This window comes from Ranitomeya variabilis, chromosome 8 (assembly GCF_051348905.1).
Source record: "Ranitomeya variabilis isolate aRanVar5 chromosome 8, aRanVar5.hap1, whole genome shotgun sequence".
Taxonomy (NCBI): domain Eukaryota; kingdom Metazoa; phylum Chordata; class Amphibia; order Anura; family Dendrobatidae; genus Ranitomeya; species Ranitomeya variabilis.
The window spans coordinates 64464910-64609088 of NC_135239.1; the positions used below are offsets into that span (position 1 = coordinate 64464910).

General features: G+C 43.7%; 1 long non-coding RNA gene across 1 annotated transcript; it reads left to right on the forward strand.

Moving 5' to 3' along the window:
- Positions 1-33029: 33029 nt before the first annotated feature.
- Positions 33030-105851, forward strand: LOC143788603 (uncharacterized). Its single transcript, XR_013218680.1, has 3 exons — positions 33030-33173; positions 103179-103224; positions 105684-105851. It is a non-coding gene; the product is annotated as an uncharacterized LOC143788603 (long non-coding RNA).
- Positions 105852-144179: the final 38328 nt, after the last annotated feature.

The window sequence follows — 144179 nt, forward strand, 5'->3', positions numbered from 1 at the left end:
GAGAGGGTGTTGTGGAGGAAGAGACAGTAGGGTCTCTGCCAGGGGTGGGATCCTGGCAGAGGCTTGGCATTGGAAAGAACGTAACGGGACCGTGCCTGCTCAGCATAGCGGCGGTGCCCAAGAAAGGACTAGAAGCGAGATAGATTGTGCTGAGTGAGAAACGAGATCAAGCAGACGGAGAATACCAGCAGGGGTTTTGTTGAAAGAGGCAGCACCTTGCTGAGGCGCATTACCGGTGGCCGGAACGCCGAGGGAGTGGAATAATATACAGCTTTAAGCCATACTCCAAACAGCGGCAGGACAGTCAGTCTCAGGCGGGCTGTCTACCACATATCACCTATGAAGTCTTGGGGGGCAATTGTGGGAGAGGGGCGTCTCTAGGGTCCCGGAAGAACTCCAGGCCTACCTGACAAACGGGTGCCGTTCTTACTGTAACATCAGGAAGGGACGGAAGATTAGCAGAAGATCAGTTAATCGAGTTGTGAGGGAACTTAAGAAACAGACACAACAGTTGTGGGGTACTTTCCGTAAGCACAGCAGGGAAGGACTACAACACAAAGCGCTAAGAAGGAAGGCACTGATTTCCACCTGTGAGGAGAACTCTGGAGGTGCCATTGGACCGGCCGGACTTGCGCAGCCTGGTGGGCCGGATTCCGGACTGAGGACCGAGAGATCTCCAGTAAAGAGGTAAAGAGACTGCAACCTGGTGTCCTCGTTATTTACCGCGACCTGCACCCCACAACTGCACCGCTACACCACCGTTAACACCACCTACTTCACCGGACGTCCCCCCACTGACGGACAGGGCCACGGACCGGGTCTAGCCACCGTGACAACCCCAGGACTGAGACCTAGAGGCCCGGCTCCGGGTACCCCTCGGCCCTGCGGCGGTGTGGGGGCGCTCCACTAACCTGATAAGGTTAACTAATCAAAACAATGTCCTATATAGGGGAGGCACTTCATGCAATTCAACGATAATGATAAAAACACAGGATGTAAAAAAGCAGAAACACCGTAGGGGACGCTGAGCAAAAAAGGGGAGAGAGTAAATGGGGGATTCTATGGAGGGATAACAATTGGAGGTCAAGGAGGATAATTAATAGTACAGTGTCTTCCCTTCCATAGAAGTTAAACCCATAAGATATTACATAAGAGATTACACTAGTGATGAGCGAGTATGCTTGGGTCTCAGGTTTCCCCGTGCATGCTCAGGTGTTCTCCAAGTATTTGGGTGTACACGGAGATTTAGTTTGTGTCGCCGCAGCTGCATGATTTGCTGCTGTCTGTCTAAATAAATGTGGGGATTTACTAACAAACAGGCATTCCCCACATGTATTCAGGCTGTCCAGCAGCCGCAAATCATGTAAGCAGCATGCAGCTGCGATGACACAAGCTAAGTCTCCAAGCACGGCCAAATACTAGGAGAACACCCGAGTATGTTCAGGAAAACCCGAGTACCGAGCACACTCGCTCATCACTAGATTACACCCATATGGCCACTCTTTCGTGGCTGGAGTGCAGCCATGATAGTCACACTATAGCCTAAATAATGACCTAAGTGTATGCTGGCACAATCCTAGGTAAATGCAGCAATGGCCACTAACACAATCCTGTTAGCCAGACATAAAAGATGAAAGTGTGGACAATAATTGTTACCTGAGAGTAAAACTGCCTCTGGAGATATGCCCAGGTGTCCCCTCACCCCGAAGTGCATTTTGCCGCCAGCTTCTTCCAGGGGCATGTCAGGGTGGGGGGTGGCCGCATATAAATATAAGCGTCCTCCAATCAGTGCTCGCTAGGGGAAAGGAGAAAGCCTGCTTGTCTTTTCAGCGAATACCACATCTAACCTCCTCCTAATGACGTACTTCCTGGTGATGCTCAGTGACACGTATGTTGTGAATTTGGATTCTGGGCTCCCCCGGTGGCTACTGGTGGAATTGAACTGGTGTCTTCATCTTCTCTGTTCACCTGTTCCCATCAAGATGTGGGAGTCGCTATATAACCTTGCTGCTCTGTTAGTTGCTTGCCGGTCAACAATGTTATCAGAAGCCTCTCTGTGCTTGTTCCTGCTCCTAGACAACTACTAGATAAGTTGGACTCTTGTCCATGTTTGTTTTTGCATTTTTGTTCCAGTTCACAGCTGTAGTTTCGTTACTGTGTCTGGAAAGCTCTTGTGAACAGGAATTGCCACTCTGGTGTTATGAGTTAATGCCAGAGTTTTAAAGTAATTTCTGGATGGTGTTTTTGATAGGGTTTTCAGCTGACCATGAAAGTGTCCTTTCTGTCTTCTGCTGTGTAGTAAGTGGACCTCAAATTTGCTAAACCTATTTTCATACTACGTTTGTTATTTCATCTCAACTCACCGCCAATACATGTGGGGGGCCTCTGTCTCCTTTCGGGGTATTTCTCTAGAGGTGAGCTAGGACTAATATTTTCCTCTGCTAGTTTTATTTAGTCCTCCGGCTGGTGCTGGGCATCTAGAATCAACGTAGGCATGCTACCCGGCCACTGCTAGCTGTGCGTTAGGTTTAGTTCATGGTCAGCTCAGTTCCCATCTTCCAAGAGCTAGTTCCTATATATGCTGATGCTATGTTCTCTTGCCATTGAGATCATGACAGTTTGACCGGCCCACAAAGTGTTAATTGTTTGGGCTGAAGCAGGAGAAAAAGAAGTGTTGAAGGGAAATTTTTTTTTTTTTTCCCCTCAGAGTTTTGCTGCCTAGCCCTTAATTGCTGTCTAGCTGCTTCTTACCTCCTCTTAACCCTTGAATGGCTCTGTGTCCACCTGTTTGTAATGGATCTTCAGAGTGTAACTGCAGGTTTGAATAATCTCGCCACGAAGGTACAAAATTTGCAAGATTTTGTTTGTCATGCACCTGTATCTGAGCCGAGAATTCCTTTGCCGGAATTTTTCTCGGGGAATAGATCCGGGTTTCAGAATTTTCGAAATAATTGCAAATTATTTTTGTCCCTGAAATCTCGCTCTGCCGGAGACCCTGCACAGCAGGTCAGGATTGTGATTTCCTTGCTCCGGGGCGACCCTCAAGACTGGGCTTTTTCATTGACACCAGGGGATCCTGCATTGCTCAATGTGGATGCGTTTTTTCTGGCCTTGGGGTTGCTTTATGACGAACCTCATTTGGAGCTTCAGGCAGAAAAAACTTTGATGTCCCTATCTCAGGGGCAAGATGAAGCGGAAATTTACTGCCAAAGATTCCGTAAATGGTCTGTGCTTACTCAGTGGAATGAGTGCGCCCTGGCGGCGACTTTCAGAGAGGGTCTCTCTGATGCCATTAAGGATGTTATGGTGGGGTTCCCTGTGCCTGCGGGTCTGAATGAGTCCATGACAATGGCTATTCAGATCGATAGGCATTTGCGGGAGCGCAAACCAGTGCACCATCTGGCGGTGTCCACTGAGAAGTCGCCAGAGAATATGCAGTGTGATAGAATTCTGTCCCGAAGCGAGCGGCAGAATTTTAGACGGAAAAATGGGTTGTGTTTCTATTGTGGTGATTCTACTCATGTTATATCAGCATGCTCTAAGCGCACTAAAAAGCTTGGTAAATCTGTTTCCATTTGCACCTTACCGTCTAAATTTATTCTATCTGTGACCCTGATTTGCTCTTTGTCATCTATTACCACGGACGCCTATGTCGACTCTGGCGCCGCTTTGAGTCTTATGGATTGGTCCTTTGCCAAACGCTGTGGGTATGATTTAGAGCCTTTGGAGACTCCTATTCCTCTGAAGGGGATTGACTCCACCCCATTGGCTAATAATAAACCACAATACTGGACACAAGTAACTATGCGTATTAATCCGGATCACCAGGAGATTATTCGCTTTCTGGTGCTGTATAATCTACATGATGATTTGGTGCTAGGATTGCCTTGGCTGCAATCTCACAACCCAGTCCTCGACTGGAGAGCTATGTCTGTGTTGAGCTGGGGATGTAAGGGGGCTCATGGGGATGTACCTGTGGTTTCCATTTCATCATCCATTCCCTCTGAAATTCCTGAGTTCCTGTCTGACTATCGTGACGTCTTTGAAGAATCCAAGCTTGGTTCGTTACCTCCGCACCGAGAGTGCGATTGTGCCATAGATTTAATCCCGGGTAGTAAATACCCAAAGGGTCGTTTATTTAATCTGTCTGTGCCTGAACATGCTGCTATGCGAGAATATATAAAGGAGTCCTTGGAAAAGGGACATATTCGTCCATCGTCATCTCCCTTAGGAGCCGTTTTTTTCTTTGTGTCAAAAAAAGACGGCTCTTTGAGACCATGTATTGATTATCGGCTTTTGAATAAAATCACTGTTAAATATCAATACCCATTGCCGTTGCTGACTGATTTGTTTGCTCGCATAAAGGGGGCCAAGTGGTTCTCTAAGATTGACCTTCGTGGGGCGTATAATTTGGTGCGAATCAGGCAGGGGGATGAGTGGAAAACCGCATTTAATACGCCCGAGGGCCACTTTGAGTATTTAGTGATGCCTTTTGGTCTTTCTAATGCTCCGTCAGTTTTCCAGTCCTTTATGCATGATATTTTTCGCGATTATTTGGATAAATTTATGATTGTGTATCTGGATGATATTCTGATTTTTTCGGATGACTGGGACTCTCATGTCCAGCAAGTCAGGAGTGTTTTTCAGGTTTTGCGGTCTAATTCTTTGTGTGTGAAGGGTTCTAAGTGTGTTTTTGGGGTACAGAGGATTTCCTTTTTGGGATATATTTTTTCCCCCTCTTCCATTGAAATGGATCCTGTCAAGGTTCAAGCTATTTGTGATTGGACGCAGCCCTCTTCTCTTAAGAGTCTTCAGAAATTTTTGGGCTTTGCTAACTTTTATCGTCGATTTATTGCTGGTTTTTCGGATATTGCTAAACCATTGACCGATTTGACTAAGAAGGGTGCTGATGTTGCTGATTGGTCCCCTGATGCTGTGGAGGCCTTTCGGGAGCTTAAGCGCCGTTTTTCCTCTGCCCCTGTGTTGCGTCAGCCTGATGTTGCTCTACCTTTTCAGGTTGAGGTCGACGCTTCTGAGATCGGAGCTGGGGCAGTGTTGTCGCAGAAAAGTTCTGACTGCTCCGTGATGAGGCCTTGTGCCTTCTTTTCCCGTAAATTTTCGCCCGCTGAGCGGAATTATGATGTTGGGAATCGGGAGCTTTTGGCCATGAAGTGGGCTTTTGAGGAGTGGCGCCATTGGCTTGAGGGGGCCAGACATCAGGTGGTGGTATTGACTGACCACAAAAATTTGATTTATCTTGAGACCGCCAGGCGCCTGAATCCTAGACAGGCGCGCTGGTCATTATTTTTCTCTCGGTTTAATTTTGTGGTGTCATACCTACCGGGTTCTAAGAATGTTAAGGCGGATGCCCTTTCTAGGAGTTTTGAGCCTGACTCGCCTGGTAACTCTGAGCCCACAGGTATCCTTAAGGATGGAGTGGTATTGTCAGCCGTTTCTCCAGACCTGCGGCGGGCCTTGCAGGAGTTTCAGGCGGATAGACCTGATCGTTGCCCACCTGATAAACTGTTTGTTCCTGATGATTGGACCAGTAGAGTCATCTCTGAGGTTCATTCTTCTGCGTTGGCAGGTCATCCTGGCATTTTTGGTACCAGGGATTTGGTGGCAAGGTCCTTCTGGTGGCCTTCCCTGTCACGAGATGTGCGAGGCTTTGTGCAGTCTTGTGACGTTTGTGCTCGGGCCAAGCCTTGTTGTTCTCGGGCTAGTGGATTATTGTTGCCCTTGCCTATTCCTAAGAGGCCTTGGACGCACATCTCGATGGATTTTATTTCAGATCTGCCTGTTTCTCAGAAGATGTCTGTCATCTGGGTGGTGTGTGACCGTTTTTCTAAGATGGTCCATTTGGTTCCTCTGCCCAAGTTACCTTCTTCTTCCGAGTTGGTTCCTCTGTTTTTTCAAAATGTTGTTCGTTTGCATGGTATTCCTGAGAATATCGTTTCTGACAGAGGGACCCAATTCGTGTCTAGATTTTGGCGGGCATTCTGTGCTAGGATGGGCATAGATTTATCTTTCTCGTCCGCTTTCCATCCTCAGACGAATGGCCAGACCGAGCGGATTAATCAGACCCTGGAGACATATCTGAGGTGTTTTGTGTCTGCTGACCAGGATGATTGGGTTGCTTTTTTGCCATTGGCGGAGTTCGCTCTCAATAATCGGGCCAGCTCTGCCACTTTGGTGTCCCCGTTTTTCTGTAATTCGGGGTTTCATCCTCGATTTTCCTCTGGTCAGGTGGAATCTTCGGATTGTCCTGGAGTGGATGCTGTGGTGGAGAGATTGCATCAGATCTGGGGGCAGGTGGTGGACAATTTGAGGTTGTCCCAGGAGAAGACTCAGCTTTTTGCCAACCGCCACCGTCGTGTTGGTCCTCGGCTTTCTGTTGGGGATTTGGTGTGGTTGTCTTCTCGTTTTGTCCCTATGAGGGTCTCTTCTCCTAAGTTTAAGCCTCGGTTTATCGGCCCGTATAAGATATTGGAGATTCTTAACCCTGTTTCCTTCCGTTTGGACCTCCCTGCATCCTTTTCTATTCATAACGTTTTTCATCGGTCATTATTGCGCAGGTATGAGGTACCGGTTGTGCCTTCCGTTGAGCCTCCTGCTCCGGTGTTGGTTGAGGGTGAGTTGGAGTACGTTGTGGAGAAAATCTTAGACTCTCGTGTTTCCAGACGGAGACTCCAGTATCTGGTCAAGTGGAAGGGATACGGCCAGGAGGATAATTCTTGGGTGAATGCATCTGATGTTCATGCCTCCGATCTGGTTCGTGCCTTTCATAGGGCCCATCCTGATCGCCCTGGTGGTTCTGGTGAGGGTTCGGTGCCCCCTCCTTGAGGGGGGGGTACTGTTGTGAATTTGGATTCTGGGCTCCCCCGGTGGCTACTGGTGGAATTGAACTGGTGTCTTCATCTTCTCTGTTCACCTGTTCCCATCAAGATGTGGGAGTCGCTATATAACCTTGCTGCTCTGTTAGTTGCTTGCCGGTCAACAATGTTATCAGAAGCCTCTCTGTGCTTGTTCCTGCTCCTAGACAACTACTAGATAAGTTGGACTCTTGTCCATGTTTGTTTTTGCATTTTTGTTCCAGTTCACAGCTGTAGTTTCGTTACTGTGTCTGGAAAGCTCTTGTGAACAGGAATTGCCACTCTGGTGTTATGAGTTAATGCCAGAGTTTTAAAGTAATTTCTGGATGGTGTTTTTGATAGGGTTTTCAGCTGACCATGAAAGTGTCCTTTCTCTCTTCTGCTATGTAGTAAGTGGACCTCAAATTTGCTAAACCTATTTTCATACTACGTTTGTTATTTCATCTCAACTCACCGCCAATACATGTGGGGGGCCTCTGTCTCCTTTCGGGGTATTTCTCTAGAGGTGAGCTAGGACTAATATTTTCCTCTGCTAGTTTTATTTAGTCCTCCGGCTGGTGCTGGGCATCTAGAATCAACGTAGGCATGCTACCCGGCCACTGCTAGTTGTGCGTTAGGTTTAGTTCATGGTCAGCTCAGTTCCCATCTTCCAAGAGCTAGTTCCTATATATGCTGATGCTATGTTCTCTTGCCATTGAGATCATGACACACGTAACCATGAATACGCATTGAAAGAGCTGCTGCAGATAAACGGGTCTTATGACCAGAAAAGATTTAAAAACAAGAGCCAAATGTGGTCTAACTGCGCTGCTGGTAGGCAATGAAGATGCAAATGGATGTATAATAAATTATTTTTTATGTCAGTTTTTTTTAGTCAACATGTTTTAAAGTCATTCAATCAAGACTCCTTCCTCAGGTCACAAACCGTATATCTTGAAGTCTTAAATAGAAATCCAAAGACAGAGGTGTGTGTCCTAGTGAGCCTTAAAATGTCTAGGGAGATGATAGGCAAACCCCTGGATGTTTGAGTCGAATGGTTTCGACTTAACATATAAAATAAGTTTGGTTCGGGTACTAGAATAGTACTCAAATCCAAACCCGGACCCCATTCAGATGATTGGGAGCATGAACATTCATTGTTTGCCATGCTGTCATCTGCATGACAGAGCTGCAAACACGGGCTATGATCGGCAGTAAGATTACCACCGATCACAGAGGCGATGGCTGATGAGAGTACTACTCCGATCAGCCTACACCTGCTGTCGCTGATAACATCAAAAGCAGGCACCACTGATGGGAGTATTCATCAGCCAGCATCTGTGCTATATATACATTTAAAACAATGATGTGGAGTCTGTTCTATTTTTGATAACCAGCTCAGGCAAAATTGACAGCTGTGGGCTGCAACCTCATCTGTCAGTTTTATCATGTATAGTTATCAAGATTAGAGGAGTCCCTGTCATGTCGGACGCTGTTCAGATCAGGTCATTCGACAGACAGCGGTAATTCTGCTTTTGTCCACTATGTGCTCATTGGCGTCGGCTAGATTTTATCTAGCTGCTCTGGGGTTAATTTACCTGGTGCTCGGATTGGAAGCTGGGCCATGCCCACTGCTTTTAAATAGTTCTCCTGAACATTGGGCGTTGCCGATTATAGCTTCTGTCTTGTGCGTGGTTATCTAGGTCTGGAGTGGTGAGCTAGTAGTTGGAGTATTGTTGCTGGTGGTGTATTTCCCTTTGTCTTATTTTCTCCTTCCCATATTTGTATTTGTTTTGCCCTTTGCACTTATAGTGTATTCCTGAGTGACTGCGGCGTGGTGCTTATTTTTCCGTTATCCTTGTCTGTTCTAACTGTGGGTATTGGAGTGTGGTCTCTTCACTGGGTGGTGGGTGGTAGTTTCAGCCTAGGGTTGAAACAGGAGATAGGGCGAGGGTGGAGGCCCAGACATGCACACCATCAGTGTAAACTCTGGGAGAGGGTCAGTCAGGGTTTCCCTAATCTGAGGGAAATCGCAGGGGCCCGGGTTATTAGCTCTTTCCTACCTAGGTCTCCCGTGACATTATAATCGGCCAACATTATTTCCATCCCAGGCAGGCTCGCTGGGCATTGTTTTTCACGCGGTTCAACTTTGTTGTCACTTACAGACCTGGGTCTAAAATCACTAAGGCGGATGCTTTGTCCAGGTGTTTTCCTGGGGGAGAGCCTCGGGAAGATCCAGTACCCATCCTCCAAAAGGGTGTTGTGGTTTCGGCTCTCACTACCGAGGTTGAGGCTGAGATTGCCGAGGCCCAGGAGGAGGTACCATCTGAGCTTCCCATCAACAAAACGTTTGTACCGCTTCATCTCCGCTTAAAGGTTTTGGCGGAGCATCATGATGCTGTCCTGGCTGGCCATCCAGGGGTTAGGGGTACCTTGGAGTTGGTGTCACGTCGGTTTTGGTGGCCCAAGATCCGACAGGACGTGGTCTCATACGTGTCAGCTTGCACCATGTGCGCTAGGACTAAGACGCCCCGCTCCCGTCCTGTTGGCACACTACTTCCTCTCGAGGTACCTAGTAAGCCATGGACGGAAATCTCCATGGATTTTATCACTGACTTGCCCTCCTCAGCTGGGAACATGGTCATCTTGGTGATTGTTGATCGGTTCTCAAAAATGTCGCACTTTGTGTCTTTGCCTTCGTTGCCTAACGCTAAGACTCTGGCTCAGGTATTTGTGCAGGAGGTGGTCAGACTTCATGGAGTTCCGTCTGACATCATTTCTGATAGGGGTTCTCAGTTTGTGGCAAAATTTTGGAAAGCATTTTGTTCACGGCTGGGGATCAAGTTGTCTCATTCTTCGGCGTTTCATCCTCAGTCAAATGGTCAGACCGAGCGTATGAACCAAAATTTGGAACAGTACTTACGCTGCTTTGTTTTGGATAACCAGGAGGAGTGGTCGAAGTTTCTTCCTTTGGCTGAGTTTGCCATCAATAATCACCGCCAGGAGTCGTCTGGGGAATCTCCGTTTTTTTGTGTTTACGGGCTTCATCCTCAATTTTGTACTTAGAGTCAGGGGGGCTCTTCCGGCATCCCGGAGGAAGACCAGTTAGGAGCACAATTATCATCAGTCTGGAGGAGAGTTAAACAGCGCCTGTTTAGTGTGGGTGCTAGGTACAATCGTGTGGCTGACAGTAGGCGTGTGCCAGGTCCGGACCTGAGTGTGGATGACTGGGTGTGGTTATCCACAAAAAACATAAGACTCAAAATACCATCCCTTAAATTGGGTCCACGGTTTATTGGTCCATTTAGGGTCGCCGCTGTCATTAACCCAGTAGCGTACCGGTTGGAGCTTCCTACGGTGTATAAAATACACAACGTGTTCCACAGATCGTTGTTAAAGAAGGTGGTGGGTCTTGTGGACACGACACCAATGCCTTCTCCAGTCTTGGTGGATGGTAATTTGGAATTTGAAGTCTCCAAGGTGGTTGACTCTCGTGTAGTGCGCCGCACTTTACAGTACTTGGTACACTGGCATGGTTATGGGCCTGAGGAGAGGTCCTGGGTACCAGCCTCTGACGTTCATGCGGATCGGCTGGTCAGGTTTTTTCACCGCCGCCATCTGGACAAGTCGGGTCCTATAAGCCGTGAGGGCCCTGGGGTCCCTCGTAGAAGGTGGGGTACTGTCATGTCGGACGCTGTTCAGACCAGGTCGTTTGACAGACAGTGGTAATTCCGCTTTTGTCCACTATGCGCTCATTGGCGTCGGCTAGATTTTATCTAGCTGCTCCGGGGTTAATTTACCTGGTGCTCGGATTGGAAGCTGGGCCATGCCCACTGCCTTTAAATAGTTCTCCTGAACATTGGGCGTCGCCGATTATAGCTTCTGTCTTGTGCGTGGTTATCTAGGTCTGGAGTGGTGAGCTAGTAGTTGGAGTATCGTTGCTGGTGGTGTATTTCCCTTTGTCTTATTTTCTCCTTCCCATATTTGTATTTGTTTTGCCCTTTACACTTATAGTGTATTCCTGAGTGACTGCGGGGTGGTGCTTATTTTTCCGTTATCCTTGTCTGTGCTAACTGTGGGTATTGGAGTGTGGTCTCTTCACTGGGTGGTGGTTTCAGCCTAGGGTTGAAACAGGAGATAGGGTGAGGGTGGAGGCCCAGACATGCACACCATCAGTGTAAACTCTGGGAGAGGGTCAGTCAGGGTTTCCCTAGTCTGAGGGAAATCGCAGGGGCCTGGGTTATTAGCTCTTTCCTACCTAGGTCTCCCGTGACAGTCTCCACTTGTTTTTTTCATACTTGAGTTCACCAGGGTTCAGCTATGAAGTCCAGTGAACATTCCCATGGGAGCTCTGTGCTGTACACTGCAGGAACGATTACACTCCAGTCAGTGTAAGCTGGATGATGGGGAAAGCGGTCACTGATGTGATCGCTCTACACATCATCAGGATCATCGTGGGACATTTTGGACTATCTTCACGTTGGACAGGTGAGGAATATTGTTCTTATTATTTTTCTTTCTTTCACAGGGGACAAGAGCTTCAATGCAATGGGCGTAAGGTGAGTATCATGTTGTTTATTATTTTCTGTTTTTTACAGGAACCAAGGGTTTAAATGGAATAGGTGTAAGGAGAGTATAACTATGTTTTAAAATTTTTCTTTCAAATAAAGGAGTCTGTCTTTCTTTCAAATAAATGATTTTATTCTGGCTGTATCTTTTTTACAATCAAACTATGAAATTAGTAATGGAGAGGCATCTCCTAGACACCTCTCCATTACTAACCTGTGGGCTTGATGTCAGTGGCCAATGCACCATAAATATTACCCCACTTGCCACCGCACCTGGGCAAGTGGGAAGAGGAGTGCGACAATTTGCGCATCTAGTAGATCCTCCTTTTCTGGGGTGGCTGCTAGCTGCTATTTTTAGTCTGGGGGGCAATGTCTTTAGCCCCTTATCAACCTGAAAATACCAGCTCCCACCTGTCTGCTTTAGCTTGGCAAAAATGGGGTGACCCCATACCATTTTTAAAAATTATTTTGCCTATCAGTTTTGCTTGCTCTGGTCATTAAAAATAGAACAGACCCCAAGTCATTTTTTACATTTATTTGTAGCACAGGCGCTGGCTGATAAATACTCCCATTAGCGGCACCTGCTCTTGCTGTTATCAGCGACAGCAGGCATAGGCTGATGGAAGTAGTACTTTCTTATCAGCCGACACCTGTGACCGGAGGTAAACTTTTTACTGCCAGTCACAGCTGCTGGCTCACTCTGTCATCTGACAGTGTGAAAACTGAAGCTCTCTGACCAGTGGTAATGATCTTACCGCCATTCAGAGCTTCCAGTGTTTCTAGTGCTGTCATGCAGCTGAAACACCGTGTTCGGGCTGCTTAGCTCATACAGTAACATCGACTTCCTGGAGAAGTCAATGTTCGGGGGTCCATGCCTGAACACTGGGTGTTCAGTACGGACCCAACTTTACTATTCGGGTTCGCCTACCTCTAGAGATTATGTCACATGCCGGGCAGCCCGTAGTGGAGCACAACAAAAGATGGCAGACCGAGGTGAGGGGAGTAGAGCACAGACCCTGGACAGGTGTGTAACAGTTGTATTAGGGAAACTGACTCCTGTTTTGACTTTACCAAGCAATCCCAGCTATGCATTTGTCACTTTTTTTGCTAGAAACCCACAAAGCAGTCGTAATGGCTACTACCACTTGACCAAGATGCAATTACAATATGGCAGCTGTATAAAAGTTGCAGATGCTTTTAGCTGTATTAGAGAATCATTGTAAATTGTTTGCTTGTTGTTAATCTGTGTATGGTTGTAGATATAAATAAGCAACTTGCAAAGAATTTCTAATGAATAAATATTAACTTTTACGAAGCAGCCACATTGCAGTGTCACCTCAGTTGCCAAGTAACCTCATGCCAATTGTTTTGCTGGACCCCAGTTTTTACATTTTAAAATGTTTTATTGACAGAATTAATTTCTCTTGAAATAAAAAATCATGAGTTTACACTGCTTCAGGAAATAAACATACCCTTTTTCCTGGACTTAACTTCTGGTCTAAGTAAGGTCATCCCCGCACTTGCCTGATTGGTGAAATTTATTTCAAGGTTTTAGTCAAACATCAGTGATTTTTCTCATAAAAAAGACTGATTTTCATCTGTGGTTTGGAAGAGATTTTTATGAGTGTTGGATCTTTGTGTGAGTTTTCACCATCTGAGTTTCATCAGTTGCTTGCTTAGTGGTTTTGAATTGGTTAGCAATAGTGTTGAGCATTCCGATACCGCAAGTATCGGGTATCGGCCGATACTTGCGGGTATCGGAATTCCGATACCGAGATCCGATACTTTTGTGGTATCGGGTATCGGTATCGAAACAACATTAATGTAAAAATGTGTAAAAGAGAGAATTAAAATAAAAAATATTGCTATACTCACCTCTCCGACGCAGCCTGCACCTTACCGAGGGAAGCGGCAGCGTTCTTTGTTTAAAATTCGCGCTTTTCTTTCCCTTACGTGAAGTCCCGGCTTGTGATTGGTTGCGTCGCAGTCACATGGGCGACGCAACCAATCACAGCAAGCCGTGACGTAATTTCAGGTCCTTAAGGATTTTAAAATTACGTCCCGGCTTTGTGATTGGTTGCGTCGCAGTCACATGGGCGACGCAACCAATCACAAGCCGTGACGTCACGGGAGGCTGGACACGCGCGCATTTTAAAATGCGCGCTTGTCCAGCCTCCCGTGACGTCCCGGCTTGTGATTGGTTGCGTCGCGGTCAACCAATCACAAGCCGGGAGGCTGGACACGCGCGCATTTTAAAATGCGCGCTTGTCCAGCCTCCCGTGACGTCCCGGCTTGTGATTGGTTGCGTCGCGGTCAACCAATCACAAGCCGGGAGGCTGGACACGCGCGCATTTTAAAATGCGCGCGTGTCCAGCCTCCCGTGACGTCACGGCTTGTGATTGGTTGCGTCGCCCATGTGACTGCGACGCAACCAATCACAAAGCCGGGACGTAATTTTAAAATCCTTAAGGGCCTGAAATTACGTCACGGCTTGCTGTGATTGGTTGCGTCGCCCATGTGACTGCGACGCAACCAATCACAAAGCCGGGACGTAATTTTAAAATCCTTAAGGACCTGAAATTACGTCACGGCTTGCTGTGATTGGTTGCGTCGCCCATGTGACTGCGACGCAACCAATCACAAAGCCGGGACTTCACGTAAGGAAAGAAAAGCGCGAATTTTAAGCAAACAACGCTGCCGGTTCCCTCGGAGAGGTGAGTATAGCAATATTTTTTATTTTAATTCTTTCTTTTACACATTAATATGGTTCCCAGGGCCTGAAGGAGAGTTTCCTCTCCTTCAGACCCTGGGAACCATCAGGAATACCGTCCGATACTTGAGTCCCATTGACTTGTATTGGTATCGGGTATCGGTATCGGATTGGATCCGATACTTTGCCGGTATTGGCCGATACTTTCCGATACCGATACTTTCAAGTATCGGACGGTATCGCTCAACACTAGTTAGCAAACTATTAGGACATTTTTTTTTAATAAACTTCCCTTGTAATGGTAACTCGATCCATTAGCTGAACTCTATAAGAAAATCAGCTGAATAAAGGATGTGACAACTTCAGCTTCAGTTGCCTTATAGTTAACCTGTCCCTTGCGACAAATATGAAATCTCTCTTACGTTGTCTAAATATTACTATTTTCCTCATTCTGGCATTGTTTATTATTTTGTTCTTGTTCCTCTCAGTCACTGAGATATTGCCTCCTCATTCCTGTAGGTAAATCTGGACTCTTTATCCAAGGGGGCGTAGTCTCCAGTTTTGTGTCGGTGACTTCCCGAGGAACACGTCATGTTCAAAATAAGACTAGAATTATACAAGGGATGAAGGGGCAATATATCAGGAATGAAGAGATGAAGGAACAAGTGACAAATATGAGGCAAAGACTTTACCGCCTTGCACTGTTAAAACCTAATCATTAAAAACCTGCCACAATCCTGTTGTGATTGCTGGTGTATTCATGGTTTGTTTTCTCATGTACTTCTTCTGTTCCTTTTTTGTTTCAAGATAGAGATGATCCCATCAATCCTCTGCACCTCAACTTCCAAGTCGATTTTCATGAAATACACATATCCTGGGGAATTTGAACAACTTGCAATTCACTTTATGCAAATCGCAAAAAAAAAAAGTGATTTCCATTTTACATATTGCAGGAGATTGTAAACCATATAAAGGAAGAGATGCACATAAAAGAACAAAAGGGTCACTAAAAAAGAATACTTTATTGGAAAAACCATATAAAAAGATATTCAAGATACATGTAATACAAAGGAATAGTGAGACTCCCCCGGAAGAAGGCACTCAAGCCGAAACACACATAGGGGCCGTGGTACCTCAGGTCCGAGGTAAGTATTTACCATCAATGTGTTCTTTTTGCCCATAGATCTACCACCTTTTGGTGATGTTCACTTGCGGCTTTATTCCTCTTTCATACTTGGTACATACCTGACACACATATTTATAAATGTGATTGTGTTTTGGGCGTCTTGAATTTATCTATATTCCTCTGACCTGCGGTTCCATTAGTCTGGTATTTTTCACTGTCTCACCATCCCTTTGTATTACATGTACAGTACAAACCAAAAGTATGGACACACCTTCTCATTTAAAGATTTTTCTGTATTTTCATGACTATGAAAATTGTACATTCACACTGAAGGCATCAAAACTATGAATTAACACATGTGGAATTATATACTTAACAAAAAGTGTGAAACAACTGAAATTATGTCTTATATTCTAGGTTCTCCAAAGTAGCCACCTTTTGCTTTGATGACTGCTTTGCACACTCTTGGCATTCTCTTGATGAGCTTCAAGAGGTAGTCACTGGGAGTAGTCTTCGACATTCTTGAAGGAGTTCCCAGAGATGCTTAGCACTTGTTGGCCCTTTTGCCTTCACTCTGCGGTCCAGCTCACCCCAAACCATCTCGATTGGATTCAGGTCTGGTGACTGTGGTCAAATAGCCCTTACACAGCCTGAAGGTGTGTTTGGGGTCATTGTCCTGTTGAAAAATAAATGATGGTCCAACTAAACACAAAACGGATGGAATAGCATGCCGCTGCAAGATGCTGTGGTAGCCATGCTGGTTCAGTATGCCTTCAATTTTGAATAAATCCCCAACAGTGTCACCAACAAAGCACCCCCACACCATCACACCTCCTCCTCCATGCTTCACGGTGGGAACCAGGCATGTAGAGTCCATCCGTTCACCTTTTGTGCGTCACACAAAGACACGGTGGTTGGAACCAAAGATCTCAAATTTGGACTCATCAGACCAAAGCACAGATTTCCACTGGTCTAATGTCCATTCCTTGTGTTCTTTAGCCCAAACAAGTCTCTTCTGCTTGTTGCCTGTCCTTAGCAGTGGTTTCCTAGCAGCTATTTTACCATGAAGGCCTGCTACACAAAGTCTCCTCTTAACAGTTGTTGTAGAGATGTGTCTGCTTCTAAATCTCTGTGTGGCATTGACTTGGACTCTAATCTGAGCTGCTGTTAACCTGCGATTTCTGATGCTGGTGACTCGGATAAACTTATCCTCAGAAGCAGAGGTGACTCTTGGTCTTCCTTTCCTGGGGCAGTCCTCATGTGAGCCAGTTTCTTTGTAGCGCTTGATGGTTTTTGCCAATGCACTTGGGGACACTTTCAAAGTTTGCCCAATTTTTTCGACTGACTGACATTCATTTCTTAAAGTAATGATGGCCACTCATTTTTCTTTACTTAGCTGCTTTTGTCTTGGCATAATACAAATTCTAACAGTCTATTCAGTAGGACTATTGTTATGACCCCAATGGCAGAGGGTCTCAGAGGTTATTACCAAGTCTGCACACACAAAAAACCAGCTCATAGGGCAGTGGTAACTAGGCTGACCGTATAACTGATCCTAGCACAACAAATAGCAGTAGCCGGGGAACGTACCTACATTGGTTCTAGACGTCTCGCGCCAGCCGGAGAACTAACTAACCCTAAAGGGAAACAATAGACCTTTCTTGCCTCCAGAGAAAAGACCCCAAAAGTTGGATACAAGCCCCCAACAAATAATAACGGTGAGGTAAGAAGAAAAGACAAACGTAAACATGAACTAGGTTTTAGCAAAGAGAGGCCCACTGACTAATAGCAGAATATAGGAAGATGACTTATACGGTCAGCAAAAACCCTATCAAAATTTCCACGCTGAATATTCAAGAACCCCCGAACCGTCTAACGGCACGGGGGGAGAATATCAGCCCCCTAGAGCTTCCAGCAATATCAGGAATCACATTTAGTACAAGCTGGACAAAAATAAGAGCAATGCAAATAACCAAAAAATAAGGAAGCAGGACTTAGCTTATTTTGCAAAGAACCAGGACCAGCAGACAGGAGCAAACAGAAAGGAACTGATTACAACGATGCCAGGCACCAGACTGAGAATCCAGGGAGTTTAAATAGCAACACCCCTGGACTAACGAACCAGGTGGGTACCAAGCTGGGGAAAGAAAATCAAAGTGTCATGTCGCTAGTGACCACAAGAGGGAGCCAAAAAGTTCAATTCACAACAGTACCCCCCCCTTAAGGAGGGGTCACCGAACCCTCACCAAGACCACCAGGGTGATCAGGATGAGCAGCGTGAAAGGCACGAACCAAATCGGCCGCATGAACATCAGAGGCGACCACCCAGGAATTATCCTCCTGACCATAGCCCTTCCACTTGACCAGATACTGAAGCCTCCGTCTGGAGAGACGAGAATCCAAGATCTTCTCCACCACGTACTCCAACTCGCCCTCAACCAACACCGGAGCAGGAGGCTCAACAGAAGGAACCACCGGCACAACGTACCGCCGCAACAAAGACCTATGTAACACGTTGTGAATGGCAAACGACACCGGAAGATCCAAGCGAAAGGACACTGGATTAAGGATTTCCAAAATCTTATAAGGACCGATGAAGCGAGGCTTAAATTTAGGAGAGGAGACCTTCATAGGAACAAACCGAGAAGACAGCCACACCAAATCCCCAACGCGAAATCGGGGACCCACACCGCGGCGGCGGTTGGCAAAACGCTGAGCCTTCTCCTGTGACAACTTTAAGTTGTCCACCACATGATTCCAAATCCGCTGCAACCTATCCACCACAGAATCTACCCCAGGACAGTCAGAGGGCTCAACATGTCCCGAGGAAAAACGAAGATGAAAACCAGAGTTGCAGAAAAATGGCAAAACCAAAGTAGCGGAACTAGCCCGATTATTAAGGGCAAACTCAGCCAATGGCAAGAAGGTCACCCAATCATCCTGATCTGCAGAAACAAAACACCTCAAATAAGCCTCTAGAGTCTGATTTGTTCGCTCAGTTTGGCCATTAGTCTGAGGATGAAAGGCAGATGAAAACGACAAATCAATGCCCATCTTAGCACAAAAGGATCGCCAGAACCTGGAAACAAACTGGGATCCTCTGTCAGACACGATATTCTCAGGAATGCCGTGCAAACGAACCACATTCTGAAAGAATAGAGGAACCAGATCGGAAGAGGAAGGCAGCTTAGGCAAGGACACCAAATGGACCATCTTGGAAAAATTATCACATACCACCCAGATGACAGATATGCCCTGAGACACCGGAAGATCTGAAATGAAATCCATGGAAATGTGTGTCCAAGGCCTCTTCGGGACAGGCAAGGGCAAGAGCAACCCGCTGGCACGAGAACAGCAAGGCTTAGCTCGAGCACAAGTCCCACAGGACTGCACAAACGACCGCACATCCCGTGACAAGGAAGGCCACCAAAAGGACCTAGCCACCAAATCTCTGGTGCCAAAAATCCCCGGATGCCCTGCCAACACAGAGGAATGAACCTCGGAAATGACTCTGCTGGTCCATTTATCAGGAACAAACAGTCTGTCAGGTGGACAAGAGTCAGGTCTACCAGCCTGAAATCTCTGCAACACACGTCGCAAATCCGGAGAAATGGCCGACAAGATAACTCCCTCTTTAAGAATACCAGCTGGCTCTGAGACTCCAGGAGAGTCAGGCACAAAGCTCCTAGAAAGAGCATCAGCCTTCACATTCTTTGAACCCGGTAGGTACGAGACCACAAAGTCAAAACGGGAGAAAAACAATGACCAACGGGCCTGTCTAGGATTCAGGCGTTTAGCAGACTCGAGATACATCAGATTTTTGTGATCAGTCAAGACCACCACACGATGCTTAGCACCCTCGAGCCAATGACGCCACTCCTCAAATGCCCACTTCATGGCCAACAACTCCCGATTGCCAACATCATAGTTCCGCTCAGCAGGCGAAAACTTCCTAGAAAAAAAAGCACATGGTCTCATTATAGAGCAACCAGGGTCTCTCTGCGACAAAACGGCCCCTGCACCGATCTCAGAAGCATCCACTTCAACCTGAAAGGGAAGTGAGACATCAGGCTGACACAAAACAGGCGCCGAAGTAAACCGGCGCTTCAGCTCTTGGAAAGCTTCCACGGCTGCAGGAGCCCAGTTAGCAACATCAGAACCTTTCTTGGTCATATCCGTCAAAGGTTTAACAACGCTAGAAAAGTTAGCGATAAAACGACGGTAGAAGTTAGCAAAACCCAAGAACTTCTGAAGACTCTTAACTGACGTGGGTTGAGTCCAATCATGAATAGCTCGGACCTTGACTGGGTCCATCTCCACCGCAGAAGGGGAGAAAATAAAACCCAAAAAGGGAACCTTCTGCACTCCAAAGAGACACTTTGAGCCCTTGACAAACAAAGCATTCTCACGCAAAACCTGAAACACCATCCTGACCTGCTTTACATGGGAGTCCCAATCATCAGAAAAAAACAGAATATCATCCAGATAAACGATCATAAATTTATCCAGGTACTTCCGGAAAATATCAATGCATAAAGGACTGAAACACTGAAGGGGCATTAGAGAGCCCAAAAGGCATCACCAAGTACTCAAAATGACCTTCGGGCGTATTAAATGCAGTTTTCCATTCATCTCCCTGCTTAATGCGCACAAGGTTGTACGCACCACGAAGATCTATCTTGGTGAACCACTTGGCACCTTTAATCCGGGCAAACAAGTCCGACAACAGAGGCAAAGGATACTGAAATTTAACAGTGATTTTATTCAGAAGCCGATAGTCTATACAAGGTCTCAAAGATCCGTCCTTCTTGGCCACAAAAAAGAATCCCGCACCAAGAGGGGAAGAGGATGGACGAATATGCCCCTTCTCCAGAGACTCCTTGATATACGAACGCATTGCGGTATGCTCAGGTACAGACAGATTAAATAATCTTCCCTTAGGAAATTTACTACCCGGAATCAAATCTATAGCACAGTCACAGTCCCTATGAGGAGGAAGAGCACTGGACCTGGACTCGCTGAATACATCCTGATAATCAGACAAATTCTCAGGAACTTCCGAAGTAATAGAGGACGCAATAGACACCGGCGGGGAATCGCCATGAATTCCCTGACAGCAGCAACTTGACACGGACATTGTCTTCCAATCCAAAACTGGATTATGGGTCTGTAACCTTGGTAGACCCAAAACGACCAAATCATGCATTTTATGCAGAACCAGAAAATGAATCACCTCCCGATGTTCAGGAGTCATACACATGGTTACCTGTGTCCAAAACTGCGGCTTATTTTCCGCCAATGGCGTAGCATCAATACCTCTAAGAGGGATAGGATTTACCAACGGCTCAAGAACAAAACCACAGCGTTTGGCAAATGAAAAATCCATAAGACTCAGGGCAGCACCTGAATCCACAAACGCCATAACAGGGTAGGAAGACAATAAGCAAATTAAAGTCACAGACAAAATAAATTTAGGTTGCAAATTACCAATGGCGACAGGACTAACCACCTTTGTTAAGCGTTTAGAGCATGCTTATATAACATGTGTAGGATCACCACAGTAAAAACACAACCCATTCTGACGTCTATGATTTTTCCGTTCATTTCTAGTCTGAATTCTACCACATTGCATTAAATCAGGTGTTTGTTCAGACAACACCACCAGAGGATTAGCGGCTTTGCGCTCCCGCAAACGCCGGTCAATTTGAATAGCCAGCGCCATGGAATCATTCAGACTTGTAGGAATGGAGAAACCCACCATCACATTCTTAATGGCTTCAGAAAGGCCATTTCTGAAATTTGCGGCCAGAGCACACTCATTCCACTGAGTAAGCACGGACCATTTCCGAAATTTTTGGCAATACACTTCAGCTTCATCCTGACCCTGAGAGATAGCCAGCAAAGCTTTTTCTGCCTGAATTTCAAGATTGGGCTCCTCGTAAAGCAACCTGAGCGCCAGAAAAAACGCATCAATATTTGCCAATGCCGGATCTCCTGGCGCTAACGAGAAGGCCCAATCCTGAGGGTCGCCCCGCAAGAAGGAGATAACAATTTTTACTTGCTGAGCTGAGTCTCCAGACGAACGAGGTCTCAGAGATAGAAACAATTTACAATTATTCCTGAAATTCCTAAACTTAAATTGGTCTCCAGAGAACAGTTCAGGAATAGGTATTTTAGGTTCTGACATAGGACTACAAGTAACAAAATCTTGAATGCCCTGCACACGAGCAGCAAGCTGATCCACACTAGTAATCAAAGTCTGGACATTCATGTCTGCAGCAAGCTCAAGCCACTCAGAGATAAAGGGGAGGAAGAAAGAAAAAAAAAAAAAAACTCAGAATTTCCTTTCTTATAATCCCACTTCTGCAATGCATTAAGTATTACTTTTGGCCTGGCATACTGTTATGACCCCAATGGCAGAGGGTCTCAGAGGTTATTACCAAGTCTGCACACACAAAAAACCAGCTCATAGGGCAGTGGTAACTAGGCTGACCGTATAACTGATCCTAGCACAACAAATAGCAGTAGCCGGGGAACGTACCTACATTGGTTCTAGACGTCTCGCGCCAGCCAGAGAACTAACTAACCATAAAAGGGAAACAATAGACCTTTCTTGCCTCCAGAGAAAAGACCCCAAAAGTTGGATACAAGCCCCCAACAAATAATAACGGTGAGGTAAGAAGAAAAGACAAACGTAAACATGAACTAGGTTTTAGCAAAGAGAGGCCCACTGACTAATAGCAGAATATAGGAAGATGACTTATACGGTCAGCAAAAACCCTATCAAAATTTCCACGCTGAATATTCAAGAACCCCCGAACCGTCTAACGGCACGGGGGGAGAATATCAGCCCCCTAGAGCTTCCAGCAATATCAGGAATCACATTTAGTACAAGCTGGACAAAAATAAGAGCAATGCAAATAACCAAAAAATAAGGAAGCAGGACTTAGCTTATTTTGCAAAGAACCAGGACCAGCAGACAGGAGCAAACAGAAAGGAACTGATTACAACGATGCCAGGCACCAGACTGAGAATCCAGGGAGTTTAAATAGCAACACCCCTGGACTAACGAACCAGGTGGGTACCAAGCTGGGGAAAGAAAATCAAAGTGTCATGTCGCTAGTGACCACAAGAGGGAGCCAAAAAGTTCAATTCACAACAGACTATCAGCTGTGTATCCACCAGACTTCTGCACAACACAACTGATGGTCCCAACCCCATTTATAAGGCAAGAAATCCCACTTATTAAACCTGACAGGGCACACTTGTGAAGTGAAAACCATTCCCGGAGACTACCTCTTGAAGCTCATCAAGAGAATGTCAAGAGTGTGCAAAGCAGTCATCAAAGCAAAAGGTGGCTACTTTGATGAACCTAGAATATAAGACATAATTTCAGTTGTTTCACACTTTTTTGCTAAGTATATCATTCAGTGTGAATGTACAATTTTCATAGTCATGAAAATACAGAAAAATCTTTAAATGAGAAGGTGTGTCCAAACTTTTGGTCTGTACTGTATATTGAATATTTTTTTATATGGTTTTTCCAATAAAGTATTATTTTTTTATTGACCCTTTTGTTCTCTTATGTGCATCTTTTCCTTTATAAGGTTTATATATCTTTATGCATTGAACTCTTTAATTTGGTCCCCTTCATGGGCATATGTGTCTGTCATTCACTGACACTGTGCATTGCCATCTAAATCTGATCTAATATTGCAGAAGATTGCATTAGTCGCAGAAAGCTGAGATGATCACAGATGGGACTGCGCAGCCCACCCTCCCTCTAATGCCTTGCGGCTATCTCATCACATTGTACAGTGCAGCCACTCAGCAAGAACTAACATAGTCATTTTAAGGTGAATTTAGGCTAGTGAAAAGAAATTAAAGCTCCCAGCTCATCAATATAGATAGGCAGAGCATCCCTAAAGCATTGAAAAAATACTCCAATCAGTAATATGTAGAAAAACTGCAAGAAGATGAGAGTGGCTGACACCAAGCCAAGGGTTTAATAATGGAGAAGTGTCAGTTAGACAACCCCATTTCTAACCCAATAGTAGAAATTAATAAACACACACACACAGAAAAGTATTTTATTTGTTAAAAACATGCCCCAATAATTACCCTCTTTCACCAATTTATTAAAGAATAAACTCCCATGTTGGTCCGCCATAGTCGGAGGGATCTGCTATAGTCCACATCGAGGTCTCACGACAAGCCCCAATTAAAATTCCAGCATATGGAGCCCCATATTCAGAGAACGGTTAATAGATAGTAACTGCAGTAGACTTTGTTGTTTCTCGCAGCGGTCTATGATACCAGGCAGCGTCTGGGACTGGCGGTGACGTCAGTAATGTTACCACTTACTGCTGGTGAGTGCCGCTGTGTGACAGTGTGGGAAACAGTGGTTTTGACCAGTGATAACTTTACTGACGTCACCGCTGGTCACAACCAAGAAAAAAAAAGTTACAAGCCTCTACGAATATAAGAAACACACCATAGCGTTGAGCATAAACGCGGAGCTGCTAATTGTCCTGGTCCAGGACAAGACTGAACTGCAGGACGCACCCTGACCCTGGGAACTGGACAAGAAGAGATGCATTCTGGACTGAGATATGCTGCAGCATGTACTCACAATATGTTGCGAGCCCACGAGAGGTTAAATATTCTCTTAGTAGTTTTTATTACGGTACTGTGTAATGTTTTTCATTTGGCAATTGAGATTAATCGGCCACATAGAAAGCATAGCAACAATATAGTTATGTATGTATTTGTTAAAAACTTTGAATAGAGTGGATTTGTTCACTGGCTTCACAATTTGGGCTACTGGACAAAATACTGTCATGATCCAGACCGGGTTTTGGGACTAGTCTCTCCTTTCCCAGTCTGGTCATGTCAGGGGTTAATTTTCTCTTCCTCATTCTGGTTAGGGTCTGCTATTTAGCTGCGCTGCATCCTGCAGGCAGTGTCAGTTATATTTCCTGCTAACGGAATGCGTAGCTGGCTCTGGTGAAACCTTGATTTGTCATGCTGCATTTAGCTTACTTTGCTCGTGTCTGTTCGCACCTCTCTTCCCGCCGCTGACTCTGTTTGTCCCTGTGTGTTTGGATTCCCTGGTACTCGACTCTGCTTTGGCTTTGACCTGTTTCTGTCTTTCCCATCTGATACTTCTGCTACAGACTGGTACTGACCTTTTGGCGCTCCTTTGACTTTGCATTTGGAATTTCCCTTGGTACTATGCTTCTCTCTGGTATCTACCCGGTTTTTCTGACCATTCTGCTGCCACCTGGTGGTACCCTCGCTGCAGTTCTGCTGGTCTGCTCTGAGTAGGATTTCAGCCCTCTCTCCACTCTGCTGCCATCTAGTGGAGTCTGCAGTTACCTGCGAAGCTGCAGCATGACAAATACATTTTGTGTTAAACAGATAGCCTGTTGAACAATTTCTTTCTTTTAATATGTTGTGCTTTTAACATTTTACACACCGTTTCGTTGCAGTGAGCGATGTAAAAAAATTCTAGCTTAGCTGCTGAGGCAGAAACCTGTGTGAACAGCAGCAACATGCAAACCTGGGATCTGCAGCCCACAAAAAAAGGCTTTATTTTCTGGCCCCAGTTATAGACCTGCGGCCTTAAGTCTATTTATATGCCGTATATTTAACATATTGTTTAATTGTGTAGAGTGTATGCATTGTGATTATTCTTGTCCCTTTTAGATCAAAAACCAACAGAAGGGACACAGCTTCAGATTCTGAGGTCTTGGATCCTGTTGGGAAAGACCCAGAGGAGGCAGTAGCAGCACCATCTAAGACATCGGATCAACCTCATCATGAGGAGCAAGTTTGAAGCAGCAGTACTACCCAGCCTTTGGACACCTCCCCCCAAGCAGCCCAAATTACACCAAGAAGCAAATGAAGGAGGATTGTCAGCAAGCCCCTTAGCAGGCATTAGGGTAGTAATGGGGACACCAACAACCAGTGGCGTAACTACAAAGTTATGGGCCCCGGTGCGAACTTCCAAATGGGGCCCCCCCTACCCCCGCCCCACCCTTCCCCCCCTCCCCACCCTACTCCCCCCCCACCTTCCCCTAGATACACCTCGGACTGTTGCAGGAATCTCCTGCACTGCAACATGGTGTTGGGTGCTAGCACAGCCCGCACAGTGGTATATCCAGCACAGCCCGCACAGTGGTATATCCAGCACAGCCCGCACAGTGGTATATCCAGCACAGCCCGCACAGTGGTATATCCAGCACAGCCCTCACAGTGGTATATCCAGCACAGCCCTCACAGTGGTATATCCAGCACAGGGGTATATACAGCACAGCCCGCACAGGGGTATATACAGCACAGCCCGCACAGGGGTATATCCAGCAGAGCCCGCACAGGGGTATATACAGCACAGCCCGCACAGGGGTATATCCAGCAGAGCCCGCACAGGGGTATATACAGCACAGCCCGCACAGGGGTATATCCAGCAGAGCCCGCACAGGGGTATATCCAGCAGAGCCCGCACAGGGGTATATACAGCACAGCCCGCACAGGGGTATATCCAGCAGAGCCCGCACAGGGGTATATACAGCACAGCCCGCACAGTGGTATATACAGCACAGCCCGCACAGGGATATATACAGCACAGCCCGCACAGGGGTATATCCAGCAGAGCCCGCACAGTGATATATACAGCACAGCCCGCACAGGGGTATATACAGCACAGCCCGCACAGGGGTATATACAGCACAGCCAGCACAGGGGTATATACAGTACAGCCCGCACAGGGGTATATCCAGCAGAGCCCGCACAGGGGTATATACAGCACAGCCCGCACAGTGGTATATACAGCACAGCCCGCACAGGGGTATATCCAGCAGAGCCCGCACAGGGGTATATCCAGCAGAGCCCGCACAGGGGTATATACAGCACAGCCAGCACAGGGGTATATACAGTACAGCCCGCACAGGGGTATATACAGCACAGCCAGCACAGGGGTATATACAGCACAGCCAGCACAGGGGTATATCCAGCAGAGCCCGCACAGGGGTATATACAGCACAGCCCGCACAGTGGTATATACAGCACAGCCCGCACAGGGGTATATAGAGCACAGCCCGCACAGGGGTATATCCAGCAGAGCCCGCACAGGGGTATATACAGCACAGCCAGCACAGGGGTATACACAGCACAGCCAGCACAGGGGTATATACAGCACAGCCCGCACAGGGGTATATACAGCACAGCCAGCACAGGGGTATATACAGTACAGCCCGCACAGGGGTATATCCAGCAGAGCCCGCACAGGGGTATATACAGCACAGCCCGCACAGTGGTATATACAGCACAGCCCGCACAGGGGTATATACAGCACAGCCAGCACAGGGGTATATACAGTACAGCCCGCACAGGGGTATATACAGCACAGCCAGCACAGGGGTATATACAGCACAGCCAGCACAGGGGTATACACAGCACAGCCCGCACAGGGGTATACACAGCACAGCCAGCACAGGGGTATATACAGTACAGCCCGCACAGGGGTATATCCAGCAGAGCCCGCACAGGGGTATATACAGCACAGCCCGCACAGTGGTATATACAGCACAGCCCGCACATGGGTATATACAGCACAGCCAGCACAGGGGTATATACAGCACAGCCCGCACAGGGGTATATACAGCACAGCCAGCACAGGGGTATATACAGCACAGCCAGCACAGGGGTATATACAGTACAGCCCGCACAGGGGTATATACAGCACAGCCAGCACAGGGGTATATACAGCACAGCCAGCACAGGGGTATATACAGTACAGCCCGCACAGGGGTATATACAGCACAGCCAGCACAGGGGTATATACAGCACAGCCAGCACAGGGGTATATACAGTACAGCCAGCACAGGGGTATATAGAGAACAGCCCACATCTCATCTCTCCCCCCCGATAATGGCCCCACAGTCCGGTTAAAAAGAAAAAAAAAAACTCTCCTCACCTTTCCTTTTGCCCGCGCTGCTCCCGGCGGCTGAAGTCTGCCCAGGACACTGCAGGTGCGCGATGATGTGACGTCATCGCGCACCCGCAGTGTACTGTCAGAGGCAGAGCGGGGAATGATGGGAGACTGAGCGTCAGGTGACGCTCTCTCTTTCATCATTGCATTGAACTATACCGGTGTCATAGACGCCGGTATAGTTAAATGCGGCGGCGGCGGCGGCACTGGGGGGGGTTCCGGGGGAGGAACAGTGCAGCGGCCCACTACTGGCATCGGCTCTTCTGGCATTTGCCAGAAGTGCCCGATGGCCAGCCCGGCCCTGCTCAGACCTGCCGGCCCGGGGCCCCTGACCTGCGGGGCCCGGTCGCAATGGCGACCGCTGCGACCGCGGTAGTTACGCCCCTGCCAACAACCCATTGCTCAGGAGGATGATGGTAGGGACAAAGCATTTAGCTGGAGCCTGACAAGATGTTTGCGCGACATTCCCAGCCCTATGAAGCTCCGTGCAAGGGCCGCAATCCAAATTATCATAGATGCATCCACCGCACTCAATGTTCCACAGATGGTATATGAGTTCCTGGAAAGGTTGCAGCAGTCTGCCATAAACCAACTCAGCAAGACGCTGCCACTGGCCCAACAGTCCCAACCAACACCACCACCACAACAACAACCAGGACCACAGTCAACACCAGCCGGCCAGAGAGATCACTAGAGTGCCACCTCAATTTGTGATCAGCTGTGGAGCAGCCTCCTTGAGCCATGGCTTCTCTGTGGGGAAATAGCAGCACCTTTGGGCAGGTATCCTCAACAGGAGCCACTTTATTATTATGCTGGAAACTATGGGCCTCCTCTGTCTGCACCAATCTTACCCTACTGTACCCCTCTTCCCTCCTACTCATCCTTTGTCTCATCACCACATGCACACTTGGGATAGGTGACATTAACATATATTTATAAGGGGAAGAAATAAACATCACTTAAGACTAAGCAACATGAGGGTCATAACAGGGAGATTGTCACTCTGTTGATAAAATATAAAGGCCAACAAGTTCCAAAATGTGATGTCATAAGGATTACGAATGTCTATAGCCAACATGTGTGGCTGGGCATATTATAATACTCCATGTAACTTAAAGCTAGTTGAAAAATAGAACAAAATCTAGATATAGATAGATAGATAGATAGATAGATAGATGAAAGAAACATATTAGATAGATGGATAGATATCCTGCAGATATATAATTTCCCAGCCCACCTACATATTTAAAAATTGCACTCTTTAGTGCCTTTCATGTGGAGTTTATTCTTCAGCTTTTCAGCTTTTTATGTTTGTTTAATCTAATAAATAAGTAAATGAAAAAAACTATGTAGGGTCCCCCCTATTTTATGAAACCAGCAAAGATAAAGCTGACAGCTGAGAGCTGATATCAGGTTGGGAAGGTCCATGGTTATTGAGCCCTTTCAAGCCTAAAAATACCAGCCCGCAACCACCCCAGAAGTGGAGCATCACATGAGATGCTCCAAGTCTGGCACTTCGCATTCATTCTTCCCGATTGCCCTAATGCAGTGGCAATTGGAGTAATGGTAGTTGAGGTTGATATTTGCTGTAATTTGTCCAAAAGCTAGTCCAGTGCATATCCCAACATTCCTCAGTTCCGGCGATCAAAGCCTATGGAGCCTTGTTCTGCTCTTCATAGTTGACGGGTCTCATAGAGCGCAGTGTGAGCTGGGAGTGGCCGCTGCTGAAAGCCTTTGGAGCATCAGAACGAGGACCATAGACTTTGATCAACGAAATCAGGGAACATCGGGGTAAGAGCTCGACTACACTGGACCTTGTTTTGTTAAGGTTCAAGGAATTGTGATGAATAAATAAATGTTCACACGAAAATTTAATAAGCAAAAACGAATTTACTTAATAAAAGATAATAAATATAAACAGTCACTCAAAATAGCACATAATCAATAAAGTCATACATTACATTAGCATGGTAGGAGTTCATCACTGATCGTCCAGGAAGCAAGAGAGACCCCAAGCACATGTCTCCACTGTTTTATCTCTCCAGCTACAAGAGGTGTGTCCAGCCCCACGTGTGGGGAATGATGTCACAAGTCTATTGTCCACTGGCAAAGGTACATCACCTCAATCCTCAATGAAACCTGATTTACCACCATTCCGCAGCTGGAGGAGGGGGCTCCGTGTGGGACACATGGCAGAAATTCAGCAGTTGGAGGATGGGCCTCTGAGCACATGTGGTGGAATTACGGTATATATAAACCATATCAATATCTCTATAATTCGTATTAAATAATTGGAGTGTTGAAATCATTTAAAAATATATAACATACTGCACAGACCTGTGGGGGAACTTTGCTTTCTAATAAATGGGTGAAGAGGGACTGTGTCTTGCTTTTGTTTCCTTTTTCTGATGTGCATTTTGTTTATATAACTTTCCATCAGCAGGTGTCTGAAAAGTCGAGTCTAGGTCCTGCTCATCATCCATCTACCTTGAGGTTGGTTGACACACACGTGGTCAAAATTGTTGGTACCCTTCACTTAATGAAAGACAAAACCCACAATGGTCACAGAAATAAATTGAATCTGACAAAGGTAATAATAAATAAAAAATCTCAGAAAATGAACAAATGAAAGTCAGACATTGCTTTTCAACCATGCTTCCAAAGGATTAAAAAAAAAAAAAACTCATGGAAGAGGCAATCACTGCAATCAAACGATTCCTGTAACTGTCAATGAGACTTCTGCACCTCTCGACAGGTATTTTGGCCGACTCCTCAAGAGCAAACTGCTCCAGTTGTTTTGTGTTTGAATGTTGCCTTTTAAAGACGGCATGTTTCAGCTCTTTCCAAAGATGCTCAATAGGATTTAGGTCAGGGCTCATTGAAGGCCACTTCAGAATAGTCCAATTTTTCCTCTTAGCCATTCTTGGGTGTTTCTAGTTGTGTGTTTTGGGTCATTATCCTGTTGCAAGACCCATGACCTGCGACTGAGACCAAGCTTTCTGACAATTGGCAGCACATTTCTCTCTAGAATCCCTTGATAGTCTTGAGATTTCATTGCACCCTGCCCAGATTCTAGATGCCCTGTGCCAGATGCAGCAAAGCAGCCCCAGAACATAACGTAGCCTCCTCCTTGTTTCACAGTAGGGACAGTGTTCTTTCCTTGATATGCTTCATTTTCCGTCTGTGAACATAGAGCTGATCTGCCTGGCCAAAAGTTCAATTTTTGTCTCATCTGTCCATAGGACATTCTCCCAGAAGCTTTGTGGCATGTCATCATGTAGTTTGGCAAATTCCTGTTTTCCTTTTTTTATGATTTTTTTCAACAATGTTGTCCTCCTTGGTCGTCTCCCATGAAGTCCACTTTAGCTCATACAACGACGGATGGTGCAGTCTGACACTGATGTTCCTTGAGCTTGGAGTTCACTTTTAATCTGTTTAGAAGTTTTTTCTGGGCTCTTTTGTTACCATTCGTATTATCTATTTCTTTTGATTTGTCATCAATTTTCCTCCTGCGGCCATGTCCAGGGATGTTGGCTACAGTCCCATGGATCTTAAATTTCTTAATAATATGTGCAACTGTAGTCACAGGAACATCAAGTTGCTTGGAAATGATCTTATAACTTTACCTTTAACATGTTTGTCTATAACTTTCTTTCGAATCTCCTGAGACAACTCTTTCCTTCACTTCCTCTGGTCAATGTTGAGTTTCATACACACCATGTCACCAAGCAGCACAGTGAGTATCTGTAGCCCTATCCACAGGCTCACTCAATGATTCCAAGATTGTAGATACCTGTGATGCTAGCTAGTGGACACACTTTGATTTAACATGTCCCTTTTGTCACATTATTTTCAGGGGTACCATCATTTCTGTCCAGGCCTATTTCATGAGTGTTATTTTTCTTTTAATTCTGTGGAAGCATGGTTGAAAAGCAATGTCTGACTTTCACATGTTCATTTTCATAGATCTTTTATTTATTATTGCTTTTGTCAGATTTAAGTTACTTCTGTGACCATTGTGGGTTTTTCTGTCATTAAACGAGGGGTACCAACAATTTTGACCACGTGTGTAGGTAAACTACAAGAGTTAGAGTCCGTCCCAATTGGGTACACCTTGTCGTGGTTTGATGGTTTTTACACTAATTTGATCAAAACAATGTCAACTAAGTACCCATTTTATATATACTATTTATTTACCTTCTACAGGGTATAGGCTGTATAGGCTCATTTTGTTTTTAGCTTAGGTTTTGTCTGGCCACAGTGTGGATCTGCTTATACCAATATTTGTTCTGGCTAATTTCTTTGGTTTTTCTTTAGTGTAAATGCCCCCTTAGAATCATAGAATCACAGAATGTTAGAGATGGAAGGGACCTCCTGGGTCATCTGGTCCAACCCCCTGTTTAAAGCAGGATTCACTAAATCATCCTAGACAGGTGTCTGTCCAGCCTCTGTTTGATGACTTCCATTGAAGGACAACTCACCACCTCTTGTGGCAGCCTGTTCCATTCATTGACCACCCTAACTGTCAAAAAGGTGTTTCTAATATCTAATCTGTGTCTCCTCCAATTCAGATTCCGTTTCATCCCATTGCTTCTAGTCTTTCCTTGTGCAAATGAGAATAAAGATGATCCTTCTACAATGTGACAGCCCTTGAGATATTTGTGGACAGCTATTAAGTCTCCTCTCAGTCTTCTTTTTTGCAAGCTAAACATTCCCAAATCCTGTAAACATTCCTCATAGGACATGGTTTGCAGACCAGTCACCATTCTGGTTGCTCTTCTCTGAACTTACTCCAGTTTGTCGATGTCTTTTTTAAAATGTGGTGCCCAAAACTGGACACAGTATTCCAGATGAGGTCTGACCAAAGAGGAGTAGAGGGCAATAATGACTTCACATGATCTAGACTGAATGCTTCTGTTTATACATCCCAGAATTGTATTTGCCCTTTTTGCTGCTGCATCACACCGTTGACTCATGTTCAGTCTGTGATCTATTAGTATACCCAAGTCTTTATCACATGTGCTGTTGCTTAGCCCTATTCCTCCCATTCTGTATATGCTTTTTTCATTTTTATTGCCCAGATGTAATACTTTGCATTTTTCCCTGTTAAAAATCATTCTGTTATTTGCTGCCCACTGCTCCAGTTTAATCTGGCGTAAAGGTGAAAATTATAATGGAGAGATGCAAATAACTACTCTCAGATCCCATTGACTTATGATGCGGTTTATTGAGGTTTTGGTCGGTTAAGACTGCACTGCACGCGCTGATATTTTTGCTGCCAAAGGTGCTAGAACCCTTAATAGAAGCTGCTCACCCTTACGTTAACTAGAAGTGTCCTGGAAATGAAGCTTCCCCTACATATGGTTGGTGAAATATTAGCAGCATTAGAAGCATCACTATCATTCTGATCACTAGAAATATTCACTGTAAATGTCTAGACATAAAGGGAACCCCAATTTTTTTTTAAAAGTAGAAATCTGTTCCAAAAGAGTGCCTTTAAATCAAGCAGAGGACAGGTACCATAATAACGTGTCCCAACTAGCGCTCTCACAACACACATGACATTTGAAAACCACAGGAGAGCGGAGAGCAAGATGAAAGGGAAATTTAGATTACTCAGAGAACTTCCCCGCCTTATGTATGAAAAGAACCTCCAGTGTACACTAAAGATGCATTGCCATCATACCACAGCTTGTTAATAGGCGAGACGGGAGTCACACCACTGTAATCCTGATCTGATTTTTTTGGAAGAACAGAGAAGAGCATGGAGGAGAATAGAACAGCTCCCGTGGGTGAGGCCACAGAAAAACTCCACAGGTCTGATCGGAGGAGCCTGATGCTCATAATCTCTGCTGCACTACAGTGGGTGCTGATCCTAGTCTGCATTGTGTATATAGCAATGCTTAGTCAGGAGGGCAATAACAAGGTAAGAGCTCGCTTTACATTACTGTCATTTACTTCTGTGTCTGTTCCTGCGTAGAAATCTATTTCTCATGAGGAACGCAGATGTTACTTGGCTGATGATTCCGGAATGTGGACTTTTGGATATATTCCCAATCCTGGATAACAGATTACAGTCAGCATACTTTGACTAGGATGGGTTGTGCAGCAGGAAGGGGGTGTTAATACTTAATGCATAGCTGTCATTTCAGCTAACTTTTCAGAATAAGCTGTCATGTACATGCAAAACTGACCTTAGGCTGATTTGTGCACTATGCAAAATTGCTGTTTGGTGCTCACACCCCTTTTTCTTGCTTTTTCTTTTATTCAGGACACGTGTGTGCACATTTTTGCTATTTTTAACCCATGCATGGTGCCTGTTCAGCTTTTCGAATGACCAGACTGCCTCTTTTATAGGGTATTCTTTTATGGCTTACCCTTAATGGGGGTCCAACACACTGCAACACTCACTATCAGCTGTTTTTAGTCCTTGCTGCCTGTTAACAGTATGTGGACCAGAAGAGTGCAGCTCCATACACTGCATAGAGGTTGTTATCAGCTATCATTGGAATGAATGTGATCTGCAGGACCTGAGAGCGACCACCACACAGTGAACAGCGCTTTGGTGTCCCATCGCCACATGCTTTTCATTTCCAACTTTCACAAGTCTTGCGTACAGATGAACCTGGGGGTGAATTGCGAGTGATCTGATATTGATGACCGATAGGGATATTACTGGAAAACCCCATTAGAGTGATGTCTCAACATCATAAATAGTTAATATTTCAAAGTGCTTGTAAAAACAAGCAACCTTTAAAAATACTCTCCGCTCTCGAGAACAAAGGGAATTTTAACCCCTTCGCTCCAAAACGTGTTTTAACCTTCCTCACGAGGCAAATTTTACAATTCTGACAAGTGTCACTTTATGAGGTAATAACTCTAGAAAGATTCAATGAATCTCAATGATTCTGAGAATGTTTCTTTGTGACACAATGTACTTTATATTGGTGATAAAGTCTGGTGAAAATTGTTACGTTTATTTGGAAAAATATCTGAATTTCGGAAAAAATCAATTTTCAATTTTTATATCCTTAAACTAGTAATTAGTCATGCTGTACAAAATAATTTATAATTAGCATTTGGCAAATGTCTACTTTACATCTGTATCATTTGTTAAACAATTTTTCTGTTACAACTCAAGGGTTAAAAGTTTATCTGCAATTTTGCATTTTTCCAACATAATTTACAAATCCATCATTTTAGGGATCACATCAAGTTTGAAATGACTTTGAGGGGCCTATGTGGCAGAAAATACCCCAAAATGAAAATTTTTTAAAGACTGTACCCCTCAAAGTGCTCAATATCATATTCAAAAGTTTATTAACCCTCTAGGTGCTTTACAGGAATTAATGAAATGTGTAAAGAAAAAATGAACATTTTAATTTTTACCACAAAAATGTTCTTTCAGCTCAAAATGTAGCATTTTTTACTAGGGTAACAGGACAAAATGAACTGTACAAATTGTGGTGCACTTTATCCTGAATACACTGATACCCCATACGAGCTTCCCAGGAATGAACCACTTTCTGAACTCGGACGGGATAGTACGTCCGAGGTCAGATACCGCGCTTTGATGCAGGGCTCCGGCGGTGAGCCCGCATCAAAGCCGGGACATGTCAGGTGTTTTTTACAGCTGACATGTGCCCGCAATAGCGGCTGGTGAAATTGCGATTCACCCGCCGCTATTAACTAGTTAAATGCCGCTGTCAAACGCTGACAGTGGCATTTAACTGGCTCTTCCGGCCGGAAATGAGCGCATCGCCGACCCCTGTCACATGATCGGAGGTCAGCGATGCTTCTGCATTCTAACCAGAGGTCCTTGAGACCTCTATGGTTACTGATGCTGGCCTGCTGTGAGCGCCACCCTGTGGTCGGCCCTCACAGCACACCTGCAATTCTGCTGCATAGCAGCGATCTGATGATTGCTGCTATGTAGCAGAGCCGATCGCATTGTGCCAGCTTCTAGCCTCCCATGGAGGCTATTGAAGCATGGCAAAAGTTAAAAAAAAGTTAAAAAAAATGTGAAAAAAATAAAAAAATATAAAAGTTGAAATCACCCCCTTTCGCCCCATTCAAAATAATAAAAAAAAAAAATCAAACCAACACATATTTGGTATCGCCGCATTCAGAATCGCCCGATCTATCAATAATAAAAAGGATTAACCTGATCGCTAAACGGCGTAGCGAGAAAAAATTTTGAAATGCCAGAATTACGTTTTTGTTGGTCGCCGCGACATTGAATTAAAATGCAATAATGGGCGATCAAAAGCACGTATCTGCACCAAAATGCTATCATAAAAAACGCCAGCTCAGCACACAAAAAAATGAGCCCTCACCCGACCCCAGATCATGAAAAATGGAGACGCTACGGGTATCGGAAAATGGAGCAATTTTTTTTTTTTTTTTTTAGCAAAGTTTGGATTTTTTTTCACCACAAAGATAAAAGAGAACCTAGACATGTTTGGTGTTTATGAACTCGTACTGACCTGGAGAATCATAATGGCTGGTCAGTTTTAGCATTTAGTGAACCTAGTAAAAAAGCCAATCAAAAAACAAGTGTGTGATTGCACTTTTTTTGCAATTTCACCGCACTTGGATTTTTTTCCCGTTTTCTAGTACACGACATGCTAAAACCAATTATGTCGTTCAAAAGTACAACTTGTTTCACAAAAAATAAGCCATCACATGGCCATGTTGACGGAAAAATAAAAAAGTTATGGCTCTGGGAAGAAGGGGAGCAAAAAACGTACACGGAAAAACGGAAAATCCCAAGGTCATGAAGGGGTTAAAGCAATGTTGAGGCAAAAAAAAATAAAAAATTACTTTTCCTCTCAAAAATACTGCTTTAGCCACAAATTTAGCATTTTCACAAGGGTAACAGGGGAAAATGGATGAAAAAATGTGTTGTGCAATTTCTATTGAGTATGCCGATATGGTGAAAAACTACTGTTTGAGGTCACTGGAGGACTTGGAAGGCAAGGAGCACCATTTGACTTTTGGAATTCAAAATTGCAGAGCTCCTAGTATGCCTAAACAGTAGAAACCTTCCAAATGTGACCCCATTTTGGAAACTACAGCACTCAAAGAATTTATCTACAGGTGTGGTGGTGTTAACGCCTTGAAACCACAGGTGCATGACAGAATTTTATAACTTTGTGCTGTGAAAATGAAAAAATACATTTTCCCCCACAAAGATATTTATTGCTCTAGCCCCAAATACTTCATTTTCATAAGGGTAACAGGAGAAAATGGACCATACAATTTGTTGTGAAGCTTCTCATGAGTACGCTGATACCCCTATGTGGTTGAAAACTACTGTTTGGGGGCACAGCAGGGCTCGGAAGGGATGGAACGCTATGTGACTTTTGGACTGCAAAAGTGGCTTGAGTACATTGTAGCTGTACACCATTGCTTAGCCACATGGCAAGACTTGGGAGGGAAGGGGCCCTATTCGACTCTTGGAGAACAAATTACCACAAAATAGTTTGCAGACTCCATATGCAATGCCTAAAAGTGCCAGAAGAGCAGAATTCCCCCTCAAGTTACCCAATATTTCGAATTCACACCCCTCTGGAAATTTATCTCCATGTGTATAGACTATTTTGACTCCATGAGTTTTTGCCAGAAATAAACAGCAGTGGATGTTGATGAGTGAAAATTGCAATTCTGCCACTGTAGTGCATGTGGATCACCCCCATGGGGCCGTGGGGTACTCGGTACCGGGTCCTTCGGTTCACAGGGGGATGTCACGGTGGCTGACCTGGTCCATGGCCCTGGGATGTCCGTATAAAAGGGAAAGGTCTTTAAAGGGATAAAGTTTATGTTCATGATGCCACCTGTGGTATTCGGTCAGGGTGACCGACGCTGCTTTAAGGGGTCCGCTGGGGTGATGTTATGGCAGCTAGATGGTATACCTTCCCACAGGTGAAGTGTATCCCCAGGGCTTCCCAGTGTGTAGATGGTGGTATGGTGAGAGGTGCAGAGAAGAACAAGAACACAAGGTTGCAGTCTCTTTACCTTTACTGAAGACTTCAGCATCCACAGTCCAGGGCACCAGATCACAGGGCAGGCAGAGTCCAGCTGGTTTGGAGGCAAGTCCAGAGTCCCCTTGTCCAGGTGAAAATAAAAGCCTTCCTCTAGCGCCGTGGTGTTATAATCCCTTACTGCTAAGCTTCTCATAAGGTCCTCACAACTGTTGTAGATGTTCTGTCTTTCTCTGTCCCCCAGATAGGATAGGACAAACCTGTATGACTGGTGGCTTGAGGTGGTTTATAGGGCCTCTAGCATGCCCCAGCCTCTAAGGGGTGCCACCGTGTCTGCTGGGTGTAGGGATGGACAGGTAAATTGAAATTAGCTGTCCTGCTGGTCTCTGGAGCAAAGCATAAAGGTCCTTACTCCCTCGGTGTTTCTGCTACTTGGGCTGGGACTGGGCTTCTGCATCTCAGAAGGAGGCAGCCTGTGTAGGGCTGGTCCCCTTCTGGTATCCTCTCCTTTGCTTCCTCTCCTTTACACGCTGGCTGCAATACAATTCTGCCTTCTGTGTGTCTCTTCCTAAGAGCTGCAGCGCTGAGGGCATGCACAGCTCCGTGTCCTTTCTCCTTTGTTCACTGACAGGATCCCACCCCTGTCAGGGACCAACTAACTGAGCTGAGCTCAGCCAGCAACTAACTAACTTTCCCAACAGGTGACCAGTTTTACCTATGTGGGGAGTGACCTAATAAATAGGAGCAAATGCTCCCCCTGGTGGCCTGGAGTGTGAAATGTGTTGCATGTTTGTGATACCTGGATGCAGTTATCCTTCTTTGCCTCCAAACGTAGCATCACTCTCCCCGAGAGGAAAGCAATACCACTGCGACGACCAGGACCCTGGGGCGCCGCACATGTACATTGTAGTGTCTGTACATTGTACACAGTTAGTGTCTAACTGGACATGGACCCAGTAAATGAAGCGGGTTCTTATCACTACAGAGATGCCAAACATGTGGTTTGCTAAATGTTGTTTAGGCACAATGGGGCTCAGAATGGAGGGAGCATTTGTATTATGGAGCACAAAATCCACTGGATTTCTTCTTTGGGATGAGGAGCCATAATGCTTTTCTAGAGCCTTTGTGCTACCAGTAACACACTAACCCCATATATTTCCATTGACAGATGATGGACCTGAAGTGGACATGCTTCTTTTTTTGTGGATTGAGTTGAAGCTTTAATGAGGAATATTTTAGATAACACTTTGGATCACATTTTTTTTAACCTTGTTTTTAATGAGTAAAAGAAAAAAATATTTTACATACATTAATGCAAATGAAGCATACATACTAAAGACAAAGGTTAACCAAAGCCCACTATCATATTTGTGCCATACTGTTATGAGATGGTAGGTAGAAAAATACCTATTTCAGGCGTAATTACAATGATTCAAAAGGAATTAAACCAAAAACTGGGAAGATGAAGGGAAGGAGGAGAGAGAACAATATGTCTGAAATTGGTAAATCACTTACATATTGATCACCCAACATTGGTGCGTAACCTTAAACTCTCTTTGAGAGTTGTGCAGGACCGATGTAGACCCCTAGCTGTTATGATCCTAGTGGCTGAGGATCGCAAAAACGGACTAGCTAAGTTAATGATCATAGACACGAGCTCTAGGGAGGTGGTAACTGGACTGACCGCAAACCTGATCCTAACCAAACACACTAAAGATAGCCGGTGAACGTGCCTAAAATCCTGGACGTCTCGACGCAGCCTGAGAAACTATCTACTCCTAGAGGGAAAGTAAGACCTCACTTGCCTCAGAGAAATCACCCCAAAGATATAGGAAACCCCCAACAAATAATAACGGTGAGGTAAGGGGAAAATACAAACGTAGAAATGAAAACAGATTCAGCAAATGAGGCCCACTAATACTAGATAGCAGAAGACAGATAGGGAACTGTGCGGTCAGTAAAAAACCCTATGCAAAATATCCACGCTGAGAATACAAGAACCCCCACACCAACTAACGGTGTGAGGGTAGAAACTCAGCCCCCTAGAGCTACAAGCAAGCAAGGAAATCACATATTAGCAAGCTGGACAAGAAACAAAAATAAACCAAGAAACATATGACCCTGATGATCAAAAAATGAACAAAGAAAAACTTAGCTTCTCTTGAAGAGACTGATAACGAAGGCATGCAGGAGAGCTCCAAAATAGCACTGAAGACATTGACAGCAGGCAACCACTGAAAGTCCAGGTGAGCTAAATAGGAAACAACTACCAGATAACGAGACAGCTGATCCAGCCACAAACCTGCAGAAAAACACAAAGAGCCACCAGAGGGAGCCCAAAGACAGCACTCACACAGTACCACTTGTGACCACCAGAGGGGGCCCAAAAATAGAGTTCACAACACCTAGCACCCTGAAGCATCTCTACACAGCTGATCTTCTAAAATATTTCTATATAGGAGCTTCTCCTAGCAGTAGTTATTCTTGATACCACAATGTTGGTTGAACTTTCCCAAGTTTCAAAAAGGACTGCACCCTTCCTTCAGCCCAATCCATTTGAAGCAGGAACAACAGTTTGTATAGAAAAATCTTGAAAGGAGGATCTTGGCAATGGATCCATACCTGCAGAATGGCTTTAATACTGTCTTCCGCCACCAAATGTAGTAGTTTATGGGCCCCTGGAGAGCATGTATATTTATCTGGCTTTAAATAACCAAAGATGACCCATAAAGGCTCATGAGGAGCAAACTTTGTCAGATGCTTGGTCATGAACTGTTGCACTCTGACCAGAGGGGTCAAGTAGCCGGGCATGTCCACAGGCAATGAAACAAACTGAGGAGTGGCACTTAAAACACATGGAGGTTGTGTACAGCCCCATTCTATGAACTTTTTGGGGAGTTAAATAAGATCAAGACAGATTTTTTGTCTCATTTCTAGAAAATGGGCTGAAGGGAGGAATTTGTGGGCTTGATCTAGAGCTTTCAGAATGGTGCTGCAGGACAAGGTGGAGTCATCAATCTGACATTTTGTTTGGGATTGCTCATTATCTAGAGCAACATGGATGAATTTGTAATTGGTAGCTATTCGGCCAGACAAGGAATTAGATTTAGGGAACCATCTAAAAATATTTACAATTGAGAGTACTCAGTGGTTGATATCTTTTAATGGCTAACTCAAAAGATGGTAACAAACTGCAAGCTTTCAAGACGACTTAGGTCTCTTCAACAGTCATAGACTAATATAAAATCTGAAGAATTAGTCATTAGTCTATGATGAAGAGACCTGAGTAGTCTTGAAAGCTCCTCCTACTGATTAACACAGTACTGTTGGCAGATATGCAACAGATACAGACTTATTTGTGGGCAGGGGGAGATTACACTTTTCTGACAGTAGATGGCAATGTTGTTAATGTTATAGCTTAGTTGAATGTAATGCAAATACATGTTGTACTCTGGTTTCACTTTCTCTCTGGTAAAAGGTCATTTGGACTTCCTGTTATGCTGTATTAAGAAGCTGATGCATGTACTTCATGTTCTGTGTAGATTAAAGTTGAATTACCCCATATAATCTACTCTCACAAGTTTCTTCTGCGACCAAACTATGCAACAGGTAAAAAGATATATATACCTTTCGTGAACCATCTAAGCAGGCATGGTCTCCCCTCCTATTCAGGAAGATGTGCTAGTATTTTTGTTATGTAACTCTTAGCTTTTAGGTATTGGAAAGAAGGGAATATGATGGCAAGGTATTTAGCTGCATTTCCTCAATTGAGTACATACGACATTCCTCTAAACTGTATAAGGGAATGCAAGATCTGTTTGGGTTAGTTACTACCACCAAAATATCATCCGCAAATGCAGCAACCCTCAACCCTCTAGAACCCACCAAAAAGTAGGGGTCTGCAATTGATGGCGAAGTAAGGGGTCTATAGAGAGGTTAAATAAAAGGGGTGACAAAGGGCAACCCTATTTGGCTCCCCAAAAGAGAGCTATTGCTGGTGCACTACATCCATTAAGCACCACACAAGTATTAGCAGTTATATTAAGGTATTGAATATATAGCAGGAATCTCAGTCCAAAATTTCCCCTGCGCAGAACTTCATATAAAAAAGGCCATACCACCTTGTCAAAGGCCTTTTCGACATGTAAAGGCATTAACATTCTGGATGGCCAAGATGCGTATTGGACCAAGACCGCCAGGCATATATTTGCCATACCTCACCATCTCTGGGTAAAAACCATCTGAACCTCATACAGAAGGCCAGGCAGTAACATTTGTAGAGGGTTTGCTAAAATCTTCGAAATAAGTTTATAATCATGGTTGAGGAATGAGATTGGGCGGTATGATTGGGGCAATAATGGGACTCTATTAGATTTAGGGAGCGTGAGTCAGTGTATCTAGCAATAGAAGCCCTTTGAAGGAAAGCTGCATTGAAAAGATTTGTCAAAACCAGTACTAGATAAGGGGATAGAATCTTATAATTTTCTGCATAGAGAATATCAGAGCCCGGATGCATCTGTTATAGGTTGTCTTATTTCGTCGTCCGTTATCATTGAGTCTAACATCACTTGTTGTTCAGTGGTCAAGGATGGGAGATTAATCAAGTTTAAAAAGGAGTTAATCACCAGGCAGTTGGCAGTGAAGGTTCTGTATAGATTCTCATAGTAATTACTGAAAATGTGCATGATCTCATCATGGTTACTCATCTGCGAAACCATTAAAGGGTTCTGCAGGTTAATAACTGACTTGTATGGTTGCTTGTATTTAGTTAGGGTAGCTAATAATTTGCCCATCTTATTTCGGATTAATTGGACCTGCCAGTGTGATTGGGAAAGCATAAAAGAGTCCAGGAGATGTTTGGCCATAGACTAAGGGTACCGTCACACATTGAAATTTTCATCGCTGCGACGGCACGATCCGTGACGTCGCAGCGATCGTATGAATATCGCTCCAGCGTCGTAGACTGCGGTCACACGTTGCAATCACGGCGCTGGAGCGATGCCGAAGTCCCCGGGTAACCAGGGTAAACATCGGGTAACTAAGCGCAGGGCCGCGCTTAGTAACCCGATGTTTACCCTGGTTACCAGCGTAAACGTAAAAAAACAAACCGTACGTACTCACCCGTCGGTGTCCTTCAGGTCCCTTGCCGTCTGCTTCCTGCTCTGAGTGCAGCCGTACAGTGAGAGCAGATCGCAGCACCGCTGTGATCTGCTCTCACTTTCCGGCCGGCACTCAGAGCAGGAAGCAGACGGCAAGGGACCTGAAGGACACCGACGGGTGAGCATGTACGGTTTGTTTTTTTACGTTTACGCTTGTAACCAGGGTAAACATCGGGTTACTAAGCGCGGCCCTGCGCTTAGTTACCCGATGTTTACCCTGGTTACAAGCGAAGACATCGCTGGATCGCTGTCACACACAACGATCCAGTGATGTCAGCGGGTGATCAAGCGACGAAAGAAAGTTCCATACGATCTGCTACGACGTACGATTCTCAGCAGGATCCCTGATCGCTGCTGCGTGTCAGACACTGCGATATCGTAACGATATCGCTAGAACGTCACGAATCGTAACGTCGTAGCGATGGAAATTTCAATGTGTGACGGTACCCTAAGCTTGATGTGCTTCAGGGTATGAGGTCAGGGCAGGCATCGTCTGAGTCTGAAGGAGGGACATATGTAAAGTGTCAAATTTCTTTCTGTGTGCTTTCCTTCTACATGACAGATAACCGATGATATGGCCTCTCATAGAGGCCTTATAAGTGGCCCAAAACAAAGGGATATTATCAGTGTGGATTATATTGTCCTCTAGGAAGTCATTCCAGTGTAATTTAGAAAAGGCTTTGAAATCATCTGATTCTCCAAGGTAGGACGGAAACTTCCAATGTCACATCCGGGGGCTTAGAACAGTTAAGGTACCGTCACACTAAGCAACGTCGCAGCGATATAGCCAGCGATCTGTGACGTTGCAGCGTCCTAGGTAGCGATATCGCTGTATTTGACACGCAGCAGCGATCTGGATCCCGCTGTGAAATTGCTGGTCGCTGCTAGAAGGTCTGAACTTTATTTGGTCGCTAGGTCGCCGTGTATCGCCGTGTTTGACAGCAAAAGCAATGATACCAGCGATATTTTACACTGGTAACCAGGGTAAACATCGGGTTACTAAGCGCAGGGCCGCGCTTAGTAACCCGATGTTTACCCTGGTTACCAGCGTAAAATGTAAAAAAAACAAACAGTACATACTTACATGCGTCCCCCGGCGTCCGCTTCCCACACTGACTGAGCGCAGTAAAGTGAAAGTGAAAGCACACGTCACCGCTGTGCCCTGCTACTGCCGGCGCTCAGTCATTGCAGGAAGCGGACGCCGGGGGACGCATGTAAGTATGTACTGTTTGTTTTTTTTACATTTTACGCTGGTAACCAGGGTAAACATCGGGTTACTAAGCGCGGCCCTGCGCTTAGCAACCCGATGTTTACCCTGGTTACCCGGGGACCTCGGCATCGTTGGTCGCTGGAGAGCGGTCTGTGTGACAGCTCTCCAGCGACCAAACAGCGACGCTGCAGCGATCGGCATCTCTGTCGCTATCGCTGCAGCGTCGCTTAGTGTGACGGTACCTTTAAAGTCAAGAATAGTGAAATAGGAGCATGATCTGAGATCCGCATTGGGTGGATGCGGGAATTATGATATTGGGTAAATAGTTGTGTGGAAATGAATAATTTGTCATGACCCACAAGGGAAATGTCACAACCCCCAAGGGTTGGTCCAGTGGACGGCACAACGAACACCACTACAGGGATCGAGAAAGGGGGAGGAAGGCCCTCACAATAGGGAAGGCGGGATGGGGCACCTACTAAATCAGCCAGTGCCTATCCCTAAACTCCCCTAATGCTCTATGTGGGTCATTCCCCCACCCCATCACATGCCTCATCCCTAGCTGTCACCTCACTATACCCTGGCTAGTGCACTGGCCATCAAGGACACTAGCTTCACCACTGCAGATGGTGTAAACAGAGGGCGTAGTGACTAGCACTATACAGACAAAGACAGGGAATAAGGAAACTTATCTTTCAAGCTTCTGCTGCAAGCTCTACACAGCAGAGGATTGGGAACCAGGACCTCAGGCAGCTGACACACGCTGACACCTGAGAGCTCCCACCTCATCGGCTGGTCTCCAGAGAAAAACTCTGTCAAAAAAAGTCAGCTGATGCATCATGTGTCTATTTAACCCCTTAATGACTGACTTTTCACTGACCTGAGATATAAGAGAATAGCATCCCCATAGAGTTGTCGGCTGTACACTATAGCTGACAACTTGCTGCATCAGCCACGATCAGTGTTGGCACCGTCCATATCTGTTTACCTCCTTAGATGCTGCTGTCATTAATGACTATATTATATAAATGGTTAAAAGAGTGTTAGGGCTCACTCTTTATCCCCATTAGCACTCTGAGATCTTGATTGTGTGGTTTTGATGTTTGCCTTGGCAATTCACGGCCAAATAGTGGCCTTAGAGTTCGCCGGCTACAGTGGCCTGTTCAAAAGCTAGCGAGATTTAGGTGGTATAAATACACATTTTCTTGTGCCACTTTGTATTAATTCCTGAAAATCACAAGAAGGATAAACAAACTACCTGACAGCAGTTTTCAGTATGTCAGGGGGTGCTGTTTTTAAATGGTATCATTTTGGGGGGTTTTCCAATATATAGGAAACCTAAAGTCACTTCAAACCTGGATAGGTCCTTAAAAACAAATTTTTTAAATTTCCATGAAAAAATGAAAAACTGCTGCTACATTTTAAACCTCCTAAAATGCTAACAAAATAAAATAATATTTTACAAATGGTGCTCATGCTAAGCAGGCATAGGGGATATGCTATTTATTAATGTTTACTGCTACTCCGTGTGATGATGAAGTGTGCAAGGCAGCATAACACTCGCCTATCCAGGGTAGGGTGTGTCTCTTGAAGAAAAACAGCATCTGGCAAGAATCGTCTCAGGTGGATTAAAACGTTTTTACGTTTAAGAGGGGTGTTAAGGTCGCTACGTTCCATGACAAAAGCCGCAAGTATGGGGAGGTGTAGGTGGTGTTGGAGTCTGGTGGTATATACATCCTGGGTGTCAGGGCAATGGCTGAGTAGTATACAGCAGCAAGGTGTGTTCATCCTTTTCGGTCCCAGCGTGCTTCAGGCAGGGACAAATATTAAAGGTGTCATCAAGGGTGGATCCTGCACAAAATAGTACCTGAGCTGAGAAAGGAGATAACATCAAATGAAGCAATATACTCAACTTTACGAATCAATGATAGCAGCTCACCGAGAATATTTTGGATCACATTTATCCTGCATTTTATGCTGACCACTTGCATCAGGGTTTCCATCTAAATCTTTGAATGACATGATTTAGATGAAACCCTCGGTGTATACTTTCACTATAATGAGGCAGCAAAGTTACTCTGGACCCTGTCTGGCCTCTGTTCAGTGGAGTTCTTATTTTTAGAAGTACACAAAACTGTGGCTGACCGCACTTTTGTGCACACCTAAAAAGATGGACAATGCTGGATCATAGGCCAGAGGCATCCACAGTGTATCTGCCTCATTATAGGGCATCTTCCGCTGGGGGTTCCATCTGAGTCATGTATTTCAGAGATTTACATGGAAACCCCGGAGTATGTGTTCTGCGTAGAGAGCAGGATAAATAAGAACCAAGTCTTACTGCAAACTTTGAGATGCAGAATGAACAAATCAACAGCAGGTGAAGAATTGGTTTTATTTTTTATGCCGTTCCTTATGTGGTATAACTGATTAGATTACTATATTCTATGGATCAGTGCAATTACAGCGATACCAGGTTTATATCAGTTTTATATGTTTGGCTGCTATCAAACACTAGAAAACTATTTTTTTGCAATACAAATTTTTTGCATCGGCATATTTAGAGAGCTATAATTTTTCTATATTTTTGTCGACAGAGACATGTGGGAATTTGTTTTTTGCGGGATGAGTTGACAGTTTTATTAGTACCATTTTCAGGCACATAACATTTTTGATCGCTTTCTATTCTGATTTTTGGGAGGCAAAATTAGCAAAAACCAGCAGTTCAGCAATTGTTCTTTTTTTATGCCATTCACCGTATGGTAATAGTGATAAGACAACTTTATTCTTCGAGTCATTTCGATTACAACAATACCATATTTGTCTAATTTGTTTCATATTTTGCTGCTTTTACACAATAAAATGAATTTTATAAAAAAATTATTGTTTTTGCATCCCCATATTCTCAGAGCTATAGCTTTTTTATTTTTACATTTTTTTATTTTTCCGCAAACCGTTGATATTGCAGAATATAGCGTAAGCTCAGATGACCGCAGATTCCATCCCCCTAAGGGGACTAACAAAAGAAAGTAAAAAAGACCCCACATATTAAAAAGTATATAAAAAACATATTCGGGATCACCACGTACGTAATAGTCTGGTCTATCAAAATATAAAATGAATTAACTCAATCAGTAAATGCGATAGTAAGGCAAAAAATCAAAACACCTGAAATTCAGTTTTCAATTATTGAAACTGCAGAAATATATACAATAAGAATCAATCAAAACATCATATGTAACCCAAGATAGCATCACTAATAATGTCAGCATTACACGCAAAAAAAACCAAGCCATCTCATGGCTCAATTAAAATATAAAAAAGTTACAGATCTCAGAAAAATGGTGACAAACACCAAAATGTTTTACACCACTAAGAAAATTAAAAAATTCTAGAAGCGTGATATAACCATAATCGAAGTGATGTGCTGAATCACAATACTAGCTCATATTTACCAGCCAAGGAACGCTGTCAAAATATCAAAAGTTATTGCCAAATTTTGTGTTTTGCCAATTTCCCCGCACTTGGAATTTTTTCACCGTTTTTCTACTTTGTTTAAAGGTAAAATGGTAAAGGTAAATGGGGTGATGTCATCCAATGCTTCAACTTGTTTTGCAAAAAACAAGCGCTCATATGGCGCTATGTGGATGAAAAAAGTGGTGTCTATTGGAAGAAGGAAAGGAAAAATGAAACTGCAAAAGTTAAAACTGGCTATCCAATTCCATATTTACAGTATTGTAAGTGATTTATTCACCATATACAAATCATTTACCAGATGACAACTATAATATGACATGTAAATATGTATTATCTATACATTTCTTAATATATACGGACGTAAGCCCACACTCAATATAATACCAAAGTCCTGCATAACGATGCACATCTACATGAAAACTTCCACCACTGCAATGGTATGAAAACAAGGACTATTTCATATGGAAACCAAAATTGCTGGAGTATATACATAGTATGTATTTACGGGAAAATTGTAAGGAGTTTAAAGGGTTTTGTACTATTTAAGGTATCAATACAAAACATAATAACATATTGATCTTTGGTATGTATGTCGGCATTGCAATTTAGAATATTGAGAGCCAAGGAGCGCACACTTTAACTCTGCTCCATTCAGACATTGCTCTTCAGAGCCTCATTTTCGGGAACACTGAGGGCTGGCAAACCCAGAAATGAGTTATATGTAGATAATAAGCAAATAACCAATCTTCATTTTTACCACCATCGTGGTTCCTTTTGGTCTCTATTTGCACTATTGCGCCCATATTCATGTTCATAATTTATTTTTTCATTACACTTTTCTACTGTTCCAAGTAAAAGTATTTTGGGTGAAGCAACATGAAGCTATTTTAATTCTACGCAGATGATATCCTGTGATAATCATGGCGAGACATATTTCAAAGTACGGTAAATCCAATTTTCCTTTTAAATGGGGAAGTGAAAATATTGCTTATGAAATAGAGTTCTAATGTACCATAACTTTCTACAGCCTATAACTAACTGCTGTGAGACGTAGATGGATGACGATGTCAGAATAAGTTGAAAAATATTGTAATGTTTGATATAGGTAGTAGAATGGTATAAATCAGAATAATATGGCAAGCTAAATCAACGCAAAGGGAAAATTTAGGAAATTAAAGTGCTTGTCTATGTTAAAGGGGGAAGGGGGGGAGCTCTGAAGCCAATATTGAAGCTGGCTCCGATATCATTATTAATGTCAGCCTTGACTATAAATAATTGCTATACAACTTATTAAGTGACACCTCAACGCTTTCTGTTCCTTATGCTATATATAAAGTTAATTTATTTCAGTTCTTCAATACAAAAAGTGAAACACAAGTTATATTGAGTCATTACAAACAGAGTGATCTATTCCAAGTGTTTATTTCTATTAATGCTGATCATTATGTCTTACAGCCAGCGAAAACCCCAAAGTCATTGTCTCAATAATTTAGAATACTTTATAACACCAGCTTGAAAATTGATTTTAAAATTTGTAATGTTGGCCTACTGAAATCTATATTCAGTAAATGCACTCAACACTTGGTCGGGGCTCCTTTTCATCAACTACTGCATCAATGCGGCGTGGCATGGAGGTGTTCAGCCTGTGGCACTGCTGAGGTGTTATGGAAGCCCAGGTTGCTTTGATAGCAGCCTTCAGCTCGTCGGCATTGTTGGATCTGGTGTCTCTCATCTTCTTATTGACAATACGCCATAGATTCTCTATGGGGTTAAGGTCAGGCGAGTTTGCTGGCCTATCAAGCACAGTGATAGTGTTGTTTTTAAACCAGGTATTTGTACTTTTGGCAGTGTGGACAGGTGCCAAGTCCTGCTGGAGAATGAAATTTCCATCTCCAAAAAGCTTGTTGGCAGAGGGAAGCATGAAGTGCTCTAAAATTTCCTGGTAGATGGCTGCGCTGATTTGGACAGTGGACCTACACCAGCAGATGACATGGCTCCCCAAACCTTCAATAAGTGCGGAAACTTCATACTAGGCCTCAAGCAGCTTGGATTGTGGCCTCTCCACTCTTCCTCAGACTCTGGGACCTTGATTTCCAAATGAAATGCAAAATTTACTTTCATATGAAAACAACACCTTGGACCACTGAGCAACAGTCCAGTTCTTTTTCTCCTTGGCCCAGGTAAGACCCTTCTGGCATTGTCTTTGGTCATGAGTGGCTTGACACAAGCAATGCGATACTTGTAGTCCATGTCCTGGATAAATCGATGTGTGGTGGCTCTTGAAGCAGTGACTCCAGCAGCAGTCCACTCCTTGTGAATCTCCCCAAAATGTTTAAATGGTCTTTTCTTAACAATCCTTTCAAGGCTGCGGTTATCCCAATAGCTTGTGCACCTTTTTCTACCACACTTTTTCCTTCCACTCAACTTTCCATTAATATGCTTGGAGGCAGCACTGTGCTAACAGTCAGCTTCTTTAGCAATGCTGTTTTGTGGCTTACCCTCCTTGTGGAGTGTGTCAATGACTGCTTTCTGGACTTCTGTACAGTCAGCAGTTTTCCCCATGATGGTGGAGACTACTGAAACAGACTAAGACCTTTTTAAATTCTTAGGCAGCCTTTGCAGGTGTTTTTTGTTAATTATTCTAATTTCCTGAGATAATGACTTTTGGGTTTTCATTGGCTGTAAGCCATAATCTATAACTTTGGACGTAACCCCTTTCTCATGTACAGCACCATGGAATTAATGGTGCTATATAAATACATAATAATAATGATAATAATCAACATTAACAGAAATAAACACTTGAAATAGATCACTCTTTTTGAAATGACTCTATCACTTTTTGTATTGAAGAACTGAAATAAATTAACTTTTTGATGATATTCTAATTTTGTGAGAGGCACATATATATATATATATATATATATATATATATATATATATATATATATATATATACTGTATATATTTGCATGAATGGGCAAATGTGAAAATATATATACAGTATCCGCATACCTGTACATTTTGGGGCACTTCCTTCTACTGTCAGTGTCCACTAGTCGGACAACCTCTTCTCAATCAATATGTTTCCCGTTAGTAAAATAATACCAGCTATACTCACCACTAGTGTTGGTACCCTACCAGCAATTTTGAGTAGTGGTCAATGCCTTAAACACAAAAAGACTGAAAATGGAAACCCAGTAATGCTCAAAAAGAAATGCATGTTTGACTAGAATGGCATAAGTGTGGATACAGTTGATGACATTATCCATCAGAAATTCTATGTCTGGGTGTAGTTGAGACCCCGGAGAACATGATTAGGGTTTGTTTTTACCATCCCCAGTGTTGCAATCGCCATATTCACTGAATAATGGCGACCGCAAAAAAAAGTCCTATTTCGATTTTTTTCTCTCTCCTCTGATATGATCTAGCACATCTGAGAGAGAAATGTGGTGCACCAGGCCCAAGTAAAGATAGCAAACAACACAGGTGCAAATAATACCGATGCAGCCAACCTACAATCAGGAATTGGCTGCTTGGAGCACCCATGCAAAAAAATAGTCTGTATGTGGCATGTTCACACAGGACTGCAAAGTATATGGTGAAAAGCCTATTAATGACGCCATAAATATAGCGGGCTAACCATGATGCATCCTGTGTGAACAGAGGCCACAGTGTACAGAGCCATCTAGGGCCCAGGCGCACCCTGGAAAAATGTACAGTGCACCAAAAACATAACAATGTATGCAAGGTATTGGTTGATATTATGGCCACAATATTGAAGCTGCCAACCCACGTCAAGGGTCCTTGTAACTTGGCAGTCCTAATCTAAAAAAACACCATTGGAGGAAAACCTCCACTAAACTCAAAAAAAACACCAGAACACAGGCATGCTTACCTGTTCAAGGCCTCCAACAATTGCACTACCCAGGGTGCACCAGGCCCAAGTAAAGATAGCAAACAACACAGGTGCAAATAATACCGATGCAGCCAACCTACAATCAGGAATTGGCTGCTTGGAGCACCCATGCAAAAAAATAGTCTGTATGTGGCATGTTCACACAGGACTGCAAAGTATATGGTGAAAAGCCTATTAATGACGCCATAAATATAGCGGGCTAACCATGATGCATCCTGTGTGAACAGAGGCCACAGTGTACAGAGCCATCTAGGGCCCAGGCGCACCCTGGAAAAATGTACAGTGCACCAAAAACATAATTCCTGATTGTAGGTTGGCTGCATCGGTATTATTTGCACCTGTGTTGTTTGCTATCTTTACTGTTTTTTTTGAGTTTAGTGGAGGTTTTCCTCCAATGGTGTTTTTTTAGAGAAATGTGGTCCCTCGAACTCCCCGGTTCCTCTGGTGTCCCCTGATCCCTCCAGCTCTGTCCCCCAGCCCACTGCATCTTTTTCCTGGAAGAAAATGGCGGGCTCATGCGCAGTACACCCGTCAAGAGCTGCCGGCCGGCACCTGGCAACAATGGGATATTTTTCCTATTGGTTCATTTTGATCACTGTGATAGACCCTATAACAGTGATCAAAATAAAAGAAATAGTAAATCAACCCCCTTTATCACCCCCTTCGTTAGGTAAAAATAATAAAATAATGTAAAAAAATGTATTTTTTTTTTCATTTTTCCATTAGGGTTAGAGTTGTGGCTAGGGTTAGGGTTGAGGTTAGAGCTAGGGTTAGGGTTGGGGTTAGGATTGAGGTTAGAGCTAGCATTAGGGTTTGTTGGGGCTGGGGTTAGGGTTGTTTTGGGGTTAGAGTTGTGGTGTCGGGGTTAGGGTTATGGTTAGAGTTGGGATTAGGGTTAGTGGTGGGTTTGGGTTGGAGTTAGAATTGGGGCGTTTTCACTGTTTAGGTACATCAGGGGGTCTCCAAATGCGATATGGCGCCCACCATTGATTCCAGCCAATTTTGCATTCAAAAAGTCAAACGGTGCTCCCTCCCTTCTGAGCTCTGCCATGCGCCCAAACAGTGGCTTTCCCCCATATACGGGGTATCTGCATACTCAGGAGAAATCGTACAACAAGTTTTGTGGTCCATTTTCTCTTGATACCCTTGTGAAAATAAAAAAGTTTGCCTCCAAATTAATTTTTTTTGTGAAAAAAGTAAAATGTTTATTTTTTCCTTCCACATTGCTTTAGTTCTCGTGAACCACCTGAAGGGTTAATAAACTTCTTAAATGTGGTTTTCCACATCTTGAGGGGTGCAGTTTTTAGAATGGTGTCACTTTTGGGTATTTTCTGTTATATTGACCCCCCAAAATCACTTCAAATGTAAGGTGGTTCCTAAAAAAAATGGTTTTGTAAATTTTGTTGAAACAATGAGAAATCGCTGGTCAACTTTTAACCCTTATAACATCCTAACAAAATAAATTGTGTTTCCAAAATTGTGTTTATGTAATGTAGACATGTGGGAAATGTTGTTTTTTTTTTTTGTGCGCTATGAATCTCTGATTTAAGGGCATAAAAATTTAAAGTTTGAAAATTGCAAAATTTTCTACATTTTTGCCAAATTTCCATTTTTTTCATAAATAAACGCAAGTCATATAGAAGAAATTTTTACCACAAACATGAAGTAAAATATGTCACAAAAAACAATGTCAGAATTAGTAGGATACATTGAAGCGTTCCAGAGCTATAGCCTCATAAAGTGACAGTGGTCAGAATTGTAAAAATTGGCTTGGTCATTGAGTACAAAATTGGCTCTGTCACTAAGGGGTTAAAAGTAGTTTAGGAATGAGAAAGGCAATTATGGCCTGTAACATACAGTACGTGGTTTGTGAAAAACTTATAGCTATGTCTTTTCATTCTATTCTCAGCTTGATTACTTACTTGGCATGTTAGCATTTTCATGAACCAGATGAGCAAACACATTCTCAATTAGATAAGCAAAAGAAATGCAGAGAATTTGCCAACAAATTGTTTTCTTTTCTGCACAGTGATCCGTGTGTAAATTGCAAGAACAGAGATAAAACAGTTTTACACTGTGCATGAGAAATGCTGATAATATATTAGTAATTCAGGTTATTAAATGGGTTGCGTCTTTTGGACGACCTATTTTCATATGTATGACAGCTGATACATGCTACCCAATAGACGGGCAGGATGGATCACACACGCTTTGTATGATTTCAGCCATTTGTTGTTTCTCTGTGCCCACTGCTGATGACTGACAGGTCTCTCCCTATACACATACGCGGAAGGAGAACTATCAATTGAGGAGAAAGAGCTGGCAGAAGATGCCAGGGATCCATTTTACTCAGTCTCCTGCCAGTTCATAAAGTTAATTCTTCTTTGAAATGCTGCAGTTTCAGTCAAATTTACGTAACTGTGTCTGATACATAATAATGGGAGTCTTGATCGGGACCCCCTGAGCATTTTTCTGCTAACAAAAAGTGTCTCTTGCTCTGGCAGACTTGTTTTACACTTCTAGAACCTATCCCAGACCTGGCGGAGGTGCCTTAAATAATAAGTGTCTCCCAGCCATTGAGTGGGGACACTTTAGGATGGCATGTGCTGTCCCTTTAAGAGGGTGGGATCACGAGACCTAAGCACAGTGCCCCGGGATCTGCAACATATGTGCAGACCCAGGGCAGCAGCAGGAGGATGAGGGAGAAGAGAAGAAGAGAAGTGCAGGCCTGAGGCAATGAGTGTGACTGCGTCTCTGCTGGGGACAGAGGCAGAGTGCAGAGACGAGAAAGAAACAGCCAGCTTACCACCTCTGTGTGTAACGCACGGACTCCAAGCGGACCACTTGAGTGTTGAATGAAAAAAAAAGAGCAGGATGAGTCCAGCTGATAAAAAAAGCTTGTCTTTATTCCAAATTCGTATAAAATAGTGACATGGCACCCATATGTGCAGCTACGCATTTCGAACACGAGCTGTGTTCTGTGTCAAAGCTGCAATGCACACAACTAACCCGCAATTTATACAATGGTCAATAAACCACACCTCCCACAACAACTAAAAAAGGGATCAAGTGATATAAAACCAACAACGGAAATTGTTTAAAATCGCAACGATGCAACAACGCAAATAAATGCAAACAGCACATAAGTAAAGAACGTAAACTAGTAATGGAATAATAATTCCTTGCGGAGATTCAATCCTGCTGGACAACAAGTGTTCAGATCAAATATCCAATAGGCTTCCCGGTCACGAAGGAGTTTCCTGATGTCTCCTCCCCTCAGTGTCAAATGGGTTTTCTCAAACTTGAAAGGATGATGTATTCCGCCCATGGACCTGTACAAAACGTCTGGAAGCCTATGACATTGTACGAAATGATTCTGAAAGTCCTAATATTGCATCCGACGTACATTTTATCGCAACTGTGGAACAGTGAATGATGTATACTACATTCTCAGTATTGCAATTCAGATATTGTTTAATATCAAAGTGCTTAGATGCATTAGAGTGACTGAAGGTTTTTGTTACAGATACAAATTTGCACATCCTGCATCGGTTTTCACCACATTTAAAAAACCTCTTACAATTCAGCTATGTATGTCTATCAGGGCTGGACTGGCCATCTGGCAATTCTGGCAAATGCCAGAAGGGCCTGTCTGGTTGTGGGCCGCCTTGTCTGCTATGTTGTTAACAGAATCCATGTTCTCAAGATACCCATACTGTTAACAGTTGTGATGGAGCACATAGTCGCTGACTCCGTCATTTACCCCAGCAGGCCACGGGTATCGTTAGAAATATTGGTCTTGTAGTAAATCTTGCTTTCCTCCATCCAGGGTAATATTAGTAATATATCCCATCTTGTTCATGGGGACGGGGACAGCATGGGCCTGTGTGATTTCAAATGCCAGGACTGAATTTCAGCCCCAGTCCATACCTGATGTCTATCCTGGTTGGCAGAACGTGGGTTAGAGAGAATGTTACCTGTAGTCTGGGCTCTTTTTGCAACAACCGCACAACCCAAACTTAGTACATTGGACAAAATACTGTCCTCTTCCACAATTGTAAGATATTTGTAAAAAATTATCTTGATATCCAAAAATTGGGGACTATATTGTAGAGAAAGAACGGTTTATTGTCCCATTATTTTGCCTTGCATAAAGTGATATCTAATAAATCATGACGATTTTTCTGTCCCACAATTTTTTTCACCCTGTTTAGCATCCAGGCAGGGTAACCTCTATTTCTCAATGTATTCCCACAGTCTAGAAACTCACCCTTTAATTTATCATCCTCACTACAATTTTGTTTAATGCAGGTGTACTCACCCACAGGTATTGATCTTACTGTGTGCTTGGGGTGACTACTGGACGCATGTAGTATACTGTTGACAGACAAAGGTTTAGAGAATGTACAAGTGGTAATTTTGTTGTTCAAACCACTTAATTGAAGATCTAAAAAAGAAATCAAGGATTTGTGGGAAACCGATGTAAAGGATAAATTTTAATGATTATCATTGACATATTGTTCAAAATCATGTATTAATGACATGTCACCCCTTCAAATAAACAGTAGATCATCAATGAACCTCCCATACCAAAAGAGATTTGATGAAAAAGGATTATTACAAACAAACAAGTAATTTAATTCCCAATAGGACATGACCAAATTAGCAAGGGACGGGGAGAACTTAGCTCCCATAGAAACTCCCTTGCATTGTAAATAATATTGCTTGTCCTACAAGAAAAAATTGTGTGTCATCAAGAAAAAGAACCAAATCCAGAATGTAGCCGCACAAATCATGTGAATATAGGCTGTAGCGCCGTAAATGAAAATCAAGCGCCTGTAGCGCTACTTGGTGAGGAATGCATGTGCAGAGACGCCAGCACCACAGCAGCAGTAAGAGGAGGAGGAGGGAGAAGCGAGGGACCGCGGTGGTGAGAGAGTCGGCATTTCTTGGCCGGGTTCCACTAGTGAATCACATCCGATTTGATATGCTAATGACACTTGGCCACTGTGCTGCTGTGAGTGGGAGCCGAGTGTCATTGCTCTGATCCTCTCGCATGAGCTGCGGGGGAGAAGGAGAATCGCACTGCACTTGGGTGATATCTCAGTTTCAAACGCATCCACAGACTTATATGGGTGAGTGCGATCCAAATTCAGCATTCATTCGCAGCATGCAGGGATTTTAATCGTGTCCAATCATGATCTGATTGGAGTAGGAAAAAAACACAATTGAGAGAATAGAACCATAGCATTCAATTGGCACAAATGCAATCCAATTGCATTCGTCCGATTTAATTGCAAGTGGGAGCGAGCCCTTTCTTTGCAATTAGTATGGGCAGTCCATTTTTTTGCTAGGAACATTATTTAATGGATTAAGCAATAATTTCAGAAAATGTATATTTTTGTGTAATACAGTACATGGTATATGCAGTACCGTAATTTAACATTTGGTCACTTGGCATTAATAAAAGTATTAGTTCTCTCTTTCATCGTGGCACTATATAATTTTGTTCGGTTTTCCCCTAGATACAGATGAATGGTTCAGTTTCATTACTAACACAGTTTTCAACTGTGGTAGAAACAAACTCAATGCTTTTTCAGACATTATTATTATTATTTTTCATATTGCAGCCAGCACACATAATAAATTCGCTATGAAAAGCCACAACATTATTAAAGAGTCATTATTCATCATTAATGTTACATTTGAGAATTTGGCTTGTAATATACAGTATGTTGCAACTACTTATGAAGTCACTTTCATTTTTCTTGGCTTTAATCAATTGAGGACCATGAAGCGTCGTTCCTCATAGCTCTGATGCCTACGCTGGTTTCGATCTGAAGAAAATTAGCTTTCCCCTTAAGACCAGGTTTAATTTGGGCACAAGTATTTACATACTATTTATATTGTAGGTAAAGCAATGAAAAGGTGTGATAAAAAATATTCATTTTTTTTCCCTTTCAAACATATGTAGATTCATAAAAAATAACCTATTTCATTGTAAGTTATAAAAATATGAAATATGATTGTGTAGTTATTTTTAGATAAGATGTGCACAAAGATTAATATTTTCAAAGAAGATTGGAGCACAAAGATTTCAGACCAATTTAGACTAATTTCTAACAGCACAAATATAAAGTCTACTGTATATACTCGTGTATAAGCCGACCTGAGTATAGCTGAGGCACCTAATTTTGCCACGAAAAACTGGGAAAGCTTATTGACTCGAGTATGAGTCGGTATGCATTGTCCCCTCATCCCAATCCTGGTATGCATGGTTTCTTATCCCCATCCTTGTCTGCATGGCTCCCCATCCCTGTCCTTGTATCCATGGCTCCCCATCCTTCTCCGTGTATGCATGGCTCCCCATCCCTGTCCTTTTATCCATGGCTCCCCATCCCTGTCCTTGTATGCATGGCTCTCCATCCCTGTCCTTGTATCCATGGCTCCCCATCCCTGTCCTTGTATGCATGGCTCTCCATCCCTGTCCTTGTAAGCATGGCTTCCCATCTGTGTCCTTGTATGCATGGCTCCTCATCCCTGTCCTTGTAAGCATGGCTCCTCATCCCTGTCCTTGTATGCATGGCTCCCCATCTCTACCCTTGTCTTCATGGCTTCTCATCCCTGTCCTTGTATGCATGGCTCCCCATCCCTATCCTTGTCTGCATGGCTCTCCATCCCTGCCCTTGTATGCATGGCTCCTCATCCCTATCCTTGTCTGCATGGCTCCCCATCCTTGTGTGTATTCCTCCTCATCCCTATCCTTGTAAGCATGGCTCCCCATCCTTGTGTGTATTCCTCCTCATCCCTATCCTTGTAAGCATGGCTCCCCATCCCTGTCCTTTTATGCATGGCTCCCCATCCCTGTCCTTGTATGCATGGCTCCCCATCTCTGTCCTCGTATGCATGGGTCCCCATCCCTGTCCTTGTATGCATGGTTCCTCATCCTTATAAAAGAAAACAAAAAAAAAGAAAAACATCCTACTTACCTTCTTTGCGCACCCTCGCTGCATCTCGCTCTGATGCCAGCAGCTCTTCCGGCCAAGCGATCATGTGTCTCTACTCATTAAGGTAATGAATATTCAACTCTCTCCATGCTTATGGTAGTGGAGAGAGGTGAATATTCATTACCATAATGAATTGGCACCCGTGATAGCCCAGCCGCTGCTGGAAGGCTGTGGCTGCGGCTGACACTGTGCATGCTATAATAGAAATGAATATTCACTGCCAGTGCAGTGAATATTCATTTCTCTTCAAAGGCTTTAGCTGCAGCCACCGGCTTCTGCCTCCTGTGACCCGCTGCTCCGCCGCTCCCCCTCCCCGCCTTCTTTTGGGACAATGACTTGTGTATAAACCGAGGGTGGCGTTTTCAGCTCAAAAAAATGTGCTGAAAAACTCAGCTTATACACGAGTATATACAGCAATTGATTTTTTATACATTTTGCAAAAGAATACTTGCAATTTGCCTTGCTAATTTTTTTTTGTTATGAACCCTGATCTTGATGTGTTTGACTCTACAATGCTGTGATGTTTCAGAGAAAAACAGACTTTAAAGCACAACTTGCAGCGGTGATGTAGTACCGCTAATCTAAGTTCCCTGTCCCCCTCTTATACTTAGCAGCTGCCAGGCTTGAACTGGAGGACAGGAGAGCAGGAAAAACCTCAGGTGGGCCCCTTGGCAAGAGTCGGCCACCACCCTCTTATAGGAGCATACTGTGCTAATATGTACAGACATCGGTCAACTATACAACGCACTTTGCACAAGGAGAAGCTGTATGGGAGAGTGATGGGAAAGAAGCCGTTTCTGCAAGCACGCCACAAACAGAGTCGGCTGAGGTATGCAAAAGCACATTTGGAGAAGCCAATTTCTTTTTGGAAGAAGGTCCTGTGGACTGATGAAACCAAGATTGAGTTGTTTGGTAATGCAAAAAGGCGTTATGCATGGCAGCAAAAAAACACAGTGCGTTGTATAGTTGACCGATGCACAGTGACACCATCTGCAGCAAGTTGATGCTGCAGCTCTCTGGAGATGGTCTGAGGATTGTCCTTGACTGATCTCACCATTCTTCTTCTCTGCCTTTCTGATGTTTTTCTTGGCCTGCCACTTCTGGCCTTAACAAGAACTGTACCTGTGTTCTTCCATTTCCTTACTATGTTCCTCACAGTGGAAATTGACAGGTTAAATCTCTGAGACAGCTTTTTGTATCCTTCCCCTGAACAACTATGTTGAATAATCTTTGTTTTCAGATCATTTGACAGTTGCTTTGAGGAGCCGATGATGCCACTCTTCAGAGGAAATTCAAACAGGAGAACAACTTGCAAGTGGCCACTTTAAGTAGCTTTTCTCACGATTGCATACACCTAGCTATGAAGTTCAAAGCTCAATGAGGTTACAAAACAAAAAAAATGCTTTAATAAGTGAGTAAAAAGTAGGTAGGAGTATTTAAAACAAGAAAATGATAAGGGTGCCCATACTTATGCACCTGTCAAATTTTGTTTGAATGCAGATTGCACATTTTCTGTTAGTACAATAAACCTCATTTCAAGGCAGAAACCTCACTGTGTCCAACAGTTATTAGATATATGAAACTGAAATAGCTGTTGCAAAAAAAAAAATTTTTATGAAACATTAAGCTTAAGATTTATAGGGGTGCCCAAACTTTTTCATATGACTGTAATTCAATTAGCAAACTAAGCAGTTCATTGTTATGTAAATTTGTGATTGAGGATAATGTCACATTTGCATATAGTTGAAAGTGGGGTCCTTGAGTTGGTTACTGGTGGGCCATTAGTAGCCCAGTCCAACACTGTCAGCTCCCAACTTTATTTTTCATTGGCGCTGCTCAGGTCGTTTCCTGCAGATTGTGACCTTCTGTATTGTTCCAGTGTTTGCTGGTTAATCTGGAAGTCACAATTTAATGTAAGTCTATGAGAGCCAAAACAAGGTTCTTAGACACTAATAGACTTACACTGAGAGCTTGTGACCGTTACCTCTGACTTCCGGTCAGTTCGAAGTTGCGGTCACAGTTGCAGTCACAAGATGGTGTTGGGAAGTGCTGAAGATGGTGAATGGTAAATAGAATACTAGGGTCAGGGAACGTAGATTAGGAGCACCTCTCCAGCACTGAAATGAGAAAAATGATGGAGCAGTGCTTTCATAGCTGCTGGGGACCAAGTCACACTGTAGATTAGTCAGACAGGCAGGTCCTCAGCAGCTTCTCCCTGCTCGCTACCCTGGAGTGACAGGTCTCTTCCTATAAGTGCACACCACAGTGTATGAGATTGAAACATACCTGGCTGAGTTCATACAGCCTGTGGCTGATACATGCTGCCCATGGATTGGGCATCAGCTGTCAGGTTCACTTTAAAGGGAATCTATCATCAGGTTGCAAAATGATGTAGGAGCAGAGTTCCGATATTCCAACGGTGTGTCTCATTTACTTTACTGGGTGCGGTTTTGATCTACCAGTTCTCTGAATGTTGAGCTCTGTATAACCCCGCCCACACCACTGATTGGCTGCTTTCTGTGTACACTGTGCTTAGGCAGAAAGCTGCAAATCAGTGGTGAGGACATGGCTGGACTACCTTGCAATAGGCTAAGTAGTTCAGTAGTGATAATCCCATGCTGATAAAACAGTGATTTTATTAAAAAGTCACTATGCAGATGAGTAAATGATATATCGCTGGAATCGGGAGTCTCTGTGATTACATTATGCTGCACCAAGATTAGGTAGCAAAAATCTGGTGACAGATTCCCTTTAAGCCTACAAACTCAACCCAACCACCCTACTTCTCAGTCGTGAAGCCCAATTCTTCCATGATCCAGTAGCCAACTGCTTCCCACTCCCACTCATGTCAGTACGTCAACAATTTTGTGACCACAGGGAGCTGGTCACCATTTTATGGTTAAGTCCTTTGCCTTCACGTGATTGGTGACATGTTGGAACAAATGGGAGGTTGAGGCTGCCCTCTGTGACGTGGCACTGCCCTGAACAAATGACAGAACTTCATGTACCAAATGGAACAGTGGAGCAGCGCATCTTTCATAGCACAAGCAAATTACAAAGTACGTTGTAAAATCAATGCTGAATATATTTTTGATGGCAGCAAACCAATTGAATAATAACAGCCTTGGTTGCGTAGAGTACTGAAAAAATAAAGTAACAAAAGGGTTAAAAATTAATTTTCTAGTGATCTGGGGTATGTAGCTGAATGTCAGCTTGTAATTTCCAGCTATGTGGTTTGCGTAAAGGTCTCCATACACAGTAGACTAATGTCGGCCGAACCCTCTGATAACAATGTGTTGAGGAAGCGGCGCGTGTACGCCGTGAAACGCGCGTCGGGGCTATCCACCAGTGGGATCCCTTCTCCTTCCCCCCCCCCCCCTGCATGGGTAAGCATGGCGCTCATACTTATTGCGGCTGTGTCTTAGGCTGGTGTAATATGATGTATTAGTGCACTTGCCTTAGACTTTTTCTGACCGGCCATCGACACAGTCATTTTACTTTTGTGCCTTGTATTTTCCATGCCATTACCACTTTCTGCTATGTAATGTTCACTGTTTATACCGCTGTGTGGAACCCTTAGTCTTAGGGGTTACAACATAGGGCTAATTGCCCATTACTATTTGTGTCTCCATTTTGCATAGCATTGGGGTGGATTGGTTTAGGGTTCTTTTCTTTCCCCTTTCGTGGAGTGCTGTGGAATGCTTGGCATTAGTACCTATGTCCTGATTTTAATATTGTGCATTAATAAAGTTTCTTTTTATATATTTGTACTTCTGGCTCCTGGTTCTCCTGTTCTTTGATGTTTGTTAACAATGTGTTGTGTCTGGCTGAATGAGAGAAGGAAAAAAGCACAGATATCAGCTCACCAGGTACGGGAAAATACTGTGAGTAGGATGCGGTGAACGCAGATTCCAGACCGGCTTCTGGGTAAGCGCATCTAACAGGAGTCTGAACTAAGAGCGCTTAGCTCAAAACGCGTAGACCCATTGTCTCCCGATTTCTCCTCCTCAACATTTTTTCATGGCAGTTTTAATTTTCCCTGGCTCTTAATTGTACAAACAAATGAAATGTTTTAATTCTACGTACAATTTTTTTTTTGATGGATGCTGGAATCATATCATTTCCTTCGATGTCGGTCTGAATGTCTAATGTGTGTGGGAGCCCCAGATGTGATGTTTTTCAGATGTCTGACTGCCAATCTTTTTCTTCTCTCTGAGATAACCACTGTCATGCATGTCTGGTACCAACTGTCCCACAAAGAACACAGAAGTGTTTTGCTGATTGAGCGCTCCTGTGTATGGGAGAACCGGTTGAGATGGGTGCCGGCCAAACGATCATCAGAAGTTTTGCTTAGCATTTTGAGCACATTGTGGACACCATGAATACTCAGTGAGCAAAAATTTTATCGAATAACATAACTAACAAAGTGATATGTTTATCATGAATGGAGTCACTAGTCATGAGTTGTTTTGCACTATATATTTTGAAGTGATACATGACACAAAGCGCTGATATAATGATCGATTGCAGTGTTATAACACTTTTACTGCTTAATGGCACAATCATGATGTAATCACGTATTCGTAGCACATGTACACACAGTATAGATATTACTGCTACTTCATTGTCACGCTTCAGAAAAGCTCAATGGAGCTGAAAGATTTCATGAGTTATTAAAAGGTTCATTTCACTGCATGTGCCACCTCACTTTCCATATTTATTGACTGTTAGGGTGAGTGTCCACTGTCAGGAAACGCTGCTTGTTTGACGCTGCAGCGTCAAACACGCAGCGTCCAGATGTTCCAGCATAGTGGAGGGGATTTGTTGAAATCCCATGTCCACTATGCGTGGAAACCCGCACGCGGCGGCCCTGCGACTCCGGACATGCTGCGCGTCTTTTCAGATCGCAGCATGTCCGTACACCTTGCGGGGACGCAGCATCCCCGCAAGGCATATCACAGGGCCCTATGGTGAGGGGTGCGATGATCCCGGATGTGTACTGTACACATGTACACCATCGCGTCCCAGAAAGGGGGCGGGGCTTAGCGCCGAGCGGCTTCGCCGCTGCGGCGATACCGCCGGCCATCCTGAGCGTGGACACGCACCCTTAGTTACTGTTGGATCAAGTCCATAGAGGGTGCACCCTCTCTTTCAAATTGCCAGTATTGCTGCTTTCCTTTAACCCCTTCCCATGTCCAATTTCCAATTTTGCATACGAGGGCTTGTTTTTTGTTAGACAAGTTGTACTTTTGAATGATACTTTTCATTTTACCATGTTCCATGTACTGGAAAATGGAAAATAAGTTCAAAGTGGGGTGAAATTAACCCCTTCACCAGCTTTGGTTTTTCCATTTTTGCAATTTCGTTTTTTGCTCCCGTTCTTCCCAGTGCCATAACTTTTTTTTATTTTTCCCATCAATATAGCCATGTGAGGGCTTGTTTTTTGTGGAACGAGTTGTACTTTTGAAATACACAATTGGTTTTGCTATATAATGTGCTGGAAAACAGGAAAAAAATGTGTGGTGAAATTGCAAAAAAAGCGCAATTCCACAATTCCACAATTGTTTGTTGTTTTTTTTTTTCTTTTTTTACCATGTTCACTAAATGGTAAAACTGACCTGCCATTATGGTTCTCCATGTCATTACGAGTTTGCAGATACCAAACATATGTAGGTTCTTTTTTATTTAAGTGGTGAAAAAAATCCAAAATTTGTCAATAAAAAAAATGGCACCATTTTCCGAGATCCTTAGCGTCTCCATTTAGTGAGACTGGAACCTGCCATGTTATCTGCTGGTGTAGGTCCACTGTGTTTTATCAAGACCAAAGTCAGCGCAGCCGTCTACCAGGACATTTTAGAGCCCTTCATGCTTCCCTCTGCCGACAAGCTTTTTGGAGATGGAAATTTCATTCTCCAGCAGGACTTGGCACCTGTCCACACTGCCAAAAGTGCCAATACCTGGTTTACAAACAACAGTATCACTGTGCTTGATTGGCCAGAAAACTCGCCTGCCCTTAACCCCATAGAGAATCTATTGTCAAGAGGAAGATGAGAGACACCAGACCCAACAATGCCAACGAGCTGAAGGCTGCTATCAAAACAATCTGGGCTTCCATAACACCTCAGCAGTGCCACAGGCTGATCGCCTCCATGCCACGCGGCATTGATGCTGTAATTGAGGCAAAAGGAGCCCCAACCAAGTATTGAGAGCATTTACGGAACATACATTTCAGTAGGCCAACATTTCAGATTTTAAAATCATTTTTCAAGCTGATGTTATAAAGTATTCTAATTTAATGAGATAATGACTTTGGAGTTTTCATTGGCTGTAAACCATAATCCTCAACATTAACAGAAATAACCACTTGAAATAGATCAATCTGTAATGACTCTATATAATATATGAGTTTCACTTTTTGTATTGAAGAACTGAAATAAATTAACTTTATGATTATATTCTAATTTAGTGAGAAGCACTTGCTCCTCTTATTAAGATTACTTTTCTGAATTTATTTCAATATCATCACTGGCAGGATTACACTAAAATCTAACACATCCTGTAACCATATGTATCACACTATGCACAATAGAAAATAGCATGAATCACTTCCTCCCACTGCCTGCAGAATGACCTCTGCACAGAAGACGGAGCTGCCTACTGTTTCCCACGCTCTGTTACCTCTTTCTATCCCCTTTCTAGCACAATATGCCTCCCTAATTCTAGTTTTAAGCTCCTCCATCCGTCTTACCATTCTTTCCCTCAGCACAGTTGCACCCTTTAAATTAAGGTGAAGCCTGTCCTAAACTATAAAGCCTCAAGCGGACAGAGATGTCAGCCCAGGCGTCCATGAACCCCAAACCCTTCCTTCCATCACCAATATCTAAGCCACTTCTATAACTCCCTAAGCTTCTGCTTCCTTCCTAGTGATACATATTCTTTTTTTATCATTTGTTTGTATTTGCTGATTGTAGCTTTTTTTATTATATTTTCTATGCATGATTAAGGGAACATAAATCTTGCCTGGGCTGCTATTAACCACATTTAGACATATGCTTTTAACAGATGTTTATTGTTATTGATGGGATGATTTTCGAGGAAAAGGTCATTCTGCAGGCAGTGGGAGGAAGCGATCGGAGGCATTTTCTATTGTGTACAGTGTGATACATACAAATACAGGAAGTGTTAGATTGTATAGCAATCCTGCGAGTGATAATAATGAAATGAATGCTGACAAGTGATCTCCAAAAGAAGTATGAGCCTAATAGACTCAGTGGTCAGTGTGAAAATTTGCAAGATTTCAATTTTTTTTTTAAACTACGGGAAAATATAAAAATATACCATGAAGCTTTAAAAAAAAAATAAAAAAAAAAGTTTAACATAAAACGAGATTTAAACAATAGATCATTTTTTATGACACATTCCCTTTAAAGACATATAGATCCAAAGACCTAACAATGGCTAGTTTGACTCAAAATGCCCCATTTGGATAACTTGTCATTTAGGGGTATGTGCACATAATGTGCTCTAGAATATGCCTAAAAAAGCGCCACAAAAATGAACATAATGCGCAGCAATATAAAAACAACATTGCTGTTCACAAGTTCATTCTTTTCTTTCTTATTTTAGCCAATTCAGGGTTCAGAAACCTTGAAATGTTTAAAAGAAATAACATGTTCATTAGTCAAGTGGCTTGGTTTGGAGGCTGCGCACTCTTCATAAACTAAAGGAAAAAGAAGGCGATGTTGGAGCTGCTGCAATAAGCACTACCAAAACCACCCGTAAAGCCGCTTCAGGACAATGAGTGCCTGCATTTTACTAAAGTAGCTTTACCTAGGAAAATCTCTGTAAAAAAATAAAGACGCAATGTGCACAAGCCCATATGAGTATTAAAGGGAATCTGTCAGTAGGATCAACCCTCCATATCCAACTATATCAGCAAGTAGGCCATAAGAAGTAGAATAAAGTGATATTTGATATCTGTGATACGGTGTCAGGATTGCTTTCTAATTACTGATAGATTTTAACTAGTGTCATAACTGTCCATGGCTCTCCATTTCCATCAGGGGTAGTGTAGCGCCCCCACTGCCGCAGGGCCGAGGGGTACCCGGTACCGGGCCTGTGAGTCTCTGCTCTGGGGTTGTCACGGTGGCTAGACCCGGTCCGTGACCCTGCTGGGAAAACAAGAACAACAATACATGTTAACAGGAAACACACAACAATTTGAAAGATTATAAACAATTAAACATAACAGTGCTTCCCTTTATGGGAGGTGAGGACTTCTTGAACGTTACGAAAGTTAGGTCATGCACAGTTTATGACTCTCAGTTCAGTGGTTGAAACAGCGGGGACCCCGGGTAAACAAAGGGGTCCCCTTTTAGAAGTTTTTGGAGCAATTCACTGTCCATTACTCCGTGGTCCATTTTTAAAACCTGTAACAGAAGATATGCACACAAACATTTTCAACTAAATAGCAGCCCTCATTAATACCTCCACGTTTTGTAGCGGAGGGGAGTTTGATTCTGAGTGCTGCGCGTAGACCTTCGCAGCGCAGGGGTTACTACTGGCCTAACAGGGCCCGCTATGCTTGCTACCGCTGGTGTAGTGCACTGTCTTCTGGCTACACTTCTAGTGAGTCTGGGTAGCACTGGCAGGCTAGAGCTCTCAGGGCTGCTGTTACCAACAGTGGGTACGACAGATTCGCCGATAGCAGAGGGAGGACTTGCCGGTTCAACAGTTGGCATGGCATCTTCAGGTCGGATCTGCTGAGCTTGCTGAGGCTGCGGGACCGGATGATCTGGTACCACCATTGTTTCTGGTGGGTCCGGCTGTTGGAACATTAGAACAGGTACCACGATGGCCTGATTTATCTGAGTCCAGGACTGGGGAAAATCACCAAGGACAATGTGGATCATCTTCTCCTCTTCCACAGGCGGGGAGATTCCTGGAGCCGTTTCCCCCTCTCTCAATTTATCAGGGCAGATCTTAAGGTGATCCCTGGATATCGCTGTCGAGGTCTCCCCTCCGTCCTTGCTGATGAGACAGACCTTCGTGTTGTCGAAATCAGATGGCAGGATGGTATACGGTTCCGCTTCCCATTGGTAATCGAGCTGGTGTAGTCTCCTCTTTCGTTTGAGTACTTGCTCACCAGGTGACAGGGGAATCGCAGGAGCGTGCTGGTTGTAGTCCCTTTCTTGTTTTTGCCAAGCCTGGGCGAGACTTCTTTCTACGCACTCCTGTACTTTGCGGTACCTTTGCTGCCTCTCTACATCCCAATTGGCATCCGGTGAGGTATCTTCAGGGACTAGGACCCCCATGTCCAGATCAACGGGTAACTGGCTAGACCTTCCTCGCATCAGGTACGCTGGAGTGCAGTTGGTAGAATTTACTGGGATGTGATTGTATATATCCACCAAGTCAGGCAACTTTGTCGGCCACAGGTTCCGTTCCTCTACGGGCAAGGTCTTCAATAAGTCAATCACCACTTGGTTCATCTTTTCGCACATCCCATTGGTTTGAGGATGGTACGGTGTGGTTCTGATCTTCTTACACCCGTACAGTTGGCAGAACTCTTGGAACACTTCTGCTTCGAAGGCTGGTCCCTGATCGGTCAGTACCTTCTCTGGGTAGCCATGGGGCCTACAAAAGTACTGCTGGAAGGCCTTGGCGGCAGTCCTGGCCGTTAGATCCTTGACAGGTACAGCCACCAAAAATCTTGAGTAGTGATCTACGATGGTAAGAGCGTAGATATAGCCTGACCGGCTAGGTGTCAGCTTCACATGATCCAGCGTGACCAGTTCGAGCGGTCGTTTGGTGGTGATAGGCCGCAGGGGAGCCCGTTGGCTGTCACGGTCCTTCCGGCGTAGGCTACATGGACCGCACTCCCGACACCACTTCTCAATGGCTCTCTTCATGCCAATCCAATAGAACCTCCCTCGGAGCAGCCTCTCTAGCTTCCTCCATACGAAGTGTCCGGCTCCATCGTGGTAGGCTCCCAGAACCATGGGCGCATCCCGCCTCGGTACCACTATCTGCCACACCAATTCATGAGTACGTGGGTCGATGCTCCTCCAGCACAGCTTGCCATCATGGATAAACAGTTTGCTTCTCCCCCGCCACAGCTGTTGGGTCTCCTGTGGATCATCTGGGCCGGGATGCAACCCTGCCTGCGTCAAGAGCTCTTTCACCCGACGGACCGCGGGGTCACCATCCTGGGTTTCCGCCCACCCGTGGTGGGGCAGGGGGTTCAGCGTGGCACCCAGTTGGTTTTTGTGCCTGTTCCTCACATGATGGCAGTTCTGAGTGGCTTTAGGGCGATGGAATGCAGGTAGCTCCACCTCTTCAAGTGCCTCCGGGTCTTCCTCTGCTTCCGGCAAATTGGGCATTCAGGACAAGGCATCAGCATTTGCATTCTTGTGTCCTGCCCGGTACTTGATGGTGAAGTTGTAGTTGGACAGCCGGGCCATCCATCGCTGTTCCAAGGCCCCGAGCTTGGCGGTGTCCAGATGTGTTAACGGATTGTTATCCGTGAAGACAGTGAATTTCACTGAGGCCAGGTAGTGTTTGAACCTCTCTGTCACGGCCCAGACGATGGCAAGGAATTCCAGCTTAAAGGAACTGTAGTTGTCAGGGTTCCTTTCCGTGGGACGAAGTTTCCTGCTGGCGTAAGCGATTACCCTCTCCTTGCCCTTCTGGACCTGGGACAGCACGGCTCCCAATCCTACATTGCTGGCATCCGTGTACAGCACAAACGGTTGGTCGTATTCGGGGTAGGCCAGTACCTCTTCTCCCGTCAGTGCCGACTTCAAGCAAGTGAACGATCCTTCCAGCCCCTCGTTCCAATCAAATGGGGTGTTCTTCCCCTTGGTCTTCTTCGATTGGCCCACCAACAGGTCTTGCAAGGGCACGGCCTTCTTGGTGAAGTCCTTAATGAACCTCCGGTAATAGCCTACCAGCCCGAGGAATTGCCGGACTTCGTGGAGGTTGCTGGGCTTCGGCCAATCCTGGATCACCGTGACCTTGTCGGGGTCTGGGGCCACTCCTTCAGCGCTCACCACATGGCCCAGGTACTGCACTTTACGTTTCAGCAGATGACATTTGGACGGCTTCACCTTTAAGCCAAAGTTGGACAGGGCTTCAAACACCTCAGCCAGGTGTTTCAAATGGTCTTCGTAGGTCTTGGAGAAGACAATGACATCATCCAAATACAGCAGTACGGTTTCAAAGTTCTTGTGCCCCAGACAGCACTCCATCATCCTCTGGAACGTCCCCGGGGCATTGCACAATCCAAAGGGCATGTAGTTGAATTCGCAGAGACCCATCGGTGTCGTGAAGGCCATCTTCTCTTTGTCCGCCTCCGCCACGGGAACCTGCCAGTACCCACTGGTGAGATCTAAGGTAGAGAAGTAGTTAGCAGATTTTAAGGCAGCCAGAGACTCCTCTATCCTGGGCAGTGGGTATGCGTCCTTATGTGTAATACGATTCAACTGCCTGTAATCAACACACATCCTCATTGTACCATCCTTCTTTTTAACCAGGACTAATGGAGCTGCCCAGGGGCTACAACTGTCTCTCACCACCCCAGCCTCCTTCATTTCTCGCAACATGTCCTTGGCACACTGGTAATGAGCTGGGGGTACAGGGCGATACCTCTCTTTTATGGGCCGATGATCTCCCGTGGGGATGTGATGTTGGATCCCCTTCACTTGTCCAAAATCTAAGGGGTGTTTGCTAAATACCCGCTCGTACTCGTGAACCACCCTGTAGGCCCCCTGTTTCTGATGGGATGGGGTGGAGTCAGTGCCCACATGCAATTCCCGACACCAATCTTTCGTGTTCCCTGCAGAACCATTGTCCTCCGTCACGTCTGACGGGACCAAGGGTTCTGGTGTCCGTATCACACTATTGTTGACAGTGAACAGTTTGGCGAGCGTGGCATACTTGGTGAGATGAACCTCTTCCTCCCCACAATTGAGGACACGTACGGGCACCCTCCCCTGGCGCACATCGACCACCCCCCGGGCTGTCAGAATAGTAGGCCTATTGTCTGAATACACGGGTTCTCCCAAGGCCTGGTAGTCCTTTCCCCTGAGGCCTATGGCTGCCCGACACCATATTAACATTTCACTCCTGGGGGGTATCGCAATGGGGTTTGAATCACTCACAGTGACACGGCCAATCTCACCACCAGTCAGCTCTACCTGCTGCCTCTGCATCAGAGCTTTGATTTCTTTTTGCAGGGCACGTTGTTCGCTGTGGCCAGCGGTCTCGGCTACCTGTTGCAACAAAACAATAACTTCTGCAAGACAATTTTCTATAACATTGGTACCGATAGTCATCATGGGATTACATTCTCGGCGGTCAATATCAACAATCACAATCCCCTGGGCTTTCAACTCTACCCGCCCCACTTTGATAGTGGCCTCTTTATACCCCACTTGTGGCAATGGCTGACCATTACTGGCTATTATGGTGAAATCGTCATCGGGGCCACGAGTAATATCGGTGTCCTCCCAATACCGTTTATAGAGTACATAAGGCATAGTCGTCACCTGAGAACCGGTGTCCAGCAAAGCATTCAGGGGGATGCCGTCAACCACTACAGGAAGAACTGGTCGCCCTCCAATGTATTTGGCTCTCCAATGCTGTGGGCCTGACCGTCCTATTCCTGGGGGTTGGCCCTTTGCCCCAGGGGTTGCTCGTTTAAAGGACAGTACCTTGCCAGGTGGCCCACCTGATGACAGCGGCGGCAGATGGGTCGTCCATCCTCATGGAAGCGATCGTCGGACCGGCCTCTGGTCGGCGGGGTCCTCCTCTGTCGCATCCAAGGAACATCCTCCGGTCTGGTGGCCAGCTGGATCTTCTCCTTGGGGGCCTCCTGTAGGGACCGCACCATCCGGGCCAGGGCAGCAACGCTCTTGGTCAGCTCCTGCATCTGGAGGCGGAGTCCTGCAGGGGAGTCGTCTTCTAGGCTCTGGGCATCAGCCTCGGCAGCGACTGGAACATCCGACGCTACCTCCTGGTGGTATGTGAGAGCGGGACGCCTGGGAGGTGCTGCACGGCTAGGCTGTCGCTCCTGCCATGCCTGGATAGCTTTATCCTTGAATTGCGCAAAAGTCAAGTCTGGATTTTGCATGGCCAGGAAGTGCAGTTGACCCCTTTGGTGGCTGCACAGGAGCCCCTCAATTAACCGCTCCTTCAGGAGTTTATCCTCATCCTGCATGCTGTCAGGGTCACTCTGCTTAATGGCCCGCATCACCTCCTGAAGATTAAGGGCATAATCCCGTAAGCTATCCTGCGGCCTCTGCTTGCACCCATAGAAAGTCAGTTTAATTTTGGTAGCAGTGCGGGTATCAAATGTGGCTTTAAGCTTTGCAAAAACCTGCTGTGCAGTTCCCTTATCCGCGGCGGGCCAGGATTTCATTTCTCTCAGAGCCGCCCCAAAGAGTTGGTTTGTTATCAGATGAACCTTCTGAGGCTCTGTCAGGGGATAGAACTCGAGCAGGCTGCAGATCCCTTCTTTAAAGTCAGTGAATGTATGCGAATCCCCGGAGTATCGTGGGAGCCAGGCCGCCCCGGGCAGGTATGGCATGGAGAAGGGCATTATAGCCTTTGCGGTGGTGTCCGACTGGCTGATGGGGGCAGCGGGCTCCGGGGCTGCCAGTGGTGGTATTAGGGCCGCGGCTTCGCCCGCTGCGGGGACCGGAGGTGCCCCTGTTGTGAATTTGGATTCTGGGCTCCCCCGGTGGCTACTGGTGGAATTGAACTTGTGACATCATCTTCCCTGTTCACCTGTTCTGATTAGATCTGGGTGTCGCTATATAACCTGGCTTCTCTGTTAGATGCTTGCCGGTCAACAATGTTATCAGAAGCCTCTCTGTGCTTGTTCCTGCTCCCAGACATCTACTAGATAAGTTGGACATTCGTCCATGTTTTGTTTTTGTATTTTGGTTCCAGTTCACAGCTGCAGTTTCGTTACTGTGTCTGGAAAGCTCTTGTTGATCAGGAATTGCCACTCTGGTATTATGAGTTAATGCCAGAGTCCTAAAGTAATTTCTGGATGTGTTTTGTTAGGGTTTTCTACTGACCATGAAAGTATGCTTTCTGTCTTCTGCTATCTAGAAAGCGGACCTCAAATTTGCTAAAACTATTTTCCTGCTGCGTTTGTTGTTTCATCTCATATCACCGCCAATATATGTGGGGGGCATCTGTCTCCTTTTTGGGCATTTCTCTAGAGGTGAGTCAGGTCTTATATTTCCCTCTGCTAGCATTATTTAGTTCTCCGGCCGGCGCTGGGCATATAGGGATAAAAAGTAGGACATGCTACCTGGCTACTTCTAGATGATGCGGTAGGTTTAGTTCATGGTCAGTACAGTTACATCTTCCAAGAGCTTGTTCCTATTGAGGCTTATGCTAGTTCTCTGGCCATGGAGATCATGACAGTTTGACCGGCCCACTAAAGGGTTAAAATCCTTGGCTGAGAAAGGAGAGAAATAAGAAGTCTGCTGAGAATTTTTTTTTTTTTTTTTTCTCTAGTTGTGAGTGTGCTCTTAATTGGATCACTTGCCAGTCTGTCTATGCTGCAGTCTTTCTTTTTTTTCTCTCTCCTTCTAATCTTTGAATGGCTCTATGTTCACCTGTCTATAATGGATCTACAGAGTGTAACTGCAGGTTTGAATAATCTCGCCACGAAAGTACAAAGTTTGCAAGATTTTGTTGTTCATGCTCCGGTATCAGAGCCGAGAATTCCTTTGCCGGAATTCTTCTCAGGGAATAGATCTAGCTTTCAGAATTTTAGAAATAATTGTAAGTTATTTTTGTCCCTGAAATCTCGTTCTGCTGGAGACCCTGCACAGCAGGTTGGGATTGTGATTTCCTTGCTCCGCGGCGACCCTCAAGATTGGGCTTTTGCATTGGCACCAGGGGATCCTGCGTTGCGCAATGTGGATGCGTTTTTTCTGGCCTTGGGCTTGCTTTATGAGGAACCTCATTTGGAACTTCAGGCAGAAAAAACTTTGATGTCCCTATCGCAGGGGCAAGATGAAGCTGAAATTTACTGCCAAAGATTCCGTAAATGGTCTGTGCTTACTCAGTGGAATGAGTGCGCCTTGGCGGCTACTTTCAGAGAGGGTCTTTCTGATGCCATTAAGGATGTTATGGTGGGGTTCCCTGTGCCTGCAAGTCTGAATGAGTCCATGACAATGGCCATTCAGATCGATAGGCGTCTGCGGGAGCGCAAACCAGTGCACCATCTGGCGGTGTCCACTGAGAAGACGCCAGAAAACATGCAGTGTGATAGAATTCTGTCCAGAAGCGAGCGGCAGAATTTTAGACGGAAAAATGGGTTGTGTTTCTATTGTGGGGATTCTACTCATGTTATATCAGCATGCTCTAAGCGTACTAAAAAGCTTGATAAATCCGTTCCCATTGGCACTTTACAGTCTAAATTTATTTTGTCTGTGACCCTGATTTGCTCTTTGTCATCTATTACTACGGACGCCTATATCGACTCTGGCGCCGCGTTGAGTCTTATGGATTGGTCCTTTGCCAATCGTTGTGGGTATGATTTAGAGCCTTTGGAGACTCTTATTCCTCTGAAGGGGATTGACTCCACCCCATTGGCTAATAATAAACCACAATTCTGGACACAAGTGACTATGTGTATTAATCCGGATCACCAGGAGACTATTCGTTTTCTGGTGCTGTATAATCTACATGATGATTTGGTGCTGGGATTGCCATGGCTGCAGTCTCACAACCCAGTCCTTGACTGGAGAGCTATGTCTGTGTTGAGCTGGGGATGTAAGGGGACTCATGGGGACGTACCTTTGGTGTCCATTTCATCATCTATTCCCTCTGAAATCCCTGAGTTCCTGTCTGATTATCGTGACGTCTTTGAAGAACCCAAGCTGGGTTCATTACCTCCGCACCGGGAGTGCGATTGTGCTATAGATTTAATTCCGGGTAGTAAATACCCTAAGGGTCGTTTATTTAATCTGTCTGTGCCTGAACATACTGCTATGCGAGAATATATAAAGGAGTCCTTGGAAAAGGGACATATTCGTCCATCGTCATCTCCCTTAGGAGCCGGTTTTTTCTTTGTGTCAAAAAAAGACGGCTCTTTGAGACCATGTATTGATTATCGGCTTTTGAATAAAATCACGGTTAAATATCAATACCCATTGCCGTTGCTGACTGATTTGTTTGCTCGCATAAAGGGGGCCAAGTGGTTCTCTAAGATTGATCTCCGTGGGGCGTATAATTTGGTGCGGATCAGGCAGGGGGATGAGTGGAAAACCGCATTTAATACGCCCGAGGGCCACTTTGAGTATTTGGTGATGCCTTTTGGTCTTTCTAATGCCCCTTCAGTCTTCCAGTCCTTTATGCATGATATTTTCCGCGATTTTTTGGATAAATTTATGATAGTGTATCTGGATGATATTCTGATTTTTTCGGATGACTGGGACTCTCATGTCCGGCAAGTTAAGAGGGTTTTTCAGGTTTTGCGGTCTAATTCTCTGTGTGTCAAGGGTTCTAAGTGCGTTTTTGGGGTTCAGAGAATTTCCTTTTTGGGATATATTTTTTCTCCCTCTTCCATTGAGATGGATCCTGTCAAGGTTCAAGCTATTTGTGATTGGACGCAGCCCTCTTCTCTTAAAAGTCTTCAGAAATTTTTGGGCTTTGCCAACTTTTATCGTCGATTTATTTCTGGTTTTTCGGATGTCGTTAAGCCATTGACCGATTTGACTAGACAGGGTGCTGATGTTGCTAATTGGTCCCCTGATGCTGTGGAGGCCTTTCAGGAGCTTAAGCGCCGTTTTTCTTCTGCCCCTGTGTTGCGTCAGCCTGATGTGACTCTTCCTTTTCAGGTTGAGGTCGACGCTTCTGAGATCGGGGCTGGGGCAGTGTTGTCGCAGAAAAGTTCGGACTGCGCCGTGATGAGGCCTTGTGCCTTCTTTTCCCGTAAATTTTCGCCCGCTGAGCGGAATTATGATGTTGGGAATCGGGAGCTTTTGGCCATGAAGTGGGCGTTTGAGGAGTGGCGCCATTGGCTCGAGGGGGCCAGACATCAGGTGGTGGTATTGACTGACCACAAAAATTTGATCTATCTTGAGACCGCCAGGCGCCTGAATCCTAGACAGGCGCGCTGGTCATTATTTTTCTCTCGGTTTAATTTTGTGGTATCGTACCTACCGGGTTCTAAGAATGTTAAGGCGGATGCCCTTTCTAGGAGTTTTGAGCCTGATTCACCCGGCAACTCTGACCCCACAGGTATTCTTAAGGAGGGAGTTATCTTGTCAGCCGTTTCTCCAGACCTGCGGCGGGCCTTGCAGGAGTTTCAGGCGGATAGACCGGATCGTTGTCCGCCTGATAGGTTGTTTGTTCCTGATGATTGGACCAGTAGAGTCATCTCTGAGGTACATTCTTCTGCATTGGCAGGTCATCCTGGAATTTTTGGTACCAGGGATTTGGTGGCAAGATCCTTCTGGTGGCCTTCCCTGTCACGAGATGTGCGAGGCTTTGTGCAGTCTTGTGACGTTTGTGCTCGGGCCAAGCCTTGTTGTTCTCGGGCTAGTGGATTATTGTTGCCCTTGCCTATTCCTAAGAGGCCTTGGACACACATCTCGATGGATTTTATTTCAGATCTGCCTGTTTCTCAGAAGATGTCTGTCATCTGGGTGGTGTGTGACCGTTTTTCTAAGATGGTCCATTTGGTTCCCCTGCCCAAATTGCCTTCTTCTTCCGAGTTGGTGCCCCTGTTTTTTCAAAATGTTGTTCGTTTGCATGGTATTCCTGAGAATATCGTTTCTGACAGAGGAACCCAATTTGTGTCTAGATTTTGGCGGGCATTCTGTGCTAGGATGGGCATAGATTTGTCTTTTTCGTCTGCTTTTCACCCTCAGACTAATGGCCAGACCGAGCGGACTAATCAGACCCTGGAGACATATCTGAGGTGTTTTGTGTCTGCTGACCAGGATGATTGGGTTGCTTTTTTGCCATTGGCGGAGTTCGCCCTCAATAATCGGGCCAGCTCTGCCACTTTGGTGTCCCCGTTTTTCTGTAATTCGGGGTTCCACCCTCGATTTTCCTCCGGTCAGATGGAATCCTCGGATTGTCCTGGAGTGGATGCGGTGGTGGAGAGATTGCATCATATCTGGGGGCAGGTGATGGACAATTTAAAGTTGTCCCAGGAGAAGACTCAGCTTTTTGCCAACCGTCACCGTCGTGTTGGTCCTCGGCTTTGTGTTGGAGATTTGGTGTGGTTGTCTTCTCGTTTTGTCCCTATGAGGGTCTCATCTCCTAAGTTTAAGCCTCGGTTCATCGGTCCGTATAAAATATTGGAGATTCTTAACCCTGTTTCCTTCCGTTTGGACCTCCCTGCATCCTTTTCTATTCATAACGTTTTTCATCGGTCGTTATTGCGCAGGTATGAGGCACCGGTTGTGCCTTCCGTTGAGCCTCCTGCTCCGGTGTTGGTTGAGGGTGAGTTGGAGTACGTTGTGGAAAAAATCCTAGACTCCCGTGTTTCCAGACGGAGACTCCAGTATCTGGTCAAGTGGAAGGTATACGGCCAGGAGGATAATTCTTGGGTCACTGCATCTGATGTTCATGCCTCTGATCTGGTTCGTGCCTTTCATAGGGCCCATCCTGATCGCCCTGGTGGTTCTGGTGAGGGTTCGGTGCCCCCTCCTTGAGGGGGGGGTACTGTTGTGAATTTGGATTCTGGGCTCCCCCGGTGGCTACTGGTGGAATTGAACTTGTGACATCATCTTCCCTGTTCACCTGTTCTGATTAGATCTGGGTGTCGCTATATAACCTGGCTTCTCTGTTAGATGCTTGCCGGTCAACAATGTTATCAGAAGCCTCTCTGTGCTTGTTCCTGCTCCCAGACATCTACTAGATAAGTTGGACATTCGTCCATGTTTTGTTTTTGTATTTTGGTTCCAGTTCACAGCTGCAGTTTCGTTACTGTGTCTGGAAAGCTCTTGTTGATCAGGAATTGCCACTCTGGTATTATGAGTTAATGCCAGAGTCCTAAAGTAATTTCTGGATGTGTTTTGTTAGGGTTTTCTACTGACCATGAAAGTATGCTTTCTGTCTTCTGCTATCTAGAAAGCGGACCTCAAATTTGCTAAAACTATTTTCCTGCTGCGTTTGTTGTTTCATCTCATATCACCGCCAATATATGTGGGGGGCATCTGTCTCCTTTTTGGGCATTTCTCTAGAGGTGAGTCAGGTCTTATATTTCCCTCTGCTAGCATTATTTAGTTCTCCGGCCGGCGCTGGGCATATAGGGATAAAAAGTAGGACATGCTACCTGGCTACTTCTAGATGATGCGGTAGGTTTAGTTCATGGTCAGTACAGTTACATCTTCCAAGAGCTTGTTCCTATTGAGGCTTATGCTAGTTCTCTGGCCATGGAGATCATGACATGCCCCTACGTCCACGGCTGCGGCCGCCACCTCCTCTCCTCCCGACTCGGACATGGCTGTCCCTTCCTCTCACTAACCTGCTGGAGGTCGGAGTTCCTCTTCCGGGATTGGCGCCTTACCGCGCTTTTCCGTTCCACGCTTCTTTTGGCCGGTTCCGCCCACGAAGCTAAGGCTCCTCCTTCCGTGCACGGCAGTGGCGAATTTTGGCGGTAAATGACAATACACAGTCCTAGCACAGTAATCACAGTAGTTCCAAGGCACACATGACCTGATTCTTCAGGCTTAAGTAGATCCTGTTCGTGACGCCAAATTGTAGCGCCCCCACTGCTGCAGGGCCGAGGGGTACCCGGTACCGGGCCTGTGAGTCTCTGCTCTGGGGTTGTCACGGTGGCTAGACCCGGTCCGTGACCCTGCTGAGGGGCGTACGATAATAGATGTGGATGGTGGTGGTGGTGCGGTGCAGTAAATAACGAGGACACCAGGTTGCAGTCTCTTTACCTGTTTACTGAAGGCTTCAGGTGTCCAATCCAGGGCACTGTTAACCGGGCTGTCTGAGACCGGCCGTTCCGAAGGCACATCAGGAGTCCCCTTCACAGGTGGGAATCAGCGTCTACCTTCTAGCGCCTGTGTGTTGTAGTCCTTCCCTGCTGAGCACCCCGGGATAATCCTCACAACTGCTTCTGTCTGTCTCTGATGCTCGTTCTCTCTGTCCCCCAGATGATATGGCTAGGACGCACCCGTATGACGGGGTAGGCCTGGAGTTCTTCCGGAACTCTAGAGTCGCCCCTCTCCCACAGCTGCCTCCGTTGTCTGCTTAGGTGTTTTAGTGAGACAACCAACCTATAATTGGCTGTCCGGCCGTGGTTTGAAGTAATGCTTGTAGTCTCTTACTTGCTCGGCGTTCCGGCCACCGACTGTTGCCCCTCAGAAGGATGTTGCCTCGATCTTACAGCACGACTCCTTCTGGTTCTATCACTTCTTTGCTGTATCTCCGTTACTCACTGGTTTGTGCTATTCTTAGGAGTCTGCCAGGATCCCATCCCTGACAGGTCCTCTCACTAGCTCTTCCCAGTTACTTCTCTCCCAGTCTTCCTGTCCAACCCCCAGTTTTACCAGAGTGTGAGGAGTGGCCTACTAGATAGAACCACCCCCCCTGGTGGCCGGAGTGTGAAGTGTAATGTGAGTGTTACCTGATCAGGTGAACTCCTTTAGTGCAGTCAGACGTAACATCACTCCCCTTAGCGGCAGAGCGACATTACTGCAACGACCAGGACTCTGGGGCGCTGCAGTAGCATTTGCGAAATGCACATTGGGTCCTTGGTGGGTGAGTAAGCAACTTGAATATGTCGTTTACATGATGATCTTATGCTCTCTAAACTGGGGTATACTACTTACCTTAGCTGAATACGGTATGCATTATTAATACAAATACACTATCTAATAAGTCTTTCATTCAGCTTCTATTTATTGTGGGGTCCGCTCAGCCTCTCACCCACCATTGTTTGTGTTTGTGTGTCTGTACTTCAGCTTTTTCTGCAATCCTTTTTTACTATTCAGTAAAGTATAGTATATCTTTTTAAATTTACTGAGATAACTTTATCATTGAGACTTATCTTTAGTATTCAGACGTTCACATAGTAAAACCGAAAAGCAGCGACTGAATCATCTAATTTGTTCTAGTTTAGATTCAAACTATGTGATGATATCTTATATATGCTTCAATAAGAAAGTCCCCAGAAATATAACCAGTGTCATCACCATTCCTGTGGTTTAGATTAATTTCAACAACAATTGCTGTGTGTCTGTTCAGGACACAAAAGGTAGTATCAGTGTAGCTACACATTTTTTTAGTATAGGACCTGATCTCTTTACAGTAAAGGTTATCATGACTCAGATAATAGAGCACTGGGATATTACAGCACGAAAAAAGTTTAAAACTACACCTAACTTGTCATTGGTCAATAGCTTGTACAATGATAGGTGTTAACTTGCAGATCTGTCCAACAGCTGAGACCCTTATTGGCTCACATATGCGACCGGGATCCAAGGCGTAATGTTTCTCTTTGCGGAGAGTGACATGTCAAGCCTGGCATGCCAAGGTGAGTAGACTTTTAAGCATATGCAACCTGCGCTCCTTTCATTCCTTATGGAGTTGCTGAGCATATTGTTGGTGTCATCCCGTCAATAGGGCAAAGCAGAAGTTAAGCTGTTGCTCTGTTAAAACATGAGCGAAACCACTGAAATGCCATCAGGAGCAGTGTGTGACTGCTGTGTACAAGTAGAGATCAACGCCAGGCACAACAGGACACTAGCTGCCTGTTCTTAGGACCATAGTAAAAAAAATAAAAAGTCCCTCATAACCCCTTTGAAACAGCAATAGTGCTTGTGACTCAGAATAACAACTACTATCATGCTGCAGATTCCTATTCTCTTACATAAATGGTATCATGCTATATGTGTTTTTTCCTTGTCTAAAGAAAGTATGAAAGTGATTCCAAACCAAAGAATTAAGAAAAATAATATGGGGAGAAAGAATGATTTGCAGGAGGTCACTGCGGTAACTTGCACACCTCTCCAGGGTCACGCTACTTACCAAGCGACATCTCCCCGTGTTAGGCCATTCCGCTAATCTGCCTCATGCAGCACTGCTGCATCTGCTTGCTTCATTCATTTAACCATAAGGGGACGTGGTCGGTCTCTGCAGGAATTTAACCCTGCTGTCTCCTGTAGAGATTAGGTTTCCTGACCTATTCTGTGCAAGCAGGGCCTTTATTCCATTCCCCACCCAAACCTTGGTTCCTACCCTGTTAGTCCACATTTATGTTTGCATCTGAGTTCCGCTACCTATTACCGACCCAAGTAGTTTTACCGTCCTGCCTGACCTCTCTGCTCCTGACATCGGCTATCCTTACTGACCATGTGCTGTCTTTTCTGACCTCATACTGTCTGACCAAGTCTTATCTTATCCCTCCTGTACCGCGTACCTGTGCCCCTGAAGCTGCTGCCGTCCCGGGGACTGCCCTTGAATGGTACCTGGTGACCACCTACGGCCAATCTTAACTTCACCACCAGATGCCCTGGAGAAAACCAGGAAGTTGATTAGTAATGCCTCTCTGCGATAACCAGGCCCGTGGCGCAGTTGGTCCACACCCACCAGCATTACACAGGAAATGTCCAGTGAGCTTAGAACCTGCAGCCCCATAAGCTGCATAACAGGAAAAAGAGATCGTGAAACCATGCGGAAATCAGCCAATAGTATACTATAATTTGAACTGAGTACACTAGCACATACATACAGTGATTAACCCTTATTTGTTCTAAAGTTGAGTCCAATCTCGATTCCTGTTATAGGTCATCACTACAGAGCAAAAAAAATAACTGTAACGCTATACCACTGGATTACTGCAGAAAATAAAGATATGATCCCCGAAATTCTAACTTTTGTGTTACATGTTTTCAGTTCTGCAAATTAAAACATTTGCATATAGTATAATAAAGGTAAAATAATATTGATATAACCAGTTTAGAATCCTGTCATGCTGTTTAAAAGGTGTAATAATGGGGACATTGAATACATTTGTGCTACTAAAGCCAAGTTTTATGGAAGCTATCTAACCATTCTTTTCTCTAGAGAGTGTTCATTATATGATTAAGTACAGGATATGTATGTGAGTCTTGTGAAGCATAGCCGCATAGCCGCAGGAGCTCAGGCTACTATGCACATTGCTGTTTAATGAGTCAGAAATTTACAGCACCGATTGTTTACATGACTAGTGAATCACTATTCTAGGAGTAACCTTGGTGGTGAAGGCGTTTTCCCATAATTGAAAGTCATCCTTGGGAGAGTTAAGCACAGCACTCAGCTGATTCTAGTAGTCACAGAGACGAGGAATAGAGTGGCGGTGTCCTGGATCTGTTTCAGGGTTCGAAACGGTGACCTCTTACTGCATGTTAGTTTCCCTCTGTATTGGGCTACAGCCCTTTTCATCTCTGCTCAAATGCTGATGGTTTCTTTTGTCTTGGTTTTCCTTTCTTGGTTGGCATCTCTCCAGGTCTTTTCTATTTTCCCTTTTGGCTCTGTCCTATTACATTTTGGGATAGGCTTTATATAGTCACTTGTCACTTACTCACTTGCTGTTTATACTTCCATATAGATTGGTGTTTGGAGTTCCAACTCCTCAGCTAGGGGGTTACCTTATCCGGTTAGCCACAGTTGTTTTTTCTGTGAATCTGTGAGTTTTCCTCCCCAGCACCTTTCCCTTCCTATTTATGTTTGGGGGTCTGGGAGATTTCACTTATGCTGTCATTTGGTTTTCATTATCCCTGTCTATCCTTTGTGAACATGTTTTAGTTTCTCACTCTGGGTTCTCATGCCTTCCTTTATGCTTTCATCTACCTTTGTTGGCTAAGTGTTACGGCCTTCCCTCTGGTTCCTCAGGAGGTACGATAAACCCAGCGGCTCCCTTTTAGGGAGCCATGTTCGAGGGGGTGTATATAGTTGTGCGGCTAGGGCCTTTTCTAGTCTGTACAGGAACCAGTTGAGTAAAGGTGTGGCTTCTCTCTTTGGTAGATATTTCCCTCCTCGGTTACCCATCTGTGTGTTAATGATCATAAAAGAAAATCGGGAATGCACAACTCTGCTGAATACAGACAGGGGTCTGCAAAAAACTTTTCATGGAATAAGTTATCACTTTAATTGAGGATAAGGAGAATGATGTAGGGCAGAGATCCTGATCAGATGGCTCCTTAGATTATACCTTGCTGTGGTACCATCTGTAGCTGTTAAGAACCGATAATGGTTCTCTAGAAATAGATTGTTTCCTATAGTAACAAATAAAATTCACCTCTTTTGGGGATTTTTTTCTTGACTTCTTGTTTCTCCTTTTTATTTATAAGTTCATTTTTTTGCATTGAAGTAACACCACAAAAGTTGCAATAATTCACATATTATGTTGTAAATTATTCATGGTGTATTTTAGCTATTTGCATTATATATTTTCATCAGGACATTGTAGCAATTGTAAAGGTTCTGTAAAATTATTAATTATGTTCTCTTACTATTTAAGTCCCTTTCTGTACGATACAGCTATTTGTGTGAAGCAGACATTAATCTGTTACTGATATTGCACATTAATCTGTGGTTAGATTTAGTATTGCACCACATGACCAGGACAAGACTTATTTGATTGAAGATGATATCAGGCTGATGCAAAAGTGGAAATCCCCGTCTCTGCAAGTCATATCTTACTTTCATTGGAGAATATATAAAAACGTTATAAATAAAATAAAATAGTTTACCGCCCTACAATTCTTTAGAAATAAAATGAATGGAATTATCTTAATGGATTATTCTTAAAAAACATGCAATCTTTATCAGAGCTGCAGATAAGCTGACACTAGGTTCATTTATATGGATAACCACCAATTAGGATGCTGAATCTAATCACGATATGTTGTTTAAAATAGTGCATAAAAACAACAAGGAAATTAATAATAACATTACAATGCAAGACAAACAATTGGAGATAAAATTCCTTGTGAACATGAAAGTAATAGATCAATAATGAAACATTAGTTCACAGCGCATGTTCAGTCCATATGGATGGCTTGTGTTTAAATTATACATCCAGAATGCTTCCCGATCTAATAGACATCTCCCGGTGTCTCCACTAGTGATGGGCGAATGTGCTCGTTACTCGAGATTTCCGAGCATGCAACCCAGCATGTGTTCAGGTTGTCTAACAGCCACCAATCATGCAGCTGCGGTGACACAAACATAATCTACGAGCATGGCCAAGATACTCAGAGAACCCCGGAGCATGCTCGGAAATCTCGAGTAACGGGCGCACTCGCTCATCACTAGTCTCCACCTCTAGGATTAGCGAGCACACTTTCTATGCCATAAATCTGGAGAGAATTAGTGTCTCTATTGTGATGCTGAATAAAATGTCTGGAAGCATGAGAAATAATCCGGTTAGTATCAGACAAGTTACATATAGGTGTTTTTTTGAGGGTGGTACAATCCATGTACAATTTATTGCAGATGGCTCATTTAATTATATATACAACATGATCACTGTTGCAGATCATATACAGTATTGCTTAATATTAAAGTGTTGCAATCCATCTGTACTAAAAAAAAATGTTGTAACTGTGACAAACAGACACATGCCACAACGGTTAAAGCCACACCTATGAAAACCTATACAGTTCAGCCAGGTGTGGCGCTGTTCTAAAAGATTGTGGAAACTCAGGAATAAAATATTTCCTAGTGTTTCAGCTCTTTTAGCCACCACCAGACACCCTGGACTCAAAATTTTGGATAACATCACTTCTTAAGTAAGTATTTCATGATAATAATCTATATTTTTCTTTGTGGAATTTTATCTCCAACTGTTTGCTTTGCATTGTAATGTTATTATTATTTTCCTTTGTTTTTTTCTGCAGTATTTTAAACAACGTTTTGTGATTAGATTCAGCATTATAATTGGTGGTTCCCCATATAAATGAACCTAGTGTCAGTTTATGTGCAGCACTGATAAAGAACGCAGGTTTGCATTCGAAACGCGTTGCTGTGTCCACTGTGATCATGGAATCATTTTTACTGAAATAAAACTTTTTGCAAATTCAAGAAGCCGGAAGCCTTTCCTTTCATCACTATTTGCTGCAAGTGGTCCCTTTAGTTCAGTGCTCCAGGATGCCAGAGTCTGTGTGGGCTGGTTATTTTCCCTTCTACTAATATACACAGCACTGAATCAGTGCTGTGCATAGATTAGGAGACACTTACAGTGCTTCCTCCTCCTACACAATCATACATTGTACCGGCTATTATCCAATGCCTTGGCCATTCATTTAAAGGGAATCTGTCACCCCCTGGGACACTATTAAGCTATTACTATGGGCATATAGGTAATAGAGTGGTTAAATTATTATTATTATTATTATTAATAATAATAAACTTGTCCTACCTGTGTACCTCATAACTGTAGTCTAGATGTTAAGATTTATTTCAGGCCCCTCACACCCCAGATACTGGAAAAACTATTAACATAAAAGATTAAAAGTGCGTTTCTCAACATTAAAGGGAACCTGTCACCCCGTTTTTTCCGTATGAGATAAAAATACTGTTAAATAGGGCCTGAGCTGTGCATTACAATAGTGTATTTTGTGGACCCCGATTCCCCACCTATGCTGCCGAAATACGTTACCAAAGTAGCCGTTTTCACCTGTCAATCAGGCTGGTCTGGTCAGATGGGCGTGGTGTCTTCCCCCAGATCTTGCTTAGTTTTCTGTTGGTGGCGTAGTGGTTTGCGCATGCCCAAGTCCAGGATCCACTGCACAGGGGAGGGAAAAAGAGCGCGATCTGCGCTATTCCCCTGGTGATCGTGGGGGCGGCCATCTTCCTGTGGCCACGCGTGCGCAGATTGAGCGCTCTGCTGCCCGGGGCTTCAGGAAAATTGCCGTGGGATGCCGCGCGTGCGCAGATGGAGATCGTGGCAGCCATTTTCCTGAAGCAGAGTTCTTCACAGGAAGTTCGCATCTCTGCTTCAGGAAAATGGCCGCCGCGATCTCCATCTGCGCACGCGCGGCATCCCGCGGCCATTTTCCTGAAGCCCCGGGCAGCAGAGCGCTCAATCTGTGCACGCGTGGCCACAGGAAGATGGCCGCCCCCACCGATCACCAGGGGAATAGCGCAGATCGCGCTCTTTTCCCTCCCCTGTGCAGTGGATTCTGGACTTGGGCATGCGCAAACCACTACGCCACCAACGGAAAACTAAGCAAGATCTGGGGGAAGACACCACGCCCATCTGACCAGACCAGCCTGATTGACAGGCGAAAACGGCTACTTTGGTAACGTATTTTGGCAGCATAGGTGGGGAATCGGGGTCCACAAAATACACTATTGTAATGCACAGCTCAGGCCCTATTTAACAGTATTTTTATCTCATACGGAAAAAACGGGGTGACAGGTGCCCTTTAAGACAGCAACTATGAGTCATGCAGGTAAGACTAATTTAACCATTCTATTACCTGTATCCCTATAGTAATAGCATGAAAGAGTCTGAGTAAGTGACAGATTCCCTTTAACTATTTGTCTTTGTAAGGAATTTGGTCCTTGGTATCTAGTAATATATATTGTATATTAAAAAGAAATAACAAAATATTTAGATTATAAAAATTATGTTTAAAAAAAGATTTTTTTTTACTTTAGCAAGTGCCTGTTTAATTCTTGTTTCATAGATAAATAGTATGCATGAAAATAAGCAGCTTTGCAATATATCTAATCAGAAAAATATGATTCTTTCTTGATTGATCTTATACTCTCAAATGAATCGGTAAAAGCTCTGTAAAACCTGTTTTTGGGAACACAGATTTTCTCATTATTGAGATAGGATGACGGTCACTTCTCATAAAATTCTGTGTGTGGGAAGGGGGAAGGAGAAGCTAGAAGTTGACACAGATATTGTGCTGTAAGTTCTACTGAAATAAAGTTTAACCTCTTGATCCCCACGCCTGTTTTAACCTTCCTGACCAGGCCAAATTTTACAATTCTGACCAGTGTCATTTTATAAGGCAACAACTCTTCTACATATACCAGTGGGTCTGAGATTGTTTTATCTTGATCTTGACACATTGTGCTTTATGGTAGAGGAAAATTTAAGCAGATATTTGTTGCATTTATTTGTTAAAATATTAACATTTTGGTGTCAATTTTGAAAATGTTGCAATTTTTAATTTTTATGCCCCTAAACCAGATAGTTACTTCACACAAAATAACAATTAACACATGTCTACTTTACATCAGTATCATTTTTGATCCATTTTTGATTTTTTTTGTTAGGAAGATAGAAAAGTGAGGGTATGTGCACATGTTGCAGATTCCATTGCAGATTTTTCAGCGCGGATTCTGCAGAATATTCCACAGCATGTGCACAGCGGATTTGGTTTTCCATAGGTCTACATGGTACTGTACAGCGCATGGAAAACTGCTGCGGATCCACAGGGCCAAATCAGCTGCGGATCCGCAGCCAAATCCGCAACGTGTGCACACACCCTTAAAAGTTTACCAACGACTTCTTCATTTTCCAACAAAACTTACAAAACCAGTTTTTGTAGGGACCACATGACATTTGAATTGACTTTGAGGGGCCTATATGATAGAAAACAGCCAAAAGTGACACCATTTTAAAAATGGCACCCCTGAAAAACACATTCAAGAAGTTTGTCAACCCTTCAAGTTCTTCACAGGAATTAAAGCAATGTGGAAGAAAAAAAATCAAATTTTGCTTTTTCCCACAAAAATGTTGCATTTATCCCAAAATTTTGCTGTGACACTAGTCACTTCAAATGGCCAAGCCATGAGTCAGGATAGTCAAGGAATCCAAGGTCAGAAGCCAGGAGGGTACATTATAAGCAGAAGGGAAGAGACAAAAGCATAGTCAGGTAAGGTTCTGAGGTCAGAATAACAAGAGGATAATGGATTAGAGCAAAAGGGGTTAAAGAGACAGATTTTCAGAACGAAGTCCAAGGTCAGGCAACAAAAGATCAAGCATACAAAACACAAGGCACAAGGAGCACAAAGCTCACTAGATGACTGTACATCAGGTAGAGGTCTGGGAAAAACCGCTCAGTTAAATAGCATGGCAATCAAAGGAGATAATGAGCAATTGGAGACAGCTAACGCCTCCCCGTGTCAGATTGGATAATCGAGCTGTCACTCAACAGACTGACAGCTTCAGCACCCCCATGTAACAGATTTGATGGTCAAGCTGTCAGTTACTGCATCCCAGACACACTGAGGGGTGGAACAGTGACATTAGCATTTTAACAAGAGTAAAAGGAGAAAATGGATGATAAAATTTTTGTGCAATTTCTCCCGAGTACATCGATACTCCATTTGTGGTGGAAAACTACTATTTCATTGCATGGCAGGGATCGGAATGGAAGGAGCACCAATTGACTATTGGAGTGAAAAATTGACTGGAATAGACAGCAGAAGCCACGTCGTGCTTGCAGGGCCCCTGATGTGCCTAAACAGTGGAAACCCCCCACAAGTGACCCCATTTTGGAAACTAGACCCCCCAGGGAACTTATCTAGAGGTGTGATGAACACCGTAAAAACCCACAGGGGCTTCATGTAATTATTACTTATTTTTATACACAACAAAAGAAATTGTGGCCAGTAATTTATTTACTGCAGATCGAACAAGATAACTAGTAACTTTTCTTTCCGTTTTGGGAAGTTTATTTTCATTTACGTATGTGTACTGAATTAGTTTCCAGTCTGTAGGTGGTTACAGAGAAAACATGTGACAGGACCATGGACAGTGGTTACACTTATGCTGTAGAAGTATTTCTGTTTGTGGTCTTAAGAGCCCTATTAGACAGCCGTCGGCACTTGTACATTATGCTAAAAGGTTTGTCAAGGTTTGTGACGAAAGTCTGCAGCCATGCTAGGTGACTGCAGACTTTTGAATTCTTATAGTGTGCACTCATCAGACTGTCAGGATTCTCAGGAGCCTGTGGCAAGAAAGCATGGTCACATATAGTCACATGTCGACTAGACATGCAAAGCCTCACTCATTTCACTTGCATTGAGCAAGGCGACACATGTCTAGTAAGACAGTGTTTAGAAGTATGCAGGTTGTATACTTGTGATCACATGACCACCTGCTCTCGCTGCCAGCACTGTAGAATCTTGACTGTGTGTGGTGTGCACACTGTGAGGACTCAGAAGACTGCAGAGTGACTGCAGACTTTCATCACAAACCTTGACACCCCTTTAAGGAATACATATACAGTGGGTACGTAAAGTATTCAGACCCCTTTAAATTTTTCACTCTTTGTTTCATTGCAGCCATTTGGTAAATTCAAAAAATTTCTTTTTTTTCTCATTAATGTACACTCTGCACCCCATCTTGACTGAAAAAAACTGAAATGTAGAAATGTTTGCAAATTTATTAAACTGAAATATCACATGGTCATAAGTATTCAGACCCTTTGCTCAGACACTCATATTTAAGTCACATGCTGTCCATTTCCTTGTGATCCTCCTTGAGATTGTTCTACTTCTTTATTGGAGTCCAGCTGTGTTTAATTAAACTGATAGGACTTGATTTGGAAAGGCGCACACCTGTCTATATAAGACCTCACAGCTCACAGTGCATGAGAATACAATGTAGGAGAACGTGGTCAAATTCTGCGCTGCTCAATCATGCAGTCCAAAGGTATTGTTAAAAAGTGGTCTTTATTCAATGCATTTCTGAGTTTCATAGCTCACAGTGCATGTCAGACCAAATGAGAATCATGAGGTCAAAGGAACTGTCCAAGGAGCTCAGAGACAGAATTGTGGCAAGGCACAGATCTGACCAAGGTTACAAAAGAATTTCTGCAGTACTCAAGGTTCCTAAGAGCACAGTGGCCTCCATAATCCTTAAATGGAATGGAAGATGTTTGGGACCACCAGAAGTCTTCCTAGACCTGGCCATCCAGCCAAACTGAGCAATCGGGGGAGAAGAGCCTTGGTGAGTGAGGTAAAGAAGAACCCCAAGATCGTTGTGGCTGAGCTCCAGAAATGCAGGAGGAAGATGGGAGAAAGTTCCACAAAGTCAACTATTACTGCAGCCCTCCACCAGTCGGGCCTTTATGGCAGAGTGGTCCGACGGAAGCCTCTCCTCAGTGCAAGACATATGAAAGCCCGCATAGAGTTTGCTAAAAAACACATGAAGGACTCACAGACTGTGAGAAATAAGATTCTCTGGTCTGATGAGACAAAGATAGACCTTTTTGGAGATAATTCTAAGCGGTATGTGTGGAGAAAACCAGGCACTGCTCATCACCTGCCCAATACAATCCCAACAGTGTAACATGGTGGTGGCAGCATCATGCTATGGGGGTGTTTTTCAGCTGCAGGGACAGAATGACTGGTTGCCATTGAAGAAAACATGAATGCGGCCAAGTACAGAGATATCTTGGATGAAAACCTCTTCCAGAGTGCTCTGGACCTCAGACTTGGCCAAAGGTTCACCTTCCAACAAGACAATGACCCTAAACACACAGCTAAAATAACAAAGGAGTGGCTTCAGAACAACTCTGTGACCTTTCTTGACTGGTCCAGCCAGAGCCCTGACCTAAACCCAATTGAGCATCTCTGGAGAGACATGAAAATGGCGTCCACCAACATTCACCATCCAACCTGATGGAACTGGAGAGGATCTGCAAAGAAGAATGGCAGAGGATCCCCAAATCCAGGTGTGAAAAACTTGTTGCATCATTCGCAATGAGACTCATGGCTGTACTAGCTCAAAAGGTGCTTCTACTCAATACCGAGCAAAGGGTCTGAATACTTATGACCATGTGATGTTTCAGTTTATCTTTATTAATAAATTTGCAAAAATTACTACATTTCTGTTTTTTTTTCAGTCAAGATGGGGTGCAGAGTGTACATTAATGAGAAAAAAATGAACTTTTTTGAATTTGCCAAATGGCTGCAATGAAACAAAGAGTGAAAAATTTAAAGGGGTCCGAATACTTTCCATACCAACTGTACATGTCTGAGAGCGAGAGAGAGAAAGCCAAGCTGGATAAGCATATGGCACCTTTTTTATGAAGACATAGCAGGGTGTTTCAAAGACACTACAACGTTTTTCATGTTTTTCCTTTTGGTATAATTTGCTGTCGTCACAGTGTTTTGAGACAGAAAAAAACAATATAGTAAGAATTGAAAAATAATTACAAGTTGTAGAGCAAAGGTTCCCACATTTTATATCTTTTTTTAGTACTATAAGGTGCACTGTCATTTTAGAAACATTGCATAACCCCCTTACCGGGCCCTGAGAAGTGACTGACCCATTGCCATCTTCTATCTTGTAGTGCAGTGCACTCTGTGTGCTGGTTAGTGTAGCAGTAGCCCAAACTGACTGCTGCTCCACGAGGCAATGTTCATAATTACCTATATAAATTGTAAGGTGCGTACATTCAAGACACATAACTATATAACCTACAAAGAAAAGTGTCACTACCTAAAAAATGTATAATAAATTGTATACTCTAATTCTATTGAATTACCGTATATACTCGAGTATAAGCCGACCCGAGTATAAGCCGACCCCCCTAATTATGCCACAAAAAACTGGGAAAACTTATTGACTCGAGTATAAGCCTAGGGTGGAAAATGCAGCAGGTACCGGTGAATTTCAAAATTAGAAATAGATACTCCATACCATTCATTATGGCCCCATAGATGCTCCACATAAAGCTGTGCCATATATAATGCTCTGCACCGTTCATTATGGCCCCATAGATACTCCACATAAAGCTGTGCCATATATACAATGCTCTGCACCGTTGCCCCATAGATAGCTGTGCCATATATATAATGCTCTGCACCGTTGCCCCATAGCTCTGCCATATAGTGCTCTGCACCGTTGCCCCATAGCTGTGCCATATAGTGCTCTGCACTGTTGCCCCATAGCTCTGCCATATAGTGCTCTGCACCGTTGCCCCATAGCTGTGCCATATAGTGCTCTGCACTGTTGCCCCATAGCTCTGCCATATAGTGCTCTGCACCGTTGCCCCATAGCTGTGCCATATAGTGCTCTGCACCGTTGCCCCATAGCTGTGCCATATAGTGCTCTGCACTGTTGCCCCATAGCTCTGCCATATAGTGCTCTGCACCGTTGCCCCATAGCTCTGCCATATAGTGCTCTGCACTGTTGCCCCATAGCTGTGCCATATAGTGCTCTGCACCGTTGCCCCATAGCTGTGCCATATAGTGCTCTGCACTGTTGCCCCATAGCTGTGCCATATAGTGCTCTGCACCGTTGCCCCATAGCTGTGCCATATAGTGCTCTGCACTGTTGCCCCATAGCTGTGCCATATAGTGCTCTGCACCGTTGCCCCATAGCTGTGCCATATAGTGCTCTGCACTGTTGCCCCATAGCTGTGCCATATAGTGCATATAGAGAACGTATTAAATCTGTGCTGCTGCTGCTGCAATAAGAAAAAAAAAAAAACCACATACTCACCTCTCTTGCTTGCAGCTCCCCAGCGTCCCGTCCCGGCGTCTCTCCGCACTGACTGATCAGGCAGAGGGCGGCGCGCACACTATATGCGTCATCGCGCCCTCTGCCTGCAGTCAGTGCAGAGAGACGCCGGGAAGATGGAGACAGCGCCCGGCGTGTGGAACGAGGACAGGTGAATATGCGATACTTACCTGCTCCCGGCGTCCCGCTCCTTCCCCCTGCCTGTCTTCGGTGCCGCAGCCTCTTTCTCTATCAGCGGTCACCGGCACCGCTTCATTAGAGAAATGAATATGCGGCTCCGCCCCTATGGGAGGTGGAGCAGCCTATTCATTTCTCTAATGAGCGGTCCCACGTGACCGCTCAGGGGAAGAGGCTGCGGCACCGAAGACAGGCAGGGGGAAGGAGCGGGACGCCGGGAGCAGGTAAGTATATGACAGTGCTCACCCGCCGACCCCACCACCGATCATGACTCGAGTATAAGCCGAGGGGGCACTTTCAGCCCAAAAATTTGGGCTGAAAATCTCGGCTTATACTCGAGTATATACGGTAATTAAAATACATTACATAAATCACATAATAAAAGTCTGGGAAATACATAAAACATGGACAATCATGGTTGAGGGTATATAGAAAAACCAAATTTACAGTATCTTATGAGTCTAATAGTCAATGGGAATAGAGGGAAATATATGTAAACAATTATTTATATATCTGCATCTCAATCAGTTATTACAATATTTTGCTCAATTATAAACCCATTGTAGCCATGTAATACTAGGACATAATTCTATTAAAGTAATAATAATAACAGTAACAAAAGGATATCCTTACTCACAAAACCACAATGATGTGCCAGCTATACCCATTAACCCCTCTGTGACCTTTGACGTACTATCCCGTCGAGGTGACCTGGGCCTATCTGACCCTCGACGGGATAGTACGTCATAGCAGATCGGCCGCGATCACGGGGGGAGCGCGGCCGATCGCGGCCGGGTGTCAGCTGCATATCGCAGCTGACATCCGGCACTATGTGCCAGGAGCGGTCACGGACCACCCCCGGCACATTAACCCCCGGCACACCGCGATCAAACATGATCGCGGTGTACCGGCGGTATAGGGAAGCATCGCGCAGGGAGGGGGCTCCCTGCGGGCTTCCCTGAGACCCCCGGAGCAACGCGATGTGATCGCGTTGCTCTGAGGGTCTCCTACCTCCCTCCTCGCCGCAGGTCCCGGATCCAAGATGGCCGCGGCATCCGGGTCCTGCAGGGAGGGAGGTGGCTTACCGAGTGTCTGCTCAGAGCAGACGCTTGGTAAGCCTGCAGCCCTGCACAGCAGATCACAGATCTGGCAGAGTGCTGTGCACACTGCCAGATCAATGATCTGTGATGTCCCCCCCTGGGACAAAGTAAAAAAGTTAAAAAAAAATTCCCCACATGTGTGTAAAAAAAAAATAAAAAAAATATCCTAAATAAAGAAAAGAAAAAAAAAATTATTCCCATAAATACATTTCTTTAGCTAAATAAAATAAAAAAAACAATAAAAGTACACATATTTAGTATCGCCGCGTCCGTAACGACCCAACCTATAAAACTGCCCCACTAGTTAACCCCTTCAGTAAACACCGTAAGAAAAAAAAAAAAAAAACGAGGCAAAAGACAACGCTTTATTACCATACTGCCGAACAAAAAGTGGAATAACACGCGATCAAAAAGACTGATATAAATAACCATGGTACCGCTGAAAACGTCATCTTGTCCCGCAAAAAAAGAGCCGCCATACAGCATCATCAGCAAAAAAATAAAAAAGTTATAGTCCTGAGAATAAAGCGATACCAAAATAATTATTTTTTTCTATAAAATAGTTTTTAAAAGCGCCAAAACATAAAAAAATGATATAAATGAGATATCGCTGTAATCGTACTGACCCGACGAATAAAACTGCTTTATCAATTTTACCAAACGCGGAACGGTATAAACGCCTCCCCCAAAATAAATTCATGAATAGCTGGTTTTTGATCACTCTGCCTCACAAAAATCGGAATAAAAAGCGATCAAAAAATGTCACGTGTCCGAAAATGTTACCAATAAAAACGTCAACGCGTCCCGCAAAAAAACAAGATCTCACATAACTCTGTGGACTCAAATATGGAAAAATTACAGCTCTCAAAATGTGGTAACGCAAAAAATATTTTTTGCAATGAAAAGCGTCTTTCAGTGTGTGACAGCTGCCAATCATAAAAATCTGCTAAAAAACCCACTATAAAAGTAAATCAAACCCCCCTTCATCACCCCCTTAGTTAGGGAAAAATAAAAAAATTAAAAAATGTATTTATTTCCATTTTCCCATTAGGGTTAGGGTTAGGGCTAGAGTTAGGACTAGAGTTAGGGCTAGGGTTAGGGCAAGGGTTAGGGCTAGGGTTAGGGTTAGGGCTAGGGTTGGGGCTAGGGTTAGGGCTAGAGTTAGGACTAGAGTTAGGGCTAGGGTTAGGGCAAGGGTTAGGACTAGGGTTAGGGCTAGGGTTGGGGCTAGGGTTAGGGCTAGGGTTAGGGCTAGGGTTGGGGATAGGGTTAGGGCTAGGGTTAGGGCTAGGGTTAGGGCTAGTGTTACGGCTAGTGTTAGGGCTAGTGATAGGGCTAGGGTTATTGCTAGGGTTAGGGCTAGGGTTAGGGTTAGGGTTGGGGCTAGGGTTGGAGCTACAGTTAGGGTTGGGGCTAAAGATAGGGTTAGGGTTTGGATTACATTTACGGTTGGGAATAGGGTTGGGTGTGTCTGGGTTAGAGGAGTGGTTAGGGTTACCGTTGGGATTAGGGTTAGGGATGTGTTTGGATTAGGGTTTCAGTTATAATTGGGGGGTTTCCACTGTTTAGGCACATCAGGGGCTCTCCAAACGGGACATGGCATCCGATCTGAATTCCAGCCAATTCTGCGTTGAAAAAGGAAAACAGTGCTCCTTCCCTTCAGAGCTCTCCCGTGTGCCCAAACAGGGGTTTACCCCAACATATGGGGTATCAGCGTACTCAGGACAAATTGGACATCATCTTTTGGGGTCCAATTTCTCCTGCTACCCTTGGGAAAATACAAAACTGGGGGCCAAAAAATAAGTTTTGTGGGAAAAAAAAGATTTTTTATTTTCACGGCTCTGCGTTGTAAACTGTAGTGAAACACTTGGGGGTTCAAAGTTCTCACAACACATCTAGATAAGTTCCTTGGGGGGTCTAGTTTCCGATATGGGGTCACTTGTGGGGGGTTTGTACTGTTTGGGTACATCAGGGGCTCTGCAAATGCAACATGACGCCTGCAGACCAATCCATTTAAGTCTGCATTCCAAATGGCGCTCCTTCCCTTCCGAGCTCTGTCATGCGCCCAAACAGTGGTTCCCCCCCACATATGGGGTATCAGCGTACTCAGGACAAATTGATCAACAACTTTTGGGGTCCAATTTATCCTGATACCTTTGTGAAAATACAAAACTGGGGGCTAAAAAATCATTTTTGTGAAAAAAAAAAGAATTTTTATTTTCACGGCTCTGCGTTATAAACTGTAGTGAAACACTTGGGGGTTCAAAGTTCTCACAACACATCTAGATAAGTTCCTTGGGGGGTCTAGTTTCCAATATGGGGTCAATTGTGGGGGGTTTGTACTGTTTGGGTACATCAGGGGCTCTGCAAATGCAACGTGACGCCTGCAGACCAATCCATTTAAGTCTGCATTCCAAATGGCGCTCCTTCCCTTCCGAGCTCTGTCATGCGCCCAAACAGTGGTTCCCCCCACATATGGGGTATCAGCGTACTCAGGACAAATTGAACAACAAAGTTTGGGGTCCAATTTATCCTGATACCCTTGTGAAAATACAAAACTGGGGGCTAAAAATCATTTTTGTGAAAAAAAAAAAGGAATTTTTATTTTCACGGCTCTGCGTTATAAACTGTAGTGAAACACTTGGGGGTTCAAAGCTATCAAAACACATCTAGATAAGTTCCTTAGGGGGTCTACTTTCCAAAATGGTGTCACTTGTGGGGGTTTTTAATGTTTAGGCACATCAGGGGCTCTCCAAACGCAACATGGCATCCCATCTTAATTCCAGTCAATTTTGCATTGAAAAGTAAAATAGCGCTCCTTCCCTTCCGAGCTCTGCTATGCGCCCAAACAGTGGTTTACCCCCACATATGGGGTATCGTCGTACTCAGGACAAATTGCTCAACAACTTTTGTGGTCTAATTTCTTCTCTTACCCTTGGGGAAATAAAAAAATGGGGGCGAAAAGATCATTTTTGTGAAAAAATATGATTTTTATTTTTACGGCTCTGCATTATAAACTTCTGTGAAGCACTTGTTGGGTCAAAGTGCTCAACACACATCTAGATAAGTTCCTTAAGGGGTCTACTTTCCAAAATGGTGTCACTTGTGGGGGTTTTTAATGTTTAGGCACATCAGGGGCTCTCCAAACGCAACATGGCATCCCATCTTAATTCCAGTCAATTTTGCATTGAAAAGTAAAATAGCGCTCCTTCCCTTCCGAGCTCTGCTATGTGCCCAAACAGTGGTTTATCCCCACATATGGGGTATCGTCGTACTCAGGACAAATTGCACAACAACTTTTGTGGTCTAATTTCTTCTCTTATCCTTGGGGAAATAAAAAAATGGGGGCGAAAAGATCATTTTTGTGAAAAAATATGATTTTTATTTTTACGGCTCTGCATTATAAACTTCTGTGAAGCACTTGTTGGGTCAAAGTGCTCAACACACATCTAGATAAGATCCTTAGGGGGTCTACTTTCCAAAATGGTGTCACTTGTGGGGGGTTTCAATGTTTACGCACATCAGGGGCTCTCCAAATGCAACATGGCGTCCCATCTCAATTCCAGTCAATTTTGCATTGAAAAGTCAAATGGCGCTCCTTTCCTTCCGAGCTCTGCCCTGCGCCCAAACAATGGTTTACACCCACATATGGGGTATCAGCGTACTCAGGACGAATTGTACAACAAATTTTGGGGTCTATTTTCTCCTGTTACCCTTGGTAAAATAAAACAAATTGGAGCTGAAACAAATTTTGAGTGAAAAAAAGTTAAATGTTTAATTTTATTTAAACATTCCAAAAATTCCTGTGAAACACCTGAAGGGTTAATAAACTTCTTGAAAGTGGTTTTGAGTACCTTGAGGGGTGCAGTTTTTAGAATGGTGTCACACTTGGGTATTTTCTATCATATAGACCCCTCAAAATGACTTCAAATGAGATGTGGTCCCTAAAAAAAAATGGTGTTGTAAAAATGAGAAATTGCTGGTCAACTTTTAACCCTTATAACTCCGTCACCCAAAAAAATTTTGGTTCCAAAATTGTGCTGATGTAAAGTAGACATGTGGGAAATGTTACTTATTAAGTATTTTGCATGACATATGTCTGTGATTTAAGGGCATAAAAATTCAAAGTTGGAAAATTGCGAAATTTTCAAAATTTTCGCCAAATATTCGTTTTTTTCACAAATAAACGCAAGTTATATCGAAGAAATTTTACCACTATCATGAAGTACAATATGTCACGAGAAAACAATGTCAGAATCGCCAAGATCCGTTGAAGCGTTCCAGAGTTATAACCTCATAAAGGGACAGTGGTCAGAATTGTAAAAATTGGCCCGGTCATTAACGTGCAAACCACCCTTGGGGGTGAAGGGGTTAAGATACTGTGAATTTAATTGTTCTATATACCCTCAACCTTGAATGTCCAAGTGTTATGTATTTCCTGGACTTTTATTATATTTATTTATCACTTCTGTGAGTGCTGAAATCTCTGACCTATTGAAACAAGGTTGGGACTTCTGACTCTGACAAGGCCCGGGATGGTTATGTGCCTTATGACCGCAAGCGCAGAACCTTCACAGGCCTCAACAGAGCTGGAAGTCCTGGACTAGTGTGAATTAACCAAGGATTTCAGTGATATTAAGAAGATACATTAAAGACCAGACTGGAAGACAGTGAGGAGCGGAGGGAAAGGAGAGGTCAGGACTTCTGGCTCTGTTGAGGCCTGGGATGGTTCTGTGCCTTATTACTGCATGTGCAGAACCTTCCCAGACCTCATCAGAGCTGGAAGACATGGACTAGTGTGAAGAGACCCAGGATTTCAGTGACAGTAAGATACAATAAAGACCAGACTGGAGGACAGTGAGGAGCGGAGGGAAAGGAGAGGTCAGGACTTCTGGCTCTGTTGAGGCCTGGGATGGTTCTGTGCCTTATGACTGCATGTGCAGAACCTTCCCAGGCCTCATCAGAGCTAGAAGACATGGACTAGTGTGAAGAGACCCAGGATTTCAGTGACAGTAAGATACAAAAAAGACCAGACTGGAGGACAGTGAGGAGCGGAGGGAAAGGAGAGGCCAGGACCTCTTGCTCTGTTGAGGCCTGGGATGGTTCTGTGCTTTATGAACGCATGTGCAGAACTTTCCCAGGCCTCATCAGAGCTAGAAGACATGGACTAGTGTGAAGAGACCCAGGATTTCAGTGACAGTAAGAAGATACAATAAAGACCAGACTGGAGGACATTGAGAAGCGGAGGGAGAGGAGAGGTTAGTGGTAAGGTGAGTATAAGTATTTTTATTTTTTTTTTACCTTTTGATAGTCCTTTACAGTTCAGCAAATTGGCGGCCATCATTTTATTGAATCTGCACGGAAGTGAAGTCCTAAAAAAAATCATCATTTTAGCTGTTGTGGATTTTTGAAAAATTCAAGTTTAATTCAATTATACTCAGAGTCACGTACCTCTAGTCAAAACCCTTGGTTGAAATGGAGATCAAAACATCAGGGAGTCATGAGTCACATGTGGCTTGTCTTGAAAACCACTGATTGAACTATTGTTCTCTGGTTACAAAGTCAGACAAGATTTTGTTTTTTAGACTTTTGTGATCATCACATTAACACCTTCATATTCTTGTTATGCTGGTCATGTTGTGAGGAAAAATGTGTTAATCTTGAAAGCTGTTACTGGCTATATTTGTAAAAACAACGACCTACAATGCTATGTGTGACCCAGATATTGGTCTACAAAAATCTATCGCTTTGTATATTTTTCTCTTTTATGTAATGATGAAGGCGACAACTAAATCAGCATTAATGTCGGTTTGGGAAAAACGGAATGTACGAACCAAAGTGTCACAAACACTAAAAGACATAATGAAACGAAAAGTGAGTAATCCCAATGATATAACTTAGTGAAGGAAATGAGATGGGTGATAAGTCATTGTTTTGCGGTTACAAGGAGTTCTCTTTTTTACTTCATTTTTATATATATCAGTAATGTCTGTAATGTATCATTTGCATATCAATTCAAACGCTGATTTTTCAGTAATGGAGGAACGGCCTGTCCAAGTTAATGTATTTTTGGACCTGTCTTTGAAAGAGCTACATAGATAGTTTGGGGGGTTGAAATCTTATGGGTAGATTCCGGGTATGACCATCAATGACATCCATATCCCAAATAATCACAAAAAAAAAAAATTAAATGGGTTGGTTTATAACAAACTTTGATTGCCTATTCACATAAATGTCTGATTGGTGGTCGCTGCACATGGTCTTATCACATGGAGTGGTTGCAGTATCCAGGTGAAATTTACCGTAATTGGAGAGATTTGGCTTTCATGTCTAGGCGAATTGCACAAATTGACAAGCTCCCAATGGGTGGGAGTCCCAGAAGACTCTATGGAATAGTCTTCTAACATGTCTACGATGGGAAATCTTTAAAATAACAGTCATGATACCAATATTAAGGGACATTTAAATTGTGATAAGTTGATAAAATCATAGTTAATTATCAATTCTATAACCCCTTCAGGACGCAGCCCTTTCTCGTTTTTGCGTTTTTGTTTTTTGCTCCCCTCCTTCCCAGAGCCATTTTTTATTTTTCCGTTAATATGGCCATGTGAGGGCTTATTTTTTGTGGGACGAGTTGTACTTTTGAACAATACCATTGGTTTTACCATGTCGTGTACTAGGAAATTCCAAGTGTGGTGAAATTGCAAAAAAAGTGCAATCCCACACTTGTTTTTTGTTTGGGTTTTTTGCTAGCTTCACTAAATGCTAAAACTGACCTGCCATTATGATTCTCCAGGTCATTTCGAGTTCACAGACATCAAACATGTCTAGTTTTTTTTTATCTAAGTGGTGAAAAAAAAAAAATTCCAGAGTTTGCTCAAAAAAAGAAAATTGCCCCATTTTCCGATACCTATAGCATCTCCACTTTTCATTATCTGGGGTTAGATGATGGCTTATTTTTTGCGCACCAAGCTGACGTTTTTAATGAAACCATTTTGGTGCAGATATGTTCTTTTGATCGCCCGTTATTTCATTTTAATGCAATGTTGTGGCAACCAAAGAAACGTAATTTTGGCATTTTGACTTTTTTCTTGCTACGCCATATAGCGATCAGGTTAATCCTTCTTTTTATTGATAGATCGGGCGATTCTGAAAGCGGTGATACCAAATATGTGTATGTTTGTTTTTCATTGTTTTAATTTGAATGGGGAGAAGGGGGGTGATTTGAACTTTTATATTGTTTACATTTTTTTATATTTTTAAAAACAATTTTTTTATTTATGGCATGCCTCAATAGTTTCCATGGGAGACTAGAAGCTGCCACAATCCAATCGGCTCTGCTACATAAAGAGGCGATGATCAGATCGCTCTACATAGCAGAATTACTCACTTGCTATGATCACCGACCACTGGGTGGTGCTCACAGCAAGCCGGCACTGACAACAAAAGAGGTCTCCAGAAGATTGTCATGCCAAAACACCAGTGTCTCGCAATCAAGTGACGCTAGTCACCGGTGGGCGCATTTCCGATGCGATTCTGATGTTAAATCCCGCTGTCAGAATTTGACAGCGGCATTTAATGGGTTAATATCTGCGGGTGGATCACGATTCCACCCGACGCTATTGCGGGCACATGTGAGCTGTTCAAAATAGCTGACATGTGCCGAGAAAGATGTGGGCTCACCGCCGGAGCCCACATCGAAGGGAAAGAGTCCAACATCGGTGTAAATGTACGCCCGATATCAGAAAGGAGTTAATTAGCCTGATAGTTTTATGGTTTGTTTACTATCGTCGAAATTCCAGGTGATGCAAATTTCCCAGCCTTATAAAAACCCAGCCTCCTCTATCCTTAGTCCAAAAACAGCAGCCATGGGTTCTTCTAAGCAGCTGCCTAACTCTCTGAAAATGAAAACGGTTGAGGCCCACAAAGCAGCAGAAGGATATATATATATATATATATATATATATATATATATATATATATATATATATATATACGGTATATATATATACAGGTCCTTCTCAAAAAATTAGCATATAGTGTTAAATTTCATTATTTACCATAATGTAATGATTACAATTAAACTTTCATATATTATAGATTCATTATCCACCAACTGAAATTTGTCAGGTCTTTTATTGTTTTAATACTGATGATTTTGGCATACAACTCCTGAAAACCCAAAAAACCTGTCTCAATAAATTAGCATATTTCACCCGTCCAATCAAATAAAAGTGTTTTTTAATAACAAACAAAAAAACCATCAAATAATAATGTTCAGTTATGCACTCAATACTTGGTCGGGAATCCTTTGGCAGAAATGACTGCTTCAATGCGGCGTGGCATGGAGGCAATCAGCCTGTGACACTGCTGAGATGTTATGGAGGCCCAGGATGCTTCAATAGCGGCCTTAAGCTCATCCAGAGTGTTGGGTCTTGCGTCTCTCAACTTTCTCTTCACAATATCCCACAGATTCTCTATGGGGTTCAGGTCAGGAGAGTTGGCTGGCCAATTGAGCACAGTAATACCATGGTCAGTAAACCATTTACCAGTGGTTTTGGCACTGTGAGCAGGTGCCAGGTCGTGCTGAAAAATGAAATCTTCATCTCCATAAAGCATTTCAGCCGATGGAAGCATGAAGTGCTCCAAAATCTCCTGATAGCTAGCTGCATTGACCCTGCCCTTGATGAAACACAGTGGACCAACACCAGCAGCTGACATGGCACCCCACACCATCACTGACTGTGGGTACTTGACACTGGACTTCAGGCATTTTGGCATTTCCTTCTCCCCAGTCTTCCTCCAGACTCTGGCACCTTGATTTCCGAATGACATGCAAAATTTGCTTTCATCAGAAAAAAGTACTTGGGACCACTTAGCAACAGTCCAGTGCTGCTTCTCTGTAGCCCAGGTCAGGCGCTTCTGCCGCTGTTTATGGTTCAAAAGTGGCTTTACCTGGGGAATGCGGCACCTGTAGCCCATTTCCTGCACACGCCTGTGCACGGTGGCTCTGGATGTTTCCACACCAGACTCAGTCCACTGCTTCCTCAGGTTCCCCAAGGTCTGGAATCGGTCCTTCTCCACAATCTTCCTCAGGGTCCGGTCACCTCTTCTCGTTGTACAGCGTTTTCTGCCACATTGTTTCCTTCCAACAGACTTACCATTGAGGTGCCTTGATACAGCACTCTGGGAACAGCCTATTTGTTGAGAAATTTCTTTCTGGGTCTTACCCTCTTGCTTGAGGGTGTCAATGATGGCCTTCTTGACATCTGTCAGGTCGCTAGTCTTACCCATGATGGGGGTTTTGAGTAATGAACCAGGCAGGGAGTTTTTAAAAGCCTCAGGTATCTTTTGCATGTGTTTAGAGTTAATTAGTTGATTCAGAAGATTAGGGTAATAGGTCGTTTAGAGAACCTTTTCTTGATATGCTAATTTATTGAGACAGGTTTTTGGGGGTTTCAGGAGTTGTATGCCAAAATCATCAGTATTAAAACAATAAAAGACCTGACAAATTTCAGTTGGTGGATAATGAATCTATAATATATGAAAGTTTAATTGTAATCATTACATTATGGTAAATAATGAAATTTAACACTATATGCTAATTTTTTGAGAAGGACCTGTATATATATATATATATATATATATATATATATATATATATATTAATGCAATGTCACGGAGACCAATTAAATGTAATTTTTGGCATTTTGACTTTTTTTCTCGCTACGCTGTTTAGCGATCAGGTTAATGCTTTTTTTTATTGATCGGGCGATTCTGTAAGCGGCACTACCAAATATGTGCATGTTTGATTTTATTTTTATTGTTTTATTTTGAATGGGGCGAAAGGGGGGTGATTTAAACTTTTATATATATATATTTTTTTTATATATTTTTAAACACTTTTTTTTGCCCACATCCTTCTGCTCCCACGCTTTTAACATGATGTGAATAAAGTTTTTTTCTTTTTAAAAGGGATGGTGAGTGCCACATTTTCAGTTCAGACGGACATAATAGGAAAAGTAATCGGACATCTCACTTAGCTGTTTTTCTGTTTTGATTTGATAAAAATGGATTTGAGCAGTTTTTTCACAATGGATAGTGAATTCCTGAGGCAGGTGGAAGAAGTGACTTTTTGGTAGGGCAAGAAGCAGAATTCTATAATAATTTACTGTATATTACAACCGACATTTGTTTTATTGGCCAATAACATTAATATGTGCAAAATTTGTTGAAATAACAGTGACCAATAATGGCAATAAAAGCAGCATCATATCTAAAATACATAAATGAGTACTTGTACCTTAAGTAGGTGTTATTGATCTTAACCTAATATAAAAACTATGCTTGTATCTGTGTTTCTGAACTAATCCCTATGTAGAATAGTTGAACAGAATACATTAACACATGTCTTTATTTTTTTTAAGGTCACACAGACTCCAGATCTCTATGTGGATGCAGAGTATGATCGTGGTAAGTATTTTATGAGTTTAGACATTTTTATACTATATTATAAATAACGATTATTACAATAATTATTCAATTAAGAACTTTTTTTTGTCTTTAAAGAGGTTGTCTTGGTTGCAGTTAGTTTCTGGCTGGCCAACAGGCAGGTAGTTAAATGAAAAACAGGGTTCTTTGCCCATGTGAAAGAAGGTATAGCTATGGTTCAGCTTGGCTGGCATCTCTAAACCCTGGAGATCCGTTACTTTTGTGCAGCCATTAATTTCCAATAATGAAGTATTAGGAGCATTACATGAATGATTTCATCTATTCTGTTAGAGAGGGAGCTTTTTTCTTTACCTTATAGATGTTAGACTCAGTTGAGAACGTAGAAATTTGTAGAACATTTCTGAACATAAGTTGGTGTGGATTTTTACCACGGATTTCACCTCTTTTTATGTAGTATGGTGCAATTCCACCACAAATCTGCTGCAGTCCCATAGACAATGAATAGAGTTGTGGTGGGCATGTGCGACACCACTTCATTCAGAGCAGAGTTGACATGTTTTCCAGCTGTGGCACCATTAGCGATCAACAAGCTATTACTTAGCCTATGGATTTTATTGGTCAATCTCTCGACAAGTGCTGAGGTACCCCAACATTCCAGGTACTTCTAGTTGGGAAACACTAATCTAATATATTAAAACAAACACAACAGAATATGTTTCTTCTGAAACACAGCAGCACTTAAGGTGATCCTGTCAGCTTCCCCATGCCCTCAAACCAAGCAGCATTAATATATATGTCTAAATTCCCTGCCTAACCAGCCCTGCATAAACATTTTCACTGAAATCCATGTTTAAATAAAGTAGCTAGAACCTCCGCTTTTTGAATGCTAATTAGGACTTTGACTAGTCAATGGGGCATTGGTTTCTGAGAATCTACTAGGCCCTCTTTCCATGTTATCACGCCTATGTGGTAACATAACTTGCATAAGCTGACGTCATGGCCAGCCAGCTCATGCAAATCTCATGCAGGTGATCAATCATGGAACTAAATGCAACATTTGAGCCATAAAATTAGCAAAACATGTATCTTCACTATGCAGTAATATTACATTTAGATGTGACAATTTCAGTCTATCAATACAACATTAAGTAGTAAATCTCAAATGTTTACAGTCGACTGGAAATGATGGGAACAGAGCGATAGCTAATATGATTAATTTATCCCAAACTATATCATGTTTACCGTAGTGATGAGCGAGCATGCTCGAATATCGGGTTATCTGAGCATGCTCGGCTGCTATCTGAGTCCTGCTATCTCGAGTCCCCGCAGCTGTGTGTCACAGGTGATAGACAGCCGTGACACATGCGGGGATTGGCTGTTTGTTAGGCAATTCCTGCATATGTTGCAGCTGTCTAACAGCCGTGACATATGCAGGACTGGAGCTTATGACTCGAGCGCGCTGAAGACACTAGGATATCACCCGAGCATATTGGGATAACCCGATATCCGAGCCTGCTCACTCATCACCAGTTTACAGCGGTTGATATGCTGCCAATAGCAATGAGGTTTTTGCCAAAATAAACAATTCAGTCATACAAAGAACAAACATTTTGCACATTTGTATGGTGATCACCAACTTGTTTATTTGGCAAAACAATCAGTTCCTACAAAGATTGTCTGCCAATTATCTACTTATCTAAATGCACCAAAAGTATTGACTTAAGCAATTAAAATATCTTTATGCCAATTCCATACACAATGTCCCCATATTATGGATATCCATGATACCTGTCTTTGAAGTACGAGTCACAGAGCACCCATAACTGCGATGACAGTGCCTCAAGAGCCAATGGCAGGAGTACCCCAGTGCATTATTGAATAGACAGAGAAACACACAGACGAGTCCTCCTATAAGGTTACTGAAAAAAACATTAGGTTAAAAATTAAAAAGGTTTAAAGTTACAAGTTTAGGACAAAAATATTGCTTATAATACAGCATTCATAATGATTAAAATTATAAGGCTGAAATTTTATTTACAGCAAGGGGTGATCAACGTAAAGAATATTTCTAAAAACAATAGTGGAGCTGCGGTTTTATTTGGTAATACCCTTAAAGAAATTAAACCCCCAAAATGATGTGAATGAAAAATATAACTCCTTCCACAACTCTCAAAGTCTTCGTGAAGCCGCAATATCTAACTATGAAAATTATTAAAAAACAAAAACTTATGGCTCTAGTAATGTGAAAATGCCAAAAAACAAACATTTTCCATTAAAAAAAAATATTTTTCAAAGTCTAATATTTTAAAAAAAGATTTGAATATCTAATATTGATATAGTTGTAATGAGCTGTACAATAAAATTAAATGTAATAGAAATCTTATACGTTGATTTCTGTGATGTGCTAGTGTGCTTATACATGAAAGGGAACAATGTGGAAGGGAATCTGTGCTAATTAACATTTTCGTTTATGATTTTAGAGTCTTCTGCATGTGCAAACTGCACAATTCAGCTGAAGAAAAAAAGAGGGGACATGCGTGTAGAAAATAGCTCTATTATTATTCCTTCATCTGGATTCTACCTTGTGTATTTGGAGGCCTTAGGGAATGACAATAAAAAAGAAGGAGAAATCACCTTCCATATTAAGCATCGAGGCGAAGGTGAGCCGGAAACATGGACAGAGTATATTCATAACGGCAGAGTGAGAGCTATCCTGCTAAAAGAGTTCTTTCAAGAGTCGCAAGTTTACCTTACGTCACACACTGTCACTGTTGACACACTGCAATTAATTGTATTTCTTGTGTGATTGTGACTATTATCAGAGGAAGCAAATTCCCAGTAAATATTTCAGGCAATTGACCTTATCAATGTGGAGGACAGCCTGGAAGCTAAAAGCAATGGGATACCTTTCTGTTTAAAAAATGTCGAGAAAAATATCCCAACAACTTGGCAAGAATCATGGACAGTGGACTGTTAATAAAGGAATGAAGGAAATTGTAACAGTCCAAATCGGAGATACAGAATTTCAATCAATGATTCAATATTTTGTCACCTTTTTCCTCAACACTTGAAGAACAAATGACTTTTTTATTATTTATACTATACTATACTATATACTATGAATCCCATGCAATTATTAGTATTATTAATGTTCTGTACACGAATGATGAGATGAATATCCTGTCTTCGCACAGCTAATGTCATAGTCAAGACTTGTCATCAAGAGAAAGAATTAATGATTCGCAAGTATGATCTAGGGTTGAGGTTCCATCGGAGTTGACATATTTTGCAGGGATTTCACCAAAGTAATCAATAGTCTACGGGCTGAATGGCATCAAATCATTATATACTTTTCTTCAATATACAGTAGATAAATATCATTTAGGTACTTTATGTTGATGTGGAAAATAAGTTTATGATTTGGGGTGCAATTCAGAATGGGTTACAACAAAGGGACTCAATTAATTTGTTTGGAGCATTTGGAAAACTTTTGATAATTTGAGAATGTTCATTTAATAATTAAGAATTGCATTGAATTTTTTTTGGGTCAGGGCATTTTGCTGAGAATCCAAATGTGGAGATTGAGATGTTGATGGTTTACAAACTTGTGAGAATTTCTTAAATAAGCACTCCCATCAAAGATTTTTATCCTCATATATTATTGCAGACATCATATTATATAGCATTGTGTACTTACAATTGCTTATTTTGCCCTTCTACCCCAGTTAATTCTTCTCTTTTCCATTAAGTGTATGACATCACACCATTAAAAAATAGACTAGATAAATCTTCAAAGTTCTATGTAGAAACAGAAAGTCTGTAATCCCTGCATGAGTCACCATTAGAACTTCAATTCTACACCACTGCAAAGAGTTATGATGACGTTCTGAGGGTGTAAAGTAAGTGCCATAAAACTTATCTTCACAAATGGTGGTGGAGTATCTTCAACATAATGTATACATATTTAACTCAAGTTTGCAATACAATTGAATCTAAAGAGGATTAATGAGTTAATGTCATGACTGTAAATGTAGATCTGAAATTACATAAATTATTAGAATTTTTGTTAGCTTTGCTGAATATAATAATGATGTCCCAATGGTAATATATTTATTTATTAATGCACAATGAGTCTAATTATACAGATGCTATCATCTGGTGATTGCCTTTCTTCATTGTATTTACTACCTATTGTTTATGGACAGTTTAACTGAGTTATAGACTTTTTGGTGATAACAGAAGAACTTGTTGAGCAAGTAAGGTTTTGTTGAGTTATAACTTAGTTGTGATGGATCCATTTTCAGGTGGTCCCATTGGCCAGCATAATGGATCACATTGACTTAAAAGTGAGTCTGTTAAATGGAATCTGTCACATTATTTATGCTTCCCAAAATGTAGGCAACATGAATCAGAGATCTGCGTCTTCATTGCAAGCATTTGTTTTACTCTAAAACACTGTGGCATTTCTGAGAAAGCATAGTTGAAAATGGATGTGAGTGACAAGGTAACTAGGAAGACTAGTCCCAGAGGCAGGTCCATTCCAGCTTCTCCTTGCCCAATTCTGCTTCCTGTGAGCTGGTCTTATTATGCTGAGACAAAAGCCAATATCCATGGACCTTCTAGGCTATTAGCACCAGCCCCCAGCTGTCTGCTTTGTCTTTTCAGGTGTAGCCTTTTACCAAGCTTTATTAAGCAACCGAACTCCGAAAAGTAAGTCGGACTTCTCCCGAACATCTGGAAGAAGTCAGAGTTCGGAGTTCAGCACAAAACACAAGGTGTATGGTATGAACCCCAAACTTTACAGTTTGAGTTCTCTCATCTCTAGTCGCAACGGATATGACCATAATGGGTTAAGTCGTCTTCCATACTTGTATACTCAGTAATATTATAGAGCCAAAAATTAGTTAAACATACACCAAAACCAGACAATTTACACCTAGAAAACTTCTGACTTCCATATATTGCTATATTTAGGCTGACAAGGTGCCTTCTTTTTGGTAGCAGACAAGTACAAGTACACACAAGCACACTCTCGTGTATCAAATATTTTGACTTTTTAAATTAATTAATTAATTCAGACCTAACATAGAGAAGGGCTAAATTGTCTACAAAACTGCAATTTGGGTTGCATTTCCAATGTCTGTCATTGTGTTTCTCTTGATATGAGATTTTATAAAGATCCCAGCTAGACCTCCTCAAAGCCCTCTCGGTCCTGCTCATGTCACAGTTTTTAGGGCCTAGTTTTAGCTTATGTCATGTCACCTATTTGGAATTTCCAAGTGAGATAATAACAAAGCATTTTTTTAACCAACATAAGCATACGAAACATTAATATTAGTGATGAGTGAATATACTCGTTACTCGAGATTTCTCGAGCATGCTTGGGGTCCTCCAAGCATTTGTTAGTGCTCGGAGATTTAATTTTTCTAAAGCTGAATGATTTACATCTGTTAGCCAGCATAAGTACATGTGGGGATTCCCTAGCAACCAGGCAACCCCCACATGTACTTATGCTGGCTAACAGATGTAAATCATTCAGCTGCAGCAAGAAAAACTAAATCTCCGAGCACTAACAAATACTCGGAGGACCCCCAAGCATGCTCGAGAAATCTCGAGTAACGAGTATATTCGCTCATCGCTAATTAATATGCACAATACAAAATACTTGGAACAAAATAACTGTCTGAGTCTCCTAATCAGAAATACATTGGTGAATTTGTGAATTTTTTAACATGAATAATGACAAGGCTGGCTTGGATTTATTACATTTTTTGATTGCATTTTTTTACATGTATGAAAGCTTGCAAGGCACCAGATCAATTTCAATAAATTACATTTTGTGACCTTTGTCACTTATGCATACTATTTCAAAATGTTCATTAAAATCAATGAAATCAATGGATTACTTGGACATAAATATATGTAGATCTCCTGCAGATTGCATAAAGTTCAATATAAAGAAAGAGGTTAGCCAGTGAAATAGTTATAATCTACAGGATAGGGATTAACTTACTAATTGGTAAGTGTCCAACCACCGGGAGATGCACCAATTGACAGAACGGGGAATTTTTATCCACGATAGTTACAAAATGGAGTGGTTGATCAATTGTCTGGCAATTAATTCTCTATGGGATTGCAGGAAAAAGCAGAAACAGCCATCAGCAGCGCCATGGGGAATGGATGGAGTATAGGTCAAGCATGCGCACTGTCAATCCATTCCAATTGAGATAAAATTCGCCATTTCTCTCGATTGATAAGGGACCAAACTGATGGACCTCCACTGATCAATAAATATTGACCTATCCTATGGATAGGTGATAACTTGTTTTCATTAATAAATGCTCTAAAATAGTAGTGATTTTGAAGTCAAGGGTCAGCATTTGGAACCAATGTCCTTTGACTTAAACATTATGAGTAGCACTAGTGAAAATCGTACTTTTGTGACATGGTATTCTTGGCCATTTTTTTTAATACGTTATATCATAAATTAAGCTGTAGCCTCATACATCTTCAATCTAAAAATAAAAAAAAGATGTCTCATCAACTGTATCAATGAAGAAGTTCTAGTAAAACAAACTACAAAGACTGTGGTGGGAAAGGGTTACATTTTCTAGAATGCAAAATTAAAATGTAAGTGATAAAACTAGATAAGAGTAAATAATTCTGGTGTTGGTTATTCTAATTTTAATGGCCTTACATTGCTTTCACTGTTTAAGTATAATATTTTTTATTTTTTCCAAACCAATAATTCAAAAAGTTTATAGTAGGAATATTTTTTATATTTTTAACTTAAAGGATAATATTGTGTGTTTATATGTTTATATATTGAATGATCAGTGAATCAATACTGACAGATTGACATTGCTAATGTATTTTATAGCTTTTGTATTTATTATAATGTATTGTATGGAGTAATTTTTTTATCATTTTTTTTGCTACAGATTTAATGTTTACAATATTTTATATCCATGTTATATTGTTTTAAACTTAAATACTTATGATTATTTTTTACTTAGATCTTTATGATCCTCAAGTTCATGGTAATGTGAAAACTCCAGGTTTATAGTTGTTTGTCACTTAATAAAATAATTGAACATGAGAAACTCTTCTTTCAACTTTTTTTTTCAAGCTTTTCTAAAAAATGTTTCAAAATAAAATGTGAAATATAATATAAGCCACACTAATAGAATATCCCTTTGCTCTTAGGTCATCTACCTATCTAGCACTTCTTATTTTGTCTAAATTTTGCTTAAAAAAATAAAAATTGTTTTTAGAAATTTAACTACTCATGTCTGACTTTTGTTCAAGTCTTATTTGACACGTAAGCATACAAAACACACATATACTGAGGCATGCTGTTTCTTTTAGCTTTCTGTACATTTACTTACCTACCTATCATTTTTTAGCAACGGTTGAAAAGTTGAGGTTAAAAATATTGTCATATTGTCATATAGTATCATTTTGTTGTACAAAATGTTTAAGAGAAAATGTGGTAATGGCAATGGATGTGATAGTGTAAAAAAAAGGTAAAACAATACCATGGCTAAGAACGTTGGTGCTACTAACAGCATCACCACCTTCACAACCACTGGGACCAGCAGTACCAGAAGTAAAACTATCAAACAACCACAATCAGCGTCTGGCAAGAGTATTAGTGGAATCACTGACTAAGGTGGACAAACAATAAAATGAAACCTTTATTAGCATTACTTAAAAAAATCTAATTCAAATCCACCATGCTTTTACAGTTTATCAGTTACAACCCTCCAATATATTTTTATTGTCATATCTCAGATACTATTACATTTTAACCCCTTCTGACAGTTGCAGTACATGTATGTACGTGATGATGGGGAAGGACTTCCTGACTGCTGCAGTACATGTACGTCATGGCAAACACCCACGTACAGAGGGCTGTGCGCTGGTGATCGCCATCTGGTGTCAACTGATACTGACAGCTGACACCCGTGTCTCAGTGCCGGAAGCGGTCCCATACTAGTCACGGAACTTTAACCCCCTAAATGCTGTGATCGAACTCGATTGCAGCATTTAGTAAGTGGGAAGAGGGAAGAAAACCCCTTTGCCCTTGGACGAACGTTGTCATATTGACCCGATGTCGTCATGAGGGCATCCCGGTCACCAGGCACTAGGAAGTTAGTTAGATCATGCGCAGTGCATGTTCTAACTAACTTGTGTCTGCAGGGCTGACAGGCTATAAGGTATAGCAATGTTCCTGTTTTATTATACCTTATACCTTATAACTGCGATAAGAGTGCAGAAAGTGAAAGTCCCATAATGGGACTAAGTAAAAAAAGTGTAAAAAAAGTTTAACAAATATTTTTTTTAAAAAAATCACAAAATAATACAAAAATAGAAATAGATTGTACCCATAAATAAATATTATTGTAAAAAAAGCAATAAAAGTACACATATTTGGTATTGCCATGTCTGGAACGACCCGACCTATAGAACTATCCCATTAGTCAACCCCTTTAGTGAACACTATAAAAAATTGCTAAAAAACAAGTCAAAAAATTATGCTTTATCATCAAACCACTTAACAAAAAGTGGAATAAAACGCGATCAAAAAGATGAATGTAAATAAAAACGGTACCGCTGAAAACGTCAGCTTGTCCCGCAAAAAAAAGCTGCCACACAGCTCCATCAGCAGAAAAATAAAAAGTCATAGCTGTCAGAATAACGTGATGCAAAAATAATTATTTTTTTCATAAAATAGTTTTTATCGTGTAAAAGCGCCAAAACATAAAAAAAAGATATAAATGTGGTATCGCTGTAATCATACTGCCCCGAAGAATAAAACTGCCTTATCAATTTTACCATACGTGGAACAGCATTGAAACATGCAGGGCCAGAGACCACAATGAAGAAATGATAATGTAAAGAGTTCCTCGGAGTGTCATAGTGTGGGATCACTGGTCTCCTTGGAAAATGAACAAATTCCAGCAGTATAAGTGGGAACTGTTTTCATTAAAAAGTAGGTTTTATTTCGCCATGTAAAAATTTGGACATTCGGGACAAATCCTCCACCATTATCAATAAAGACATCCCAGCAGAATACACACTATGCAGTTTATGTGGTCATAAACGCTGTTTAGTGTGTATTCTGCTGTGAGGTTTTACTGATAATGGTGGAGTATTTGTCCCGAATGTCCAAATTTTTATATGGCGAAATAAAAGCTACTTTTTAATGAAAACAGTTCCCACGGATACTGCTGGAATTTGTTCATTTTCCAAGGAGACCAGTGATCCCACATTATGACACTCAGAGGAGCTCTTTACATTATCATTTCTTCATTATGGCCTCTCGCCCTGCATGTTCCAATAGGGACAGGATGACATGTGGTTTATTGATGCACCATTATCAGCACTTACACTTCCCCATCCATTAACGCACAAGTTAAGCATTTTTGCTAGGTGTCTGGAAACCAAGTTTCCTTGATTAATTGAAAATGCAATTTCGGAATAGAAGAAAGTGGCCACCTACATCAGGCAAAGTGTTGTTTTTTTTATTTCAAACCACAGTAATTTCACACAAAGCAGGTTAAACTGTATGGATGACAATAGTCAATTTTTGGATAACAGAATTTGGTCACCTGTAGCAGGCAAACCTTGTTTTAAATTGAAAACCAACACAGTTTCACACAAAGAAGGTTAAACTGTATGGATGACAGTGATGATACAGCATTTAATCTTAATTATCCAGAAGTAAATTCAGTAAGCCTAGAGACATATGCTATTATCTATATGTTGACTTTTGAATTTATGTGTTTTCCTTTGGATAGTCAAGAAACATGGACTATTGTCATATTATCTGAATGTTAACAATTGAGTTGATGTTTGTTGTAACTTATTGTCTGTTAACTCTGGAGGACAGTGATGCAGGGTCATGGAACAATAGATGTTTGTTAGTATATTGAATACACATTGCACAAGGCTAGCTAGATTGTTAATCTGCAAATCAGAGAAGGACAAACTATGCAGATTGATTAAATACTCAATCAGAGTTAAACTCATCCCATCTCCTCCCTGGCCTGTGGATGATGAAATGAGCAACAGATGTGGGTATAAAAAGAGATTTATATTGTTCTGCACAGTGAATCAAGTAACTTAACAGAACAACAGCCAGTACACAATAATTCCATAAAAGAACACTTTACCAGGACAACATGGCTCCATCAAGAGGGACATAGATTTGACATTCTATAGGATGTTCGCTTAGGGGACCACAGTTCCAGCTGAAAGTATACAGATCTGCTCCATTGACCATCACTGAATCCATGGATACGTTTGGGGAAGCCAGGATTTGAACCCACTGGTCATCTGAGTCCCACAGATACATTTGGGGAAGTCAGGACTGGGACCCACCAGTCACCTGGCTCCATGGAGATGTTAAGAGAAGCCAGATTGTGACCATCTGGTCACCTGCCCATGTATCTCAATGGATTGTCAGCTTCCTAAGCTTGTTGTTACCTCCTCTCTGTGGGTGCCCACAAAAAGTGGGGTGCCACAGGTTGGGGTAATTGGCCCTGGAAGTCTCGAAGTCACAGCTGATCTAATCCCGGTGAGTCAGCGGAAGGGTGAGACTCTGTAATTTTGCTTCATCTTGGGTATTTTGCTGGGGCTGTATATTACTGTCTGTTTGGTGGTTCAATAACATATTGTCACTCTGTTTTACTCTCATCTTGTGTTGTCTGAGGAGTATTTTGCCCATGAGTAAAGGAGAGTGGTCGTTCGGTGGGATGAGCCCTGGTCCATGTGGTCTTTGTTCAGCAGACAAGAGCATCCACTAACCCCCCATATCTCCACAAAGACAATCGTCAACTTCATTTAAAAATAGCATAATTTCATACAAAGCAGGTTATATTGTATGGATGACAATAGGCAATTTTTGGACAACAAAATTTGGTCACTTGTAGCAGGCCAAGCATTTTTACTTTATTTAAAGCCAATGTAGTTTTAAACAAAGAAGATTATACTGTGTGGTTGACAATACAGTCAATTATTTCAGTGAAAAAAAGGTCACCTGCATCAGCTATATATTTAGAAACTGACTGCAAAGCCCTAAGCCCTGCCTTTAGGCTATATTCAGCCACTATCCCTCCTCCAGCAGCTGTCCCTATGCTAAATGCAGAATGTATCTCATAGAAATGGCAAAGCACAAGGTTAGCTCTGAAAAGGACTCTGTATGGTGGCTCAGCAACAGTATCACCATTAGTGGACTCTGATTCATGAAACTGTACACACAGGCCTAGACAACTCCTCTCTCCCTTCAATCGCAACTGACCCTGAGGTCAGCAATGGCATTAGTGCGCGAGGGCTGGTCCTTTTATAACCTCTAATGCGGCCAGGCAATCACAGTAATGTCACTACCAAGATGGCTATGGAATTAAAATGACTGGCAGGCAATCCACGTATGTTTATTCACTGTGTAACAGGCAACAAACAAGTGGGGTGAAGATTTGAGCAATATATCTGAGCACCAGCCAATACTCAGTGAGTAACAAGCACCCAGATACTTGAGTGATATCCGAGTATCACCAAGCACGTTCGCTCACCTTTATTATATTACACACATCAGTATACAACACATGCTTATTCACCCATATACAGCTCTTGCAATAATTAAGAGACCACTGCAAAATGTTCAGTTTTTCTCTTTCTAGGTATATTTTTGAGTAAAATGTAAATTGTTCTTTTATTCTATAAACTTCAGACAACATGTCTCCGAATTTCCAAGCAATAAATATTGTATTTTTTTTCTGAAAAAGAAAAATTGTCAAATTAAAAAAAAAAAACAACAGTGCGTTCAGACATCAAATAATGCAAAGAAAACAAGTTCATAATCATTTAGAAACAAAAATACTGATGTTTTAACTCAGGAAGAGTTCAGAAATCAATATTTTGTGGAATAACCATGATTTTTATTTACAGCTTTCATGCATCTTGGCATGCTTTTCACCAGTCTTTCACACTACTTCTGGCGCAAAAAATAAGCAGTTCTTCTTTGTTTGATGACTTGTGACTATCCATCATCCTCTTGATTATATTACACAGGTTTTAAATGGGGTTCAGGTCGGGAGATTGGGCTGCCCATGACAGGGTTTAGATGTGGTGGTCTCTTAATTTTTGCCAGAGCTGTAAGTACAAAACACGCACACCAAACAAAAACAAAAACACATACATTACACATAGTTGGCATATACTCCTTACGTGTATACACATGCATATCTGCACACACAGCAGGCATACACATATTACATGTGCGCACTTATATACACACATGTCATCACTCACAAACACATATCAACTATTGATTGGTGAACCCGTAGATGTTCAGGTCCAGTGGGTTCTGCTGAACTTTTTAAAAAAGTTTGGTTTGGCTACCAGAACTCTGGTCACCTCATTGACATCAACACTCATGAGAAAGTTCTCACAAAGTGAGCGATGATGTCAGTGAGGTAACTCTGCTTACCTTATGGATGTCACCACTCAGCACTTCTAGCTCAGTTCTCAGGCTCAGCTCATTTTTCCTGAATTCATGCCCCCCTCAGCCATGCAATCCAGATGTAGTAGAGTTGGAGCACGTCATGGGGCAAATGGATTATCATCGGACAGGTGAAGAATATGGTGTTTTATTATTTTTAATTTTACAGTAATAAATAGGTAAAAGAGGGTTGGGGAGTGGTTTTTTTTCAAATAAAACACTTTATTATGGCTGTATCTTTATTACAATATGACTATGGGGTTAGCAATGGGGGCGTCTTATGAACGCTTCTCCATTATAACCCCTGGGCTTGCTGTCAGCTGACATCAACCCCACAAATATTACCCCACTTGCCACTGTACCAGGGCAAGTGGGAAGAGCCAGGCAAAGTGCCAGAATTGGTGCATCTAATAGATGCAACTTTCCTTGGGCAACTGCAGACTGCTATTTTTAGGCTGGGGAGGGCCAACATCCATAGCCCATTCCCAATCTGAAAATATCAGCCCCCAGCTGTCTGCTTTAGCTTGGCTAGTTGTCAAAAATAGAGTGGACCCCATGCCATTTTTTTTAATCATTTATTGAAATAATTTTAAAAAGGCATGTGGCCCCTTCTATTTTTGATAACCAACCAATATAAATCTGACAGCTTTGACAGCTAGGGGCTTCAGCCTGCAGCTGTCAGCTTACTTGCGCTGGTTAGCCCAAGTAGAGTGGACTGCAAGACAATATTTTTTATACAGTGTGCTTCGACCAATCACAGCCATGCCAAAAGTTGTCACTTGTCATGGCTGTGATTGAGCTGGAAGTGCCCACACTGGCAAAGCTTGTTGATTGGCTGCACTGCAGTCTTTCAACAAACTTTAATTGGGCTGCAGAACCTGAGCAGTAGCACGGACTTTCTGGAGACGTCCTTGTTCAGGGTCTGTGCACAGACACAAGGTGGTGACTACGGGCCCCAAACTTTACCATTAGGATGACATCCTGGTTCAGGATGGGGACCGCAGCTGCAGCAGGTTCCGTAGTGCCGTTCCCTCATGACGTCCCATTTGAGAATTCCCAGTGCATACTGGGAGACTCAAACAAAACATCATTCAATGTTAAAAATTTAAAAAATGCAGATGGTAACCTAGAGTACAGAGGGAATGGTAGGGAATTTTTATCTGAAGTACATTGAAAAAGTGATTTGTTTTTAAATTTAAATTGCTAGCCATGAATATTAAATTAACTGTTAGTTTTTGGACAACCCCTTCAAGGAAGACCAGAGAGGATTATAAAGTTAGCACGAGCAGGAAATACAGCTGCCTCAGGAGGCAACAAAAAGGTAGCTGTGTCAACTTTATTTTCATGACTTATGGCCATGTAAAAGTTTCCTTCATTGCTTGTACTACATATATAGCACTAGCGAGGTCCCCTTTCAGGATGTGGGGACCCTGGACAATTGCTAGTTTGCCGGATCCCACCCCCATAATGCCAACCTTGCTGTCTTAGCAAAAATAAAAAATTGGGGGCTAAATAATGTTATAGTGGGAAAAAAGTGATATTTCATTTTCATTTTCAAATCTAACAGTTTTTTGAAACACCAGTTGGTTCAAATGGCCTAGATGAATTCATCTAAGGGATGTAGTCCAAAATAGTCATTTGTAAAGGATTTTCTGCTGTTTCGGCACCTTGGGTTCTGCAAATGTAACAAGGCTTTTACATTCTATTTCGGTCAAATTTGCATTAAAAAAGCGAAATAGTAGATTCCAACCAACATGTCGGGTTTTGCCATGGTTAGAAGAAATTGCATAACAAGTTTTGGGGTACATTTTTCTCCTGAATTTTTTTTAGCCTATTACAACATTTTAGTTGAAAGAACTCAAGTTTCACTTTTTAATTTCACATCACATTAAACAGAATCTTTCAAAAGGATCAACCCTCCTAAGCGTCTACATGGGCATGTAGGTAAAACAAAGTGGAATAAAATCATACCTTGATATCTGCTTTCCAATGTCTAATTTACAGAGAAATTCAAAATTTCCCTTAATATGTAAATTAGCTGTTAAGATCTATGGGCCTGACATAGATCTCTCTGAGAATCTTCCATATTTTAAATTAGACATGTAGGAGAGCAGGCTGTCAGTCATTACATGTCTCATAATGGTAAGTCCCCCTTTTTATTTAACCCTTTAATGACTGCCAATACATTTTTTTACTGACCTGAGATATGAGACTAGAATCCCCATACAGATGACAATCCAGCAGCTGTCGGCTGTACACAATAGCTGAAAACTTGCTGCATTAGCCACAATCAGTGCTGGTGCAGCGCCCCAGAGTCCTGGTCGTTGCAGTACTGTGGCTCCGCCACTATGGGGAGCTATGGTACGTTTGATGGCACTGAAGGAGTTCATCTGATCAGGTATCACAGACACCAATACATTTCACAGTCGGGCCTCCGGGGGGAGCTAAGGGTTCTATTCACTAGGCCACTCCCCACCATAGTGGGTAAACTGGGGGTCAGGCAGGAAGTTAGATCAGAAAGCTGACTGGGTTGGAACCAGGCAACACCTCGTGGCAGAGGGTGTTGTGGGGGAAGATACAGTAGGGTCTCTGTCAGGGGTGGGATCCTGACAGAGGCTTGGCAACTAGAGCGAACGTAACGGGACCGTGCCTGCTCAGGATAGCGGCGGTGCCCAAGGAAGGATCAGAAGCGAGATAGATTGTGCTGAGTGAGAAACGAGATCAAGCAATAAGGAGAATACCAGTAGGAGTCGTGCTGTAAGACCAAGGCAACATCCTACTGAGGCGCAAAACCGGTGGCCGGAACGCCGAGGGAGTATTATATCATTCAGCTTCAAGCAATACTCTAAACAGCGGCAGGACAGTCAGTCTAAGGCGGGCTGTCTCACTTAAATCACCTATGTAGTCTTGGGGGGCAACTTGTGGAGAGGCGCGACTCTAGGGTCCCGGAAGAGCTCCGAGCCTACCCGTCAAACGGGTGCCGTCCTAACCGTAACATCAGGGAGGGACAGAGGATTAGCAGAACATCATCTAATCGAGTTGTGAGGGAACTTAAGAAACAGACACAACAGTTGTGGGGACTTTCCGTAAGCACAGCAGGGAAGGACCGCAACACATAGCGCTAGAGGGAAGGCACAGATTTCCACCTGTGAAGAGAACTCTGGAGGTGCCATTGGACCGGCCGGACTTGCGCAGCCTGGTGAACCGTATTCCGGACTGAGGACCCAGAGATCTTCAGTAAAGAGGTAAAGAGACTGCAACCTGGTGTCCTCGTTATTTACTGCACCGCACCACTACAGCCTCACCACCACCATCATCCGTTATACCTATCACTGTACGCCCCTCGGCAGGGTCACGGACCGGGCCTAGCCACCGTGACTAGGGTTGAGCGAAACGGGTCGATCATTTTCAAAAGTCGCCGACTTTTGGCTAAGTCGGCGTCTCATGAAACCCGATCCGACCCCTGTGCTTGTCGGCCATGCGGTACGCGACTTTCGCGCCAAAGTCGCGTTTCAATGACGCGAAAAGCGCCATTTCTCAGCCAATGAAGGTGAACGCAGAGTGTGGGCAGCGTGATGACATAGATCCTGGTCCCCACCATCTTAGAGAAGGGCATTGCAGTGATTGGCTTGCTGTCTGCGGCGTCACAGGGGCTATAAAGGGGCGTTCCCGCCGACCGCCATCTTACTGCTGCTGATCTGAGCTTAGGGACAGGTTGCTGCCGCTTCGTCAGAAGCAGGGAGAGCGTTAGGCAGGGTCCACTAACCACCAAACCGCTTGTGCTGCAGCGATTTCCACTGTCCAACACCACCTTCGGTGTGCAGGGACTGTGGAAGCTATTTTTTTTTTTTTTTCCCCTCAGCGCTGTAGCTCATTGGGCTGCCCTAGAAGGCTCCGTGATAGCTGTATTGCTGTGTGTACGCCACTGTGGAAACCAACTGCTTTTTTCAAAGCACATATCCTCTTGTTCCTTCCTTTCTGCACAGCTATCTTTTTTGTTTGTCCACACTTTTTATTTAATTTGTGCATCAGTCCACTCCTATTGCTGCCTGCCATACCTGGCTTACATTACTGCAGGGAGATAGTAATTGTAGGACAGTTTTTTTTTTTTTTTTGTTTTTTTTTTGTGGGAGATTAAGATTGGCATTTCTGCTACAGTGCCATCCCTGTGTGTGCCATCTCTCACTGAGTGGGCCATAGAAAGCCTATTTATTTTTTCCGTGATTTGTGTTCTAAAATCTACCTCAACACAAAAACACTACATCAATCAGTGGGAGAAAAATATTGGCCTCAGTCAGGGCTTGTGTGCCACTGCTGTGTGTGCTATCTCTCATTCAGTGGGCTATAGCAAGCCTATTTTTTTTTTTTTTTTTTTAATATTATTTGGTTTCTAAAGTCTCCCTGAAAAAAAAAAAAAACCTAAAAAAACAGTGGGAGAGTAATATTGCCCTTTCAGCTTGTGTGCCAGTCTTGACTCCTGGGTGTGCCACCTCTCTCCCTCTCATTCAGTGGGCCATAGAAAGCCTATTTATTTTTTTTTTTAAATATTATTGGGTTTCTAAAGTCTCCCTGAAAAAACAAAAAATACATAAAAAAACAGTGGGAGAGTAATATTGCCCTTTCAGCTTGTGTGCCAGTCTTGACTCCTGGGTGTGCCACCTCTCTCCCTTTCATTCAGTGGGCCATAGAAAGCCTATTTATTTTTTCCGTGATTTGTGTTCTAAATTCTACCTCAACACAAAAACACTACATCAATCAGTGGGAGAAAAATATTGGCCTCAGTCAGGGCTTGTGTGCCACTGCTGTGTGTGCTATCTCTCATTCAGTGGGCTATAGCAAGCCTATTTTTTTTTTTTTTTTTTTTTTTTTTAATATTATTTGGTTTCTAAAGTCTCCCTGAAAAAAAAAAAAAACCTAAAAAAACAGTGGGAGAGTAATATTGCCCTTTCAGCTTGTGTGCCAGTCTTGACTCCTGGGTGTGCCACCTCTCTCCCTCTCATTCAGTGGGCCATAGAAAGCCTATTTATTTTTTTTTTTTAATATTATTTGGTTTCTAATTCTCCCTGAAAAAAAAAAAAAAAACCTAAAAAAACAGTGGGAGAATAATATTGCCCTTTCAGCTTGTGTGCCAGTCTTGACTCCTGGGTGTGCCACCTCTCTCCCTCTCATTCAGTGGGCCATAGAAAGCCTATTTATTTTTTTTTTTAAATATTATTGGGTTTCTAAAGTCTCCCTGAAAAAACAAAAAATACATAAAAAAACAGTGGGAGAGTAATATTGCCCTTTCAGCTTGTGTGCCAGTCTTGACTCCTGGGTGTGCCACCTCTCTCCCTTTCATTCAGTGGGCCATAGAAAGCCTATTTATTTTTTCCGTGATTTGTGTTCTAAATTCTACCTCAACACAAAAACACTACATCAATCAGTGGGAGAAAAATATTGGCCTCAGTCAGGGCTTGTGTGCCACTGCTGTGTGTGCTATCTCTCATTCAGTGGGCTATAGCAAGCCTATTTTTTTTTTTTTTTTTTTTTTTTAATATTATTTGGTTTCTAAAGTCTCCCTGAAAAAAAAAAAAAAACCTAAAAAAACAGTGGGAGAGTAATATTGCCCTTTCAGCTTGTGTGCCAGTCTTGACTCCTGGGTGTGCCACCTCTCTCCCTCTCATTCAGTGGGCCATAGAAAGCCTTTTTTTTTTTTGGTTTTTTTAATATTATTTGGTTTCTAAAGTCTCCCTGAAAAAAACAAAAAAAACATAAAAAACAGTGGGAGAGTAATATTGCCCTTTCAGCTTGTGCGCCAGTCTTGACTCCTGGTTGTGCCACCTCTCTCTCTCTAATTGTGGGCCATAGAAAGCCTTTTTTTTTTTTTTTTTTAATATTATTTGGTTTCTAAAGTCTCCCTGAGAAAAAAAAATAAATAAATTAGGTGGGAGATTAATATTGACATTAGTGCTTGAGTGACAGTCCTGCGTGTGTGTCATCTCTGTGATTTTGTGCCACAGAAAACAGAGTGTGTAACATTGTGCCTGATTTTCCTTGTGGTCTCACCAACCTGTTAAGGGATATTGAAATCATACTGAAGTTATAGCTCACCGTGTAAGTTGTTTGACAGCAACAAATAAAGTTACTTTGGTTAAGATTTTAAAACAATGAGGAAGTCTGGTGCAAGAGGTCGTCGTGGGCGTTCATTGTCAGCTGGTAATGATGGTAGTGGTAGTGGAGCATCAGGTGGTCGTGGGGATAAAAATATTCCACCTAAGTCTGGAGCTGTGGAGCCAGTTTCGTCGTCAGGCTACACAAGGCCTCGAACGCTCTCTTTTCTGGGAGTAGGAAAACCGCTTTTAAAGGCGGAGCAGCAACAGCAAGTTTTGGCTTACATTGCAGACTCAGCCTCTAGCTCTTTTGCCTCCTCTTCCGAAACTGGTAAATGTAAAAGCAGCGCGTCGCTTGTGGATGTTCACGGTCAGGGACAAGTCGCTTCCTTGTCCTCCTCAGCAAAAACTACAACAAGAGAGAAGGATGCAGCAGGCGACACAACGGGTCACTCCATGGAGCTCTTTACACATACCGTCCCTGGCTTAGAAAGTGAAACATTTAACAGGCCATGCCCATTACAAGTATATTCTGACATGGAGTGCACTGATGCACAGCCACAGCCAGAGTACTATGCTGCTCCTTTGACTCAGACCACCACATTGCCCTCTCAGGGTACAGATCCACAATCAGACCCTGATGAGACTATGTTGCCCCGCCACGAACGCTATACCACCGACCGACACAGTGACACAGACGAAGTTGCACACGAGCTCGAAGAGGAGGTAATAGATGACCCAGTTATTGACCCCGATTGGCAGCCATTGGGGGAACAGGGTGCAGGCGGCAGTAGTTCAGAAGCGGAGGTGGAGGAGGGGCCGCAGCAGGCATCAACATCGCAACAGGTTCCATCTGCCGGGCCCGTATCTGGACCAAAACGCGTGTCAAAGCCAAAACCTGTTGGAGCACAGCGTTGCCATCCGGTTAAAGCTCAGTCTGCAATCCCTGAAAAGGGATCCGAGTCTAGGAAGAGTGCAGTCTGGCATTTTTTTAAACAACATCCAACTGATCAGCGCAAAGTCATCTGTCAAAAATGTTCAACTAGCTTAAGCAGAGGTCAGAATCTGAAAAGTCTAAATACTAGTTGCATGCATAGACACTTAACCACCATGCATTTTCAAGCCTGGACTAACTACCAAACGTCCCTCAAGGTTGTAGCACCCTCGGCCAATGAAGCTAGTCAGCAACGCAACATCCCTTCCGTCACTGTAAGGCCACCATTTTCCGCACCACCGGCAGTATCTGTGCAGGTTTCTTTGCCAGCCAAAAGCAGTCAGGGTCAGGGAATCACCAGTTTTGTAGGAGGAAATATTGCATCTAGGGCACCGGCGGAAACAATACCGTCTCCAACCGTCTCTCAGTCTGCCATGTACACCGGCACACCCGAAAGTTCCACGATCTCCAGCTCTCCAGTCCAGCTCACCCTACATGAGACTCTGGTTAGAAAAAGGAAGTACTTATCCTCGCATCCGCGTACACAGGGTTTTAACGCCCACATAGCTAGACTAATCTCGTTAGAGATGATGCCCTACCGGTTAGTTGAAAGCGAAGCTTTCAAAGCCCTGATGGAGTACGCTGAACCACGATACGAGCTACCCAGTCGACACTTTTTTTCCAGAAAAGCCATCCCAGCCCTGCACCAGCATGTTAAACAGCGCATCGTCCATGCACTCAGGCAATCTGTGAGTACAAAGGTGCACCTGACTACAGATGCATGGACCAGTAGGCATGGCCAGGGACGTTATGTGTCCATCACGGCACACTGGGTGAATGTGGTGGATGCAGGGTCCACAGGCGACATCAATTTAGGGACAGTTGTGCCTAGCCCACGGTCTAGGAAACAGTTGGCTGTAGGCGTTCGCACCCCCTCCTCCTCCTCCTCCTCGTCCTCCTGCAGAAGCTACAGCTCTTCCACAGAACGCAGTCTGCCAACCACTCCATCGGCAGATGACACTGTTGCACACCAGTTGTCCCATTATGGGCCAGCTACTGCCAAGCGTCAGCAGGCTGTATTGGCTATGAAGTGCTTGGGCGACAATAGACACACCGCGGAAGTTCTGTCCGAGTTCTTGCAACAAGAAACGCAGTCGTGGCTGGGCACAGTAGATCTTGAGGCAGGCAAGGTAGTGAGTGATAACGGAAGGAATTTCATGGCTGCCATCTCCCTTTCCCAACTGAAACACATTCCTTGCCTGGCTCACACCTTAAACCTGGTGGTGCAGTGCTTATTGAAAACTTATCCTGGGTTCTCCGACCTGCTCCTCAAAGTGCGTGCACTTTGCTCACATATCCGACGTTCGCCTGTACACGCCAGCCGTATGCAGACCTATCAGCGGTCTTTGAACCTTCCCCAGCATCGCCTAATCATAGACGTTGCAACAAGGTGGAACTCAACACTGCACATGCTTCAGAGACTGTGCGAACAGAGGCGTGCTGTTATTTATTTGTGGGAGGATACACGGGCAGGCAGTAGGATGGCAGACATGGAGTTGTCAGGTGTGCAGTGGTCTAAGATACAAGACATGTGTCAAGTCCTTCAGTGCTTTGAGGAATGCACACGGCTGGTTAGTGCAGACAACGCCGTAATAAGCATGAGCATCCCCCTAATGCGTCTGCTGATGCAAAGTTTGACGCACATAAAGGAGCAGGCGTCTGCACCAGAGGAAGAGGAAAGCCTTGATGACAGTCAGCCATTGTCTGGTCAGGGCAGTGTACAGGACGAGGTAGCGGGCGAAGAGGAGGTGGAGGACGAGGAGGATGATGGGGATGAGTATATTTTTAATGCCGAACCTTTCCCGGGGGCACAGGAATTTGGTTGCGTGTCACGGCCGGGTTCTGGTTTTTTGAGGGACACAAGTGACGTAGATTTGCCTGCAACTGCCCCTCAACCAATCACAACCGGAGATTTGACAACTGGAACTTTGGCCCACATGGCGGATTATGCCTTACGTATCCTAAAAAGGGACACACGCATTACGAAAATGATGAACGATGACGATTACTGGTTGGCCTGCCTCCTTGATCCACGCTATAAAGGCAAATTGCAAAATATTATGCCACATGAGAACTTGGAACTAATATTAGCAACCAAACAATCAACTCTTGTTGACCGTTTGCTTCAGGCATTCCCAGCACACAGCGCACGTGATCGTTCTCACACGAGCTCCAGGGGGCAGCAGACTAGGAGTGTTAGGGGTGCACACATCAGAAGTGGCGTTGGACAGAGGGGTTTTCTGACCAGGTTGTGGAGTGATTTTGCTATGACCGCAGACAGGACAGGTACTGCTGCATCAATTGAAAGTGACAGGAGACAACATTTGTCCAGTATGGTTACTAACTATTTTTCATCCCTTATCGATGTTCTCCCTCAACCGTCATTCCCATTTGATTACTGGGCCTCCAAATTAGACACCTGGCCAGAATTGGCAGAATATGCATTGCAGGAGCTTGCTTGCCCGGCAGCAAGTGTCCTATCAGAAAGAGTATTCAGTGCTGCAGGTTCAATATTAACCGAAAAAAGGACTCGTCTGGCTACCCAAAATGTTGACGATCTAACATTCATTAAAATGAACCACAACTGGATTTCGAAATCTTTTGCCCCACCTTGCCCGGCCGACACCTAGCTTTCCTATGAAAAGCTCTTGCCTGTGAATTACTTTTCTAATGTCTAATTTGCTGCAGCTGATTGTACAGCATACGACATGTTTACACCTCCCTAAATGGCAAAACTCCCCACACGGGGCCGTGGTATCGCGACTTGGCGCAAGCACCCGTGAGACTGCTGTTTGTCTGAAGAGGTGGGTGTGCTCGCTTTTGGTTGACGGCATTGCTACTGGGTCCCTCATAGTACAATGTAGTGTCTCTGGCGGTGGTGGTGCGCACCCAACGTCAGACACACCGTTGTAACATGAGGGGCCCTGGGGCGGTCCCGCCGGCCTCAAGAGAGTTCCCCCCTACCCCAGCTCAAAATGTGCTCTACCACGTGCAAAATTATGTCGCACAGCTCCACCAATCTTTAGTCTATTCGCTGACATCATTCAATGTCTGGCACTGACAATACAAATTTGTAGACATCTATGATGCAACTTAAAGTAGTCTGTGTCTGTGTCCTATATTGGCACCATTAAATAGTTACTGCCAAATTACTATGTCAGAAACTCAGTAGATGAGCCCACCCCTGTACCTAAGTATGCCACCTTTTTTTTTTGTTTTGGTTGTTTTGCGAGACATTAACATCTATTTATATTTTGGGAGTACTGGGACAGACACTCCTTGCACTACTCCTCCACTCACCACCAAGCTGCCTGTGTATCCATGTAACCGCTGTAAAACTGCCATGAGCCTATTGTTTGTTATTTTAGGCCTTTGATAGCCTGTCTGCGGCCCCTACTTGCAATACTCCTCCACTGACCACCAAGCTGCCTGCCCGTGTATCCATGTAACCGCTGTAAAACTGCCATGAGCCTATTGTTTGTTATTTTAGGCCTTTGATAGCCTGTCTGCGGTCCCTACTTTAAATACTCCTCCACTGACCACCAAGCTGCCTGCCCGTGTATCCATGTAACCGCTGTGAAACTGCCATGAGCCTATTGTTTGTTATGTTAGGCCTTTGATAGCCTGTCTGCGGTCCCTACTTTAAATACTCCTCCACTGACCAGACCACTGCTGCCCGTGTACCCCTGGAACCAATTATAAAGTGCCTACAGCCAGCCCATTTTCTTATGTTAGGCCTTTGAAGCCTGTCTGCGGTCCCTACTTTAAATACTCCTCCACTGACCAGACCACTGCTGCCCGTGTACCCCTGGAACCAATTATAAAGTGCCTACAGCCAGCCCATTTTCTTATGTTAGGCCTTTGAAGCCTGTCTGCGGTCCCTACTTTAAATACTCCTCCACTCACCACCACCAAGCTGCCTGCCCGTGTATCCATGTAACCGCTGTGAAACTGCCATGAGCCTATTGTTTGTTATGTTAGGCCTTTGATAGCCTGTCTGCGGTCCCTACTTTAAATACTCCTCCACTGACCACCAAGCTGCCTGCCCGTGTATCCATGTAACCGCTGTAAAACTGCCATGAGCCTATTGTTTGTTATTTTAGGCCTTTGATAGCCTGTCTGCGGCCCCTACTTGCAATACTCCTCCACTGACCACAGTGCTGCCTGGAGTGCCTGCCTGTGTATCCATGTAACCGATGTAAAACTGCCATGACTGCCTACTGTTTGTTATTTTAGGCCTTTGATAGCCTGTCTGCAGCCCCTACTTGCAATACTCCTCCACTGACCACACCAATGCTGCCCGTGTACCCCTGGAACCTATTTAAAAGTTCATAGAGCCTAGTTATATATTTTATTTACTATTAATAAGGCCATGATGGACTACGCTGTACCACGCTACAAGCTAACCAGTCGACACTTCTTTTGCGAGAAAAGCCATCCCAACCCTCCACCAGCATGTAGAAGACCGCATTGTCCATGCACTCTGGCAATCTGTGAGTACAAAGGTGCACCTGACAACAGACGCATGGACCTGTAGGCATGGCCACGGAAGATTACGTGTCCATTACGGCGCAATGGGTTAATGTGGTGGATGCATGGTCCACAGGGGACAGCCTACTAAGTCTGTCTGCAGTCCCTAATTCAAATTGTCCTCCACTGTCTAAATCGGAACTTCCACCTTCTGGCTTTCGGCCTATAGTATCAGAAATTAAACTGCATTTGGCCTTCAACTTTGGTTAGGGCCTACTAACGGCTTCTGCCCCTCCCTGGTGTTGCCCTCAACTAAATAAAGCTGAGCTTCAACCTTCTGCTCCAAATTACCATTTTGAAAAATGCAATAGGCTTTTCAGGCCTACTAAAGGTGTCTGTCTGTGTGCCCCTCCCTGGTGTTGTCCTCAACTAAATAAAGCTGAGCTTCAACCTTCCGGCTCTCATTATGTGGTTTTAAAAAAAAAAATGGTGGTTAGGGCCTACTAACGGCTTCTGCCCCTCCCTGGTGTTGCCCTCAACTAAATAAAGCTGAGCTTCAACCTTCTGCTCCAAATTACCATTTTGAAAAATGCAATAGGCTTTTCAGGCCTACTAAAGGTGTCTGTCTGTGTGCCCCTCCCTGGTGTTGTCCTCAACTAAATAAAGCTGAGCTTCAACCTTCCGGCTCTCATTATGTGGTTTTAAAAAAAAAAATGGTGGTTAGGGCCTACTAACGGCTTCTGCCCCTCCCTGGTGTTGTCCTCAACTAAATAAAGCTGAGCTTCAACCTTCCGGCTCTCATTATGTGGTTTTAAAAAAAAAAATGGTGGTTAGGGCCTACTAACGGCTTCTGCCCCTCCCTGGTGTTGCCCTCAACTAAATAAAGCTGAGCTTCAACCTTCTGCTCCAAATTACCATTTTGAAAAATGCAATAGGCTTTTCAGGCCTACAAAAGGTGTCTGTCTGTGTGCCCCTCCCTGGTGTTGTCCTCAACTAAATAAAGCTGAGCTTCAACCTTCCGGCTCTCATTATGTGGTTTTAAAAAAAAAAATGGTGGTTAGGGCCTACTAACGGCTTCTGCCCCTCCCTGGTGTTGTCCTCAACTAAATAAAGCTGAGCTTCAACCTTCCGGCTCTCATTAAGTGGTTTTAAAAAAAAAAAATGGTGGTTAGGGCCTACTAACGGCTTCTGCCCCTCCCTGGTGTTGTCCTCAACTAAATAAAGCTGAGCTTCAACCTTCCGGCTCTCATTAAGTGGTTTTAAAAAAAAAATGGTGGTTAGGGCCTACTAACGGCTTCTGCCCCTCCCTGGTGTTGCCCTCAACTAAATAAAGCTGAGCTTCAACCTTCTGCTCCAAATTACCATTTTGAAAAATGCAATAGGCTTTTCCGGCCTACTAAAGGTGTCTGTCTGTGTGCCCCTGCCTGGTGTTGCCCTCAACTAAATAAAGCTGAGCTTCAACCTTCTGCTCCAAATTACCATTTTAAAAAATGCAATAGGCTTTTCCGGCCTACTAAAGGTGTCTGCCCCTCCCTGGTGTTGTCCTCAACTGAACAAAGCTGAGCTTCCACATTCTGGCTTTCGCCCTATACTATCAGATATTAAACTGCATTTGGCCTACTAGTGTGGTTAGGCCCTTGAAACAGTGTCTGCTGCTCTTGGGTTTGCTACTCCACTGAACAAAGCAATGCCGCCTGTTTAGTCCTGTTACCAATTTTGAACTGCATGTAGCCTACTTTATTCTTTGGCCCTATATCTGTTTCCTCCTCATCCTGCCCATTGCCCAGCCACTGCTAAATGAGTCTGCTGGTACATTGACCTAGACCACTACATTCCCCTTGTACTCTACACAGCCAGAATCTGTCCCTGCTGAAAGTAAGGTTCCCCTTCCCGCATGTTATACCACCTTACACAGGGACAAAGAGGAAGGTGCAGATGAAAGTGCAGGTTCCTTCATCAGGTGGGGGGGCATACTCGTTGGCGACGTCACTGGCACAGGGCCCCTCAGAGTACGCAAAAGTGTCGCTGCTGGTGGGAGGCGCCCCCGCCATGCAAACACACCGCCGTACTTTGAGGGGCCCTGTGCCAGTGGCAATGCGAACGAGTGGGCCCCCCCCCTGCTTGCTCAGGATCACAGCACTTGCAACTTTTAAATACTTACCTTTCCCTGCAACACCGCCGTGACGTAGTCCGCATTTCCTGGGCCCACGAAAAACTTGAGCCAGCCCTACTCCCCCCACAACTTTCCCCCAATTCCCTATGCCCAACTATTATTATACAGTTAATTAAGATTGGCAAGCTTCAGAAACAAGAATGGATGTTTTTGGCATTAAAATGGGCACTGTAGGTGTTTTCCTGGCCTCCACTCACTGCCGACTATGCTTCCCCATTGACTTGCATTGGGTTTCGTGTTTCGGTCGATCCCCGACTTTTAGCGATAATCGGCCGACTGCACTCGACTCGACTCTGGACAAAATCGGGTTTCCCAAAACCCTACTCGATCTTAAAAAAATGAAAGTCGCTCAACCCTAACCGTGACAACCCCAGAGCAGAGACTCAGAGGCCCGGTACCGGGTACCCCTCGGCCCTGCGGCTGTGGGGGCGTTGCAATTTTGGCGTCACGAACAGGATCTACTTAAGCCTGAAGAATCAGGTCATGTGTGCCTTGAAACTGTGATTTATTGTACTTTATTGTAAAGACTGTGCTGCGCCATTTGCCGCCAAAATCCGCCGCCATTACAGCGCTGAGGAGAGCGCAGGAAGAGAAGAGGGGCGTGGAGTAGGCGTAGACAAGCCGAAGAGCGCGGAAAAACAATGGCCGCCCAGTCTAAATATTTTTGTGTCCTGAGGACGTGTCCGTCAACAGCTGAGGTCCGCCTCCTTATCCTGTTTGGAGGGTGGAGACCATGGAGACGGGGCCGCCCACGAAAGAGACCGCGGGAAGAGGACACTGGAGAAGGAGAAAAGATGGCGACGCCGGGAACACCGCGTGGGACTGACCCGATCCAGCCTGAGGCTGCGCCACCCGACACAGCCCCAGATGCGCCAACGTTGCGGGGACTGACCCTCACGGAGCTACCGATGGGCCGACCCCCCTTGCCACCGTCTGAGGAGTGTGTAGCTGCAGCCGAGGCCCACCAGATAGCACGCCGCTTGGAGGCTGATGCCCGTGTGCTCGCTCGGCTGGGCCAGCCCACGGAGGTCCGTTTGACTCCGGTGTCCCCTGCTCCTCCCAACCCGGCCGCGGCTGAAGGTATGCTGCGGGCGCAGGGCATGAGACTTCTGCCGGAGGCCGAACACCTGCGGCGCCTGATGACAGCGTGGCGGAACCGGCCCCAGCCTGCAGCCCGGATTGACCTGACCAGCGTGGAAGAAATCCCGACGTCACACTGGGGTGTAGTGGTGTCCTTTAACCCCCGACATGGAAGAGGGGTTATACAGGAGATCGGGGAGCCGCTACAAGTCCGTGTAGATCGGGAGGAGGTGGAGCCCTGCGGAGGAAGGTTCGCTCGCGACCTAGAGCCAGGTGACGCTGTAACCTACACCTGGTGGAAGAGGGAAACGGGTGGAACGGGCTGGATAGCCCGAGGCGTCCAGCGGTGCATCGCCCTGCAGGCTGCTACCGGAACGATGGAGGATGAGCCTCCTGCAGAGAAGGTGCCGGCACCAGCCCCCGAGGAACCTCAGGAGGTCCGGGTTCACCGCGTGCCTCTGGGTCGCGCTCGCCCACAAGTAAGGAGGGCATCCCGACGTGGGATTCTGTCTCTGCTGGAGCCAGAACCGGCCCTTGCTACACCAAAGCGACCCGTTGGCCGGGTGAGGCCTGGAAGGAGACCGTTCCCTGCACAAGAAGACTGAGTAAGCATAAATGCTTTATAAAATGTAAATAGTTGACTGTTTCTCTGCTATGTTGCTGCTAAACCCGTCCAGGGTTAACTCTTAAAGGGATCCCTTTGTTGACCCGGGATCCCTATTGTTTTGTTTGTTTTTTCTATTTTTCTACATTATCAAGAACTGCCGCAATCATGAACAGTGCATGATACAAACTTTTTGTAAATAGTTTGCACCTTATTAAAGGTGCTCCCTACTGGTTTTTACTTCAAAAAGAACTCTTTGTGAAGATACCACACTGGAACCTTTGCTGAGTACGGACTGGTAGCTTGAGAAGATGTGCTACCTCATAGAGACTTGGTCCCCTCTTAAAGGGGATGTTCATTTGTTGCACTTAGAGAATAGTATTGCTTTAAGACTGATAGATAGCAATGATGTTTTGATAAAGAGAACGTGATGATAATGTTTATGTGAGAAAGTTATATGTAACCAACTAGTTAATTGTAAAGAAATGCTGATGATGTTCCCTGAAAGAAAGTGAAAGCTAGAAGAAGGATGCAGTGGGCCCGTAGGGGTGGACGTAGTGACCAGCATACGTGTTAACAAGAAAGTAATGAGAAGGTTTAATGTTATATAGAAAATGTTTGATAATGTTGATAGACAACGAGGACAGAAGGTGAACCCTGAGTCCTCCTAGGAGCCATATAGAGATGGCTCAGTGCTCTTAAACTGAAAGTAGTGTTATGTTCTATACTGTGTATAGAAGTTGAAAAGACAGAAGGCTCGGGCTGAAAGGAGCGGTCCTGTGAGAAAGGAGAGGCAGTAGGTCTGGTGCCGTTAGGACAGGCGGTCCTGCAGATTTAAAGAAGGAGAATGTAGAAGTTAAATTGCCTTATAATGTGATTATAAGAAGGTCTTTAGCGGATTCAGAGTGTACATCCTTAAGGACAACATTAACTTATTATTCAAAAGTTTGCACTAAGTAGAATACCCGGTTGGGTAACAGGAGTTGTTTATAGCCTGTAATTTATAATGTTAACCATGTTTGTAACGTTCAAGTGTCCTCACCTCCCATAAAGGGAAGCTCTGTTTAAATATACTTATTGTTATTGCACTCAACAAAACTGTATGTCTTTTTGCTAACTTGTATTGTTGTTTTCTTCTCAGTCCCGGAGTACTGTGTTTAACCAGGGGGGAGTGCAGCGCCCCAGAGTCCTGGTCGTTGCAGTACTGTGGCTCCGCCACTATGGGGAGCTATGGTACGTTTGATGGCACTGAAGGAGTTCATCTGATCAGGTATCACAGACACCAATACATTTCACAGTCGGGCCTCCGGGGGGAGCTAAGGGTTCTATTCACTAGGCCACTCCCCACCATAGTGGGTAAACTGGGGGTCAGGCAGGAAGTTAGATCAGAAAGCTGACTGAGTTGGAACCAGGCAACACCTCGTGGCAGAGGGTGTTGTGGGGGAAGATACAGTAGGGTCTCTGTCAGGGGTGGGATCCTGACAGAGGCTTGGCAACTAGAGCGAACGTAACGGGACCGTGCCTGCTCAGGATAGCGGCGGTGCCCAAGGAAGGATCAGAAGCGAGATAGATTGTGCTGAGTGAGAAACGAGATCAAGCAATAAGGAGAATACCAGTAGGAGTCGTGCTGTAAGACCAAGGCAACATCCTACTGAGGCGCAAAACCGGTGGCCGGAACGCCGAGGGAGTATTATATCATTCAGCTTCAAGCAATACTCTAAACAGCGGCAGGACAGTCAGTCTAAGGCGGGCTGTCTCACTTAAATCACCTATGTAGTCTTGGGGGGCAACTTGTGGAGAGGGGCGACTCTAGGGTCCCGGAAGAGCTCCGAGCCTACCCGTCAAACGGGTGCCGTTCTAACCGTAACATCAGGGAGGGACGGAGGATTAGCAGAACATCATCTAATCGAGTTGTGAGGGAACTTAACAGACACAACAGTTGTGGGGACTTTCCGTAAGCACAGCAGGGAAGGACCGCAACACATAGCGCTAGAAGGAAGGCACCGATTTCCACCTGTGAAGAGAACTCTGGAGGTGCCATTGGACCAGCCGGACTTGCGCAGCCTGGTGAACCGTATTCCGGACTGAGGACCCAGAGATCTTCAGTAAAGAGGTAAAGAGATTGCAACCTGGTGTCCTCGTTATTTACTGCACCGCACCACTACAGCCTCACCACCACCATCATCCGTTATACCTATCACTGTACGCCCCTCGGCAGGGTCACGGACCGGGCCTAGCCACCGTGACAACCCTAGAGCAGAGACTCAGAGGCCCGGTACCGGGTACCCCTCGGCCCTGCAGCTGTGGGGGCGTTGCACTGGCACCATCCATATCTCTTTAACCCCTTAGATACTGCTGTCAATAGTGACTACATGATATAAATGGTTAACAATGTGTGGGCTTCCTCTTTAACTCCATCGGCACCCTGAGATCATGATTGTGTGGCCCTGATGTTTGCCATGGCAATTCACTGCCAAATAATGGTCTGAAAGTCTGCCGGATACAGCTGCGACGTTGGACAGCTGATTATCAGGAGCGCTCCAGGTATCTGGATTCTCGATGCAGCTATTCAGTAAGCGCTATAGCTTGCCGAATAAGGAGGGAGACGAACATATTCACTCATCTCTATCAGAGAGATCTGTGTTCGGGTCATAGATCTTAACAGCTCATTTACATATTAAGAAAAATGTGGACTACTCTAAAATAAAACATCATATCGCAAATATCAAGGTATAATTTTATTCAACTTCATGTGACCTATTTGCCCATATAGACGGCTTAAGAGGGTTGATCCTACTGACAGATGCCGTTTCGCTTCTGTGAAGTTTGAATGGTTAACATACTTCCAGAATGCAGCGATGAACACTTTAATATGTGCAGTAGTGTTTTTTTCCTTAACTATAAGATTCTAAAGTCACCAGCGGAGCAGGGGGCTGATGAAAGCTCCTCTGCTCCTGTCTTTGGGCGCCGCTCACTTACTGTATATACTCGAGTATAAGCCGAGAATTTCAGCCCATTTTTTTAGGCTGAAATTGCCCCTCTCGGCTTATAATCGAGTCACACCCAGGGGTCGGCAGGGGAGGGGAAGCAGTAGCTGTGTAATATTACTCACCTGCTCCTGGCACAGCCCCTGGTTCCCCCGACGCCGCAACTTCTTCTTGTAGTGAGTGGTCACATGGTACCGCTCATTACAGTAATGAATATGGACCCCACTCTACTCCCATAGGGGTGGAGCCGCATATTCATTACTGTAATGAGCGGTACCATGTGACCGCTCACTACAGGAAGAAGCTGTGGCACCAGGAGAACCAGGAACCGTGCCAGGAGCAGGTGAGTATAACGCAGTGCGTGATATTCACCTGCTAGTCAGTCCAACGCCGCCACCGCCGCCAACCGCCGCGTCTTCCCCATCCTCTGCACTGACGCTCAGGTCAGAGGGCGCAATGACGCGATTAGTGTGCACCCTCTGCCTGATCGTCAGTGCAGAGGATGGAAGACACAGCGGCGCTCGGTGGCGGTGGAATGAGGAGCAGGTGAATATAGCAAGTGCCGGGGGCCTGAGAGGTGAATATGTGATTTTTTTTATCGCAGCAACAGCATATGGGGCAAATGACTGTATGGAGCATCTTATGGGGCCATAAGCAACGTTTGTGGAGAATTACATGGGGCAAATGAGTGTATGGAGCATCTTATGGGGCCATAAGCAACGTTTGGGGAGCATTACATGGGGCAAATGACTGTATAGAGCATCTTATGGGGACATAAGCAACGTTTGTGGAGCAATATAGGGGGCAAATGACTGTATGGAGCATCTTATGGGGCCATAAGCAACAATTGTGGAGCATTACATGGGGCATATATCTTTATAGAGCATCCTATGGGGCCATAATTAGCATTTGTACAGCATTATATGGGGCAAATGTCTGTATGGAGCATCTTATGGGGCCATAATCAGCATTTGTGCAGCATTATATGGGGCATATTTTAATATGGAGCATCTTATGGAGCCCATCATAAACTGTATGGAGCATTATATGGGCCGCATTTTGTATGGAGCATCTTATGGGGCCCATCATAAACTTTATGGAGCATTATATGGGGCTCCTAATTCAATATGGATATTCAAAAACACTTAACCTACTGATGCCTCAATTAATTTTACTGTTATTGGTATCTATTTGTATTTTTGATATTTACCGGTAGCTGCTGCATTTTCCACCCTAGGCTTAAAACCACAGGTTGAGCGAGCACCATCCAACACTAATGCAAAAAGGGGGATCACCTGATGCTTGTAAATGTAAACCACCACTACACAAAGAAAAGAACCAGCATCATATGAATGGGATCACCACACCAATAATTCAAATATAACAGATTTTATTTAAACAACACCACACAGAAAACTATAATAAAAACAATTAAAAACTCCCCAAAACAATGGGAGATAAGGGTCCATATAATACAAAATTTCAATACTTAAAGAACATTGCAGAGTCATATAACAATTGTAAGTACCAATGTTTGGACATGACCATACAAAAAGTGGTGTAGGTAAAGCCTTATAAGCATGCTGTGTCTTCTATCACTTCTAACATATCCAAATACCCCAATAGGTGACCAGCTAGCCTACCTATCAAGCAATCTCCAATATAAACTCAAGGGGATTGCAAAAAATATCTAAAGGGGCCTAATATGAAGCAGCTGCCAAGTGAAAGGCACCCAGGGACCCAATATCTTACCCCCCACCATAAAGCAGGTCACGACTCAAGCAATGTGTGACCCACGCGTATCGACGCTAGAGGCGTCTTCCTCAAGGTCCATCACCTAGGCTTATACTCGAGTCATTAAGTTTTCCCAGTTTTTTGTGGCAAAGTTAGGGGTCTCGGCTTATACTCCGGATCGGCTTATACTCGAGTATATACGGTAAATTGTATTTTGCGTCTTACAGATGTTAATACATTTGAGTGCGGCGAAGGAGCAATGGCTGGGGAGGAGACAGAGAGAGGGGTGAACAGTGTCAGTCAATGACACAGCTCACATGAGTGCCTAAGGTCTTGCTACCACTGTGCTGAATGCCTGAGGCAGGGGGAAGGCAGTGGGTGGGTGCAAGAATTCAGCACAGTGTGCCCTCCTCGGTAGGCAGGAAGTAGCACCCTAGGCAGGTGGCTTCTCTGCCTACCCTTCGCCTCGACCATGATTGTGACTATCTGTTTTAAGGACTTAAAAATGTAAAGTTTGAAAATTGCTGATATTTCTGAATTTTTGGCAAATTTCTGATATAAATGCAAATCTTATTGTCCTAAATTTACCACTAACGTGAAGTACAATGCGCAACAAAAATTATGCTCAGAATCATTGGAACTTGAAGAAGCATTCCAAAGTTTTTAGCATGTAAGGCCATGTGCACACGGAATTTTCTGCAGCGGTTTTGATAAATCTGCAGTGCAAAACCGCTGAGGTTTTACTGCGGATTTATCGCAGTTTTTATTGCGGTTTACGCCGCGGGTTTTCACCTGCATTTTCCTATTGGAGCAGGTGAAAAACCGCTGCGGATTCCGCACAAAGAATTGACATGCTGTGGAAAATAAACTGCTGCGTTTCCGTGTGTTTTTTTCCGCAGCATGTGCACTGCGGATTTCATTTCCCATAGCTTTACATGGTACTGTAAATGCATGGGAAACCGCTGCGGATCGGCAGCTGCAGAAATGCAGAAATCCGCAGCGTGTGCACATACCCTAAAGTGACACGTCAGATTTGAAAAATGGGTCTCTCTCTGCAAGGTGAAAACAGGCTTTCGCGATAAGGGGTTAATTTTCAAAGCATTTAAAGAATTTGTTACTTTAATTCTGAACAATGGACTTTTCTATATTGAACAACCTCATGGAGAAATTGAGAAACTTTACAGAAAACTAATTGTGTGGTGCAATGTAAAATTCTCTATGTGCTTGCCAGCACCAAAAATTAAAAAAAAATGTGTTCTCACTTATACTTGGCAATGGACATCCTGTTTGATGCTTTATGTGAGTTGATAGCTATTATCTGTGCTGGCGGGGAACATGCTATACATAAAAGAGGTTTTTTTTGTCCTGCATTGAGCTTGTTTTGAAAAATGCACGAGCATATAATGATTTCTAATAGAGTTTCCAAGGTGATTTCCACCTTATATACTTTTCAGTGTGGTATACCACAGGAGAATGTGATTCATTGTTGATATTTTTCATGTTGTGGAGACATTTGTCATCTGACTTTATAGGGATATAACAATTTAAAGTGAAGTTTTCATTTTAGCTAGCCATGGCTCCATTATCAACAGAAGCAATTTGTTCTGTCCAGCTATATAATTGCTGTCTATAAAGTTTAGTCATATTTTTTATGTCTCTGTTATTACAGACATTGTATTTTTGTGTGTATTAGGCCGGCCTCACACTAGCGAGTTTTACGGACGTATGAGCGCATAAACTACGTCCGTAAAATTCGCATTACACACGGCCCAATGAATCTCTATGGCCCAGCTCATATCTGCCGTATATTACGCATCCGTAATATACGGTCTTGTACGGCCGTAGAAAATCGCAGGATGCTGCGTTTGTCACCGTATTGCGCAAAAAAATCGCCAATGAAAGTCTATGGGGGCGAGAAAAATACGGATTCCACACGGACCAGCAGTGTGACTTGCGAGAAATACGCAGCGGTGTTAGTGAAAAGCCGGTAATTCAATTGCTGGCTTTTCATTTCTCCTTCACAAACCCAACAGGATATGAGACATGGTTTACATACAGTAAACCATCTCATATCCCCTTTTTTTTTGCATATTCCACACTACTAATGTTAGTAGTGTGTATGTGCAAAATTTGGGTGCTGTAGCTGCTAAAATAAAGGGTTAAATGGCAGAAAAAATTGGCGTGGGCTCCCGCGCAATTTTCTCCACCAGAGTGGTAAAGCCAGTGACTGAGGGCAGATATTAATAGCCAGGAGAGGGTCCATGGTTATTGGCCCCCCCGGCTACAAACATCTGCCCCCAGCCACCCCAGAAAAGGCACATCTGGACGATGCGCCTATTCTGGCACTTGGCCACTCTCTTCCCACTCCCTGTAGCGGTGGGATATGGGGTAATGAAGGGTTAATGTCACCTTGCTATTGTAAGGTGACATTAAGCCAGATTAATAATGGAGAGGCATCAATTATGTCACCTATCCATTATTAATCCAATTGTATGAAAGGGTTAAAAAAACACACACACATTATTAAAAAGTATTTTAATGAAATTAACACACAGGTTGTTTTAATATTTTATTGCTCTCTCAATCCACCTGAAGACCCTCGCTCTGAAAAATAATAAACCAACAATATACATACCTTCTGTTGATCTGTCACGTCCCACGAAGTAAATCCATCTGAAGGGGTTAAATCATTTTACAGGCAGGAGCTGTGCTAAAGCACTCGCTCGTGCCTGTAAACCCCGGGTACTGAAAGGAAAGCTGGGTGATCTGTACTTACATTGAGTCGCGGTGAGGCGCCCTCTGCTGGATGTCCTCATGAACTGGAGTCTTGGAAAAGTTCCCACGCTCGAGTTCATATGAGTTCATCCAGCAGAGGGCGCCTCACCGCGACTCAATGTAAGTACAGATCACCCAGCTTTCCTTTCAGTACCCGGGGTTTACAGGCACGAGCGAGTGCTTTAGCACAGCTCCTGCCTGTAAAATGATTTAACCCCTTCAGATGGATTTACTTCGACGTGACAGATCAACAGAAGGTATGTATATTGTTGGTTTATTATTTTGCAGAGCGAGGGTCTTCATGTGGATTGAGAGAGCAATAAAATATTAAAACAACCTGTGTGTTAATTTCATTAAAATACTTTTTAATAATGTGTGTGTGTTTTTTTAACCCTTTCATACAATTGGATTAATAATGGATAGGTGACATAATTGACGCCTCTCCATTATTAATCTGGCTTAATGTCACCTTACAATAGCAAGGTGACATTAACCCTTCATTACCCCATATCCCACCGCTACATGGGAGTGGGAAGAGAGTGGCCAAGTGCCAGAATAGGCGCATCTTCCAGATGTGCCTTTTCTGGGGTGGCTGGGGGCAGATGTTTGTAGCCAGGGGGGCCAATAACCATGGACCCTCTCCTGGCTATTAATATCTGCCCTCAGTCACTGGCTTTACCACTCTGGTGGAGAAAATTGCGCGGGAGCCCACGCCAATTTTTTCCGCCATTTAACCCTTTATTTTAGCAGCTACAGCACCCAAATTTTGCACATACACACTACTAACATTAGTAGTGTGGAATATGCAAAAAAAAAAAGGGGATATGAGATGGTTTACTGTATGTAAACCATGTCTCATATCCTGTCGGGTTTGGGAAGGAGAAATGAGAAGCCGGCAATTGATTTACCAGCTTTTCACATATATCGCGCTGAATTAAATATAAATACAGAATATATATATATGTGTCTCAATGACATATATATATATATATATATATATATATATATATATACTGTATATATGTTTTAACGAACATTTGAGCACATAAATCCATTAGATGTCGGTTTTGCAAGCCTGCGAGAAAATATCGCAGTACGGATGCCATACGGATTACATACGGAGGATGCCATGCACAAAATACGCTGACACACCCTGCCTACGGATGACATACGGACCACTATTTTGGGGACTTTTCTGCATATTACGGCCATAAAAAACGGACCGTATTTACATACGCTGAGTGTGAGGCCGGCCTTAATCCTTCCTATATTTCATATTAATAATATAATAATAATAATAATTTTTATTTATATAGCGCCAACATATTCCGCAGCGCTTTACAACTTATAGAGAGGACTTGTACAGACAATAGACATTACAGCATAACAGAAATGACAGTTCAAAACAGATACCAGGAGGAATGAGGGCCCTGCTCGCAAGCTTACAAACTATGAGGAAAAGGGGAGACACGAGAGGTGGATGGTAACAATTGCTTTAGTTATTTGGACTAGCCATAGTGTAAGGCTCGGGTGTTCATGTAAAGCTGCATGAACCAGTTAACAGCCTAAGTATGTAGCAGTACAGACACAGAGTGCTATTAACTGCATAAAGTGTATGAGAACACGATGCAAGGAACCTGATTATGTGTTTTGTTTTTGTTTTTTTCTATTTTTAATAGGCCACACAGGGATAGTTAGGTTAATGCGTTGAGGCGGTAGGCCAGTCTGAACAAATGCGTTTTTAGGGCACGCTTAAAACTGTGGGGATTGGGGATTAATCGTATTTACCTAGGTAGTGCATTCCAAAGAATCGGCGCAGCACGTGTAAAGTCTTGGAGACGGGAGTGGGAGGTTCTGATTATTGAGGATGCTAACCTGAGGTCATTAGCGGAGCGGAGGGCACGGGTAGGGTGGTAGACTGAGACCAGAGAGGGTGGTGCTGAGCCATGGAGTGCTTTGTGGATGAGGGTAGTAGTTTTGTACTGGATTCTGGAGTGGATCGGTAGCCAGTGTAATGACTGGCACAACTGGCATATTGTAAGGTAACAGCACCATCTGCTGGCGGTTTAATGCATAGATTCTAGTTTAATTTGCAATGTATTATGGGAAGCTCCTAGGGCATTGTGGGATTGTTGCTGTTGCATTGTGGTCTTAATATGACACTGTGAAGGGAACAGCAGCCATTGTTCCTCCATGCGTCTGAGGAGAAACCACACCATTTGTTTTCTTCATGCTCCTTAGGCCGGTTTCACACATCAGTGGCTCCGGTACGTGTGGTGACAGTTTTCTCACGTACCGGAGACACTGTCTCACGTAGACACATTAAAATCAATGTGTCTCTGCACATGTCAGCGTGTTTTCACGGACCGTGTGTCCGTTTGGAAAACACGGAGACATGTCAGTGTTCGTGGGAGCGCACGGATCACATGGACTCATTAAAGTCAATGGGTCCGTGTAAACACGTACCGCACACGGATGCTGTCTGTGTGCCGTCCGTGTGCCGTGCAGGAGACAGCGTTACAGTAAGCGCTGTCCCCCCAGCTTGTGGTGCTGAAGCCGCCATTCATTTCTTCTCTCCAGCAGTGTTCGCTGGAGAGAAGAAATGAAAAATCTTTTTTTTTTTTGCGGTTGAAATAAAGATCTTTGTCACCACCCCCTTCCCACCCCCTGTACGCCCGCCCGCTGGAAATAAAATACTCACCCAGCTCCTTCGATGCGTCCTCTCAGCGCCGCAGCTTCTCCTGTATGAGCGGTCACGTGGTACCGCTCATTACAGTGATGAATATGCAGCTCCACCTCCCATAGGGGTGGAGCCGCATATTCATCACTGTAATGGGCGGTACCACATGACCGCTCATACAGGAAGAAGCTGCGGCGCTGAGAGGAAGCATCGAGGGAGCCGGGTGAGTATTTGATTTCCAGCGGGCGGGCGCACAGGGGGTGGGAGACGGGCGGTGACCGGGATCTTTATTTTAAACACACAAAAAATAAAAAAACAATGATTTTTCATTCCTTCTCTCCAGCGAACGCTGCTGGGGGGAAGGAATGAATTCTGGCTTTAGCACCAGATGCAGGGGACAGCGCTTATCTCTAGCGCTGTCTCGTGTACGGTCCGTGTGGTACCCAGTCGGCACATGGGCGGCATACGGCTGCCGCACATGTGCCACACTGATCTGCCACTTGAGCACACGGACACACGGACACGGATAACTCCGGTACCGATTTTTCCGGTACCGAAATTATCTGGACGTGTGAGACTGGCCTTAAACTGCCTGCTCTAAGCATAGTTGGTAAGCCACTATCTGTGTGTTACAGTCCTGTGTTTATCAATATATTTGCTGTACTAAGTAGGTAATCATCAGTTTGTATTACCTCATGTTACCTGTGTATTACCTCATGTTACCTATGTATTACCTCATGTTACTGTGTATTGCAGACTATTTGTGTTTTATGCATTGTGCAGTTATATATTCTGAAATGCTCCTGTTATTGCATCTCATAGTTTCACCCTTTCCTGTCACATATTCAAGCAATAAAAGAAGGTTACAACTTTACAGCCTTTTTTTCTTAAAGAAGACTGGGGGTTTATCTACGTATCATTGCACACCCTGCTAACGTGTATGAGGACAGTATATGATGTCTAGGATATTGACAAAATGAGCAAATACGCTAAAATAAGTAAATAGTAAAGCTGTGTGCACACGTTGCGTTTTTTTCGCTTTTTTTTTGCGTTTTTTCACTATAAAAACGCTATAAAATGCATACACATGCATCCCATCATTTAGAATGCATTCCGCAATTTTTGTGCATATGTTGCGTTTTTTTCCGGGGAAAAAATGCATTGTGGTAAAAAACGCAGCATGTTCGTTAATTTTGCGGATTATTTGCGGATTTCCCACTATATTATTGCATTTGGAACCTCCGGAAAAATCTGCAAAAAATCCGCACAAAAAACGCGAGAAAAAAACGCATGCGGATTTCTTGCAGAAAATGTCCGGTTTTGTTCAGGAAATTTCTGCAAGAAATCCTGACGTGTGCACATAGCCTAAAAGTACATATAAATAATATAGGGTACTTAATTGACACTTCTTTTTTGTTAAAAATAGCATAAAAGCCATCTCATAAGGTGTATTCAATCAGAATGGTTCTAACTCTAATGTAAAACCTCTCTTTGTGGCAGCAGGTCTCAATAGATGGGGAGCAGAGTAGGACCCAGACCTTACTGTCTAAACAAGTGCTCATGTAAAGCTACATAAACTAATTCCACAGCCCAAAAAGGGGAGCCATGTCCCTCTATGTAAAAGTACAGAAAACTAAATCAAAACCAAAGAAATGAAACACATGTTGGTTTAAGTACAATGAGTAGGTGCACATTCACACTGTGACCATAAACAAGCATAACCTATGATAAAAACAAAATACTCATTCAGGATGTTCCTATCTCTAATGTAAAACCTCTCTATGTGCCAGCATAGGTATGAGATATATTATTCTTCATATTTTTTATATAGACTTATCGGTTTTGATGTTTTTACTTTTCCTTTTAAAAAAACATGCCAAAAATGTTGCTTATTCATCATACTGACTCACAAAAAAGTGAATAAAAGCTATCAGTCATATGTAAAACTAATGGTGTAAATAAAAACGCTGAACCGTCTCACAAAAAATACTGAATCGCTGGTTTTTGTTCATTCTGTGTCTGTAAAATGTGAATAAAAAGCGATCAAAAAATATTATGTACCCCAAAATGGTGCCAAACAAATCTGCAACTTGTCCCGCAAAAAATAAGCCCTCATACAGCTCTGTTTGCCAAAAAGTAAAAAAGTTACAGCTCTTAGAATATGACAACGAAAAACACTACTTTTTATAAATAAGCATTTTTACTGTGTGATAGCAGCAAAATCTAAAAAAAAATAAAAATCTGGTATCGCTGTAATTACACCGACCTGAAGAATAAATCCGCCTTATCATTTATACAGCGCAAAATTAAAATAAGAACTACTCTTGTACTACTGTCTATTTGTGCATTCCGCCTCCAAAAAATCGGAATAAGGCCGCCGTCACACTAGCAGTATTTGGTCAGTATTTTACATCAGAATTTGTAAGCGAAAACCAGGAGTGGGTGATAAATGTAGAAGTGGTGCATATGTTTCTATTATACTTTTCCTCTGATTGTTCCATTCCTGGTTTTGGCTTACAAATACTGATGTAATATACTGACCAAATACTGCTAGTGTGATGGCAGCCTAAGGCTCAGCTTACATTTATCCTGCGCTCTCCGCTGAGCTCTTACATCGCAGTTTCCATGTACATTCCACTAAACTGTGATTCAGACTGGCAGACTTGTCATTCTCCAGAAAAAAAAGCCTGACTAGAATGTTACAAAATAGTCACTGCAGCCATAAATGAATTCATTGAGAGGTACAATGTCTAAAATGGGATCACTTCTGGGGTTCTTCTGCTGTTCTGGCACCTTTGGGCTCTGCAAATGTCACCCAAAAACTATTCTAGCAAAATCTGTGCTCCAAAAGCCAAATGGTGCTCCTTACTTCTCAGCCCGGACAT